Below are 122,616 nucleotides of genomic sequence, written 5' to 3'. Positions count from 1 at the left end.
GCACAAATACACACTAATGCAGGAAAAGGTCACAGAGTACATACACACACAAAAACATTCACCTCACACACAAACATTCATTTGTCTCTGTCACACACGCCTATACACACCTCACCTCACCAACTTAGACAAACACATACACACAAACAAACACATGCATTAACAGACACACACACACATGTACAAACACACACACATACAAACAGACACACACACATGTACAAACACACACACATGTACAAACACAAACACATACAAACACACACACATACAAACAGACACACACACATGTACAAACACACACACACATTTACAAACAGACACACACACAACAAAATTCAGTTTTTCTCTCACACGTACTATCAAGACCTCTCACACGTACTATCAAGACCTCTCACATGTACTATCAAGACCTCTCACACGTACTATCAAGACCTCTCACACGTACTATCAAGACCTCTCACACGTACTATCAAGACCTCTCACACGTACTATCACGACCTCTCACATGTACTATCAAGACCTCTCACGTGTACTATCAAGACCTCTCACACGTACTATCAAGACCTCTCACACGTACTATCACGACCTCTCACACATACTATCAAGACCTCTCACACGTACTATCAAGACCTCTCACACGTACTATCAAGACCTCTCACACGTACTATCAAGACCTCTCACACGTACTATCAAGACCTCTCACACGTACTATCACGACCTCTCACACGTACTATCACGACCTCTCACACATACTATCAAGACCTCTCACATGTACTATCAAGAACTCTCACATGTACTATCAAGAACTCTCACACTCACTATCAAGACCTCTCACACTTACTATTTAACCCTCTCACACCTTCTGTCAAACTTGCTCACATCTACTTTCAAACTCTTTACTAGCACTTAATAGTATGTGTACGAGTACTTGATTGTACGTGTATGAGTATTTGATAGTGACGGTAAGAGATCTTGTACATAAGTGCATGAGGACTTGATAGTAAGTGTGAGAGAACTTGATTACACAGGATGCAATCTTGATTACACAGGAAGCCATCTTGATTACACAGGAAGCCGCCCCTTTTTTTAAGCAACTTCAAAATAAAGTTGTTAAATCAATACTTAATCTCTGGCAGTTTAATACAAATGTTTGGTTTGTTATCATGTTATTTTTGATACGATCACTTTATTTAATGATATCTCAGCATTAAAAACACAATTATTAAACGTGTCTGCTGATGTACATCACATCAGAAGATGAGCATGTAAGTTGTTTTATTATTATCAGCTCTCGTTGTGCACATCAACGTTATATTGTCTCTTTTTAATATACTATTGCATCAATATTATTGCTTTCGCTAGGAACCTTTTTGCATGTTTCCGTAGGACCGTTACTTGTGTGACACCAGTGAAAACGGTTTTACATGCTTTAAAAGTTTGTTCCTCCAGTTAATGTTACACCGTTGGATCTGAATTTGTTTGTGAAAAAGTAAGTGTCATACAGTAGCACTGTGTGCTTGTAGAATGTTGTCAGGGTTTTATATTTGGACGAGTGTTTGTTTACGTTCGCTCTGGTGCATTAAGTCGAAGGCATTTCCAAATCTATCATTGTTTCAACATCCCTGTCTGTCTCTGATGTGTCTGAAGCGTTTCTGATGTTTAACGTCGTCTCTCATCCATCGCAGTCTCATCATTTATCATGAATCTAAAATAGTATAAATCATTTTAAGAGTCATAGTTTGCAAATACAGTATTAAAACATGACTTTAACACTTAAACTAACTTCTCAACCTTTTTTTCAGATTGTCATTCAAAAAGAAAGAAACCAAATCATTAATTAACTAAAGGTTGACAAATGTAGAAAGTTTAGATCAGTCCTATTTCTCCTCAGGTGTGACACATGTTGTTGTAAATATTAATACTTCAGTTACTCATCACAGTAGATGATATTAGGATCTGTATGAGAACACTGTGAAAAAAGGATCCTTTAAAAGTTGTATTATTTCTCCACAGATGACCAGGACATGTGACAGGAAGAGCTGCAAAATATTCATTATCCTGGGACCACAATGCTGTAACTCATCTGGTGCTGGATCATCTCAAGAGTCTCTCAGGAAACAAGAAACAAGTTCAAACACACACAAACGCAGATGAAGCAGCAGAACTAATAAACTAGAAGAGTTTATAAACTAAATTGACGATTTAAATGTTTAAACATCAGGTGATTATTGTGGTTCTCTCTGTTGTTTTATCTTCAAAGTGTGGTCACTTCCAGAAGTTCATTTTACTTTATCTAAATATACTGAACAATAAATAACTTTCACTTCATGCACTTTTAACTTTTACAACTTGAATTTTATTCACAGACCACTATACAAAAGAATGTTTTATGAGTTGTGTTAAACATGTATATATTTGTAAGTACTGCAGTACTTTTGACAAGACAACTAGCAAACATCACTCATAGTACTGACATAGAAAAAACATGACAAAAGTGTTGCTGTAAATATTTTCTTCTACACAATAAACCATGAAATGTTTTGGAATTGATTTGTCCCAATAGTTTGACCCCTGACCCTTCAGCAGTGCTTCACCAGTGTGACATGATCCCGGTAAGTAGGAAAAGCCAGAGAATCATCATCCAGGAATTCGATGAATGTTGCGTCAATCTGGGGGAAAGAAGTAAATCTTTTTGTAGTATTTTCGTACTTACTATAAGAGTCCAATAGGCTCAACACTCAAAAGTTCTTATTTGCTTTGATTATTATTTAGATTTCAAATAGGCGGTTCTGTGTGTATAAAAAGTGAAGCACAGTGTGGAATTATCCAATTATCCAAGCATTGAATTCATTCCTCAGAAACTTTTGTTAAAAGTCGATCTGTGATTTATCAGGTGTTCGTGTTATTTCTACTGAATCTAGCGGTACTTCAGGCAGATGTACTTCATCAAAAAAAAATACCGTTTTAACGTTGATATCATTAAATAATGTGATTATATAAGAAATAACGTGATACCAAACCAAACATTTGTATTACACTGATGGCAGCTCTGAAATTCAGTAATGATTAAACAACTTTATTTTGAATTTCTTTTGAAAAAGGGTGCGGCTTCCTGTGTAATCAAGATGGCTTCCTGTGTAATCAAGTTCTCTCACACGTACTACCAAGACCTCTCACACTCACTATCAAGACCTCTCACACGTACTATCAAGACCTCTCACACATACTATCAAGACCTCTCACACGTACTATCAAGACCTCTCACATTCACTACCAAGACCTCTCACACATACTACCAAGACCTCTCACACTCACTATCAAGACCTCACACACGTACTATCAAGACCTCTCACACTCACTATCAAGACCTCTCACACGTACTATCAAGACCTCTCACACTCACTACCAAGACCTCTCACATTCACTATCAAAACCTCTCACACGTACTATCAAGACCTCTCACACGTACTATCAAAACCTCTCACACGTACTATCAAGACCTCTCACACGTACTATCAAGACCTCTCAAACTCACTACCAAGACCTCTCACACTCACTATCAAGACCTCTCACACGTACTATCAAGAACTCTCACACTCACTATCAAGACCTCTCACACGTACTATCAAGACCTCTCACACGTACTATCAAGACCTCTCACACTCACTATCAAGACCTCTCACACATACTATAAAGACCTCTCACACTTACTATCAAGACCTCTCCCACTCACTATCAAGACCTCTCACACTTACTACCAAGTTCTCTCACACTTACTATTTAACCCTCTCACACCTTCTATCAAACTTGCTCACATCTACTTACAAACTCTTTACTAGCACTTAATAGTACGTGTATGAGTACTTGATTGTACGTGTATGAGTATTTGATAGTGAGTGTAAGAGATCTTGTACATAAGTGCATGAGGACTTGATAGTAAGTGTGAGAGAACTTGGTAGTGAGTGTGAGAGAACTTGATTACACAGGAAGCCATCTTGATTACACAGGAAGCCGCCCCTTTTAAAAAATCAAAATTAAGTTGTTTAATCATTACTGAATTTCAGAGCTGCCAGCAGTGTAATACAAATGTTTGGTTTGGTATCACGTTATTTCTTATATTATCACATTTTTTAATTATATCACAGAGTTAAAACAATATTTTTTTAAGGTAGTTTACGCTTCTGATGAAGTATATCTGCCTGAAGTGCATCTAGATTCAGTAGAAATAACACAAACACCTGATAAATCACAGATCAACTTTTAACAAAAGTTTCTGAGGAACGAATTCAATGCTTGGAAGGTGATGTTAAGTTAATTAAATCAGTCCTCGTTGTGCACCTTAACATTATATTTTATTGATAATTCCACATTGTGCTTCACTTTTTATACACACAGAACTGCTTATTTGAAATCTAAATAATAATCAAAGCAAATAAGAACTTTAGAGTGTTGAGCCTATTGGACCCTTATAGTAAGTACGAAAATACTACAAAAAGATTTACTTCTTTCCCCCAGATTGACGCAACATTCATCGAATTCCTGGATGATGATTCTCAGGCTTTTCCTACTTACCGGGATCACGTCACACTGGTGAAGCACTTCTGAAGGGTCAGGGGTCAAACTATTGGGACAAATCAATTCCAAATTTCCATTTTATGGTTTATTGTGTAGAAGAAAATATTTACAGCAACACTTTTGTCATGTTTTTTCTATGTCAGTACTTTGAGTGATGTTTGCTAGTTGTCTTGTCAAAATTACTTCAGTACTTACAAATATATACATGTTTAACACAACTCATATAACATTATTTGTATAGTGGTCTGTGAACGAAATTCAAGTTGTAAAAGTTAAAAGTGCATGAAGTGAAAGTTATTTATTGTTCAGTATATTTAGATAAAGTAAAATGAACTTCTGGAAGTGACCACACTTTGAAGATAAAACAACAGAGAGAACCACAATAATCACCTGATGTTTAAACATTTAAATCGTCAATTTAGTTTATAAACTCTTCTAGTTTATTAGTTCTGCTGCTTCATCTGCGTTTGTGTGTGTTTGAACTTGTTCCTTGTTTCCTGAGAGACTCTTGAGATGATCCAGCACCAGATGAGTTACAGAATTGTGGTCCCAGGATAGTGAATATTTTGCAGCTCTTCCTGTCACATGTCCTGGTCATTTGTGGAGAAATAATACAACTTTTAAAGGATCCTTTTTTCACAGTGTTCTCCTACAGATCCTAATATCATCTACTGTGATGAGTAACTGAAGTATTAATATTTACAACAACATTACCATGTGTCACACCTGAGGAGAAATAGGACTGATCTAAACTTTCTACATTTGTCAACCTTTAGTTAATGAATGATTTGGTTTCTTTCTTTTTGAATGACAATCTGAAAAAAAAAGGATGAGAAGTTAGTTAAAGTGTTAAAGTCACGTTTTAATACTGCATTTGCAAACTAGGACTTAAAATTCTTTATATTATTTTAGATTCATGATAAATGATGAGACTGCGAGGGATGAGAGACGACGTTAAACATCAGAAAAACTTCACGTCAGAGACAGACAGGGATGTTAAAACAATGATACATTTCCAAATGTCATTTGGAAATATCTTTGATACAATGCACCGGAGCAAATGTAAACAAACACTCGTCTAAATATTTAACCCCCCGATAACATTCTACAAGCACACAGTGCTACTGTATGACACTTACTTTTTCACAAACAAATTCAGATCCAACCGTGTAACATTAACTGGAGGAACAAACTTTTAAAGCATGTAAAACCGTTTTCACTGGTGTCACAAAAGTAACGGTCCTACCGGACCATGCAAAAAGGTTCCTAGCGAAAGAAATAATATTGCTGCAATAGTATATTAAAAAGAGACACTATAACGTTGATGTGCACAACGAGAGCTGATAATAATAAAACAACTTACATGCTCATCTTCTAAGCGTTGAATTCACTCTTCAGGCTCCACTGGTTTATAAAAAGTCAGGCGCTTAGACGGACTTCACGCGGATATGATGTACATCAGCAGAAACGTTTAATAATTGTGTTATTAATGCTGCGATATCATTAAATAAAGTGATCATATCAAAAATTACATGATAACAAATCCAAACATTTGTATTAAACTGCCGGAGATTAAGTATTGATTTAACAACTTTATTTTGAAGTTGCTTAAAAAAAGGGGCGGCTTCCTGTGTAATCAAGATGGCTTCCTTTGTAATCAAGTTCTCTCACACTCACTACCAAGTTCTCTCACACTTACTATTATGTCCTCATGCACTTATGTACAAGATCTCTTACACTCACTATCAAATACTCATACACGTACAATCAAGTACTCATACACGTACTATTAAGTGCTAGTAAAGAGTTTGAAAGTAGATGTGAGCAAGTTTGATAGAAGGTGTGAGAGGGTTAAATAGTAAGTGTGAGAGAACTTGGTGGTGAGTGTGAGAGGTCTTGGTAGTAAGTGTGAGAGAAAATACGCACACAGGGCAGGTAAGAATATATATACGCATTTGTGCACACGTAAGCACACATGTATACACACAAATAAACATACACACACATAAACACACTGGGCGTCCAAGTACGGCGGTAACTGCTAGAAGCTGCATCTCATGATGACATGAGTTTAAAAAAAAGTATAAATCTTTGGTTTGCTTGATGGATCACGTTTGGAAGTGAAAGATGGAGAGTGATTGAATAGTATTTTACCACATGGTTGATTTAACGGTTGCCATGGCAATGAACTTTGAGGATCATCATTTGTGAGCCAATACTACATCATTGGTAAGAACTTTTGGGTTCATTGGATGCGACTATTCGTTGTTATTTACCGCAATTTCAAGATATCGATTGGAAAATAAGAATAATAATGAGACCCAGTTGCTACTGCTAATTGCATGAGGTTTAAAAGATGCTTTTCTTTTTCTCTTGCAAAAGCGAAATAGCTTTAACAATGCACTTAGTCGAATCAAAGCGCTTAAACAATCAAAACACTACCCAATAAAATATATACTTTAAAAGATCAAGACACATAAGAAAACACAGGGAAGTTTCAGAGAATCAAGGAAAAGCCTGAACAAATAGAAATGTCTCAAGATGTTTCTTGAAGGAGTCAGTAGATCCATCAAAAGCAGAGAGAGAGGAAGATCGTTCCAAAGTTTAGGAGCAACAGCCTGGAAGGATTTCTCTCCAGTTCAGGAACCATCAGTAGATTCTGATCCACAGACCTCAGAGCCTGAGCTGGGGTGTAAGGCTGGATCAGATCACTGATGGAAGGAGGAGCCTGACCATGAATAGATCTGAAAGTAAGAACCAGAATTTTAAAGTGGATCCTGAAAGAAACTGGCAGCCAGTGAAGAGTTTTAAGGATCGGAGAAATGTGAGTTCTTCTACTAGAGCCGGTCAGAATTCTCGCTGCAGAGTTTTGTATTATTTGCAGGCGAGAGAAATAAAATAAACATATAAGATAAACACACATGTCCACATATTTACACTAAAGCAAGTGCACACACTCATAAACGCACACACAAGTATGGACCATACATTTTACACACAACAACCACACACGCATATTTTCAAAGCCCCTGTTGGGTCATTCTCAACTCGTATGTCCTACTCAAGCTAGCTTTAGCATCTTATGCTAGCAGTAGTTCAAACACAACGAGACAAACATTTTTTCTACAGAACCTCAGACCCTCGAATCCGTCCAACAGATGGAGGATGAAGTAGTTTCTAGCTGCAGTCTGCTGGCCCAGAGCCAGCTCCAGCTAAGGTCCGCTTCCATCCGTCCTGCTGTCTCCATTTTTAATTCCCGCCGACATTCTAATAACGTTGAACTGAATTAAAACGTCAATCAAAAGTACAAATAACTTGGGTGTCGGCAGTCCTCGCACGACTGCAGACTCCTCCGGAGGCTTCCAAAGTCTGGCCACAAAGAGAATTGTGCGGAAGAGGTGGTTGAATAGCTGAGAGGATGTTGTTAAGTAGTGGAACCACGTCGCTGCACTCCAGAGAGCGACGCCGTGCTTCTTCGGTGTCTGATGTAAAACAGAGAAGGAGGTTTCTTATGTCTTCGTAAAGTCACACCTGAGAGGGAACGGTGTTGAGTTTAACACGCTTTCGGAGTCGATAAAAATCACGACGAACTGATGTGAAAGTCAAGAGGTGAGTGTGTTGAGAAGGTTAAACCTGGTCAATTGTGCGAGACACTTCATAGGCTTTTGCATAAAATGTGTGCAATTCACGATATGACGTAATTCCAAACATATATGACGATGACTATTTTTGGGTGGATAAAATGCCTTTTCATTTACGTTGACTAAAACTATATGTTATTTTTTGTTTTTAATAAACCGTATTAACACAAGTCAGTAACATATATGAACTGTTCAATGGTAAAAAGACACATTTAAACTGACAGAAAAACAAATGAACAAATGAAAGGAAAAAAACAAAACATTTATTATTTAATTGTGTGAATGCTGAAGGCAGTCACACTATTGAGATCCACTTTTGCTCTTCTGACCTAAATTCTGTACCGCATCTGCTACTAATTGTATCCGATTTTAACCATTCAAATGTCTATGTTCTAGCTTTATTTTATCTCGTCTACTCTTTCTTCAATTCTTTTTCAACCCTCTAGAAATAACCATTACTTACTTACTTACTTACCTTCCCCATTCACTTGAAAAATCTTCCACTTTGACCTTCAGGTACATTAATCTACTCGCACCTAGAAACTTCATTAAACTTTAAAAAACACTTTTGTCTACTTACTACTAATAATACTACAACTTTACTAGTAATCCTACTACTACTTCTATTTTTACAGCTAATTATGTTTCTACTCCCAATACTACTTCTACTAATACTTATTCTACTTATACTTCCTATTAAACTACTTATTCTACTACTGCTATTACTACTTATACCTCTACTTTTACTACTAACTACTTTTTTTTTCTTCCTTTGTCTTCTTCTCCTTTGCATTCTTCTTCCTTGTCTTCTTTACAACCCTTTTCATTTTATTTAAACATTTTCACATCAGTCTTTCTTCATCATGACATCATTTCAACTCACTCGTTTTTACTTTGAATACTAATACTTTTGAGCATTTCATTTTACAGACTCAGCAGATTCAGCAACCACAGTTCCTTTTTTCTGCAAATGCAAATCTTCTAGCTAATTTAATAATTCCTAAAGATCTAAAGGCAGTATATGATAAAATTGTTTTCCAGTCTATGGGACTATGGAAAGGTTTTCTAACAGTATTCTTCAGTCTTGTTTTCTTCCTTTTTTGAAAATCCCAAAAAAGGGTTGTCCAAAAGAAAATGTTAGTTACACCAATTTTATACCAGCTCGCCCCAGCACTATATTCTCGAGTCGACTCAACCCGAACTGTGTTGATGTCCAAGCCGAGCCCGGCATTTAAAAACGCTGACGTCGACTGAATGCTGGCCACTGATTGGTCAAAGAGGGATGTCTCTGAAAAGGCATTGGAACGACTCCCAACACAAGGAACAAACCCACGGTATGTCGGTTTTGAAAAGTTGTTCCGTGGTCAGTGGACGAGGTGGTGGTCCAGGCCGAGCCCACAAGTCCTCCATCGTTGTCGTCTGTCTTTGTGGTGCGTACAAAATGGTGTGGGAGAAGGTAGCCGGTGAAAAAACAGAACATAAGAGAGTAGAGGGGAGCCCGGTTGAGTCAAGTAGAGCTGGAAATAGCATCCCTGGTGACCCGGATTCTATTACCCATGGGTTCACTATCTGTGATAGGGGCCAAAGGGGTTTTAGGTGCAGCGTGTTCTCCCCCATCTGGTAAAATAGTATAGTTGTAATTTTCGATAAAAACTAATTATTTAACAAAATGACTGCGAGCCTGATGTTAGGTTGGTTTTGTCTTACTTTGGCCATATGGAAATAAATGCAAGCACCACCTCTAACCTACTGCTATAGACACTTGGACACTCCAGTGAATAGCATTGTTATAATAATAGAAAGTTCTACTACATGACTCATGTCTTTTAGAAATTAAATCACTCAAAAAAAACTATTAATTAAAAATGCTGTATATTGTTGCTTTTACATTGACTCTTTACACTGAAGATTGTTGGTCGTAGATCTAAACTCATTCTAATTCGTCTTGATCATACCTGCTCTCACTCTCTGGTGATGTGACTCGATATAGAAAGTTTGAGATGAAACTGCAAAAAAAAACAAAAAAACCTGCACCAGAGGTAACAGCGGCGGGAATTGAACTCCCAGAAAAGCTGTCGCAGTCACTCAACGCTAATAACCAGAAAATGAAAGTGGACACCACATTAACCCGCCGTTGTACTGGAACTTGCACTTGCTCTCTCTCTGATTGGCACATTAGTCGTAATGGTCCTGGAGAGCAGCGGCTCCGGCCAAGTACACGACTGTAACACCTGAAGCACGTCGGCTCACCTGCCGTGAACCGGAAGGTTTTGGCTGAGGATCATTTTTGTTTTGCCTCAAGCGGCGCCGACTTCAGCGGCGATAATTCAAGCAGGTTTTAATCTCACACCGTGAACACAGACGGCCTTAAGTCCACGGACGGACATGATAAAGAAAATAATTCAGCAGCTTGTTGTACATGATGGTTCTGAATGTATAGGTTCTACTGTTGCACTGCAATATGGGACTGGATAGATGGATGAGTGGATGGAGGAAATACTTTAAAACTGTGGATCATTTGTACATTTCTGCAAATGTCTCTGTGAGATTAATAAACATTCCACTAACTTTAGACCTACTTCTTCTTTAGATGAACATAACAGACAATTGGAAGTTGTTTTGTAACCAGTAACCCATGATAATTCCCAGGTCTCTAGCAGAACGCGGCTCGCCAAGTTGTTTGCGGTGTGAACGCAACTATAGTCCTCTTATGTTCAGTACTTTTTAATGGGTAAATTGTGCGTCTTTTAGATGGTCGCACAATGAGCAATTGACCTATTTAACATTTTAAAGATATGCATAATAGACTCAAGGACTCATTCATTCCTCGGGCTATTCAATTGTACAATTCTGAGTTCGGGGGCAGGAGTGGAGTGAAAGTATCTGGATGTTCTGTTCTATGTTAGTCTTTGTATCCTTTGTCTTTGTTGTTTTTCTTTGACCTATGTTCTTTATCTTTATCTAGACTTAAGATTGTGTCATCTTGTTCTTTCTCTTTATGTTCTTCTTCTTATTTTATTTTTTTTTATTTATCTTTTATTGTTTATGAAAAATTGCTGGCTATTGGAAAAAAAACAATTTCCCGAAGGAGACCTCCTGAGGGATCAATAAAGTTTTACTTTACCTTTACCTTACCTTACCTTACCTTATTTTAGATAATTATCGTTAAGGACAATGAAACTGATATCCAACAAGAAGCTACAGAACTTGTTACTTTTCTTTGCGTCAGAACCAACCGTTTCTAGAACCAAGTACCAGTACTTACCCCATTTAGTAACCCACAGTTAAGTACACCAATATTATATTATTGTTCCCTTTCTCTGGCAAATTAATATTATCTTGCGAGAGTAAACCCACACACACTTTACACAAGCAACTTTCTTGTAAGTAAGTAAGTAAGTCATTTTTATTTGTATAGCGCTTTTCCAGACCAGGGTCACAAAGCGCTTAAACAATCAAAACAATATTCAATAAAGTATATACTTTAAAGATCAATATAAAACTGATAACGCAACAGGAGTTCCAGAAAATAAAGGAAAAGCCTGAACAAATAAAAATGTCTTAAGATGTTTCTTGAAGGAGTCAGTAGACGCGGTTTCAATAACAACTACGCTACCGTGTGCACCAATGATGATCAGAAGGATTATTTCTCGCTTAGGGAAAAAAAGAGAAACAGGAAGTGATGTCCGCTTGATGTATCTGTATAGATCTAAAGATGATCTCACAGAAGAACTTCATCTGAGAATCACATCAACATCCCTCGTCCGACCTCTGACCTGGACCGGCCGTCTCTTTTGATTCAGTCTCTGGCCACCGGCCATTTCACTTTAAACGGACCCAGAGGACTCCCGTCCGAGCCGCCCCGGACTCCACAGAGGCCTGACCCCGGACTTCTGAGGGCCCTTTAGTTCCCGGCAATGAGCCGAGCCATGTGCACACGAGTCCCCCCCCCCCCTCTCGCCACCTTCATTTAAAATTCCATTTCCACGTGTTTCTGTCTGTGGAAGGTAATTATCTCTCTCCGGCCTGTCACCGCACACACTCCTGCCGCTTCTTATTCCACCTCTGACTGACGGCGGCTGAATCTGCTGCTGAAATAAGAATGATGTGACGAGCGCCTGTCAGACTCTGTCACTCTCCCGGTCGTGTCCTCCCTCCCAGTGTCTTGTGTCCGCTGCCTACCAGTGATGGACGTGACGCCAGCTCCGGTCTTGAAGGGCTTAATCCATAACATAGACACCACAAAATGATCTCTTTAAACCTGCTGAGTATAATTGATGAAGATTATTTTTATTCCCCTTTCAAGTTTGATGACAGGGAAAACGAAATAAATAAGCGGAATTAGCGGAAATAGAATGTTATATTTGCTTTATTTTCTCTGCCAGACAGATCAGTAACTTTTAGTTGTTCCGTTGCTATGGGAGGAAAAAGCAAAAATGTCCCTTGACAATAACCAAAAAAAACCTTTTTGTGTTTTATGTAATCCTTTGAAAAGAAAAGGCTCTTCAGTTAGTTATAGGGTCCTTCATTAACAAAAGAAAAAGAGTGTTTCTGCTGGGATAGGTATTGTTCAGCTGAATCTCAGTTGCTGTGTCTCAAATCGCATACTTGCGTACTCAAAGTTAGTATTTTTAGTGCGTTTGTGCGTCTCAATTCTTAGTACGCGAAATTTAGTGCGCCATGCACACTAAATTGGCGTACTAACACGCCCACAAAACTGAGCATGGTTCGATGGACACTAACCACCCTAAACAGCCGCCATCTTAATGACGTTTTAGACAGAAGTTACGTCATATATAAATGCATATATATTCATATAGTTACAGGTGCATTTTCAGCAGCAGTAGAAGGATAAACACATCTTCGCTGCTGATACCAGATTAAATATCTCGCGATTATTTACATTCTCATATTTTTTCTTTATTTCTTTTTCCAAAGTTGCAAAACGTGCTGCCAGCAGGTGTCGGCGATAGCGTTCAAACAGCTGGTTGAAACATCGTTAAATAGTAGTAGAAGAAGAAGCTGTCATGTGATTTCCAGTTAGTGTGTAGCAGCAGTGTTTGATTTGAGACATACTATCTGTGGAGAATTTGCGTACTAGTTAGTATGTACACTAAACTGATGCATACTAACTTCTAGTATACTAAGAGAAGTATGGGATTTGAGACACAGCACGAGTGTGAAAGAACCACATTTCCCAGAGTGCACCAGCAGCAGCAAACCAGCTGCTTCAGTCATTGGCACTAATGAGCAGCACCTGTGAACTGTGAAGAAACGGAGGTTCAGTCCAAAGACGCCAATAGTCGGTGAAATGTTTGATTTACTTTGATTGTGTATTGATTGAATGCTTCTAAGATGTTCAAATTTATTTATTTATTAGTTAAGGAACACATTGCAGCATTTACCCTATTGAGTTTGAGATTCATTTAAAATATTTGATTAAGATGTTTAAATGAATTCAAAATGTTTGAATGTTTAAGTTAATTTAAAATGAATTGAGAATGTTTAATTTAAATGGATAATTAAAATGGTTTGTTTATCTGTCTTTATAGGTTTGCAACCTAATTACTGACGATCGAAAATTGGAACCAGAGTTGGACTTGACAGGTATTCAGATGGAAAAAAAATTAATAGATCCTACCAGGCTCAGCTCACCACCTCTTAAAGGGGAATCCATTTGGTCAGTTCAGGGTAGGAAAAAAAAACCTCACATGATAACTCAAGTGCTTTACTTGAGGCAGATAATTATGAAACTCGGGTTTTGAATGCTTGTGTTGTCGCTGAAAACTAAAGATTCAAAACAGCGGTTCCGCTTGAGGTTTAACCATACAAACTCGTCGTGCCACATTTGGCCACTGGGATTTGAGTTAAACAGATTTTATTTAGCACTATACAGTGTAAACCCAAAAAACAAATGTGTTTGTGGCATCCTTTGTGTTGTCTCTGGGTCAAGGTGAACACCCTCCCTGGCTTCCAGAAACACACATGAAGAGGCAACACAAGTGATAACACAAACACATTAGTGTTTCGCCCGCTGGGTCAACGTGACCCTGCAATAACACAAGGGTTTATGATCCTATGGTAGCTAGGACCTCGGCCACCAAGAAGACCAAAGGTATGGCCAACTTCGTAATGGAAGTTAATTGGATTATTTTTAAATTGGAAAGTTATTGGAATTTTGAAATCCAACTGTGACTCGAGTAGATACTGTAAGTTAAGGTCCTTCTGAAGTCGGCAAATAAACACCTGAACAATTCAAAGATAGATGTCGTCCGAATCAAAATCAAGGGATACAGACGATGATCCCAAGAACACAACTGGGGTGTCTTTCTGTTAAAGGGGACAGTAAGGTGAAGCTGGTCTAGTACCATGTAATACTTGATGACAACCTCCTTTCCTCAGAAGGTTGTGGACGGGTATTTCAAGCAAGACAATGGCCCAAAACACACAGCAAAGTGGAGAAAGGAGTGACTTAAAATAAATTAATTTCAATAGTTCATACTTGACTGTGCAGAGCTCACCTTCAGCACTTTACACAGAGTCACCCATTCACACTTTGATGGGAGTAGGCTGCGATGCGGCCAGCTCGACCAATAAGTCTTGTTAAGAGACACAATGCCGTTATCTTACCCATGGATTAACCTGCAACTTCTTGGGCCATAAACCACCGACTCTACCACCTGAACTATATGGCTACATAGCTTTTAGGTCATTGAGGGGCCTAGTCCTGACCTCAACCCTTTCAAGAATCTGTGAAGGGAAGTGAAGCTTTGAGTGGACGAGCAACAACCTTGAAAGCTGAAGGAGTCAGAGGGGATCTGAACATATTTATCATTTATCATCGACAGGAAATCACTCGTCTCTGAACTCGCAACATACATTTTTATACACTACATAAACAAAAGACTTCCTTCGATTGTTCTACCCTTCGAGGTTTTCGGAGCCCTGACCCGAGTCCAGGTGGAAAGAACATTTTTTTTCAAAGCCTTTATAGGCATTTTGAGGTCAATCTTTCCAACTGTTGTTCTTGAAAATAATGTTTTTAATCTAATTTTCTTTCTATTTAGCGAAAGGGCTTGGACTGAAGCACTCCTTTATAAAAGACCTACACAGTCTGGAATAAAAACATGATCAATTGTGGGCATCTGGCCTCAATAAGTATGTAAATAAAATGTAAATATATATATATATATATATATATATATATATATATATATATATATATATATATATATATACACACACTGCAGTGTGTGTAGTCAATGATCAACATTCATTTTCTTTCCTTTTGTGCCACCATAAAAATAACAAAATGACTGAAATTCTGTTAATATGACTCATGTATTATGTTAAAAAAAATCATTTTCATGTGAGTTTTCCTTGACCTGATTGATTAGACTTTATATACTTAGATCAGGCAACACACACGTACGCTAATATGCAAACGCACACACACAATATCGGACGTGCAGTTGAGGAAATAGGTATTTGACCCCTCATTGTTTTTGGACGATTGACCAGACACAAAAGAAATGAATGATCTATACTCACTGTACTAAAGGGTAGGTTTGTTTACTCAGTAAGAGATAGAACATGTAAGATACAAACAGAAAACATATCGATGTTTTAAAATGTAAAAATATAAAACAATAAAAATGTCATTATTTTGTCATTCAGTTTTTGATCTGATACAAAGCATAGAGAATTCTGGCTACACTTACAGTAAGTGGAGTAAATGATCAACAGTCTCTTTGCTCAGGCTCAGAGTAGCGGAAGGGAGGAGGGGGTCTATTTTTGGAATTTTGCTGAAGCCCTCCTCTGTCCGATCAGACAAAGTGAAAAGTGAAAGTAAAATTGCCACGGCTAAACTCAAGAAGGCTGCAGAAACATGGGTGAGTAACTATATTCTCTGGGCTGGGGATCAGAATTTGTGACCTTCTATAAGTCTTCCTCTTTTCCTCTCTAACTGTCTCCAGATTTGGCCGAAATCGAGGATGTTCCGACCAGAGGCGCGTCAGCAGAAACAGCTGCTCAGGACAATCTGCCATACAGTGGTAAGCTCTCAGAGATCTCGTCCCTTTCTTCATTCTGAACACTTTGGTCACATGACCTCCTCCCTCTCTACTCAGGCGTCAGGGCGTCTGAAAAGTTGGCTGAAACTGACCTGGACAGAATGAAGCAATACTACCGTATGATTGAAAGAGTCGGGCATAGGTACCGCATTGATCCATACCTGATAGCCGGGATCATCTCCAGAGAGTCCAGAGCAGGGAAGACTCTGGAAGACGGCTGGGGGGACTGGGACTACAGCAGACGAGCGTGGAACGCATTCGGATTAATGCAGGTGGGTTGATGGACGCTTGTCCCTTTGCTGTGGAGACCTTTGACGTCCCTTCTGTTCAGGTGGACGTAAATCCAAAAGGAGGGGCGCATAAACCAAGAGGGGCCTGGGACAGTGAGGAGCACTTGAACCATGCCACCGAGATCCTGGTCCACTTTATCGGACTCATCAAGCAAAAGTTCGGGCATTGGGAGCCAAAGTATCAACTGAAAGGTTTGTTTCTGACGAGTTGCGAGTTCATTTTATTGACTAGTTTGTCTTCATCACTTGTGGAGATCTTGGTGGAGAACATACAATGGGATTCAATCTCAATGATGTCCTTGCCTAAAATCTTTACTCATAAATCTCAGAACTAACCTTCGAACGCCAAATGTATTAATCGTTTTTAGATTTCTATTCCTTAACATACCTAAATCTGGCAATGTTAAATGGTGATAACAAAAAATATCTAAATTATACACAATTGTGCTTTACTACATTTCATCGAAGCTCTATACATCTAACACAACGTTTTTTAATTTACAATTAATATAATTCATTACCCACGTGCCACATCTGGCTCTTCAACTCACCCACAAATAATGAAACCGTTATTAGAAAATTATGATAATATTGTTGTTTTTTTCTAAACACTCGGTTTCGCTTTTTTTGTAAAGTCTACATTTTACGGTAAGCCCTTCATCAGATGATTTGAAATAGCCATCTCAAAGTGATGTAAAGTTGAAACAGAAAACGGAATTTTTTAAGACAAATAGACAGATAGATAGAGAATAATGTACTACAAAGTAAACATTTAAGGCATTACAATTTGCTCCTTGTATCACAATGTATGTGCTTTCAACAAGGAGTGTACAATAGGGATACCTAGCCGTTTCCTATTTTAAATGCTAAATACGAATTATGTATATTTAACTGTGTATATAGGATTGTTTAATCAGTTTAGTTGTGGTATAGAAGGGTTGGACTGCCCACAAGCTGGACATCCTTTCAAAAATCGGTCCGTAAGGAAACTCCTTACAACTTATAAAATTGGCATACACTAGATCTAGTTTTTGTATCAAATAATAGCTTTGTTTTATATATTATTTTGAGACAACTAAGCATATTTAACACTCTTTTGGGTCATGAGAAAGGATTTGGTGGGCAGGACTGGACTCCCGAGCCTTGACATGTTTTTTCTATTGCTTTGTCTTAAGGTTTGGCAGATGTTTTTATCTTCTATAGAGCAGGAAATCAACTGAACTCAACTTTGTGCACGTCCTTCGTAGGAGGGATCGCGGCCTACAACCAGGGTGACGGAAACGTCCATGAAGGTTACGATATTGATGCCTTCACAACCGGCAAAGACTACGCGAATGATGTGGTGGCCCGAGCGCAGTGGTTTAAGAAGAAGAGAGTTTTTATTTTACCAACGCCACCCGAACCATCCTCACCACCCCGGCCCTGTGAGTCTGCTGACATACTTTCATTCTTGGCTCTAGTTGTTCCACAGCATGCTAACTGCAATAGCGGACACAGCCACTCACTCTCAAATAGAGGCAGTATTTCCTTAATGAATTCAGCGAACAAAGTCCTCGATTGTTGTGTCGTGATGCATCATGGGAACAAATGGTTGCTCTCCAACTATAGCTTCCTGTTGGCTTATCATCAAATAATTCCCACCCGTGACGCCTTTTGAGCGACAGTTTGACGTTGAGTTTGTTCAAGAGTTGAGATGCGGTTGCCATGGATACCACTTAAGAGCACATAAGTTGTCTCTCTTATTAAAGACCGCAAACATGCAACTAATCTTTTCTTTTTTGATGCCTTATAGAAATAAAATATATTCATTTTCCAGTCATGCAACTTCTGAATCTTTCCTTTTCTGCAGGGTGGCTGGTGTTAATTTCTACTCCGCGGCCTTCTACTCCGCGGCCTTCTACTCCGCCGCCTTCTCCACCGCAACTTCGTCAACACGGTGAGTTTACTTTCATTCTACAGGACCTGAAGTGTCGACCACATTTTAACAAGATGTTTGTTTGTCGCTTTTTAGACGACAGATGTCCTATTTGTGGACAAGTTCATCCTGCAGGAATATGTACAATCATGTAGTCACAGCTGCTCGACGACTCTTGCCAATTGCATCAGGATGTCTGTCTGGGACACTAAGCACTAACTTTCACTAACCTGGTTTGCCAAATTTGTCACATTTTGGTCATTTAAGTTTCAAGAAGTGTTTATTGAGAATAAGTCATTGGTTAAACACTTGTACCACTGGAAGAAAACCAAATGATTGTTTAAAATCTTCTGCAGAAAAGTCCACCACCGTTGACCTTCAGATTCCGTAAAACGAACCCGAGACAACAACATTTTCTTTCGATTAAATGAAATGTATTCCTTTATTTCACTTTCAACTGTGTCTGCTTTTTTATTCGTGTCATAGAACGAGGCGGTCCGTCTGTCTCGCCGCAGGTTCGACGCTGAAGTAAAAGTGCTCAGACGAGCGGCTCGTCCTAATGCGGTCGGATGGAAAGAGTCCCAACTTACCGACCGCAATTCAATTACGGCGGGATCTCCTCTGAGAGCGAAGGAGTCGTAGATGTGCGCTCGCGAAGGTCTGGTCAGGATAATGAATCGCGCGCTTGAATAATTCATCCTGAGGCAGAAGTCAAGAAAACTAATGTGTTTAGTATGATGGATGAAGAGAGAGGAGGTTTTCTTAAAACGACTGAAACATGAGGTGAAACCAAAACACTGTCCTTCACTTCTGAGTGTTTAAATGTTAAGATCTGACCTCCATAACTTTGTATTGTGGCAGGAGAATGTTTAACAGCACAGAAGTGAGAACATCTTTATATAACAGCGTCTCTCACCTGACTCTGGCTTTTTTGTTTTGGATTAGATAAAGGTTAAACTCTTACTCTCTAAACCACCATTTTGATTTTCCTCGACCTTTAGACCCCCCCCCCCCAAGCAGATCGACATTAATTTTAAGATGCCTATGGAGACAAGAAGGGAAGGTGTTTTGTTCGCTTAAAACAAACGACTAATATGTCGATGGATACCTGTTGCCTTTTCTGGAGTTTCTCCTATACCCCTGTAAACCATTTCACAGCCTGGCTTTCACAAAGGCATTGTTTTTTAAGTGAAATCACAAACTACAGATAACGATATTCAAATCTCACATGAGCCAAGGTCACAACTCTGACACCCCTATAACAGGGAACAAATCGAGGTTCACCTTGCTTAATTTTAGGTCAAATATGAAAAAGTTGCATTTTTGACATGTTGTGACAGAGAAACTGTTGTCCTTTTCGTGTTTTTTTAAAATACAAAATGTAATGTAAAGTGTTAGCTAGTACCAGAATACTATGATAGTTGTGACAGAATACCATTCAAGGATGCAGAAGCTACTTCTCAGTAGAGCTGATGTGGATTAATTTCCAGGCTTAGGTTTCTTTTCTCAACATAGCTGAGCTTTACAGAGCCCTGAAAATGACAGGGTAAAAGAAAATGTGGCCACAATATATCGCGTGTAATCCTACTTCTAGCCATGAAGCACAGATTTGTGGCCACGAAACGAGTATAAAGTTTGCGCTAAATACTTATTTGTGGCGCTGAAGTAGATGTTTCCTGGACAACTTGGTAAGTCCTAGTGCGGGTGTAACTAATAATTACAACTTTCAATGAAAATATAGTGGGTGGTATTCATGGTTTGATGCCAATCGTTTTTTTAATAGTTATTAAATATTCATATTTGCTTCTTCATAGCGCCCCCTCTTAGGCTTTGGGCAAATGACAGGCAAATGATGTCAGCTGAGCAATGCAAACACAGCGGTTCAATTTATGAAGTACCTTATATTATTCTGGAGAAAATCAAAGGATTTTGACCATTACAACATAAATTGACCAGAAACATCGCTGTTTAAAACTTCTCAAAACAAAGATCACACATTGGAATTCGACGGACTCTAATGACTTCACAACGACATCATGATTAGGGAAAATCCCTACAAATGACCGGAAAAATGCATAATTTGTGAGTAAAGATTCTTTGGTTCACACAAAATTAAAACTTCATTTTCTACTCACCCTTATGTTGACTAAGGGTTGGTATTATTTTTAGAGTTAAAGGTAAGGTAAGGTAAAGGTAAGGTAACACTTTATTGATCCCTCAGGAGGTCTCCTTCGGGAAATTGTTTTTTTCCAATAGCCAGCAATTTTTCATAAACAATAAAAAATAAAAAATAAAATGAGAAGAAGAACATAAAGAGAAAGAACAAGATGACACAATCTAAGTCTAAAGATAAAGACAAAGAACATAGGTCAAAGAAAAACAACAAAGACAAAGGATACAAAGACTAACATAGAACAGAACATCCAGATACTCTCACTCCACTCCTGCCCCCGAACTCAGAATTGTACAATTTAAAACCCCGAGGAATGAATGAGTCCCTGAGTCTATTTGTTTTGCAACTGGGTAGGAGCATTCGTGCACTCATTCTGCTTCTCTGCTCACTGATGACAGTGTTCAGAGGATGACTGTCATCATCCATGATGGACAGTGGTTTGTTCAATGTTTGTTTAGGTAAATATGTATGTTCATTTTAAAAGTAGCGACTGGAGCCCTGGTTCATCCTCTGTCCAAAAATCCAAATACCTCCATACTGTGCCTGCGTCGACAAGAGGAATTGCTCTAAAAATCAAACAAGTATATATATGAGATTGTTTTAGCGGATGATGCTAGGCTAGCTGCTAGGCCAGCTTCATCTTTGTCCAAAAATACTTACTTAAAAACGTCCAAATACATCGGTGGTTGCTTGTCTGTAATGTCCAACGTTTATTGAAGCCTCAACATGAGAAATTGTTCTAGAAAAAAAACTTAAATAAGTATATATTTGAGATTTTGTTTAGCTGATGTTGCTAGGCTAGCTGCTAGGCCAGCTACACCTTCGTCAAAATAGACACACTTAAAAACATCCAAATACCTCAGTGGTGCTTGTCTGTAAAGTACATCGTGTATCGAAGCCTTAACATGAAGAATTGTTTTGAAAAAAACGTAAATAAGTCTATATTTTAAGCTTGTTTTTAGCGGGCGTTGCTAGGCTAGCTGTCTTACTCTTGCACTGACACTTCACGGCTCCAAACTTATGCCTGTATTGAAGATGGTGTCGAGACAACACAGGACATTCCAGGTACCAGGATAATCTCCAGCTCCTCTAATGAGATTATTCACAAGCATCAGTGACGGAAACTTTTTTTAAACTTACCGAAATTTACCGCCGGCGGAACGACAACAGGGGTCGAGGACGGAGCTCGAACCTACCGACAAGGTGTGCCACAGGTCTACGACCCGGCAGCCGGGTCAGGTGTGCAGTCAAAGCCAAACAGAGGCGCACTCGTTCATCTCCCACCCACAGACACACAAAAGTTGTGATGTATATTTCATGCCCTGCTGCCCCGCTGCACCCGAGCCAAGCCGGAATGAAACATTCATGCCGCCATTTGCATATCAAGCAACATCTCCACGCTAAATTTGGAAAGAGACTCTTCGCCGCCGCCTCCCGAAAAAACACCGTTGTATTCCGGAGCTCGTTGTTTGGTTCATGGAAATCCGTGAACGCAGGTTGTGTCGGCGCGACTCGAGTCGGGAAATGACAGGTAATTGAATATGAATGAGCGAAGGAGGAGGCGAGGACTCGAGGGACGACTCGGTCGCAGCAGGTGAAAGTCCTCGATGACGCGTTGACTCGCTGTCTTAATATCTCTGTTACGTTTCAAACTCTCGTTTTACTTCTTCACGTGCGACCGGAGTGGATCCATGAACGCTTCGGTGAACTCGAGAGTCACTTTTTCTTGTTGCACATCTGCTCTTCCACTGGAGGATTCTTCGGTTCCCAGAGCTTCGCTGATCCACCGTTTCTATTCACCCAAACCTCCGGGGCGAGCGCGTGTCCCTGAGGTCCAGGTTTGTCACTCTCCGGGAGCGTCAGATGAATGTTAAAAGTCTCTCATGTGTGAAATTGTCCAAAGAACAAGGAGCCGTCGGCGCGGCCGCCGGGGAGGGTTTTTTGTAACATCAGCTGTTTTTATTCAACCGAACCTTCATTCGACACGACGGCCCAGTTTAGCTGATTCCTAAATCAGGAGTTTGAACACAGAGGAAGAATTCGATAAAAGTCTGGTTGTCAATCATTCGATTTACATCTCGAGTGTTGTGTTGTTATCGTCTGTAAAAGCCACTGATTTGCAAATTAAGTCATTGTTTTTCTACAATATGGAAGTTTTCAGGCGAGAAATATTAGCTTCAAACTTTCGAGGCCTGAGTTTACTGTGTTAAACTACAATATTCATCAATGTTTTTAAGGGGGGACTAACAATTGTATTTACGTTTTTTTATTATCAAGGATCATCATAATTATATATATTAGTTTAACCCCAAATATAACTAATATAAGTATTTTCGTTTTCCTTATTGTGAAAATGGTGTAAATGATTTGAAAGTATATACAAATTGACGCATACGAGTTCATGCTTGATGGCCCCTGACATCAGCCACGTCATACAAAATGACCCCTGAGAAAATGTTTTGTCCCCCTTGATAACTTCTTTCACATGTTGTAGAAGAAAAGAGCAGGAAAGTTAATATCCCGAAAACCTTAACTGAACTTATTTCTATCGATATAACTTTCTTTGAAAAGAACGTTTCCGATGAGTAGTCAGTTTTTCACTCTTTGCACTTTTCCTTATAATTATAAATAATTGCAGTTCTTCCTTAGCAGAGTGTGCAGAAAAAAATAGAAGATGTTGTCCCTTGTCATTAAAAATAATTCTAAATGGCTACAAAAATAAATATAAATTAGGATTTCGATCTGATATAAAGGTTACAATATAGCTTTTAAAAAGCATCACTTAAATGGTGAGACATAATTATGTAAAGGGATAATTAATTGAGGAATATTATGCAAACGGAAAGAGGCATTAGAGGAAGACAATATCGTTTATTTAGTTAAATAATGCTGGAAAATATAGGGATTTAAAAAATAATTTGTGAGAACAAAATTGTATTGTCAGTGACATGAAGTGTTAGTTTTGACCTAAAATGCTTTGGATTGTTCCTCAATTGGAAGGAATACAGAAAAAACATATTAAAAAAAAGACACCTTTTCTTTTCTTCTTTACAGTTCACTTCTGTTTCAAATGTTCTTTATTTAAAGGTCACACTTGTTTTCTTTTCAATTGTGAAGTCCAGTCTTACTACTAACTTCACTCCCTGCACGTTTTTTTTTCAAAGCGATTTGAATTCTTTCTTCTCTACCTTCCCCTCCATCAGCAGCTCTCACGTCTCATTGTTCCAGGAGAAGTTCGGCGACTCCTCGGGTTGTTAAGGAGCTGACAAATGTACTTTCTGTGTCGAGCATAATTAGCCTTTTCTAATGGCCTCACCTCCGGCCACTCTCCCGCCGCTTCACGTTCACTCTCGCTCTGAACACTTTGTCTCTCCGTTTCTACCTGAACAAGCTTTTCGGCGCTGAAGTGCAACGAGACTAATTACAGGTATTTTTTCCCTTCATAACCACCGTGTGCTACTGTTCCTCACAGTACTAACTCACTTTAAAGTACTTTTAATTTCCCTTAACTATTCTGCACTGAGGAGCCCTCTGGTGGTCAACAACGTCATCACAGGATAAAATAAACGACAGCAGGTCAAGGACTATTACCAGCTTTCTATTTACTAAGAATAATATTTTTGATAGTATCCAAAACTACTTATGGGGAAAAAAAACACTAAAGCTAATGACCCCGCAGACCCAAATAAGTCTTGCCGAAGTTTGGAAATTTGATTTTATGATGTGTTAAAAAATGGAAGAAATCAACCTTTTTTCATTGAAAAAAATGACGGAAAAAAAGTTCATGATCATGGAGAAAAGTTTTAACACTAATACATTTTGCCCAAGTTTCAAAATTTCAAAATATGGGGGAAAAAAATACCTTTGTTCATTGGAAAAAGTTTAAAAAAATCCCAAAAACAACGCCTGTAAAAATGGAACAATATGCCGCTGAACCAATGTTTATGATCGCCCGGACCATGAGAACATAAATCAATGGTTTCCCAAGTTGCCACCATCTGTATGCAGCGGAAAAAAACGAGTGATTTCAAAAATGTACAATTTAATTCAACAAAATCCAAAGACAAAAACCTAACCTAAAAAAAAAAAAAGTCCAGAATCCCACATGAAATGTCCAAAACCAAATCGTCCACTAGTGATGGATCCGGTAACACCGATGCTTCGAGCGCATACTTGCAACACCTGTGGGGGGGCGCGTATGGATAGACCCGCCTTTTCTTGCTTCTGATTGGTTAATATTGTGCCAGCCCTTCCGTGATTGGCTAGATTTACGCAAACCGGAACCATGTTTATTACGGTGAAAAGATAAATATTGAGTATTAAATGGGTCAATATAAGCGTGAGAAAAACACATAATATTTTTATTTAAGGCCAAAATTTAGTTTTTAAATATTCCATTGTATTTTTCTCTTTTTTATACGAGTGAAATTAATACCGTTTCTGGTCTTAATTTGAATTTTATTTTAACTTTTGGTCAGTTAAGCCCCAGTGGAGAGAAAAGGAAGTTACCAAACAAATTAAAACCACAATAAAGGTAGAAAAATTACACTAAGTTTTGAAAAAAATCTTTCCTCCGTGTTGTGTTACATTGCGTTGTGTTACATTGCGTTGTGTTACATTGCGTTTTGTTACATTTCGTTGGGTTATATTATGTTGCTTTAGATTGTGTTGCTTTACATTGCGTTGTCTTACATATAATTGTGTAACTTATACATTTTTTTTTACATTGTGTTGTGTTACATTGCGTTGTGTTACATTGCATTGTGTTGTGTTACATTGTATTGCATTACATATAGTTGTGTTAAATATCATTGTGTTACATTGTGTTGTGTTACATTGTGTTGCTTTACATTGCGTTGTCTTACATATCGTTGTGTAACCTATCATTGTTTTACATTGTGTTGTGTTACATTGTGTTACGTTACATTGCATTGTGTTGCATTGCGTTGTGTTACATTGTGTTGCTTTACATTGTGTTGCTTTACATTGCGTTGTCTTACATATCGTTGTGTAACTTATCATTGTTTTACATTGTGTTGTGTTACATTGCGTTACGTTACATTGCATTGTGTTGCGTTGCGTTGTGTTACATTGTATTGCATTACATTGTTTTGCTTTACATTGTGTTGCCTTACATATAGTTGTGTAACTTATCATTGTTTTACATTGTGTTGTGTTACATTGCGTTACGTTACATTGCATTGTGTTGCATTGCGTTGTGTTACATTGTGTTTCTTTACATTGTGTTGCTTTACATTGTGTTGCTCTTTATTGCGTTGTCTTACATATCGTTGTGTAACCTATCATTGTTTTAGATTGTGTTGTGTTACATTGCGTTACGTTACATTGCATTGTGTTGCATTGCGTTGTGTTACATTGTGTTGCTTTACATTGTGTTGCTCTTTATTGCGTTGTCTTACATATCGTTGTGTAACTTATCATTGTTTTACATTGTGTTGTGTTACATTGCGTTACGTTACATTGCATTGTGTTGCATTGCTTTGTGTTACATTGTATTGCATTACATTGTTTTGCTTTACATTGTGTTGCCTTACATATAGTTGTGTTACATTACATTGTGTTGTGTTGCACCAGGCAGCCCTTGTGTTTTGTTTGCATTGCTATACATTTGTGCTGCATTTCTGCTTGTGTTGCGTTGTGTTGCATTTTGTTCGTGTTATGATTTCAAAGACTCACTATAATATGAACAAATTAAAACCACAATAAAGGTAAAAACATTACACTAAGTTTTGAAAATATGATTTTCTGACGTGTCAAAAACCGGACACCGGACAAGAAACTGACATTTGTTGATCGGAAAAAGTTGAAAAAAAAAACGCCCAAAAATCGACGTCTCTAAAAATGCAAGCGCCCTAGTACAGTTGGAATATCTCCCCGTTTCTGCTTTTAGCGTCGACTAAGTGACATCTTTCCTGCGCTCAAAGATTCTCCCTCCGGCGTGTTACTGTAAATCACCGTGAGTTACGCGTCTCCTCCTCTCCATTAGTGACTTTTTGAATGAGTGCGTCGGTCGCTCTCGCACCAAATCAAAGGCGACGCCGACAGGGACGGCGGCCAGAAGGCCGCTCGTGATTTGCGTCGATGCCATTTCCCTCTGGCAGCGGATACAGATCACAAACCGTGACAGAGATTAGGTCGTGATTCTTCTTTAGATTACAGTAATTAAACTGTCAGAGCTCAGAGACGCAATATTTCAAACTGTGGAAACACGTTGTTCATCAACTGTGCGATTCGCTCTCGGACGATCGTCGAGGTGACGCCGCCAACGAAACGGGCGACGTTCAGGCGTGTCGCAGGTGTGATGTTGTCGAACTGGTGGGGTTTGTGAGTCAGAGACGCTCCTGTGACTCAACGACCTGAACCACCACAGAAGCCTGGTTTGAGACTCGAGATTCTCACGAAACAATCCTGACAAACGTGTAACTCTTCACTTCAATTTTGAACTCGTTAGTCTGAAAACTAAAACTGGTTTCGTTTTGGTTTTTGCGTTGTCCTGCGTTTTATCCAATTTTGTTGCATTGTGTTGCATTGCGTGACATTGCGTTGTGTGACATTGCATTGTGTTACATTGAATTGTGTTACGTTGAATTGTGTTACATTGCGTTGCATTGTTTTGAATTGCATTGCTTTGTGTTGCTTTGCATTTACAATGTCTTGCGTTACATTTTGTTGTGTTACATTGAGTTATGTTATGTGATTGTGTTACGTTGAATTGTGTTACATTGAATTGTGTTACGTTGAATTGTGTTACATTGCCTCGCATATGTGTGTGTTGCTTTGCATTTACATTGTGTTGCGTTACATTGTGTTGCGTTCCCTTTGTTGTGTTACATTGCGTTGTGTTACGTTGAATTGTGTTACATTGCTTTGTATTGCATTGCTTTGTGTTGCTTTGCATTTACATTGTCTTGCGTTACATTTTGTTGTTTTACATTGCGATTGTGTTACGTTGAATTGTGTTACATTGAATTGTGTTACGTTGAATTGTGTTACATTGCCTCGTATATGTTTGTATTGCATTGCCTCGTGTTGCTTTGCATTTACATTGTGTTGTGTTACATTGTGTTGCGTTACATTTTGTTGTGTTACATTGCGTTGTGTTACGTTGTATTGTGTTACGTTGTATTGTGTTACATTGCCTTGCATTGCTTTGTATTGCATTGCTTTTTGTTGCTTTGCATTTACATTGTATTGCGTTACATTATGTTGCGTGACATTGTGTTGCGTGACATTGTGTTGCGTTACATTGCGTTGTGTTACATTGCGTTGTGTTACATTGCGTTGTGTTACATTGTGTTGCGTGACATTGTGTTGCGTGACATTGTGTTGCGTTACATTGCGTTGTGTTACATTGCGTTGTGTTACATTGCGTTGCTTTACATTGAGTTGCCTTACATATTGTTGTGTAACTTATCATTGTTTTACATTAAGTTGTGTTACATTGCATTGTGTTACATCTCGATGTGTTACATTGCATTGTCTTTCATATCTTTGTTTAACTTATCATTGTTTTACATTGCGTTGTGTTACATTGGTTTGCTTTACATTGCCTTGCCTTACCTTACATATAGTTGTGTTACACATCATTGTGTTACATTGTGTTGTGTTACATTGTGTAGGCAGTTTGTGTAGTACATGTGACGTCTATTTGCATTGCTATACATTTGTGCTGCATTTCTGTTTCTGTTGTGTTTTCAAAGACTCACTATAATATGAATAGTTAGATCAGATCAGAAATGGTTGGAAAAAAACGAGACCCTGAGATTATTGGGACAATAAGGTTTGAAAAATGTTTTCCGCGGGCAGGGGTCAGCCAGAGGTCAGATAGGGGCGGAGGTCTCGCATGGATCTAGTCTGGACCAGAGGTTTAGATGAAATATTCCTTCAACGAGAAGTCGTGCGCCTCATTGAACAAAAGAAAATCCTCATCCCTGCTCGTTAAACTCGTCCGCGGAACAGAAACATCGGATCTTCCGTCCTCGTCCCCGAGACCGCGACGTGTCACTTGAATATCAGCCTCTAATGAAATCTTAATTCCTTATTACGGGCACGTTCTCCGCCGGCAGCGCCGCCTCCTCGTCTCAGATGTGAAAAACCCTGAATGCACTCAACTCTAAACAAATGGCTTCTCGGCCGCCAGAAATTGGATGTATCCATTAAAGTCACGTTACGTCGGCTGGAAATGGAATCGGAGCGTTTGTCTTCAGCCCGGCGACACCGGCTCGCAGCCGCCGCCAGGACGTCGTGGACGTCGTGGCCGCCGGCGCGTTCAGCCGCAGGACGGAGTAATTCCACTTGACAACGATCATAGGATCCTGTCGAGTCAAATGGCCGCGTTTACCAGCGAACGCCTCGGCTGAGATTGGAGCGTTTTCCGTCTGGACGCCCGTCTGGTTACGAGCCTGAAATAGATTCTGGAGAAAAGAGGCGAGAAGAAAAGAGGCTCGAGCGCGGAGTACGATTCACATTAGAACGGATGTCACTAGATTAACCCGTGAGTCACGAACATACTTTTCATTTGATTTTGAGTTATTTATTTAGAAAAACTGAATCATTGATTCAGGGAATCGTAGATTCAGACAGACATTGATTCAGTCAGGTTTTGTTTCGAAGAGTCATTCAGTTATTGAGTCATTGATTCAGTGAGTCATTGATTCACAGAGTCATTTAGTTAAAGAGTCAGTGACGAATGGAGTCATTTATTTAAGGAGTCATGGATTCACTGAGTCACTGGTTCAGGTAATTGTAGATTCAGACAGACATTGATTCAGTCAGGTTTTGTTTCGAAGAGTCATTCAGTTATTGAGTCATTGATTCAGTGAGTCATTGATTCACAGAGTCATTTAGTTAAAGAGTCAGTGACGAATGGAGTCATTTATTTAAGGAGTCATGGATTCACTGAGTCACTGGTTCAGGTAATTGTAGATTCAGACAGACATTGATTCAGTCAGCTTTTGTTTCAAAGAGTCATTCAGTTATTGAGTCATTCATTCAGTAAATCTTTTATTGACTGAATCATTTAGATAGAGAGTCATTGACTAATTGAGTCATTTATTCAGAGAGTCGTTGATTCACAGAAACGCTGATTCAGGGAATCGTTGGTTCAGAGAGACATTGATTCATTCATTTTTCTGTTTCAAGAGTCATTCAGTTATTGAGTCATTGATTCAGGGTTACGTAGATTCAGACAAACATTGATTCAGTCAGGTTTTGTTTCAAAGAGTCATTCAGTTATTGAGTCATTGTTGCGTTACATTGTGATTCGTTACATTGTGATTCGTTACATTGTGATTCGTTACATTGTGATTCGTTACATTGTGATTCGATACATTGTGTTGCGTTACATTGTGATGTGTTACATTGTGTTGCGTTACATTGTGATGTGTTACATTGTGTTGCGTTACATTGTGATGTGTTACATTGTGTTGCGTTAAATTGTGATTCGATACATTGTGTTGCGTTACATTGTGATTCGATACATTGTGTTGTGTTACATTTTGTTGCGTTATGTATCGTTGTGTTGCATTTAGTTGTGTTGGATTGTGTATTGAGTCATTGGTTCAGTAAGTGATTGATTCAGGCAGTCGTTCACTGTTTGTTTAGAGAGTCATTGATTCATTGTGTAGATGATTCAAAGACTCATTCATTTATTGAGTCATTAGTTCAGTGAGTTGTTGTTTCATTGAGTTTTTTCTTTCCGGGACTAATTGATTCAGTGAGTCAGAATCACGGAATCGTTTATTTCTTGGGGAGTCGTTGATTCAGAGACTCACTGATTCAGTGAGTTGTTGTTTTTAGAGTCATTAATTGTTCTTTAAAAGAGTGAGTCATATATTCAGGGAGTCAACGATTCAGAGAGTCATGGATACACCATGTCGTCATTGATTCATAGGTTTAGTGAGTCTTTGATTTAAGTTTAAAAAAAAAAAACAGTGCAAAAACAATTGCTACCACTAGGGGGAATATCGAAGGCAGAGAAAGTATGTTTTTTGAAAATAGGAACATATTTATTTTAAAGTCCATGTCTGCAGTATTATAAGAGTGATTCTGGCGCCGCCTAGTGTCGGAAGAGTCTCACTGCGATTCAAATCTTCCACATTTGTTTTCAAAACAAGATTTAAGTGTTTCTAGCTTTTCATTCCTGGTCAAAGTCTGCCATGGAAACTCAAAACAACAACTCTAAAGAAAGTTAACAAACTGGCTCAATTTGTCTAAATGATTCCTTGAGTGGAGCCTCCCGAGTCTGACGGATCGATGGAGGGTTATTTGCTGGTGTTGGAGCATCAACAGCTGCTCGTGAGCACAGCAGACAGCAGGACGACCTGATTATTCCAAATGATGTTCAAAGCCACGGCTCAATTATTCATCAACGACAGGATCGACCTGATGAAACTGTTGCGCTCCACAGACTTCTGCAATGATCCGTCCTGAGCTCAGGTTCAGGACGAGTCAGACTCGGACGACGGAAACGTCGCTTTTGTTGTTGCTGATGCAGTGGATCTGTTCATGACTCGTTTGTTACTGTGACTCAGACGCCTCAGATGACTCGTATATTTGATTTGATTCTGTTATTGGTGAGTTAACATTGTGTTGTGTTACATTGTGTTGCGTTACATTGTGATGCGTTACATTGTGTTGCTTTACATTGTGATGCGTTACATTGTGATGCGTTACATTGTGATGCGTTACATTGTGATGCGTTACATTGTGATGCGTTACATTGTGTTGCTTTACACTGTGTTGTGTTACATTGTGTTGCGTTACATTGTGATGCGTTACATTGTGTTGCTTTACATTGTGATGCGTTACATTGTGATGCGTTACATTGTGATGCGTTACATTGTGATGCATTACATTGTGATGCGTTACATTGTGATGCGTTACATTGTGTTGCTTTACATTGTGATGCGTTACATTGTGATGCGTTACATTGTGATGCGTTACATTGTGATGCATTACATTGTGATGCGTTACATTGTGATGCGTTACATTGTGTTGCGTTACATTATGATGCGTTACATATTGGGTTGTGTTAAGACATTGCAACACAATTGCGTTGCGTTGCATTCCATTGTGTTGTGTTGTGTTACATATCATAGTGTTACATATCGTAGTGTTACATATTGTTGTGTTACATATCGTTGTGTTACATATCGTTGTATTAAATATCGTTGTATTACATATCGTTGTGTTACATATCGTTGTATTACATATCGTTGTATTACATCTCGTTTTCTTACATTTTGTTGTGTTACATTTATTTGTGTAACACTGCGTTGCCTTACATATTGTTATGTTACATATAATTTATTTACATATCGTTTACTTAGATTTAGTTGTGTTACATTGCGTTGCAACAGGCAGCCCTTGTGTTTTGTTTGTGTAGAATATGTTTATTTGCATTGCTATTGTAAATATGTATATTTAATTTCATTATAACAACATTCAACTCCAGTATAGCTTTAAAACTCTAAATCGACTCTTTAAGACTTAAAGGCGACTCAGTTCCTCAATCATTTGACTCAAACTGAGTCGTCCGAGTCATTAAACTTGTTGTCCTCAGGAAAACTATTGATCAAACTAACGTTTCACCACCAACCTTTGAAACCACTGTTGTCTCTGTTCCATTTTCTCTCCGTCGCTTATTTCATTTTCTTGTCGGGTTCCATTAAAAAACAAGCTTTTGCACGTCAACGTAATTGAATCCTTGATCGCCCCGTGTCGAGCCGGAGAGAGAGAGACAACCAGCACCTGTGAAACATCCTGTTGGTTCGACGTCTGACGTTGACTTTAGAACCTGAACTTCATTCAGAGCCGAAGAGCCGACGGTGAAACACAAGATGAGTCTTTTCATTCCAGACTATTGTAAACAACGATGATTGCAATTGAATGATATGAATCACCTGCTGCAATCATTTACCAAAATATTTACATTTAAAGTTGGATTCAACACTTTATTCTCACTTTAAGACCTGATAATATCTGTAAAACTTTATGAGAGTAAGACTCCTAATAGCTCTAAGACTCTACAGCTTTATGGCAACTGTGAGACTTTATTAGGATTTAAAACTGGATGATGACTATAAGAATCTATAGTGGCTGTAAAAACCTGTAAGACTCTTTAAAACCTGTAAGACTCTTAAAAAACCTGTAAGACTCTTTGAAACTTGTAAGACTCTTTAAAACCTGTAAGACTCTTAAAAAACCTGTAAGACTCTTTAAAACCTGTAAGACTCTTAAAAAACCTGTAAGACTCTTTGAAACTTGTAAGACTCTTTAAAACCTGTAAGACTCTTAAAAAACCTGTAAGACTCTTTAAAACCTGTAAGACTCTTAAAAAACCTGTAAGACTCTTTGAAACTTGTAAGACTCTTAAAAAACCTGTAAGACTCTTAAAAAACCTGTAAGACTCTTTAAAACCTGTAAGACTCTTAAAAAACCTGTAAGACTCTTTAAAACCTGTAAGACTCTTTAAAACCTGTAAGACTCTTAAAAAACCTGTAAGACTCTTTGAAACTTGTAAGACTCTTTAAAACCTGTAAGACTCTTAAAAAACCTGTAAGACTCTTTAAAACCTGTAAGACTCTTAAAAAACCTGTAAGACTCTTTGAAACTTGTAAGACTCTTAAAAAACCTGTAAGACTCTTAAAAAACCTGTAAGACTCTTTAAAACCTGTAAGACTCTTAAAAAACCTGTAAGACTCTTTAAAACCTGTAAGACTCTTAAAAAACCTGTAAGACTCTTAAAAAACCTGTAAGACTCTTTGAAACTTGTAAGACTCTTTAAAACCTGTACTACTCTTAAAAACCTGTAAGACTCTTTAAAACCTGTAAGACTCTTAAAAAACCTGTAAGACTCTTTGAGACCTGTACGACTCTTAAAAACCTGTAAGACTCTTTGAAACTTGTAAGACTCTTTAAAACCTGTAAGACTCTTAAAAAACCTGTACGACTCTTAAAAACCTGTAAGACTCTTTGAAACCTGTACGACTCTTAAAAACCTGTAAGACTCTTAAAAAACCTGTATGACTCTTAAAAACCTGTACGACTCTTAAAAACCTGTAAGACTCTTAAAAAACCTGTAGGACTCTTTGAAACCTGTAAGACTCTTAAAAAACCTGTAGGACTCTTTGAAACCTGTACGACTCTTAAAAACCTGTAAGACTCTTAAAAAACCTGTATGACTCTTAAAAACCTGTAAGACTCTTAAAAAACCTGTAAGACTCTTTGAAACCTGTACTACTCTTAAAAACCTGTAAGACTCTTAAAAAACCTGTATGACTCTTAAAAACCTGTACGACTCTTAAAAACCTGTAAGACTCTTAAAAAACCTGTAGGACTCTTTGAAACTTGTAAGACTCTTAAAAAACCTGTATGACTCTTAAAAACCTGTACGACTCTTAAAAACCTGTAAGACTCTTAAAAAACCTGTAGGACTCTTTGAAACCTTCAAGACTATATATATAAGAATATATACTGTATCACACTACAACAACTGTTAAATTTCATTATGGCTGTAAGACTACAACAACTGTAAACTTCATGATAGTTGTATTACTCTACACCTACTAAAATACTTTCCAAGAACTATAAGACTCTACAACAACTGTAAACTTCATGATAGTTGTATTACTCTACACCTACTAAAATACTTTCCAAGAACTATAAGACTCTACAACAACTGTAAACTTCATGATAGTTGTAATACTCTAAAACTACTAAAATACTAAAATACTCTCCAACAACTACAACACTCGACAACAACTGTAGAACTTCATGATAGTTGTAATACTTCAAAACTACTAAAATACTTTACAAAAACTATAAGACTATACAACAACTGTAAAACTTCATGATAGTTGTAATACTCTAAAACTACTAAAATACTCGACAAAAACTATAAGACTCTACAACAACTGTAAAATTGTATGATATTTGTAATACTCTACAACTGCTAAAATACTGTATAACAACTATAAGACTTTACAAGAACTCTAGAACTTCATGATAGTTGTAATACTCTACAACTACTAAAATACTCTCCAAAAACTACAAGACTCTACAACAACTGTAAAACTTAATGATAGTTGTAATACTCTACAACTGTTAAAATACTGTACAACAACTACAAGACTCTAAAACAACTGTAACACTTCATGATAGTTGTAATACTCTACAACTCTACTACGGTAGTTGTAGTACTTGTAAAACTGTAGAAAAACGGTAAGGTTTGATGAGCTCTGTGAGGAGGATTTCTTTCGTCCTTCAACTCTTTAGGTTTCATGACAGTGAAAGCAACACGGTTCAAGTGACCCCGGCAAGCTGGGAGTCTTAATGGTATTAAGGAGGTCCGTTGAAAGTAAATACATTTAAATGTATTCATTATAAGCACCAAGAGTGTAATAGTTCAATTCCTTGTCAGGTGTTTTCCAGCGATTACCCTCGTGACGATCAACTGTTTCCTCTTTATCCCGACGCTGGCTCTCTTCTTCAACCACTCGACCTCTGAATCTCCGATTCCATATTTAAATCCGGTGATGCGTTCAGGGGCCGAAGTGCGGTTTGTGTAACACACGGCGTGTTCAAGAGCCGCTCCACACAACGGTAAACACTCCACGAGACCACCTGAACCTTCATAAAGGGAGCAGCGTGTGAAGGACCTTCGCAAGACCAAGGTTGAAGTGTGGAGAAAGATTTCACTTTTCGGACGACAACACATTTACACTGGATTATTTAAGACACATGTTTATACAAGTGTGATGACAACATCAGAACTAAATCTTACTACACTGCTACACATGTTCACTGTTGCCTTGAGACTTGTTGTGTTGTTACATTTTGTCATGTTGTTACGTTTTGTGTTGTAATGTCAGGTAACTTGTTGTTTTATTTTTTGTATTTTTTGTTATTTGTTGTTACCTGTTGTGTTGTTGTTCTTTTGCGATGTGTAGTGTTGTCATTTTTTGTGTTTTAATGTTTATTTTTACCTCTTTTGTTTTGTCATGTTGTTTTTATAATTATTTGTAGTGCCTTTTTTTTGTAACATGTTGTTTCATTTTGTGTTGAAATATTTAGTTACCTCTTTTTTGCCGTTTTTGTCACGTCTTAAATTTTTGTGTTGTTTTATAACTATTTGTCGATTTTTTAAATTATTTTATAATGTTTTGTTACATTTTGTTTTGTAATGTGTTGTTTTGTCCTGTGATTTTTGTTATTTGTTGTTAACTGTTGTGTTGTTGTTCTTTTGCGATGTGTAGTGCTGTCATTTTTTGTGTTTTAATGTTTATTTTTACCTCTTTTGTTTTGTCATGTGTTGTAATTGTTGTTGTGTTGTTTTTATAATTATTTGTAGTGCCTTTTTTTGTAAGATGTTGTTACATTTTGTGTTTAAATATTTAGTTACCTCTTTTTTGCTGTTTTTGTCACGTCTTAAATTTTTGTGTTGTTTTATAACTATTTGTCGATTTTTTAAATGATTTTATAATGTTTTGTTACATTTTGTTTTGTAATGTGTTGTTTTGTCCTGTGATTTTTGTTATTTGTTGTTAACTGTTGTGTTGTTGTTCTTTTGTGATGTGTAGTGTTATCATTTTTTGTGTTTTAATGTTTATTTTTACCTCTTTTGTTTTGTCATGTGTTGTAATTGTTGTTGTGTTGTGTTGTTTTTATAATTATTTTTATTGCCTTTATTGTAACATGTTGTTACATTTTGTGTTGAAATATTTAGTTACCTCTTTTTTGCCGTTTTTGTCACCTCTTAAAATGTTTGTGTTGTTTTATAATTATTTGTCGATTTTTTTATTTTTTTATAATGTTTTGTAACATTTTGTTTTGTAATGTGTTGTTTTGTCCTGTGATTTCTGTTATGCTTTGTTACCGGTTGTGTTGTTGTTCTTTTGTGATGTGTAGTGTTGTTATATTTTGTGTTTTAATGTTTTGTTACCACTCGTGTTTTGTCACGTGTTGTTGTGTTGTTTTATAATTATTCGTAGTGCCTTTTTTTTTCAATGTGATGTTTCATATTGTGTTGTTGTGTTTTTATGTGTTGTCACCCATTTTTTAATGTGTAGTTCTGTTGTCTTTTTTTGTTGAGTTACTTCTTCTAGGTTGTGTTGACTTTCTTTCCCCCTTTTCTAATGTGTGTGTTGTTACTAGTGTTGGTCTAATGAAGCTTCATGAAGCAGTGCCATTATTTTCAGAGTCCACTAGATGGCGTCTCTGCACTATTTTCACTTGTTTTAAACAACTGTTCTGATTAAAAAATACATTGTTTTTAAACTGATGGCGCCACCTACTGACCTCTAAACAACATGACACTGTTTCATGAAGCTTCATCGCTAGCTAGTTTCCTTTTGTGTTGCTATTGTTCTTGCTTGTTATAGTTTGTGTTGTTACTGATGTCATTGTTTTGTTTAAATGAAATACATAAAACCATAAACTGCGCTTCCTCGACGCGCCAGCAGGGGTCAGACTCAGGCGATAAAAAAAAAGCTCCTTGTTCGTCTCCTCGTGTCGTCGTTAGGATTAAAAGTGCACTTTCCGGTGACATCGTCCAATTTCGGCCGGTTTTGCAGACGACAACAAAAACGCCCTCGACCTCTAATGCGGTCGACGATTGTCACTCCTTCGGGTTTCTGCTGCGACATCACAGTCGCTCTCACTCCAATTATCGTCCGCGAAATCCTCGCTCGCCGCTCACTTAACAACACGAGCCTCAGGAACGTAGCTTCTCCGGGAGGATTTCAAGACGACACTCTGGACGCCACAGACTAGGACTTTAAACTATCATTTCCTTATCAGTAAAAACTCGATTGAATGCATTATTATAGCATGTTGTTGCTTGAAATGTGTGCTTAGCTAAAGTAGGTTTATCAAATTATCATTTGGTAATAATTGTATCCTCTCGTCCTCAGTTATCGCAAGAATCCAACGTTTCTGCGGAGGACGTATTGAATGCCGCCATCTAGTGGCCGGATGTTTGATTGCGACACAAAAATGTACAATGTGAATATTTATGTTTACTGTAAATAAAAATATATTTATTTATATGCACACATTATTTAAATTAAAAGGATAAATACATATGATTAATTATAAGTCAGTTGCCTGGTCATAATGTTTCGGCTCATCTGCTCCTACATATGAAAGGTCCAGAGTCAGAGATGAAAGTTGCTGCTAATCTGGACACAGACGCACATCAAAGCTGGTTTGATTCCAGTAACAACAACAACAACAACTACTGCTGATCCCAGCTACACAGGGCGAGAGGCAGCAGCTCCTCCTTCTTCATTTTTTTTTCATCCATGAGTCAGCATCGTCGTCCCAGGTGCTCTGGTGCGAGTCCACGTGGCAGATGAGGCAGCTGGCACTTCATCACACAGCCAGACGCACACGCACACACACACACACACACGCACACACACACACACACACACACGCACACACACACGCACACACACACACACACACACACACGCGCACGCACACGCGCACACGCACACACACACACACACACACACACACGCACACACGCACACACACACACACGCACACACACACACACACACACGCGCACGCACACGCGCACACGCACACACACACACACACACACACACACACACACACACACACACACGCACACACGCACACACACACACACACACACACGCACACACACACACACGCACACACACACTCAGAGCAGGACCCAGGAGAGACACACACACACCTGGACTCACCTGCTCGCCAACAACACAAACAGAAAACAGAATGTTTTTGTTCAGAGGAAAAACATTTGAATCAATATGATGAGTCACCGGCGAGTCACTGATGAGTCGCTCGCATGCTTTGAGTCGCAGAAAAACGATTCATTACATGTGATAAACAAACGTTTACAGACGATGACATCACTTCCTGTTCATCCTCGTCTGACCTTGATATTTATAACTTCCTTTTCTCATCTGGTTCTCATACTGTTTGAGTTGCTATTACTTTTTGTTTTGTTACATGTTGTGTTGTTACCTGTTGTGTTACTACATGTTGTATTGCTACTTGTTGTGTTGTTAATATATGTTTTGATGTGTTAATACTTGATATGTATGTGTATGTTACTTCTTTTTTTTGTTGTTGCCTGTTGTTTTGTTACGTGTTGTGTTGATACCTTTTGTGTTGCTAAATACATCTTGTCTTGTTACCTGCTGTGTTTGTATATATGGTTTTGTGACTTTGTTGTGTTGTTATTTATTGTATTGTTACTCGTTGTGTTGTATCTATTGTATTGTTGTCGTGTTTGTATGTATTGTATTGTTACTTGTTATATTCGTATGTTTTGTATTGTTACTTTTTGTGTTGTTATTTATTGTATTGCTACTCGTTGTGTTTGTATATATTGTATTGTTACTTGTTGTATTTGTATATTTTGTATTGTTAGTTGTGTTGTTATTTATTGTATTGCTACTCGTTGTGTTTGTATATATTGTATTGTTACTTGTTGTATTTGTATATTTTGTATTGTTACTTGTTGTGTTTGTATATATTTTATTGTTACTTGTTGTACTTGTATATTTTGTATTGTTAGTTGTGTTGTTATTTATTGTATTGTTACTCGTTGTGTTGGTATCTATTGTATTGCTGTTGTGTTTGTATATATTGTATTGTTACTTGTTGTGTTTGTATATTTTGTATTGTTACTTGTTGTGTTGTTATTAATTGTATTGTTACTCATTGTGTTGGTATCTATTGTATTGTTGTTGTGTTTGTATATATTGTATTGTTACTTGTTGTGTTGTTATTAATTGCATTGTTACTCATTGTGTTGGTATCTATTGTATTGTTGTTGTGTTTGTATATATTGTATTGTTACTTGTTGTGTTTGTATATTTTGTATTGTTACTCGTTTAGTGGTATCTATTGTATTGTTGCTTTGTTTGTATATATTGTATTGTTACTTGTTGTATTTGTATATTTTGTATTGTTACTTGTGTTGTCATTTATTGTATTGTTACTTGTTGTGTTGTCATTTCTTGTATTGTTACTAGTTGTGTTGGTATCTATTGTATTGTTGTTGTGTTTGTATATATTGTATTGTTACTTGTTGTATTTGTATATTTTGTATTGTTACTTGTTGTGTTGGTATCTATTGTATTGTTGTTGTGTTTGTATATATTGTATTGTAACTTGTTGTATTCGTATATTTTGTATTGTTACTTGTTGTGTTGTTATTTATTGTATTGTTACTCGTTGTGTTGGTATCTATTGTATTGTTGTTGTTTTTGTATATATTGTATTGTAACTTGTTGTATTCGTATATTTTGTATTGTTACTTGTTGTGTTGTTAATTACTGTATTGTTACTCGTTGTGTTGGTATCTATTATATTGTTGTTGTGTTTGTATGTATTGTATTGTTACTTGTTGTGTTTGTATATATTTTATTGTTACTTATTGTATTAGTATTTTTTGTATTGTTACTTGTTGTGTTGGTATCTATTGTGTTGTTGTTGTGTTTGTATCTATTGTATTTTTACTTGTTGTATTTGTATATTTTGTATTGTTACTTGTTGTGTTGTTATTTATTGTATTGTTACTCATTGTGTTGGTGTCTATTGTATTGTTGTTGTGTTTGTATATATTGTACTGTTACTTGTTGTGTTCATATATTTTGTATTGTTACTTGTTGTGTTGTTATTCATTGTATAGTTACTCGTTGTGTTGGTTGTCTTAAGCGCTCTGTCACCACCTCATCAGTCGTCACTATGCGTTGTGTGGTCAGTAAATTGTAAGATTGTGTGTTTTTTATTTCAAGTTTACATCTTATTGAACTATTTTCTCTGTTACTTAATTTTCAATTTTTACTGAATTGTTTTCACTTTTCCTTGCGTGTTGAGCTGCATCTGCACACATATGTCGGTACTAAATTGTGCGACTACATTGTGTTGTCGTATCGTGATGTTGTTTCACGCCTTCTTCATGAAGCTACTACTCCCCGGTTCAATACTAAGATTCTTTCTTTCTTATTCTTCGTGTGTCAACATTTGATCTTCTTCTCTCTACTGTTGTCTTCCTCCACTTTCTCTTCTTCTTCTTCTCTCCGCAATTATCTTTTTCCGCTTCTTCATCTTAACCCGACTCGACCAACTTTTCCTCTGGAGAAGCCGTAACGTCCAGTCGTTCTCCTTCCTCAGACTGGGTCGCCTCATTAGCCCAGAAGTTCCGAGCGTCTTTAAATCGCTGACATTTTTTTTTTTCTTCGTACGAACCAAGAAGCTTATTAAGGCCTTGAGGGGAAACTTTTAAGTGGTGGTATTTGGCACATTTAAGGCCGGTGGGAACGAGAAGTAAATGAAAGAACTGGTCCTGAAGAACGTCTTTCATCTGCATCGACCTCTGACGGGCGGCTGGACGACGCAGGAACCACAGAAGAAGAAATGAAGTCTTTCATGATATTCCCTCCAGTAATTAAACACGGATCTGGAAACTCTCCTCACAGACATGATCCGCTCGCAGATCCTTCCTCCAACAATACTGCTGTTGGTTTTCCTAATTAGACGAGGAGCTCCAAACCTCTGAAGCGTCCAGCAGAAGATTACACAACCTTCCTCGCGTCCTTGATGTCCCACGTCTGGACTCTTAGCTTCCGCCTCATCGACCGTCTGTGGACTGAACCTGGTTCTGGCCACTGATCTACATGAGAGTCAGAGATCGGCCTTCGATGGGAGAAGAATCTCTTTGTGTTGCTACTTGTTTTGTTGGTTTTCATTGTTTTTTACTTGTTGTGTTGGTATCTATTGTGCTTTGCTCTTTGTGTTGCTACTTGTTGTGTTGGTTTTCATTGTTTTTTTTAATCTATTGTGTTGTTACTTGTTGTGTTGGTATCTATTGTGTTTACTCTTTGTGTTGGTATCTATTGTGTTTTACTCTTTGTGTTGTACTTGTTGTGTTGGTATCTATTGTGTTTTACTTTCTGTTTTGTTACTTGTTGTGTTGTTATCTATTGTGTTTTACTCTTTGTGTTGCTACTTGTTGTGTTGGTATCTATTGATTTTTTCTCTTTGTGTTGCTACTTGTTGTGTTGGTATCTATTGATTTTTTCTCTTTGTGTTGCTACTTGTTGTGTTGGTATCTATTGGGTTTTACTCTTTGTGTTGCTACTTGTTGTGTTTGTATCTATTGTGTTTTATTCTTTGTGTTGATACTTGTTGTGTTGGTATCTATTGATTTTTAATCTTTGTGTTGCTACTTGTTGTGTTGGTATCTATTGCGTTTTACTCTTTGTGTTGCTATTTGTTGTGTTGGTATCTATTGTGTTTTACTCTTTGTGTTGCTACTTGTTGTGTTGGTATTTATTGTGTTTTATTCTTTGTGTTGCTACTTGTTTTGTTGGTATATATTGTGTTTTACTCTTTGTTTTGCTACTTGTTGTGTTGGTATCTATTGTGTCATTCTTTATTGTATTGTTACTTGTTGTGTTGGTATCTATTGTGCTGTTACTTATTGTGTTGGTATCCATTGTATTGTTGTTGTGTTTGTATATATTGTATTGTTACCTGTATTTGTATATTGTATATTGTTACTTTTTGTGGTGTTATGTATTTTGTGTTGTGTTCTACTGTGAAACTGTCACACTCCAAAAGTCAGAAGCAACAAGTCGCACATTTCTCGGTCACAACACGAGGCGACTGAAGTTCACTTCTTTTCATTTCAGTCCCACACCAGAGAACCTCATCACACCCACACTAGCTCCAAACATGAAAGCCGACGGACATGGCCGCGGTTTTATCTCCAGGATTGAAAAAAGAAAAACATTTTAACGAAGTGTCGGTTAATTAAAGACGCTAATTAAGTCACTTCCTCGGTTTTCTTATCAGGGAAATTGAAGGAGAAACTGTCGCTGTTTCTGCTTTTATTAGGCTAATCAGGAAGCAAGCAGGACTGTTCCCACGGCAACCACACGAACGGAGGATGCAACATACAGTTGCCGTGGTAACCAGCACTAACAATTTATCAATAGTTGCACAGACGCACACGTATGAGAGACATTTTTTTACAAGTCAGAAGTTGACCTACTAACTCAGAGTTTGGTCTTTTGGTCGGATGATTTGTTACATATTTTGTTGTCATTTTTTGTGTCGTTACCTATGCTGTAGTTATCTATTGTGTGTTTTTGCCATTAAGCAAAAAACAACAACAAAATAGTTAAAAACAAACATTAAAATAGATGACAACAGAATAAGTAACAACTCAATGGATAACAACACAAAAAGTAACAACGAAATAGATGTAAAGTAACGACAAAAGACTTAAAAACAAACAACAAAAAAGATGACAACAAAATAAGTAACAACTCAATAGATAACAACACAAAAAGTAACAACGAAATAGATGTAAAGTAACGACAAAAGACTTAAAAACAAACAACAAAAAAGATGACAACAAAATAAGTAACAACTTAATAGATAACAACACAAAAAGTAACAACGAAATAGATGTAAAGTAACGACAAAACAGATAAAAACAAACAACAAAAAAGATGACAACAAAATAAGTAACAACTCAATAGATAACAACACAGAAAGTAACAACAAAATAGATGTAAAGTAACGACAAAACAGATAAAAACAAACAACAAAAAAGATGACAACAGAATAAGCAACAACTCAATAGATAACAACACAGAAAGTAACAACAAAATAGATGTAAAGTAACGACAAAACAGATAAAAACAAACAACAAAAAAGATGACAACAGAATAAGCAACAACTCAATAGATAACAACACAGAAAGTAACAACAAAATAGATGTAAAGTAACGACAAAACAGATAAAAACAAACAACAAAAAAGATGACAACAGAATAATAACAACTCAATAGATAACAACACAGAAAGTAACAACAAAATAGATGTAAAGTAACGACAAAACAGATAAAAACAAACAACAAAAAAGATGACAACAGAATAAGCAACAACTCAATAGATAACAACACAGAAAGTAACAACAAAATAGATGTAAAGTAACGACAAAACAGATAAAAACAAACAACAAAAAAGATGACAACAAAATAAGTAACAACTCAATAGATAACAACACAAAAAGTAACAACAAAATAGATGTAAAGTAACGACAAAACAGATAAAAACAAACAACAAAATAGATGACAACAGAACAAGTTACAACGATAGAGTAAACACAAGAAGTAACAACACAATAGATAACAATAAAACAAGTAACAACACAAAATTTCCAAAAATCCCATCATCCCCTGTATGTTTTTTGAGCTGTGGGAGGAAACTGGAGTGCCCGGAGTAAACCTACGCAACACAGAACATACAAACTTTGAACTTGACGGGGAACCTTCTTGCTGTTACTCTCACAACTATGTTTACCATTTATTTTACAATTAAAAATGTTTATTTTTTATATACATTTTTAATACTTTTCAGCAGGCGGTAAATACTCACAGGTCTGATTAAGAGCATCATTTATTAAAATAGTAAAATGAAGTTAAAATGAAGGGAATATCGCTTGAATATGTTCATGAGGATCAGCGTCGATGGACAAACGGGCGACAAACGAGTGCAGAGGTTCTGCTGAGTCAGCGTCAACTCCGGCGCACTTGATCCGAGCCGACGGTCCCGGACCGGATCCGCGCCGACAGGAGAACAGATGTGACACAGATGTGGCACGGATGTGACACGGATGTGACACGGATGTGACACGGATGTGACAGCTCCCGGTGCTGCGCGCGCTCCCGTGGATCGCAGCGGACGCAGATGTGAGCAGTGAGGCAGGAACCCACGAGCGAGCAGCCGGAGAAGAACCTGCTTCTGGCGGAGGAAGTGTCACCGAACATAGTGAGCTTTTATTCTGAAAACCCGTGAAAAGTCGGTCTATGGAAGTAAATGTGTGGCATCAGACTTCCTGTGCAAATGTGAGTCTGATAATGAATTATAACAGCGTCACAGTCCGACTTTCAATTTGAAAAAACAGCAAATATCAAGCACTGTCGTTTTTTTTTTTTGCGTTTTTCAAAAGTGCAAAATTGAATGTTTTTTTTTAATCTATGTAAAATAAAATTGAATGTAAAGAAAAACGAGTGTAAATCAATTAAATGTAAGAAATTTGGTGTAAAAAATACAGTCTAAAATCGGTCGTTACGATGCAAAGGTCACAGGAAGTATCAGTATATTTGTGTTTGTTACATTGAATAATCGACAAATTGTTGATTTTTTTTTCAACATTGAATTTTTACATTGATTCGTTATTGACATTGAACTTATTCACACTGAATATTTTTTTCAGATTGATCTTGGCAGTGAATCATTCATTATTTGAAAAAAGAACAAACTTAAGAACTATATAAGAACTATAAGTTGTTCATTTTAACAGCTTTTTTTTTTATCCAAATATACATTTATTTTCCACAATTTCAGCAAAAATAAGGGACTTATTATTATTATTATTACTTATTTCCATCCAGTTCTTTAAAATGCAGGAATTACGTTCAGTGTAAAATTAAATGTGTAAAAGAATGTAACACAAATATTTAGTGTAAACAATTAAATGTTAAAAAATAATTGCTAACAAATGACATGTAAATAAATTTAGCGTAAATTCGGTGTAAAAAAAAGCAATCAAGGAGTGACCAGTGGCAACCAACACGCGTTTTTTAAAAAAATCCAAATACGCTTATTTTCTACAATTTCAGCAAAAATAAGGGATTTTTTCCTTTTGCCGTCTAGTTTTGAAATGCAGGGAATTTTTTCACTGTAAAATAAATGTGTAAAAAATGTAAAATAATATTTAGTGTATAAGAAACAACGTGAAAAATAAAACGTACATAAATTCAGCGTAAGAAAATTGGTGTAAAAATTACAGTTCAGGCAATCAAGGAAAAGCAATCGATCCCAAATCGAAAATAAATCCTAATTATTCAGCACATTGTACGTGGAATTTCTCACACTGACTTTTAAGATGGAACTTTTGCATCGACTTCTTAATGACCTTGAATTTATTTACACTGAATTGTTTAAAAAAAGTGGTTTTGTGTATTTAAAGTATGTTATTGATGCTGTTCAAATTCAGCGTTCAAAGTCAAATGTCACAGATTTTCTTCCACAGATCTCACGTGCAGGGAAAAATGTTCACACAGCAGGTCGGTCAAGTCACAAACATTAGCATCCAAAAAAAAAAAGCTGTTCAGGTTGTCATGGCAACTGTTGCATCTCCGAGCCGCCGAGTTGCTGAAATAAAAATCGACAGGAAAAGTTGGAGGTCACATGTCAACACAGGCGCTGTGAGGGGAAAAAAAAAAACACCGTTTTTTTTGGATCGACCTCCGGGTCATCAGCACAAGTCGAGGAATCTAATCTTCACATTATGACCGGTGGCATTGATCTCCTGGTTACCCTGGCAACGGCCAGAGACTTGAAGTGATGCTCGGATATGAAAACTTACGTCTGATTAAAACCTTCAATAGTAGAAGAACAAAGGTTCTTAGATAATGTGCTTTATGATCAGTGTCGTTACCTTCAGAGCCACTAGGTGGCACCATTTTCCTTTGTTTTGAAAAATTGTTCTTATAAAGAAACTGATGGCGCCACCTACTGACCTCCAAACCACATGACTCTGCTTCACGAAGCTTCATCAACACATCACTACTGAAATTAAAATAAAATATAGAAGCTGTGAGATGAAAAAGAAAGAAGCAATTATGTGTTATAAATACATTTTAATATTCTAAATATAAATATAATTTGGTGATATGATTGTAAATATATAAAGTACTTGCTCAATAATAAAGAGGTTTTTTTCTTTTAGAACCTGATGCTTAAGTTGGCTGTAAAAATGAATAAAACCGTTCGACCCGTCGCACTAGAGGTTGAGGGTTAAACTCCAGGACAAGCTCTGACCCGAATAAGGTTCTTTTCCAGGCGTAGAAAATCAGAAAACAATCTCAACCTCAAGTTGTCAGAAAAACCATAATGGATCTCATGAAAAGAAACAAAACCACAGGAGACTTGAGTCGACGCGTCGCTTCATTTCTAAGTGGCTGCGAGAACTCAGCAGGTGAGAGGGGAAGAAAAATGACTTTTTATCTCCTGCATTGATTAAATAAAGGTCAGAACTTTCATTTTTTGCTGCCGCGTCTGAAGCGCTGATGGAGAATGGATTTTTTTTTTTTTTTCTCCCTATCCTGCTGAAGCCGCTCCCGATTGATGAATGAGACTCTGGACGACTGTGATGCTCCGGACGTGGGCGAAGACGGTGGCGAGTCTCCAGAGGTTCTGGCATTGATCTCCGCGGCGGGATGACAACAGCATCCATCACCGCGGCGACCAGAACACATGCGAGTCTCACATGTAACGACTTCATAAGAGCGACGCTGATCGATGAGTGTCACTTGAAAAGAACATCTCTGACGTAAGTGGTCCAAGAAAAACCCCTTGAGTAGCTCCAGAACTTTTCATCCAAATATAAATTTATTTTTTCTACAATCTCAGCAAAAATATGATACAATTCCATTTCTGTTGTTAAATATCCAAATCTTACAGCTGCAGTAGAAAAAAATATCTTCTGGCGAGATACATAAAAAACCTACATTTCCGTCTCAGGATTGCACAAATGTGTTGTCGACACTCGCAGATACAAAATGTTTAGCTTCACCACAGAGTCGTAGTCCGTCAGCTACGCTTGCATATATGGCCCAGGGTCAAGTTCAAGGTCACATTCGTCGTATGGAATCAAAAAGAAAACAAAACAAACGTAGAACTTCCAAGAGCTTCGTCAAGTTCACTCATGTTATCATAGCGATGACAAGTTAGTTCTGAAGAAAATAAAAAAAAACCAAAAACACAAACAAGAAGGTTTTAAACAGACAAAGACATCGAGATCGTTCAGGATTACAGGTTCAAAAATAGGTCTTTAGGACAAAGTAAAGTAGAATATCAATTTAAATGTTCAGACGAACTAACAGGAACTCCCATATTCCGTAGTTGTCTGAAACTATGGTAAAATATATATTTTTACTCGGCAAATAAATATTAATATACTCTGCAAGGGAACTGAACATTCTATTCGTCAAATCTGACAATTCAAAAGTCAGAATTTTCAAATAAAAATAATCACTTTGTCACAATAATGTCGTTTAAATTGAGGTTTTTGAAAGTAGGGATGGAAAAATAAAGATAAACTACTTTATATGAAGGAAACCTTTTTTCACTCACTGCTAAGGAATACTTTCGGCGCGATCGTAGTCGTGTTTTAAACAAATTAAAATATTTCCACACATCAAAAATCAAAACTACAGAAAATAAGCTGGAATTATTTGAGTTAAGACTATGAACTACAAAACTGACCAACATTGAAAACCTGACGTTAAAACTTGCGTTGAACAGCGACGCTTCATGAAGCCTCATTTTTTCTTTCTTTTGCGTTTATTTGCTCTATGTTCTTTATACTTGCACTTTGTTCTTTTGTTTGCACTTGGTTTTTATGAAACATGCTGAACCGAGCTGGAAACCCAATTTCCTATCAATCCATTCATCCACTGTATGTTCAGACCTCAATAGGTGGCGGTCTCTGTTTATAAATGATAATAAAAAATAAAAAAATCATAAATAGCTGTTTAAAGCCAAAGCTCAAAGGAAAAAGTGCCAACGAGTTGGCTCTGAAATTAAGCCTCATGAAACTTCGCCAGCACAACTATTTTATATTCAAATTTATAATCCGAGCGTCAGATTTTCACGTTTTTTTCCACGTACGCACTAATTAATTTAACTAATCTGTTTAAAGTAACTTGTTGGCAGTAAATAAAGGAAGTCTACCTTCATAAAAGTCACTCACATTAAGGTTTGAAGATGTGAATCTTTTAGGTTGGCTACAAACACACAGACTTTTTTTTTCTAAATTCCAAATACTTATACTTATACTTATGAAAAACTTGTTTAACGTAATACTACCTCTGTTGGTCCCGTTTTGAATCCATGTTATCGTCATCCTTGGCAACTCAATGACTGAAGAATGTAAGGTTTTCCTCCGGTAACGTTATAGTAAAGGGAGATAACTTCATATTTTTGTTTTTTGTTTTAAAAAAAAACCCCAAAACAAACAATAAAAACGCTGTTGAACCCATAACTTAAATTGTTCGTCATAAATTTGTTAGCATCATCCATTCTTAAGTAGCTGAACGGTTATTCTTTTAATTATATAATTTTTTTAAGTCAATATTTCTTAAAACTCTAGTGCTTTGAATGCGTTTTCAATGCATTTTCATTACAGTAGTTGTAAATGTGACTTTCTAAGTATTATAGAAACATGACCAGCGGGAGGTCAAAGTTCGTCGACCCTGAAGAGTTCTTCTTCTACTGGCGCAGCTGAACTTCAGAAGGAACTCTCCGGAGAGGTTGAATAAAGAAGCTGACAACAGGATTTTTTACACCTTCATCACTCAGTTGCTATAATTATCTTCAGCAACTTCACGGGAGACGAACGTCTGAGCCGCACAGATATAAAAAAAATAAAAACCCTCGCGGTTCCTTCTGGTGGAAGCTCAGATTCAGGAAAAATGGGAGAAGATTAAGAGTGAGAACGACAGAGACGGACGATTAAAAGGTCAAAATCTAACACAATTCACAAAATTAAACCCCCGACATCCCTTTCAGACCAGAGACTAATGAAATACAGCGCCCCCTGGAGGTCTGGAGAGTGATTTCCAACCTGGAACAAGAACGTTAATGATAAAAAAACAACACAAAAAAAAAAACGTGGTTCAACATCACTGGACTTGTTACAGAAGTCATGTTCACTCAGTTGAATTTTTATCGGAAAATATAGCTTGTGTCGTCCGACTTAACAAAAAGATTGTAAACTTTTGCATTTCCGTGTCGACATTGTCGGAAAAAAACCTCCCGTCTTCGTTTTTTAAATTCTCTGTACTTTCATTTCAACGGCTGATCTTTAAAAAAAAAAAAGTCAAAACTATTTTGACACTCATTACACTGTGATCGGAAATTATGCGTCGTGCAATTTTTTTTGGTGAATGTAAACAGTTAGCACGGAAAAAGAAACTCAAAAGTATACGATAGTTTTCTTGCAGACATTCCCCTGAAAAAAAAATCTCTTTCAGTTGAATTACAAAAAAATAAAAAGATCACGTTATTTTAAACCATTCAAATTGTTATACTTGTTTATTCTCTTTAACTCGTAAAAAAAATACAATTTTTGGGGTTGTGTCAACAAAATATCGTAGGCTCATGAATCCCATTTTCAAGTGATAACGTTCGTGTATAAAGATACTTTTAATTCTCTGTACTTTCAATAAAAATACTGATGGTTTTTGACACTCGTTATCCTAGAAACTTGACACTTTGTATGGTACAAACTGAGGAAAAAGAAACTCAAAACTTCGTAAAAAAAGGAAATTCTTTCTTTAATTTAAATCTGTTAACTTTTAATAATGACAACATTTTGTTACTTTAAATAAAAAAAAACTAGTTTAATCGTAATTCAATCGAATTAAATATTTCGGGTTGTCTCAACGAAATGATTGTAGAGTTTTGAGTTTATTTTTCGTGTAGAAAATTCTCTGTACTTTCAATAAAAATACTGAGGGTTTTTGACACTTGGTTTTCTGATTTGGACTTTTCAGTGTATTTTCAAAAGAACAAAAAAAAACAAAAAAAAACCCAGAAAAAATGTTTTTGATCCCTGTTGAATTCTTGTGCAACTGAGGAGGGAAAAAACAGCAGCAAGATTCCGGTGGTGCGTTCACGGTCCGACACACACGGACGCGCACGAGGACTCCTCCCAACAAGGCACTAAGATTCGTTCAAGTCAGCAGATACCACAAGTGCATTTTAAAAACCCTCCACCCGGGAGGCGTCGGCCGCGGACGAGGAATCCGTGACGGCGGCTCTCGACGGCCTCCAACAATTAAAGTGACCGAGAGAAAAGAAAGGATGTCAGCAGGACGAGGGAGGAGGGCGAGAGAGAGAGAGAGAGAGCGAGAGAGAGAGGGCGAGGACACAGTGAGAATCCACACTTCACTTCATCTCTGGCGCCCCCTCTCTTTGGACGGACGGTCGCCAACGGAGACCCCGGAGTTGAACCCGTGCAGCTTGTGGAGATCACCCGCCCAGGCGGTCCAGAACCGTGCTGTTGGTCTTCTCGAAGAGCCACTGCTGACTCGCCGCCGTCGGGTCGCACACGTTCATGAAGATGCGGCGCTCGTTCGGGCTGCTGTCCACGCAGCTGTTGCTGACCGGGTGGTAGAGACTCTTGTCCTGCGAAAGGGGGACGGACGGGGGTCAGAGGTCGAGGATGAAGGTGTAAGGAAATGACAACTTTACTGTAATCAATCATCTAGATTTAACACACATTTCAAATAGTCACTTGATTAACTGATAATCTTTCATATTTAATTCATATTAAATAATCCTATTGTTGCATTGGATTCACTGACTGCAACACAAGGCCGAGGTCACAAAGCCTCACACACACACAGAAAGATTAAACAATCCCAGATTCCAAGAATTCTCTGGACACCTGTTTGAGAATTCACACTGAAAGACACAACAGGCCAGTAAGTTGCTGAGAACAAACTCTCTCGAGAAGAAAACAACTTTGGTAAATTTCCACTACGATCACGTGCGACCGGCCATCTTAGAATCAAGTGTTTACAGTGACTGACCCAATCCTACATTCACATTTGACTAGAGGCGTTAACCTGAATATTCTACTATAAAGATCCACCATTTTGTCTGATCTTTGCGTTCTGGCATGCGAAGACGTCTACGATAGATCTCTCTGCTTGCTGGCGCCCGTGTTCACGTAAGTTTGTCTCTGACTTCTGCATAATTCACTAAACGAGCATTTTTCTTAAACTCATCCATGTGTCTGTCCTTCATTCCACCGCCACGTACGAGGCTGGGGAGGGGTCGGTTCATCGGAACAGAGAAATCCCCAACAAGGGGATCGGTCGTGGGTTCCTCACCTTCCTGTAGCGCCACAGCTGGTTCCCCTTCATGCCGTGGCAGTCGTACAGAGTGACGGCGCTGTTCTGGGACACGGCGTCGAAGCAGACCTTCTTGGTGTGCATGGGGTCGCCCACGCGGATGTCCTCGCGCCAGCCCAACGTGAAGACCTGCGGGGGGGGGAGGAGATGATGTCACTTCCTGGAGCTGATGAGGCGCGACAGAAGGAAGACGAACAGAGGGAGCGACGGAGGAGAAGAGAGGAACAGAACTCCCAGATTTAAGAACTTGTAATTCGAACCTACATGGGTTAGAGTTTAGAAATGGATATGAAAAAAATAAGAATAAAGTAAAAGATGAAGCAAATAAAATGATAATTAAACAGAGTGAAAAAGAAGGAGAATTTACCTGATAATGGCTTAAGCTAAAATTCATGCAAGATTAAAATATTGAAAAAGAAAACAGTACATTTTTTTTTACATTTTCTGAGGACTAGAGGATACAGTCGAATCCAGCAGCTTTTGAAGCTGATGTTTGGACATATTTTGGTTTCAAAACATTGTGTTGAACTCTGCAACACCAGGGTCAAGTACTCGAAAATACTTCAATATCCTTGTTCTTACAGTATCACTATAAATCGCAATAGTTTCATTTCCCCTTTACCGTGATGTGCATCGTTTCGCCAGATTTTTCATCAGCAACACACTCATAATAAACATGGTTGTGTTGCTGTTGTATGCATGTATGTGTTTATGTGTTTAGTATTACAAGTAATGTGTGTATTCATGGTCCTAGATTTTAAAGTGCGTGTTAAGCAGTTTTCATTGTGTTGCTACGGTCTATGTGATTGTCTGTCTTTTTTTTTTTTATAAAGAGACTTTTAATTCTCTGTACTTTCAATAAAAATACTGATGGTTATTGACACTTGTTGTACTAGAAACTTGACATTTTGTATCGTACAAATTGAGGAAAAAGAAACTCAAAACTCTTTTTGTTGAAAAAAAAATGCTGTCTTTTTTTAGATATGGTAACTTTTAATAATTAAAAATGTTGTTACTTAAAAAAGAAAGTGTAATTCAAACGTAATTAAATATTTTGGGTTGTGTCAACGAAACGATCGTAGAGTTTTGAGTTCATTTTTCGTGTAAAAAATTCTGTACATTTTTGTTTTTTTAAGTATAGAAAATCTCAAAATCTATTGTACATCTAAACAATAGAAATGAGACACACGTCACATATAATCATTCATTTATTTTAACAAATATTTAAAAAAGTAGATTGTTTTCTTTACTTAAAAATTGTTTTTTTTCCGATTTTTGCTAAAAAAAAAAACTAGATAAAAACAACAATAATGTTAAAACATAACAAAAAGTCATTAAAAAAGGACCTGTATTTAAAAATAAGGCATAAATAATCCTCGGTGAAAGCAGATGAAAGTAGAGAAAATGGAGGTGAAGAACAAAAAGAGAGAAAGGACTAAAAAGAAAGAGAGCAGGAGATAGAGGAGGTGAGCGAATGAAAAAAAGAGGTAGTCGAGACCAAGAAGCACAACATATAAAGAAGAATCGGAGGGAGAGAAAACGCGAAAAGGGAGGGAAGATAAAAGTGAAGCGACAGAACAGAAAGTCGGTCGACGGGTTAATGGAGGTCGGAGGACACAGAGGGAGAAGAAGAACGAGAGGAGAGTCGAGGACAAGCGGAGGTGAAGGTGGGAAAGTAGAGGATGGAGAAATGTAGCAGAGCAGGAGAGAGAGACAGAGAGAGAGAGAGAGAAGGAGGGAGAGTAAAGGACAGATGGAGGACGGAGAGGTGAGGCAGATGGTGGGAGAGAAGGAGGGACTGGACGGAGGGAGGACAAGTGAAGAAAAAAAGGGATTAAACTGAAGGAAGGAAGGGAAAATAAAATAGGAGGAGGGATTAAATAAACAAATGTATAGGAAGAGAAAACCAAAACATTATGACCAGCGAGGGTGAAGGGTCGTGGACGCCTCACCTGTCCGTGAGCCCAGCTGACGTCCCCGCGACCTTTGACACAGTTCTCCAGCCGGACCGGACTCCCCGACACGAAGTGTTTGTTCTCCAGACACAGGCCGCTGACGGCGTTCCGCACCTCCCCCCAGGCGCCAGCAGGGGGCTCCACCGGCGGGTAGTGCTCGGGCAGGTCCCAGGCCACCTCGCTCATGAACCACTTGAAGTTCTTGCAGTTGAGTCGGGCCCTCAGCTCCTTCTGGGCCTTCATGTCTCCGGCCGACAGGTGCCGGTACTCGGGCCGGCGCTGGTAGATGTACTCGGCGTACTCGTCCATCCACACCTCGGCGACCCGCTTCAGGTTCTGGAACCAGAGGTGCAGCGTGAAGGACCGGCCCGAGAGGTTCTCCTCTAGACCCACAACTCTTACCGACACAAGAACTGCTCTCAGTCCTAGGTTCTCAACGTCACACCTTTTTTGTGTTTTTAAATTGTGTACCATTGTGTTACTAGTCTGGTGTGGGTCTATAAAAGTGTGTATTTGTGCTCATGAACAAACACTGTATTTATACGTTTGCGGCTACATTGTGTAGTTAGTGATGTTTGTGTATCTGTTTAAGTGGATAGGAATTTTAACTACTAATGTAAAATAATATCGATATATATATATATTTTAAACAACAGCACGTTATCAATTAAATTTTTGTTCTTCAATTTTTTTTATTTTTATCATAGTTCTTATAAGGTTTTTGTTTAAATAAAGTGTGCAAATCAAATGATTTTCAATTCACAGTGTTTGTTCTTTCTTGTGTTGCAATTAAACATCGGGACACTAGATGGCAGCAGTCGTTACGTCCGCCGCAGATCAAGGAACAAGGAAATCCGGCGAGATGACTGAGGACTAGAGGATACAGTCGAATCCAGCAGCTTTTGAAGCTGACGTTTGGACATATTTTGGTTTCAAAACATTGTGTTGAACTCTGCAACACCAGGGTCAAGTACTTGACAATACTTCAATATCCTTGTTCTTACAGTATCACTATAAATCGCAATATATCGCAATAGTTTCATTTCCCCTTTACCGTGATACGCATCGTTTCACCAGATTTTTCATCAGCAACACACCCATAATAAACATGGTTGTGTTGCTGTTGTATGCATGTATGTGTTTATGTGTTTAGTAATACAAGTAATGTGTGTATTCATGGTCCTAGATTTTAAAGTGTGTGTTAAGCAGTTTTCATTGTCTATCGGTGCCTAAATGTGTTTTTTAATTTGGATATTTGTGTAACTAGTTTCATTTTGAAAGTAAGTGTGTCTAAGTGTTATTATCTTATCATTTGTGTGTCAATATGACATGTTGTTTTTGTTGTCATCAATAAAGTGTCTGTGTGTGTGTTAACTTTCACAAAATTTCTTACATTCTGGATTTTTGTGTATTTGTGAAGACATGAACATAGTTAGTGTTGTATGATAGTATTATTGTGTTGATTGACGTTGAAAAGTGTGTGTAAATATTTGTAGTTGTGTTTTGTGTACTTGCTTGTGCTTTTCGTCTGTTGAATAATTTAAAAAATTTGATAAACCAAGTAGTTGTGTTTTGTGTTTGTATGTTCAACAATAAAAAGGTTCAATGAAGTTCATCAATATACGTTTGTGTTCATTAGTATATGAATGTGTGCGTCGTTGTTGTTTGCATGTAAATCTGTGTACATTTATACACGTGTGTGCGTCTAAATGTTTGATTTGTAAATGTTATCTTATTCATTTGTGTGTGATTTAAAATGTGTTATATTATGCAAGTTTTAAACGTTTGTGTGTCTGTGTTCGGGAATATTATTTGTGTTTACCTAGATATATAAATGCATGTGTGTGTGCGTCTGTCAAAAGCCTTTTCAATATGATAGACAAACTTAGTTGAACTTTAACTATGTGCGTCTTTGTGTAGCTAACAGTGTGACACGTGATGACAGACGCACAAAGAGACTCACCCGAGCGAGACTGACGCCTCCCGGAACCTTGTAGGGGACGTACTTCCTGTAGATGTGTCCCACCCTTGAGCAAGGGATGTCCTCCATGCGACCACCGCACATCCACACCTGAAAGACACACACTGTTCTGACAGCCGCTAACAGGAAGTGACAAGGTCGGCCGCACAGGAAGTGTGAAAGTGAGACGCGTGGAGCCGCCGAACCGGGGCCAGGGGACCTGTGGTGGACTGTGGAGGAGGGACGCGTGTGTGTTGCTCTTTTACGAGGGGTTGTGTGTTTTCAAATATCCGTCGGTGGACGGACACACACACACACACTTGTGCGACTCCTGCAGGCACGAGGACTCGTTAAGCTGCCGTCCAATCGAATCAGAGCACCAGCCGTCAGCCGTTGTGCTTGATTAGGTGACATGACAGAAGCCCTTAGTCGTCCAAACTCAAATTCAATTACTGCGACGGTCCGTCTGTGCGGCGGCGTCAGCAGAGTTGCGAGTGCGCCGCCGAACAATTCATGCTGGCAACATCGGAGCTGACGAATCTAATAAGCTTTTTTTTCTGAAGACGATGAACGTGGATCCTACGTCGCCACGTGTTCCGACAGTCATGTGACGGCGAAGACGCCGTCCGAGGTCTGGACGGTCGGCAGAGATTCTTAGGAAGTGTCAATGGGAGGAAACTGGACGTTTGTTTTTAATCATCAAGACTGAACATGGAATGTGGAAACCCTTGTTCAAAATAATTTGGGGAAATAAATTGACTTAAAAATAAGAATAGATAGAAGAAAATTATAAGCAATAAAAAAAAAGAAAAAATGGTCAATAGAATAAAAAAAAAAGAAAAACGGGACCAATAAATAACCAAATAAAATAATAACAAAAAAGAATAGGCGGAAGAATAAACCAAAAACACACAAAAGAAATCCACTAAAGACGATATAAAAATATAATAATTTAGCTTTCAATACCTTAATAATAACAACAATTAATAATTAATAATTAATTATAATTATTATTATAATTATTATTATATTATGATGATGACAGTCATCCTCTGAACACTGTCATCAGTGAGCAGAGAAGCAGAATGAGTGCACGAATGCTCCTACCCAGGTGCAACACTAATAGACTCAGGGACTCATTCATTCCTCGGGCTATTAAATTGTACAATTCTGAGTTCGGGGGCAGGAGTGGAGTGAGAGTATCTGGATGTTCTGTTCTATGTTAGTCTTTGTATGCTTTGTCTTTGTTGTTTTTCTTTGACCTATGTTCTTTGTCTTTATCTTTAGACTTAGATTGTGTCATCTTGTTCTTTCTCTTTATGTTCTTCTTCTTATTTTATTTTTATTTATTATTTTGTATTGTTTATGGAAAATTGCTGGCTGTTGGAAAAAACAATTTCCTTAAATAAATATTACTTAATTACTTAATTCAAAAGAATGTATCAAGAACTAAATATAGAAATTTATAAATGAACCACAAAAAATAGAATTCAAAGTAATGAATATCTTAAATTACCTTAAACAAAATAATAAAAGACAAAACAAACAGAAAATAAGTAGAAAAAAAAAAATCTAATATTCCTGGAAAGAAGTGAATTAAATTGAAACAAATAAATAAATAAAAATATATAAAAACACATTTACACTTACACAAAAAAATGTTAAAGAAGAACACAATAATATAAAAATAATAACATAAATACACAAATATGCCATTATTCTTCTCCAAAACATTACGCCCCCTGAGGTCTATGAGGGAGTTCACCTTGAAGGAGATCTCGTACTGTTCTCCTCCCCATATCTCCAGACCATCGTCGTATCCTCCGAGCTCCCAGAACCACTTCCTGTCCACGGCGAACAGTCCGCCCGCCATCACCGGAGACCTGCGAGACACCAGACCTCAGCTTCTCATCACGACTGACAGACTTCTGTTCCTAGAGGTCCAGCAAGTGTCTCCTCTTTTGCCTCCATCATCACTGGACCATTGATCACCTCATGAAAGACTCACGACTGAGACTGAAAAAACTCTTTTCATCGCGATTTCCGTTCTCCTTCACAAACAAAGCAACGACGGTTGGACTCGCCGAGGAAAATTTAATTTGGACGCCGCGGTGCTGCCGCCGGCCATCGAGCGGCTGCAGTGAATTAAGATCGAGCGTCTCTGACTTTGAGGAGGAAGTTGACGGTGTGGAAGGTTGAGTCTGAAACTCTTTTGTCCCGTGACTGAAAGGAGCCAGCAGGGTTTATAAAGCGGGGGCGAATATTCATTCTCACCCATGAAATGAATCTGATCCTTTTGAACGAAGGACACGAGTCGCTGAGTGGACTGGAGCACGAATGAGAAAGAAATCTTGGTTTTTGTCTTATTATCTTTACTCTGCTTGTTATTGTTGTGGCTTATTATGGCTTCATTGTTGTTGACGCCATTGTTAACAATTCTTTTGTCGCATCTGTTCTTCATTTTCACCACAGTCTTTTGTTTTTGTTGATAATGTTTAAACGACCCTTCACCCTGATTAATGTTGTTTTTGCCAACATATTTGCAATTGTATTTACTATATTTTTTAAATCATCCTATTTGCCATCGTATTTGCTGTCGTACGCCAGTGACGGCGCCAAAAACTTGTCCTTGCCATGTCTGGCACTTGAATCACACGAGGAAAGGTGGGGGCATGGTGGAAAAAACAGGCATCCATGCTCTGTTACTGAAGAATTTGCTGTTGTATTTACCATCTTATTTCTTATCTTATTGGTCATTGTATTGGTCATTTCATTGGTCATCTTATTGGTTATCTTATTTGTTATTGATCATCATATTGGGTCATCGTATTGGTTTTCTTATTTGTTATCGTATTAGGTATTGTTCATCGTATTGGTCATTGTTTTGGTCATCGTATTGGTCATCTTATTTGTTATTGATCATTGTATTGGTCATCTTATTTGTTATTGTTCATCGTATTGGTCATCGTATTGGTCATCTTATTTGTTATTGATCATCGTATTGGTCATCTTATTTGTTATTGATCATCGTATTGGTCATCTTATTTGTTATTGTTCATCGTATTGGTTTTCTTATTTTTTATCGTATTGGTCATCGTATTGGTCACCGTATTGGTCATTGTATTGGTTTTCTTATTTGTTATCGCATTAGGTATTGGTCATCGTATTGGTCATCGCATTGGTCATCGTATTGGTCATCGTATTTGTTATCGTATTGGTTTTCTTATTTGTTATCGTATTAGGTATTGGTCATCGTTTTGGTCATCGCATTGGTCATCGTATTGGTCATCGTATTTGTTATCGTATTGGTTTTCTTATTTGTTATCGTATTAGAAATTGGTCATCGTATTGTTCATCGTATTGTTCATCGTATTGGTCACCGTATTGGTCATCTTATTTGTTATCGTATTAGATATTGGTCATCGTATTGTTCATCGTATTGGTCACCGTATTGGTCATCTTATTTGTTATCGTATTAGGTATTGTTCATCGTATTGGTCATTGTTTTGGTCATCTTATTGGTCAACTTATTTGTTATATATCATCGTATTGGTCATTGTTTTGGTCATCGTATTGGTCATCTTATTTGTTATTGATCATCGTATTGGTCATCTTATTTGTTATTGTTCATCGTATTGGTCATCTTATTTGTTATTGTTCATCGTATTGGTCATCTTATTTGTTATTGATCATCGTATTGGTCATCTTATTTGTTATTGATCATCGTATTGGTTTTCTTATTTGTTATCGTATTGGTCATCGTATTGGTCACCGTATTGGTCATTGTATTGGTTTTCTTATTTGTTATCGTATTAGGTATTGGTCATCGTATTGGTCATCGCATTGGTCATCGTATTGTCATCGTATTTGTTATCGTATTGGTTTTCTTATTTGTTATCGTATTAGATATTGGTCATCGTATTGTTCATCGTATTGTTCATAGTATTGGTCATCTTATTTGTTATCGTATTAGATATTGGTCATCGTATTGTTCATCGTATTGTTCATCGTATTGTTCATCGTATTGGTCATCTTATTTGTTATCTTATTGGTCATCATATTGGTCATCGCATTGGTCACCGTATTGGTCACCGTATTTGTTATCATAGTGGTTATCCCTTTGTATTATCCATTATATCTGCCATGTTATCTTCCATCGTAATTGCCAACGTCCTTAAAATTGTGACCCTGTCAACTAAAAGTTCTTTGTCAGCATTTTGTTATGATTATAGTTGTTGTGAACAATGCGGTTTCTGGTGTTTTTATATTTTCTTCTAAGAACTTTAATGTGGAGGTCGTTGTCCTCATCTGACAACCCTGAAAACTAGGAGAAAAAAAAGAAACAGTAAAAGCTCTTTAAGCCTCTCATTTATCAGGATATATCTTGATTACAGTTGTAAACCTTGCTTGGCTTCCCTTGGTAGATTTTCAACCACAACCTTTTAACCCACCAGCCGCCTGCTGGATGCTGGAAGTTCTAGTTCTACTCTGTCTATATCGACGACTGACGAAGTCCAGTCTATGACCTTGAGGCCGAAAAGCTTGAGAGTGCATCACTGCGTCTTCTCCTTCTGGTTAAAATTGAAGATTACAAATTGGATTTGCAGCATTGAAGGTTGTTTTAATCGGCCAGAGCGGTCGACCAACTGGGATTGATTCTTCTGCAGCTATCGTTATCTCATGCCCGCTGGATTTCTCTGACACCCCCCCACCCCACCTCCATTAGTCCGTTTCCTCCATCGAGTTGACGTCTCATTTTATCATTTTAAGATGTATTTTTAGAACTATTGATGTACATAATCTCTTCTCATCGCTTCTCTGGAAAGCAGATTGTTTTGTCACAATCTATAAGGGTGTATTTTCTTTTAAATCTATAATACCTCACAATATCACCATATATTGATACTGTAGTAACAATACTATATTTGTAGAATTGTCGAGTTCTTGCCACGTTGAAGAATTTACAGACTACACGACTCTTGACAAGTTGTAACTGCTTTCATTTGTTTTGAAACCAACATATCTGGATATTGAGGGATTTCAATGTTCTTTCGGCGCAAAGGTCATAAACACTGATGCCATCTAGTGACCGTATGTTTAATTGCAGAACAAAAATGAACAAAGGAGTGAATATCAGCATGTAAATTGATAAAGAAAATGGATACAGTGCTGGTATCGTGAAAATAAATATATTTTTAAATCAAAATATTTAAGTGTAACACCCTAACAAGTCATAATATGGAGGTGATGATACATTTTAAAGCCTGGACACGTGTTTAAAAGTGTCATTTTGTGCTGTTAGCTCAGAAGATGGACTCACTCAAATGGCTCGCTCTGGTCGCTTTTCTGCAGGGGCGCCGGGATGGGGATCCTCTTGTAGAACATCTCCCAGTCGAAGGCTCCTCTCATGGCGTCGCCCGCCTGCGTCTCGTAGCCAAAGTTGTCGTGGTCGATGACGTCAATCATCGGACACACGATGGTCTTCCTGTTCTGGGCGATCCGGTCTGAAAACCATCAGAAAAAAAGAGAGTCCGTTTAGCAGCAGGAATGTAGACCCGGGTTGTGTTCCGGAGTCTCACCCAGCAGGGGGGGCAACCAGTTGACGTTGGCTTCGCAGTGAGAGTCCAGGAAGGTGATGACTTCTCCTGTGGCCGCGTTGGCCCCGAGCAGGCGGGTCCGGATCAGACCCTCCCTCTTGATGGTCCTCAGGATTTTGACTTTGGGCAGCCGCTGCATGTACTCCTCCAGCGCCCCCTTCAGGTGCTCTGCAGACACCCAAGTAGACAGGTTAGTGTGTGAAGCGACATGGGTTGTGGAGTCGCATAAAATACAGGATCGGGTCTTCAGTAAACCTATGAACCTTCAACATAAACTTAAGACCTGGACAGTTAGAGAAGTAGAACTGTTGAAATAGTGTTTCTGTCTCCGACAGCCTTTACATCCTTCCAGTTTCATGTTCAAACAATTTTGACTCATAAATTAATTTGTTTGTATTATGTAGCTAAATAAAAAAAGCTTTGAATCTTATTTTTTATTTTTTTTTAATTGAATGTGGTTAAAGGTTTAAGAAAATGGATACAAAAGTTATTATTTTCTGACACTTTTCCTAGACTTTCAAAAAAATGTACCTCAAGGTATTTTCTTTCCCATTTTTTATTAAATATTAAATTCTGATTTAAAACATTTTACAATTGTTTTATGATTTTAATGTTTTAATCACCCATAATTATTCTTTTTTAAATCCTGCAACGTCCGCAAATTGAAATATTGAGTCTGTTTTTTTTGTTACGCAACTTTATCTCATGATCAAGAGTTGAGTCGCCATTGTTTTATTTTTCAAATTTTTGAGACATTAGTCTTGTGGTGTGAAAAGTGACTTTGTGGGCGAAGCCTCCGCCTCCCGGGCCCCGTAATGAGTCGGCTCGTTAGCAATTATCCGTTACAAGATTGATTCAGGACGTTTATCTTGCATTACCTGGGTGAGTGACGGCGGAACACGACTCGAAATGCCGGCACGACACGTCGGGGCGCGGCGAGGGAAAGGTTAGCGCCTCTAATTGCCGACGTTCATTTCACCGGAATTAATTGGAACGCGACTCCTCTGGTTTGCAGGAAATTGTAGAGGCGTTAATCACCGTAATGAGAGCAAGTCGCTGATGTAGGCAAACACATTAGTCCGGATTATAGTGAGGTGAGGTGGTAGAAGGGGTCACATGGGTCAGCGACATCCGTGCTACTTCATGACATCAAGAAATGTCAATTTATTTAATTTTTTGCTTTTTAAATTTAGAAAAAAGTAATGTTTAGGTTTAAAATTAAAGAAATATCGGAGGCATGAGTACCAAAACTGGATTGGAAGCAGACCATCCATCCTTGTGACTAGGGGACCGTCCATACTCTGGGCTATGGAATTGCCCGAACCCCGCACTCTAGGAAGACTCCAGAAGTCTACAAACCCTTGGACTAAGGGTTCAACCATCGCTCAGACTCCATAATCTTAAGAACCCTCCAACTAATCTACTGCTCCACCACTAGGATAAAACATCCCTCGGACCCATGGACTGAGTCAGCACCGTGTCCTGCCGCAAGACCCTGCAGCGCATCGTGAGAGCAGCTGAGAGGATCATTGGTGTCTCATATGTCCCTTGCAGGTTTTTGGAATTTGTGTTTTGGACCTTTGAATTTGTGCTCGTCAGTCCATTTACCCACCCCGTCCTTGTCGTCTTTTTTTAACTCTGCCTTTCATTCCGGAATCTTTCATCCCTTAGCAACATGGGAGTGCACTCGTCCGTGCTATCGTTGACTTCAAAAAGAAGAACTGGAAGGAGTAATGGGTGAAGGTAGGGTGTCTCTCCAGCACCACTTTCTCCTGTGCAGAGACGTGCTGGCAGCTTTGTGCTCCATCATTGACACGTGATGAGTTCTGCTGGATGTTTGCGAGGCTACTGGTCCATCGCCAGAACTTCTGGGACAAAATCCAGCAGGTTGGAGGGACGGGTTTTGGACGCCGAAGCGGTTCCGTTGTAATTTGAGGTTAATTGATGCAGAACCCAAATTAAAAAATGGAGAAAATTAAACATGATGTAGAAAACCAAACAAAGAATTGATCTTCTCGTCAGCAGCTGCAGGGTAAAGTGGAGATTTGGTTTTCTGTCAAGTACAACAAACAAGATCCTCCGATGTTTTCCTTCTGTACTGCAGACCTCTACGGTCACAACTGTAGAACATTTATTTTAAAACAAATCATTATTATTAGGAATGGAACATACAGTACATGTACAATTATTTATGTAACTTGATTTAATCATTGGAAATATATGTATTTAAGAAATGATGTGTATTAATATTCAGAATTCAAAACTAATACTATTTTATAAAATGTAAATGAGTAAACGCAGATGAATGACTCATGGGTTAAAGTAATGATCCGGATCATTTAGTGACTTGGATTTGAGTCAGAACTCCCACGTTTGTTTCCGACAGTTCCGAACTTGAGCTCCCAAGATAAGGCAGCCGCTGTGACTCACCAGCTGGGAAACCTGCCGACAGAGAGAGAGAGTAAATGTGCCAATCATAATTCATCTCGACTTGTTCCAGGCTTGACCACGAGCCGGCTCTCCGGCACGCGTCTCCATCAGCGCTTCCTCGCCGGCGTCGCATTCATCCTTTAGAATCGGCTTCTGAATAGCGAGAAAATGGCCTCCCAGCTCTCCGGGGACAGTCATTAAAACATAATAACAGGTCTTTATCTGGATTGTCGCCTTCTCCCTCACTGACCGTTTCCCTTATCAGCGTCGGCTCCCTCGCACGAGCGCTAAACTGATTTCTGCATTGTCAGCTTTAATGACGGCGCAATTTCAACCATGAGTGAAGAAGATCGACGTTAAGTTCTGATCCGGAAAGTTCCACGGATGGAGCAGACATATCTTCAACAATTTGAATGTCTCGAGGAGTTCATGATTCTCTGGATCTTGTTCATCAGTGAGGGGAGGGATGGGCAGACGGTGACTTTGTGTTTGTACTTCAGTAGGAAAAAGAGCTGAGCCAACGGACATGTAAGGAAATGACAACTTTACTGTAATCAATCATCTAGATTGAACACACATTTCAAATAGTCACTTGATTAACTGATAATCTTTCATATTTAATTCATATTAAATAATCCTATTCTTGCATTGCCTTCACTGACTGCAACACAAGGCTGAGGTCACAAAGCCTCACACACACAGAAAGATTAAACAATCCCAGACTCCCAGGAAGTCTCTGGACACCTGTTTGAGAACTCACACTGAAAGACACAACAGTCCAGTAAGTTGCTGAGAACAGATTCTCTCTAGAAGACAACAAACCTTTGGTAAGTTTCCACTATGATCACGTGCGACCAGCCGTCTTAGAATCAAGTGTTTACAGTGACTGACCAATCCTACATTCACATTTGACTAGAGGTGTTAACCTGAATGTTCTACTCTAAAGATCCACCATTTTGTCTGATCTTTGCGTTCTGGCAATCGAAGACGTCTACGATAGATCTCTCCGCTTGCTAGTGCCCGTGTTCATGTAAGTTTGTCTCTGACTTCTGCATAATTCACTAAACAAGCATTTTTCTTAAACTCATCCATGTGTCTATCCTTCATTCCATCACCACGTACGAGGCTGGGGAGGGGTCGGTTCATCGGAACACAAAAACCCCTAACAGACAAAAAAAAAAAGTTTTCTTTGCAGGTGTCTGGACTGCATTCTAGACATACAAGATCAGTCTTTAATATCTGTTCGGCCCTTGCTCAATAGCACTCAAGGGACTGCAAGTCAACCATTTATGCATGATGAGTTCAGGTGCAGCCAAAATAGTCGGAAAAGAAACGGTTCTGACGGAAGAATCTGTCAATATTTGGTCACCGTGTACGACATAATGTGTGGCCCGTGGGCCAGAAGCAGCCCTCGTTAAGCCAGAGTCAAACTCTCGAACCAAAACTCATACATTTCTCCAGCGAGGAAGTAATGATGTTTCTGAGAGCTAACAAAAGTTTCAAAATATTTTATTGTGAACACTTTTATTCATTTTAACAATTATATAAAAGTGCAAAATAAGCAATTTCATTTCAATTGACCTTTTCATGAAAATGTTTTGGCCCTAAAAAAACAATAATAATTTTAGACGTTACAATTAAATCATTATATTAGAAATTAGTAATAATAACACTATATTTACTGATTAATAAGAACAGTTTTATGATGATATAGTTGTTTTTTTTTGATAAATACAAAAATACATCACAACTCCTTTTTCTATATCAATTACTTTTAATCAAAATTAGAATGATAAAATATTAGATTTTCGTCTCACTGACAACCAGAGGAATGAGGAAGTTGGACTGCGATGGGAACAAACACTCGGTGGACATTAAAAGGGACTCGAGCACATAAATGTTGATGAACTGCCGAATATAAAATCAGAGTGAAGCGGCCAAGTTTGGGTTCCGAGAGAGACTGGTTAGAAAATGTCTACTCTTCTCCCTCACCTCTTGTCACACCAGAATTCATTGTTTTCATAATCGCCTTGGAAACAACACACCTGTCAGTCAAACTGAAAATTGTCTCGAGTCGAGTCACAGCTGGAGACGAGAATAAAAAGCTTGACTCCGAAGAATCAGTGAAGTAGAAGAATTTATCTCTGGTCTCATGTGAGTCACGAGCAGATCTTTGTGATCGTGGAGCGGGTGAAGGAGGGTCGGTGACTTGGCAGCAACTGAACACTGCGACCTTGGTTTCAGGTGAAGCTCGGGCGTATGGAGGAGCAGCTGTTGGATTTGATTGCTAGTCCATAGATGTGCAATGAACAATAGGCGTGAAAAAGTGAACATAATACAAACGACTTTACAAACAAAGTACCGTCCTCCAACAAGAAACATCGGAAAGCAAGAAAAAAGCTGCATCACAGATAAAGGCTTTATCTGTCACAACAGATAAAGAACTCCAAAGTTCCTACTGATACAGATTCCAAGAGAGGTGTGTGTCTCTACCTTTGTCGCTGAAGTCGTCCACCAGGAGGATCTCGGCGATGAGCTGCGGCGGCGAGCGGTTGAGGATGCTGTGGACGGTCCGGAGCAGAGACGACCAGCCCTCGTTGTGGAAGGGGATGATGATGCTGGTGTTGGGGAGTTTGTCGCAGTAATGCTTTAGTTTACAGCTGTAAAGATGAATATATATGTTAGTATATGACTTTGTGTTTTCTTTAGACTCAGTTTATTGTCAACATAGACTCCCAGAGTCAGACGTATAGTCCTAGAGTCAGACATAGAGTCCCAGAGTCAGATATCGAGTCCCAGAGTCAGATGTAGAGTCCTAGAGTCAGACATAGAGTCCCAGAGTCAGATATCGAGTCCCAGAGTCAGATATGGAGGCCCAGAGTCAGACGTAGAGTCCTAGAGTCAGACATAGAGTCCCAGAGTCAGATATCGAGTCCCAGAGTCAGATATGGAAGCCCAGAGTCAGACGTAGAGTCCTAGAGTCAGACATAGAGTCCCAGAGTCAGATATCGAGTCCCAGAGTCAGATATCGAGTCCCAGAGTCAGATATCGAGTCCCAGAGTCAGATATCGAGTCCCAGAGTCAGATATCGAGTCCCAGAGTCAGATATCGAGTCCCAGAGTCAGATATCGAGTCCCAGAGTCAGATATGGAGGCCCAGAGTCAGATATGGAGGCCCAGAGTCAGATGTAGAGTCCTAGAGTCAGACATAGACTCCCAGAGTCAGATGTAGAGTCCCAGAGTCAGACGTAGAGTCCCAGAGTCAGATGTAGAGTCCCAGAGTCAGATGTAGAGTCCCAGAGTCAGACGTAGAGTCCCAGAGTCAGATGTAGAGTCCCAGAGTCAGACATAGACTCCCAGAGTCAGACGTAGAGTCCCAGAGTCAGATGTAGACTCCCAAAGTCAGATGTAGAGTCCCAGAGTCAGATGTAGAGTCCCAGAGTCAGATGTAGAGTCCCAGAGTCAGACATAGACTCCCAAAGTCAGATGTAGAGTCCCAGAGTCAGATGTAGAGTCCCAGAGTCAGATATCGAGTCCCAGAGTCAGATATCGAATCCCAGAGTCAGATATCGAGTCCCAGAGTCAGATATCGAGTCCCAGAGTCAGATATCGAGTCCCAGAGTCAGATATCGAGTCCCAGAGTCAGATATCGAGTCCCAGAGTCAGATATCGAGTCCCAGAGTCAGATATCGAGTCCCAGAGTCAGATATTGAGTCCCAGAGTCAGATATGGAGGCCCAGAGTCAGATGTAGAGTCCTAGAGTCAGACATAGAGTCCCAGAGTCAGATATCGAGTCCCAGAGTCAGATATGGAGGCCCAGAGTCAGACGTAGAGTCCTAGAGTCAGACATAGAGTCCCAGAGTCAGATATCGAGTCCCAGAGTCAGATATGGAAGCCCAGAGTCAGACGTAGAGTCCTAGAGTCAGACATAGAGTCCCAGAGTCAGATATCGAGTCCCAGAGTCAGATATCGAGTCCCAGAGTCAGATATCGAGTCCCAGAGTCAGATATCGAGTCCCAGAGTCAGATATCGAGTCCCAGAGTCAGATATCGAGTCCCAGAGTCAGATATCGAGTCCCAGAGTCAGATATGGAGGCCCAGAGTCAGATATGGAGGCCCAGAGTCAGATATGGAGGCCCAGAGTCAGATATGGAGGCCCAGAGTCAGATATGGAGGCCCAGAGTCAGACGTAGAGTCCTAGAGTCAGACATAGACTCCCAGAGTCAGATATCGAGTCCCAGAGTCGGATGTAGACTCCCAGAGTCAGATATCGAGTCCCAGAGTCAGATGTAGACTCCCAGAGTCAGATATCGAGTCCCAGAGTCAGATGTAGACTCCCAGAGTCAGACGTAGAGTCCTAGAGTCAGACATAGAGTCCCAGAATGCGAAGTCAAGTCCCCTCGTCACAGAGTCTGATCGAGTCCCAAAGTCGTACTTCAAGTACAAATGTTGATGTTAAGTTAAGGTGAGTCTGATGTTAAGTCTGAGTATTGGGTCAGGTCTAGAAGTAAGAGGTCAAGTCTGAACCCAAGACTCGCACCGAATTAGTTTTTGTCCACAGCACTCCGCTAATATAGGATTAGTTTTAAAACAGCATTTGCGGAAGTTAATTAACTTTTAATTTGTCCCGTCTTCTAAGTTGTAGAGGGCTGGTCCATTGAAAGAAATAAAACACAACATTCAAACTGCAACAGACGAAAACGCTCCATTTTACAATGTGATCGAGTGAACGGCTGAAGTGTCCAGGGGTAACGGTTTGACGGCAAGTGTAATTTTGTTTCAAAGCAATGTTGTTTAATTACGAGACTCGAAAGTTCAACATGACCTCGTATTTTAAACAGGATTGTTGACGTCTTGAAGTCTAAAGTGGAATAGAGAGGTTTAGCGGCGAGACGTGCCAGTTCTTGAGGATTCAAACTCAATACTAAACACTCTTAGCTGCATTAAATGAACCATATCAAGCAGTGTTTAGGATTCAAACTAAAAAATAATCTTATGGGTTTCAAGCCCAGGATGTATGAGGAGGAAGTCTCCTGTGATTGATCAGATCCCTGATGAGCGACGTCATCCATAATCCTAACTCGCGTCAGCAGCTTTCATAGTTGATTCATTTCTTTTTCAAGCATCCGTCATGAGAACTTCCTCATTTGAACACTTTGGGAGATTGCTGCTCGACTGCAGATTGACACGCGTTCAGATGATCCATCACGTCGTGAGCGGCCGAGTGCCAGAGTTTGTTTCGTCTGAGAAAGTTGGACCGAAAGTTCCGAGCGACCGAGTCGGGTTCGCGCTTCATTGATCTGCACAGTGGCTGGCACGGATAACTGCGGTTTTTAAACAAACAAAAAAAACCATGAGCGTGTGCAGGCGAAGGCGATGCTTGTAATCAGCACTGGTTTTTACAAAAGTGAGATGTCGCCAGAGAACAACACGACCAGACGATAATTGGAGCCGCAGCTCGGAGCTGTAAGGCGAGCGGAGGTGTAAACAACAATTAGTGAGGAGAATAACTTTTGGTTTCTGGTCAACAGGAAACACAAAGTAGCTCACAAATGATGCGAGATATCAGGACAGCGCCGTTCTGCTCCTTTTAGAAAACGTTTCATAATGTATTTAAAAAGATCAAAACCGTAAATTGAATTGTTGTGAATGACTCAGTGTAGAATACTTTTCTTCATGTTAACCAGAAAATAATTCATTTAAAATGTTCTTTTTTTTACATAATCCTTTTCTCGATCAGGGGCGTCCAACATCGGAGGGAATCGGTGTGTATTGGAATCTGCTGATACGATAAGCATTCTGATACAGGGGCAAAGATATATTGTTGTCTCGTAGGAAGAGGTACATATTTTCAATATTGTTTGAGTATGTGGCGTTTTACAGACTCTATGAAGCTTGATGAAGTCGTAACTGCTTTCATTCGTTTTGAAACCAAAATATATCCAAACATCAGCTTTAAAAGCATGCTGGAGTCAACTGTATCCTCTCATCCTCAGTCATCACTGGGATCTTGTGCGATTTCATTGTTTCTCTCGCTGCGGAGGACGTGATGAGTGCTGCCATCTAGCAGCCGGAAGTTTAATTGCAACCCAATGTTAATTGTATATACAAATATATTCAATTACCACACTTTATTGAACTATAAAAGACAACTATGGTAACACAAACAATATGATTTGCATTTGCCTAATATATGTAGATATTTTCTGACAGGCCCAAACAAGGGGCAAAAATGGTAAGCATTCTAAGTCGTAAGGCAAACAAATTGTATTTTGAACAAACTATGTCTAATAGCAAGTATTGTCTTTGAGCCTCCAAAAATGAAAATGGAATGTCAATCGATTCTTCTTATCATGTATTAATCTCTGTTCCTCATGATTCATGTTCAACACTGATTTTTAGGTTACCGTATCAACACCAATTTATTCTGACTTTAAGCCGGTTGGCCAGATTTGACACATAGGTCTCAAATTAGACGTGCATTCTAGACTAAAATAAAGGAAAAATTTCATTCTGCCTCATTATTTTCACTGGAAATAATTATTTGAATATGATTCTTTTATGTCCATTCATTAAAGCTCTCTTCTCCATCCATTCATTAGTCCCAAAATTTCCTTCTGGGGTCGTCACAGGCGAGCTGCTGCAGGTTTTTCGAGTGAGTGAAACTGGAGTAGGTGATTCATCCGCCTGCTGCTTGAATAAGAGCCAATCTGTGAAGTAACCTTCTGCAAGATTTGGCTGCAATCAGACGCAGAGACTATTGAGATGAAGCTGCTCACACTGACTTCAGGGATTTGGGAAGAAAAGGCAAGCTGGAGGCGAGCGACCAATTCCAAATGTTTTCTGCACAAGTCACAATCATCGAGCGCACAGGATCTTAAAACCAGTCATCTTGCGTTGAACTTACTTTGGATGTCGGATGTCAGGCACGGATCGATTGAGTGAGATCCTGTCGCTGACGTAGATGTTGAAGCCGTTCTCTCTGTAAGCCTGGTCCACACGGTCGGCGTCGGTCAGAGGAAACGGCTTCCCTTGTTCTCCGTTACCTGAAACAGACAGTTTAAAAGGATCTTCTGAGATGAATCCTAAGACTCTATTGAGTTCAGATGAAGCTTTAGACCAAAGGACAATCTCTGGTGAATTAAAGCTTTTCCATCCACTGTGTTACAAAGGAAGTCAGTACAGTGAACTTTGACCTGGACTATGATTCCTATAAGTTGTAAGGACAAGATGCAAGATCCCAGGAGGACACAATGCAAGATCCCGATGGGACAAGATTCAAGATCCCGATGGGACAAGATGCAGGATCCCGTGTTGACACGATGCAAGATACCATGTGGACACGATGCAAGATTCTGGTAGGACACGATGCAAGATCCCGGGAGGACACGATGCAAGATCCCAGGTGGACACGATGCAAGATCCCGGGTGGACACGATGCAAGATCCCATGTGGACACGATGCAAGATCCCGGGTGGACACGATGCAAGATACCATGTGGACATGATGCAAGATCCCGGGTGGACACGATGCAAGATCCCATGTGGACACGATGCAAGATCCCGGTGGACACGATGCAAGATCCCATGTGGACACGATGCAAGATCCCGTGTCGACACGATGCAAGATCCCATGTGGACACGATGCAAGATCCCGGGTGGACACGATGCAAGATACCATGTGGACATGATGCAAGATTCTGGGAGGACACGATGCAAGATCCCATGTGGACACGATGCAAGATCCCGGGTGGACACGATGCAAGATACCATGTGGACATGATGCAAGATTCTGGGAGGACACGATGCAAGATCCCATGTGGACACGATGCAAGATCCCATGTGGACACGATGCAAGATCCCTTGTCGACACGATGCAAGATCCCATGTGGACACGATGCAAGATCCCGGGTGGACACGATGCAAGATCCCATGTGGACACGATGCAAGATCCCGGGTGGACACGATGCAAGATACCATGTGGACATGATGCAAGATTCTGGGAGGACACGATGCAAGATCCCATGTTGACACGATGCAAGATCCCGGGTGGACACGATGCAAGATCCCATGTGGACATGATGCAAGATCCCATGCGGACACGATGGAAGGTCCAGTGTGGACACGATGCAAGATCCCATGTGGACACGATGCAAGATCCCATGTGGACACGATGCAAGATCCCGGGTGGACACGATGAAAGATCCCATGTGGACATGATGCAAGATCCCATGCGGACACGCTGGAAGGTCCAGTGTGGACACGATGCAAGATCCCGGGTGGACACGATGCAAGATCCCATGTGGACACGATGCAAGATCCCGGGTGGACACGATGCAAGATCCCGGGTGGACACGATGCAAGATCCCATGTGGACACGATGCAAGATCACATGCGGACACGATGGAAGGTCCAGTGCGGACACGATGGAAGGTCCAGTGCGGACACGATGGAAGGTCCAGTGCGGACACGATGCGAGATCTCGGGAGGACACGATGCGAGATCCCGCGTGGACACGATGCGAGATCCCGCGTGGACACGATGCGAGATCCCGCGTGGACACGATGCGAGATCCCGCGTGGACACGATGCGAGATCCCGCGTGGACACGATGCGAGATCCCGCGTGGACACGATGCGAGATCCCGCGTGGACACGATGCGAGATCCCGCGTGGACACGATGCGAGATCCCGCGTGGACACGATGCGAGATCCCGCGTGGACACGATGCGAGATCCCGCGTGGACACGATGCGAGATCCCGCGTGGACACGATGCGAGATCCCGCGTGGACACGATGCGAGATCCCGCGTGGACACGATGCGAGATCCCGCGTGGACACGATGCGAGATCCCGCGTGGACACGATGCGAGATCCCGCGTGGACACGATGCGAGATCCCGCGTGGACACGATGCGAGATCCCGCGTGGACACGATGCGAGATCCCGCGTGGACACGATGCGAGATCCCGCGTGGACACGATGCGAGATCCCGCGTGGACATGATGCAAGACGGGAGAATACGTTATAAGGACACACACAGAGACCCTGAAAATAGTAATGTGCTGATAAAGCCTCATGAAGCAGTGTCATATTCTTAAGAGGTCAGTAGGTGGCGCCATCAGTTTAAAAACAACTGACACAACATCGGGCCCTTAGAATGAAGCAACATCAGTCGCCAGGAGGCTGTGACACACTTTCAAGAGGACGTGATGACAGGCCCTAGGAGGACACGACGTTAGACCCAAAAAAGGCAAGACATGGAGGACACAGTGTCACGCTCCAAGAAAATGGCTTTAGTATCAGGGAGACACTGTGCAAGACCTCAGGAGGAGGGAAGAACTCAGAAGACTCAATTAGAACACCAGGTGCAACACGGCGTTGGATATTAGTAAGACATGAAAAAACACTGTACACTATAGAACTATAGTGTTTGACTGCAGTTGGACAAGGAACCAATCTTAATGAGCTTATCATTCTGGCTTTAAACTTTGGCGACATTTGTTTTTTTGAGAGACGAGTGAAGCAGGGATCATCAAGGTCATCAACCTGAATGTGAAGGACAGATTGGGACAGTCTATCGCAGCTTCACGCTGCTAGTTAACGTTACAAAAACAAGAGGAGTCGCTGGAATAAACATGAGCTGCTAAACTCTGCAGTTTATTTCTAGCAGATTTTCTTAAAAGGGAAAAGGATTCCCTGGAGAGAACAAAACAAGCCTTATCATTCACAAACACGTTTCATTAAGGAGGACCCAGTCACTCGGCCTGCTCCAGATAAGAAGAATCCCCATGTACGGTATTTGGAGGTTTGTTTCAGGGATAAACAAGCCAATTAGAGCGTTTGAAGACGACAAACCTTGAGTGCAGATCTTTACGTTTCTGAATTATTTGTGTCCGACCGTCTCTGCAGGTCTGGTCTAAATCAGGCGGATTATTCATGAGCAGGGATTTGTCTACCAACCCGTTCTAGCAGCGTCTCTTTTGATCGCCTCGTAGTCGTGCCAGTCTCTCCTCCGGACGGCGTCTCGTCCCACTTGGTTGTCCCTGGCCGGCCGGTTCACCCCCTGGCGACACACAAGACACAGATTTAGAGACAAGATCAACAATTCTGTCTGTTCTAGACCGGGTCCGTCAGCAGCCACGATGAAACGAAGCTGGCGTCTAGTCGGGAAGTCTCCCTGGTTCTACAAACATCGCAGATTCAACCGAAATAAAAATCAGAAGGAATCAAATCTGAAGACGTTATTGTCGCAAAGCGCTTTGTTCACTAAGAGGTTGTGAGACATCTGTCTCGTCAAACAAGTGGAGTGAGTGTTTATAATGTTAGAAAGCGAGTCCTAAAATGGATTTATTGCAACTTTGAAGAGTAGTTGGATGTTTTTGTTTCAGGTGTGCAAATTCCACTCAAAACCACGCTTAAAGAAATAATAGTTTAAGTGTGGATGCACCTGAAAGTCGTCCACTGGACATTTTCCCATTCCGTGAAAGGTATGATTTTACTGTTTTCCAACCAAAAATTGGATTAGTATTTTCAAAACATAATTCAGGCTCCGTATGTTCTGTATAAAGTGTAAACTTCCAAGCAGATGAAAACGTCTACTCCTCCATAATGAAAGTTAACTAAACTTGGCCAGCAAACCGAGAATATATTTGCAGATGAAAACGCTTTTTTGCATTATAATTTTCCCACCAGTTATTACTTTTTTTTCTCCCATAGTACAAACAGTGGTTTCTTTCATCCAAAACAACATCTATGGCCATTTACTTTTTCAACATGTTCACCCCTGGAGGTTTTCCCGTCACCGCAAGAAAAGGTACTTAAAGTTAAATCTGTTTTATATGCAGCCTTATTACTGAATCTCCACATTTCTTAATGCTATTATTTCACAGTTGTGGTGCGAAAGACACAGCAATAATCCAAAGAATTTAGACCTAGAAGAGATCACTTTATTATGGAGTACGTGTGGCTAGAGGATGAGAATGAGGGTGAAAATGTTATTGACATAATGGTCTGAAATATTTTCGCCCGAACAGCTTGTACCTCAGGTCCAAGACACGGATCAAGTTATTGAACACATCCTTCCCAGTGTCTGGATCAGCAGAAATTTCATATTGATTTTGCAAAACATCTTTTTTTTGGGAGTCGCTTCTAGCTTCCTTGGTATACCTTTTTCACTTGGTTGTTGAACATGCTGCTTTGGCTGTGTTTTTGTTCGCTTACTAGAGGGAGTTTAAATACTTAAATAGGGATGCACAGATCCGACTTTTATGGTCCTGATACCGTTATCTGGGCTTTAAGTATTGGCCAATACCAGAGTTCAAATATTACAATTATTCCTTATTGTGACATAACCCTGCTGATGCTTTTCAAATATTACCACATTTAGTTGGTATTTATTTAAAGAAATTGTTAATCAGCTTTTTTAAACAAAAAGAAAATGATAGTTTATTTGTAAACTTTGTTTCCCCATTACCTAAAAAAAACATTAACGGAAAGTTGTTAAGTTGACAAGTTGGTGAAATAAAATACGAGTGACAATGTGGAACAAAGTGCAAACAACCCAAGATTATTAAGCAATCAAAAAAATTCCAGACGTCAATAATAATAGCACATTTGTAATAACACTTAACAAGAAACAACAAAACACTAAAACAAGTCAAATAAAAGTATTTGAGTCTTCCGTGCTTTAAAATTAAAAGGGTTTTAAGAATAAATGTAAGTAAAAGAAGCACACTCAGTATAATCATATATTAGAACAACACAAATTAAACAAACAAATTCAATAAACTAGAATTTGATTCACAAAAGGTGCACATCTGATAGACAGACCTTAGAGCAAAGAGATGGTCTGGATGACTTTTGCTCATGATCGCAGTTGTAAACACAATTTTAATACCAGAAACATTCAATTATCACATTAGTATTGACCGATGCGTGGTGCTGGATTTATTTAATGACTATTTTCTGTCGTGATCCTCAAACTTGGATCATTATTTTTTATGTGATCAACAGGATTTAAAAGTTAGTTAGTAACGCGTTTAATGGTGTTATGACTGAACTAAACTTGTTAAATTTATTTTATGTTTCATCATTGATCGTCCTGAAGTTTGGAAAGATTCAATTTAGTGGAGTCTCTGCTGACTTCACACACACGGAACTCAGCACTGTCAGTCTTTATTCAACCAGTATTAAACACAAACTCTATTTATTAGCGTTTGTTATTCTTGGCACTGAAGCAGTCACTTAGTGTTTCTCTCGTCGCTACAGAACAGCAACGTTTCTTTTTTCTCCGATCTGGTCATATTCTTCATCGTGATGCTTCTCTAGATGCTTAATAAATTTAGTGGTTTTAAATCTTGTAAAGTAATTTTCCCTCTCCAAACATCCGCTCACATTATCTCTGTAGCAGAGTCGCTGCTGTTAGCTCTGATGTAAGCAGCAGCTCCTACACCAGCGCCAGACAATATAATGGTAAGAAAAACACCCCCTTTTATAACTCAAAATTTCACGCTGAAAGCAGTTTTATGACTCACTTAAAGTACGAACCACTTGATAATTACTGGATATAATGTTGAAATTCAGCTTGAAAATTGCCAGGCTCCATGACACTAAAGGAAGTGTCCAATAATGGCTTGAAAACATCAAGAACCTGGAGGATTTATGATTTAGTACTGCAAATACTGGTGGATTACAGACCGTGAGGCACTGAATCTGATATGCACAAACACCGTCAGAACTCTCTGGAGCCTCTCACAGTTCATCAACACAAACTTTACTCTCTGCTCTCTATTTCATGCTTAAAAACCTCGTGAGAGGAATATCAACTACGCACAACAAAACCATGAGCACAACTTCAAGGTTGAAGTCCTCACCGAGACACTTATTGTCACTCCACTTCATGAGCTGGAGCTTGCTGGGATAAAGGAAAACAAATTGGCTTAAGGTGACGACAGTTCTTCGCACACGAATCCGCATCTTCATCTCGAGCCTAAAACTTTTCATAACATTTCGTTGACTCCTGCACTCGCCAGGAACTTTCAAAAGTTGTTTAAAGCATTAGCGAGATTAACCTCAAATATTTAGTAAGAACAACATCTGCATTTAAAGCGAGAGTTCACCCAAAATTCAAACTTCACATACTTTCTACTCACCCTCGTGTCGATTAACGCTTGGGATTATTTTCAGAGTAATTTGTTCCTTTTTAGAGTTATAGACAAGAATGTACGTTCATTTTAAAGTAGTGACTGATGCTCAGGTTCATCTTCGTCCAAAAATAAACACTTTAAAACATCCAAGTACCTCAGTACTGCTCGTCTTTAACGTCCATCTTATATTGAAGCCTCGACAGGAGTAATTGTTCAGGAAAAATTTAAGAAGTCTATATTTTAAGCTTGTTTTTAGCGGACGTTGCTAGACTAGCAGCCTTAATTTTGCACTGACACTGTATGTTTCAATGAGGAAAGATGTCAGACTGGAACTGAGAGACCGAGAACTACTAAGTAACTTAAAATATACAGAAAGTATTTTGGCATTTTTGAGAATTTGAGGGATGTTACAGACAATAACCATCAAGTTATTTGGACGTTTTTAAGGTGTTCTTTTTGGATGAAGATGATGACAACTGAGTTTAAGTCCTATAATAAAGCAGACTTACAATCTTTGACTAGAACTCTTAAAAGGAACGGATTACTCTAAAAATAATTCCAACCAGTCAGTCGACATGAGGGTGAGTAGAAAATAAGTGGATTTTGGGTGAACCATCCCTTTAAGAGGCCGAGAAGTTCGTAGAAGGTCAACATCAACATAAGAGAAATTCATTAAATAATTAAAATATATTTATCTATTATTTTTAATACATTCCAAAAGCATCAGACCAAAGTACCTCTTCCTCTTTTTCTCAATTCAGCTCCATCATCCGCTCAAAACTTCAGTATTTAAACGTATCTTCATACCTGAATAGTTCCGTCAGAAAGGTTGGGAATCTAAAACCCACTGTTCTATCAGCACCGAGGAAAGTCTCCAAGAAATAATTGATGTTTGAATATGTTCAAGACCGACTCCACAAGCGTTCTCACGGCTCATTGGTTCAAGTCCAACTCAATGTCTTTTTCATCTTCGGTTCACAAATGAGTCGGACTGAATCGAAAAAAAACCAAGACTGAATCAGGCCAAATGAAGATGAGTGACGGTTAACGGAGCAAGTTTGAGGCTCTCCATCACTCGCCTTCCCTAATTTAAGCGACGTGATCACGTCCCTCCATCTGCTCCTCCAGAACATTACGTCTTTTCCCCGAGATCCCTCTTGTGATCTGCTTCAACAGAAGGAAACAGGTGCTCACATTAGCCCCAAACTTTTCTTCCTCTCCTTGTCTTGTTTTCAAGGTCTTGTTAGGAAAAAGCCCCGCGGGAATATCACAGCGACGTGCTCGGAAATTTTAATCGAGAGGAAATGGGGCGGCACAACTCGAGCTCCTCGGCTACGCTCCCACAGATGGTCCTGGTGGACCGGGCGTCTCGCTCCGACAGAGAGTCGTCGGCCTGATGAGGGTGAAGAGGCCGCGCAGAGAAAAAAAACAAGGCGTTTGACTTGGAGATGGAAAGATGAATAATGTTTTGGATTACTCACACTTCACGTAAACAGAAAAGAGTGATAGTGACAGGAACATTTTATTCACCAGATAGTGATCTAATCAGAAATGAAGTTTCGTACGCCTTATTAAAGTATTTAGATTGCTATGACTGACCGAAGTATATATACACATTTTATTTTTTAATATTTCTGCCCGTCGCAACTTTTTTGTATCGAGGGGTGTATTTTAGAATTATTATCTCCAGAAGAAAAACAAATTTTGAACGTAATGTGGGGAAGAAAACGCGACCTCATTTATACCTCATACCAGAGCATAGATTGTACTTTTATCTTGCGTCTCTCTCGAAGATCGAGGGTCTTATCGTTGTTTACGAGCCAATTATGTCAATGCAAAATGAAAGCATAACTAGACTTTTTGTTAATGTTAAGTGCAAAACTAATATTAGAGAATAAATACAAAATGCTGAAAGAGTATGTATCAATTTGCATGTTTTTTTTTTTCACATTTTGCAAAACTATTTTAGATTGTACATGTTTTGCAAGATTGAGTAAACCAGTTTCAAATTTACTTATTTTTTGCATCTTTGTTTTAAAAATTGTTGGTTTATTTGATTCACCATCTTCCAATTTTATTATTTATTTATTTTTTGCCATGTTTTGGTTCCTTTTTTTTTTTCTTATCAACCTTTTCTACTTAGTTCAAGTTTGTCCACTTGTTTGTAAAATTTTGTTCATTTGGTTCTCGATTTTTTGTTTGTTTTCACAATTAAAAAAAAAAAGTGTTTTTGTTTCATATTATTATCATAAGTGTGTATACTTGTTTTAAAATAAACTTTTCATGTTTTTCTTGAGAGTCTGTAAATTTTCCATTTTTTTTCATTTTTAAAGTATTTTCAGACTTTTGACGTTGTTTTAAGTGTGTCCATTTGATTCACCATTTTTTAAATATATTTCTCGTTTTTCGTTATATTTGTTGTTTTAAAAAAGTTTCTTGATTTTCTAAATATACTTTCAAGAGTTTGTAATTTATTTTTAAATTTTTTATAAATGGGTTTAGGTTTTTAATTAGTTTAATACATTGTACATTGTACGTTTCAAATTATTATTGTTATTTTTAACACATTTTTACAGTTTCCAATTTCTTTGATAGAATGTTTTGTATCGTCCAGCCACCATAATCCACACTGTATACTTTATGTGGCAGGAATAAACATAACCATGTGCGTGACAAGTATTTACTGTCAGTCACAGTTTTGTGACAGCAGATTAAATTGGTTTTGAATTTGTTGCAAAGACATTTGACACAATCTCTGCATCAAAAGCCGTCTGAGGATTTGGATTGCATCCGGTCACGTTGAAGCAACAACACTCACAACACAAGACAAGTAATACACAACTGTTACGCAACATGTTGAGAAGAGACGTCGACCTCAGTGTCACTTTTCATCAGCAGAGAAAAAATGTAAAGCGGTCCGACAGAGGACAACAACGGCGTCTCACCTGTCAGTTTAATCCCTCATTAGAAAGAAGTCTCCATCTTAGTCAAGACTAAAGGCCACATGTCAGTCCTGGACCAGTCCCTCAAGAGTCACAACCAGAAGCAGAAGAATCCAATTATACTTCCTCGAGAGCTGCCCACATCAAAAGTGTAGGTCGGCTCGCCGGCGTCAGCTGCGTCGCCCACGGACGGAAGACCGCGGAGCAATTGGGCGAGTTTTCGACAAAACGGGAAATCTGAGCCAGAGGTGTGAGCACAGAGTTCAGCTGGATGTTTGACTGCGAGCGCTTCGCTGCAGGCTCGGGTAAACAAACACCAGTCTGAGCCAAGAGACGGTTTAGCGGCCGAGATCAACATCCTGCTTCGGAAAGAGTCTGAATCATCGCAGGGATCTATGTAAAGACTGGAGAAAAGACCCTCAACTCCAAACATGGTTCTTCTTTAAATCTCTTCGTAATGGCCGACTTATTCTCTTAGGGACACCCTGCACAAGTAATACACTCTACAGACCTCCACTCCTGACAGCCCCGTCCACCAAAAGTCCCCTTTCTCCCATGGAAAGCCCCAGAAAGGTAAGATCTGAGGGTCTATTATGGACCACGAACGACGTATGGAAGTCGAAAAACCAACATCAGGGCATGGATTTTTTCTTAAAAGGCTACTGATTTTGAAAACTCCTGATTCATTTACATGTTTCAAATGTTGAAATATTCCTCTCCAAGATGCAGCAAGTCCCTCATCATGGCCATGTTATGAAGCTGTTCTAAAGTTCTTCCAAGTCTGAAATCCCGGCGAACAAGAGGTTACGAGAGCGGTAATAATGGCTTTACTCCTCCTCCTGTATTCAAGTCCCTCGGAGGTGGAGACTTCCGGGATGGATGACGTGCTGTGACAAACCTCTACGTTTGACCAATAATAGCAGAGTGGGCGTGGTTATCGGAAACAAGAATCCGCTCCAGAAAAGTGGGCGGGGCTTAATCACATTTTCTAATGTAAATATTTAAATGAAAAGAGAGTTTTATACAAACAAGCACATACTAATGAGTACAATAGAGTCCAAGATCTATTTAAGAGACACTTAAATCGATACATTAGTTGCCCTTTAAAAGAGATTCCTGACAGGACGCAACATTTGGGGGTGTAATGACCCCGTTCAGGTGATATGAACTAAAGGCAGCAGCCTTGTGTGATCGATCCATATCACTCAGGAAGTTCATGACGACTCACACTTGTCGAAAGATGGAGATTCAGTAATGATTCAGCCTTCCACTAAAGACTTGTATACAAATCTAAAGTCCATTGAGGAAAACAAAAGCCTAAAATACAAGGGTTACATTTGCAGGCCAAAAACACACATTTCTCTTTGTTTTCTATTTGTTTTTGTAACATCTTCATCCCCTCGCCCGCCCCCTCACCTCTCGCTCTCTCTCTCTATACCCAGTTGAGTGACGAACAAACACACGGTTGTTTTGTTGCCGTCAGGTTGGCATCTTCTGGGGGTTTTGTTTGAAATCTGTAGGATTGGTTGTTCGTTCAAAAACAGTTTGTAGTAATGTCGTAGGGCAGGGTGGGAGAATCAAACAAAAATGAAATGCTTCCAAAAAGTATCGACAAGAGAATCACTGAAAAGTTAACTCGGCTTAACTTGAACAAACTTTACTTAATGGGAATGCAAAATGTGAACTCTTGAGTTTATTTTCCTCAAGATTGTGATTGCGATTTAATGTGCAATTATTTTTTAATGTCCTCTTTTCATGCATTTCTTTCTCTAATACAATAATGAAATTACTTTACAGTAGAATGTATTGCTTTGTGATTGCTAAGATAAGATTATAAAGCCATTTTTAAAATAAAAAATTGCAAATAAGCATACATTGAAAAAAACGAAAGCAAATAAAACTATACTAAGCTGAACTGCTTGTTAAAATTGCCAAAAGGATGGCGGCAACACGAATTTAATTAAATTTGACTTCTAAATAGATTGCTATTCAATTCAATAAAACATTTGTGGACGACAGGAGATAATATTATTGTGACTAGGGTTGGGCGGTGTGACAACATTTTCATATCATGGTATTTTTCTACATTATATCGGTTTCTCGGAATTTCACTGTTTTTTTCTTTGTGTTCTTGAGTGTTCTTACACATATTACCTTTCTAATAAGAAACCAATTACTGCAGTTGATTTGGTTTAAATATCCCATTTTATTGTCATAAGGACTGTCTCATGTTTTATTTTCATATGCAGACACAGCATGACCCCTTCAAAGTATGGTGGCAGTAATGAAGTTAAAGATGAGAATGATAATGGTTGCAGTCAAAATAGAACATTTTATTGAACATGGTTTGCATAATCAGTGCAGTTAACCATCATTATCATCTACGGCTTTGAGCGCTCTCGCCGGCAGCTATTCTAGGCTCAAAACTTTCCTGTGCAGACGCTGTTGTTGGTGTGCAGCAGTGAAATGTGTCCCCCGCTGAAACACTTCCCGCCGCTGCATATGCGAACGTCTCTTTAAAATATTTTTCATAGGTTAAAGAAACGTAAACGGAACGTTTACATGATACTTTTTACCACAAATAAAACATTTATATTGTCAAAACTACTAATAATAACGAACTGTACAATGCAATACAAACATTCGAGTTCCGTAATAATTCGCTTATGTACATTTAATAATTGATTTAAATCGGGATTTTTTTTTTACGAACTACAGACAGGTAGAATGAGTTATTGAAAGGGGAATATTCTAGTATTTTTGTTATTTGAAAAGCGAATTATTTCGGAACTCGAATGTTTGTATTTCATTGTACACTTGTGCGTTATTATTAGTAAAACAGCTTCAGCCAATCAGCGGCTTCGTCACATGTAGCACAAACACTTCCGATGGTGTCAAAAACACATGTGTCGTCAGACCAGGAAATGAACGAAAGGAAAGTGATTAGGTTGACGAAGATCGACTTTTTGTCAATATAAATGTTTTATTTGTGGTAAAAAGTATCACGTAAACGTTCTGTTGACGTTTCTTTAACCCATAACAAATATTTTAAAGAGACGTTCGAATATGCCGCATGTGACGTCATCACGTAGGAATTGGGGGGGCGGATTTTGTAGGGGGGACCGAAATTGTACCTACATCGGCAGCCATTCTAGGCTAAAAACTTTCCTGTGCAGACACTGTTCTTGGTGTGCAGCAGTGAAATGTGTCCCCTACTGAAACACTTCCCGCCACGCACGTTCCAGACGTTCTTTGGGCTATTCACCCGTGAAAAAGTCATATGACAATGAAAATAAAGACCGGTATACCGCCCAGCCCCAATTGAGACTCAAATATTTAACCTTTGTTGGCGTTTTTGTTATTTTTTGATCAGATCACAAACTTTGTTTGTAGCATTAGCCAAGTAGCAAACCTTTTTCTGTCATGGTCTAGTTAGATTTTGTGACTCCATTTAAGTTTGCTGGAAGGTTCTGAAGGACCCGAAGGTATAACATTCTTATTTGGAATTTCCTAACATGGATAAATTGTTCATGATCTTGTAAAAACGACTTATATTGACAATGACGACTGAAAATTGACAACTTTGAGTCGTTAACAACACGCCAGTAAACTATTTTGCATTTGAATTGAAAAATGTTTTCCTGAACTCATGAAATGGACACAAACAGAACCAGCTTTCTAAAGCTGAGCCCCGTGATGTTTTAAAGAGGTTCGGGCCCCGAAAAAATAAATAGTCTCGTTTCAGAAACACCTCCTGATCTGGAGGATAATCCCCTCTGGGTACTCTACACGGAAACACAATGTCACACAACAAAGCTTAAATCCAACCTCATTCATAAAAATAGCATGAACTCAGAATCCGGGTCAAAATCCAACGGAACATCTCAGACCGTGTTCTACACTCTAGAGACCTGAAGACTTTAACAAGACAAATTACACAAGCGTCTCCCAAAACTTGAGTCCCGTCAGGTCACATGACCACAGTTTCTTTCCCCCCCAATCCCGTCATTATTCTAGAACACCACCTGCTGGAAACAATCAGCGTGTCGGTCGCCGCTTCTTCACGACCTCCACGGGGGGATTTTCAGATTACGACCAGCCTCTCGAGGCCGGCTGCCTAACCTCATTTCCGTATCCCTGCTGTGGTCTGCTAATCTGCTTGACGGCAGATTATGTTTGCTATTCGTTCAGATTGGGTGGGATTGTCGGGTTTAAGGCTCGCAGCTGCTGGACTGACACAATAACAGCCGAGATACACTTTACTTCGTGCTGAGAGGAATTTAAGAGATGAACTGACAGGAGAAAGGACATGGGTGGTAATTGCAGTCTTTATTGAAACCTTACAGTGCATCATAAAAGTGAGTACGCCCCTCACAATTATGCAGATATTTAAGTATACATAATTACATAACTCGGCAAACCAGTAATAAGAGGAACGGGTGGCTACTTTGAAGAAACTAGAATAGAAGGCATGTTTTCTGGTATTTCACACTTTTCATACAATTCCCTTTGTGTTCATTCATAGCATAGAATAATTCAGCGAGAAACTAAAATGTAAATAGTCATAAAATGAAACAACAAAAACTAATTGAATAAGAAGATATATCCACAAATATATAGCCGATCATGGCACTGTAACGCCTACATTATTATGTTGAAAAGGCTAGAAATCAAGAACTGTTATTATGTTTTATATAAAAGTATAATAAAAGATTGATTATTTGTGTCGTTTTAGAGCAGTGGCCATGGTATGATGTAAAAAGAAATAAAAATGCAGATATTAAGAATGTATCATAAAGAAATGACTCATGTTAATCCTTTTTTTTAACATATTTATATAAAACACACTACCTTTATAACTGCTGGAACAAAAAGTCTCTTTTCCACCAGGCAGGATTGTTCTGTTCTATTTGAGCTTTTTCTTGCAATGTTTTTGTGATATTTGTCTCCATTGTACTTCTGCTGCTAATTTGTATTCAAAGAAGGTCACAGTGGAACATCTTGTTTTTATCCGAGTGAGTCAAGACGCACTCAAGACTACAAGAATACATTGTTCAGAGATTTCCTGCCTTCAGGAGCGTACGATTTGTGTCCCGACACTATGGATGACTCGGGTGTAAAATTGTGTTGAACCTGGAACCGGAACGATACTAACCACTGCAGGGGCTTTACAATAGCTGTGGGTTTGACTCCAACCAGAACAACTATTTATGAAACAGGTGGTCGTAATGTAAAGCTACCTCTTTGATTGAGAGTATAAATCTCCTCATGGGCGCCTCCAGGCGACCGCAACACCATCAGAGTGTAAAACTGGGTCTCCCTGGTGCTGCCGACGAAGTGCCGCCACCAGCAGAAAAGTTTCCTGAGTGTTCTGCACTTTCCTTGAGGGAACGTTCGCAGGTAATAGCTGCCGCCGTCACCCGTGAACAATCACGTCCAATTGAAAGGACGGCGAGAAGCCAGACCTCTGGAGAGCCGTGGAAGAGGGAATTCTCTCCAAATTCATTTTCTCGCCGCCTGACACCTTCAGCCATTTGGGTTGAATGAAAACCCGTGGTGGGCGGCTGACAACCGGATCGTAACATCGCAGGTTTCTTATTAAATGTGACTCTAGACGCAATCTGGGACAAAACACTCTGGTCTGGGCTTTATTAAAAAAGGCGTAGTGGTGGCGTCAAACCATTCACTGAACGTCTTAATCAATCAAGGACTCGGCTAATAAACGTCAGGAAGAATTCCTGTGTGCGTGTGTTATGGAGATGCAATAGAGCCTGTCACGTCATTTAAAAAAATATATATATATTAATGCAAGAAAACTTGACGCCATGGAGGCTTTGGCGCTCAACCTGGGCACGAGTGTGTAGTGATGCATCATATTTCTTGGGATTAAAAAAAAAACCTGTTCTTTATTTATTGTCGGGACAGTAGATGTTAAATGCATTTTTTTTATTACAGGAGTCCAACGTTATTTATGCAGTCGTCCAACAAGCAATAGGACTGTTTTGGCAAGAATCCGGCGATATGATGCGTATTAACATACAGGTACAACTATAAGATATATATAGCGAGGATATATTTGTAGTATTGCTCAAGTAGTTTGGCATTGCAGAGTTTACAGCCTGCATGACAAAGTCGTAACTTCCTTAATTTGTTTTGAAACAAAAATATGCCCAAACATTGACTTTAAAAGCTGGTGGAGCCCGCTGTATCCTCCTGTCCTCAGTCATTTCCAAGATCTCACAAAAGTTCAGACCGCCTTTGGCGTAATGACAGCTGCCATCTAGCGGTCAGATGTTTAGTTGAAACACAAAAATGAACAGGCCGTTATTATACATTATATATTAAGTATCCCGAAGAAAAGAAACATAGTATTTAAGTGTATCAATGTTTTCTTTCACACTTTGTAAAAAACGGGCGCCGTCGCACACCTAGAACACCTACTGAGGCATTTACACGGAACACAGAAATCCAACTTTGGAACCAGCTTTTGAAGCGTGCCTGACATGGATGGCAGAGTCATTGTCAGCGTGTACTACAGTGGATAAAGATGGATATGAGAGTTATTATAGTTAATGACAGCGTATCAGAAACAGTTGCTGATTAAAGCCTTTCCTTTGCCTAGTGAACAGTCCGCACATTCGACCGAAAATTAAGCCAGATTTTAGTTCTTCAGTCACTGGAAGATCTAGAAAGATCAAGATACTTAAACTCCACCACCTGGGGCAGGATCTGATCCCCAACCCGGAAAGGGCTCCCAAACTTATTCCAACTAAAAACTTTGTACTCAGATTTGGAGGTGCTGATTTTCATCCCTGCCAATTTAAACTCTGTTACGAACAGTTCCAGCAAGAGTGGAAGTTCAGAGTCTGATGAACCAAACCAAGTCATCCGCTAGATACTGTGACCCAAATCCTAATCCCCCAGAACTGGAGCCCCTTTCTAGACACTAGACGTCTTGAAATTTAATCCAGAAAAGTTACAAACAGAATCTATGACGAAAGGTCAGCCCTGGCGGACTCTCACACTCACTGAAGCGTTTGACTTACTACCAGATATACCAGACAGCCCTTAATAGGGTTTCTTGTAGAAACATGTAGACGGGTTGGTCAAACTTGGATCCTGCAGAGGGTAAAGACTTGATCCACAGTTCTGATCACGTGATTGAACTCTGGTTACTAAAACGAGATACAAAGGTTTGAATTCTTGTTTCTACTGAAGCATTTCGATTGGTGCCACAAAACAAACCAGTGTTCGGCACACAGCACTACATAATATAGAAGAAAATGTCAGATTAAATGGTTAAAACAAGATTTTTTTTAATGCGATTTTCAAATTGTGAAGGTAATTTAATTTAATTTTGTGGTAATTTGACCAATGTTGAGAGGAAATATTAAGATAATATAAAGTAACACAAACTATACTGTTTCTGACAACTTACTTTATCGACCTATAATTCCCATAATCCAAAGGAATTAATCCAGGAAATTATAGGAATTTGGCAATTTCCTGCTAGCCTCAAAAACAAACTGCCCTTATACAATGTAAACATCTAAATTGTTTAGTGATGCCATTTTTTATTTTTTTGACGTCGAGTTATTTTTAACTTCTGATCACCTTTTCCTTTGTCCGGCGCATCGAGCTGACATTTCTTCCACTCGATAAGATTGGATCGGCACTTGCTCAAGTTCATTCTCAATAACTCGCATTGACGACGTCACACTTCTAATATGAGAAACACCAGTGGCCAAATCAATACCTGCCCTCTGATCCTCCGTTGAGCTTCATTTTTATTATTTTTAGAAGGTTTTTTATTGCTTTGACAAGTCTGGACAAACAGACTTATCAGTCAGGGGGGAGCTAAGGGGGGAGTGTGGAAGAGAAAGGGTCAGATGGAAAGCGGAGCGACAGGTAATTGTGTCTCCGAGGTTCTACTCCATTCTCTGTGATCTGAGAGGACGGAGAGTAAAAGCTTTGTCGTCTCACTCCTAGTTAGCGTGGACAGGCGGGAGGTGAAGTTGTGACCCGAGGGGGTGTGATTTGTTCTGCTCATAGACGGAACAGAAGCGGGGCTACCTCTGTTGGACGGACCACGGATGGTTCTGGATCCATAAACCGCTACACTTCATTGTTCATTCTCATCAAGTTCAAAGACCCCCAAAAATCCTGCTTAGTTGTTTAAATATTCCTTGTGCAAGTTGAATCTTTTCTCTTTGCACATTTCTGAAAGTTATAATCTTGAGTCAACGATAGACTCACTTCCTCCGAAACCTCCCGAGACTCGTCAGTGTTGACTTTGGTGGAATCCTTACGAATCTTTCCTCGCAAATGACAGATGGCGGATTTTTTCCGGTGCTGGAATTCAACTTCTCTCTTCCCCCAGAGTTTTTGTGTTAAAGTTTGAGACAAAGATAAGTTGTGTGTGTCTTGACAAGCTTTTTTTCTTCCAGCCAATTTATCTTATCTGAATTAAACATTTTGTCTGTTTGGAAAACTGTGGCTGGGGAGAGCGAGGCAGAAGAAGGAACCAAGATCACCTTCCTCGGTGGAGACAGAAATCAATAAAAACCGAAGGGAGAGATGAAAAGCCATATTGGCTTCGTCTGATCTGAAGCTTGACAACCCGACCCCGAAATAAGCTGCTCAAGATCAGACATAACTGAGGTACGTGTGCTGAAGTCACTTCTACCACTTTACGGGTGAATAGCCTAAACAACGTCTGGAACGTGCGTGGCGGGAAAAGTGTTTTCAGCGGGGGACTCTTTTCACTGTTGCACACCAACAACACAGTGTCTGCACAGACACGTTTTAAAGCAAACTAACACCGAAAAGAGGAGCCATGTCTGAGGTGTATGCGTTTAATTTAAAAGGTTGGACCAAACAACCATCTTTTGCAAATGCAGCGGAACAAGCGAGAGACGTTAACACACTAAAATGCTACCAGTGTCTCAACAATATGGAACAACATGTAGTATCTGCGTCACAAACAAACTCTTCAACTCGTAGAGAGGTGAACAATCGTCTAATATGACGATGGCAGCTTAGACGAATGAAAAAACTTCCAGTGTTTTCAACACGTTTAAACCGTGACATCGGTGTCTACGTTTGTACGCAGTGTAAATAATTGTAATGTATATTAGTGTGTATGACAGTAGATGCACTTAAATATGACAGATGTCAAGAGCAACTGCGCAAAAATGTGCAGTAAGAAAAGGCAGAATAAGCACCCAGTGTTTTCACTAATAAATCATTCCTGCTCCTGTAAAGATCGTAGACGATAATGATGGTTAACTGCACCAATTATGCTTAAACTATGTTCAATACATATGTTCTATTTTGACTGAAACCATTATAATTGTCATCTTTATCTTACAACTGCCATGCCTTAAAATGGGTAATTAAAACTGCAGTATTTTTTTTTATTAGAAGAAAATGTGTGTAAGAATATTCTAGCTTAAAAAAAACAACAACCGTCAAATACCTTTAAAACCGATATACTTAAAAAAAAATTGTTTCTATCATACCGCCCAGCACTAGTCACTTCACACATAGATTAAATTAGAATCTGAGCAATTTATGCGTTTCTCTAAACCTATATTTGACTATAGTTCTAGGCAATATTGTACTTTTAATATGTTTTTTTTTTCTGTACCAAGTTTCTTTCATTTTTTTTTTCTTATAACCAATTTGTTATTTTATTTTACGCACGACTCTTTTGATTCTTGTCGTCCAGGTTCATATCTTAAATCGTATCCTTCATTTATACAGTTTTTAAATCGTTTTACTTTTAGCAATATGTTTTTTGTCATAGTCGTAAATTTGATTTATTTTTTTTCTTCCAGATATGATACACACATTAGCTAAACATTAACTATAAAGAAATATGAAAAAAATAAAGATCAATACGCCATTATGAAAAAAATATTCCCATATACAAGTGTATCGATATTTTCTTACACTCCCTGGTGTTGATGTGGTGAATAAGTAAGTAAGTAATATTTGTAGAGGACATAAGGAGGACAGGCGTGACGAGAGGAAGATCCATACAGGCAGAAGAGCTTCTTGAGGATCATTACATGACGACAATATAGACCTATGAACTGTGTCGCAGCTTCACGGGTCCCAACAGGAGGTTGTCTGAAGACTGATCCTCGGGCCACAGAACTGAAGGATTAATCAACGTTTCATTTGTTTCACCGCTACATCAGATCGACAGCAGTGCGTTTTTTTTACGAATTAAAAAAAAACTTCTTATCAGTTGCATTGATTCCATCGGAGTGCAGCTTGACCCGCGGCTACACGTGAACCCTCCCTGCCCCTCTGAGGTCATCGCAGCAGCCCCCCACGGGGTCGGAGATGTCCGGTGTCAAGAGAGGAGATGAGGACAGATGTGGCTTACAGAGTGATCAGCAGCACATCAGTTATCTCAGCGCCGCTAATCCGGGCTCGCGCCAGCTGCCTGGGACGGGGCGAGACCGCTCGCGCTGAGATCGAGTGATGAGAGTGAGCGACCCGAGAAGCAGAAAAGGTCTTCTGGAGATTTTTGAGCACCTACAGCAGAGGGGGGTCAAACTCGATGACCCTCAGGAACCAGAATGTTGAACACGGTCTAGATAACAAACGAACCAAAATGTTAATAAAAGCTGCGTATTTCTGTTGCGTCATAACCTCATAAAATGGTGAGAATCTTGATTTAATTGGTTTAAATGAATTGTCTTTTAAATTAGTATTCATCTTCAAATCGGGTCGACTTTAAATACATTGTGGTAATACCTCGGAAAATGGCCCTGGGCTTTGAGTTTGACAAAAAGGGAAAAACAAGAGAAGATATGTTCAGAATAAAGCTACCACTACTTGTGTCTGCTAATTTACAGACCACATTACTCTTCACAAATTCGTAATTGGTTTCATTTGTTTTGAAACCAAAATATGTCCAAACATCAGCTTTGAAAGCTGCTGAAAAACACTGAATAGGGCTTTCAGCTCTGAAAGCTACTGAAATAGACTGAATAGGGCGTAATGACTTATGTCATAATTGCAACTAAAAAATTGAACAAACACTGTAAATAGTTGCATGTAAATTGCAAATCTGGCCCACCTGGTGCACTAGATGGTTGGCTCAACATACGGTATTTTTCGTGGTCATTGGTGATCTTAATATACATCAATGTTTAAGATAAAATAAGGAAAGAGATTATTCGAGATTTCTGACAATAATATTGGAAAGAATGTGACGATACGATACACATCACAATACATGGGCAAAGATATTTTGTGATATTGTAGTAGCAAGAATATATTTGTAGTATAGTCCGAGTACTTGACTTTGGCGTCACAGAATTTACAGACCACGACTCTTGACGATGTCCTAACTGCTTTGATTTGGTGAGTATAAGCATGTTCATTGCAAACAAACAAACATCAGCTTTGAAAGCTACTGAAGTCAACTGTCTCCTCTCGTCCTCAGTCATTGCCGGGATGTGATTTTATTGTACTTTTAGCTGAATAGGGCGTAATGCCATAATTTCAACTAAAAAAATGAACGAATATTGTAAATATTCACATGTAAATTGCAAATAATGACAACAAAAAGGTTAGGATAAAATTACTTGGTGGGCCACATTTGGCCCCTGGTCCCTGAATTTTTTTGACGCGTGGGCACTAATGACACATAATGGTGTTTTTCCATTTGGCTGTTCCAGGACTGAGCAGAAAAAAACCCCAACATCAATGACTTTGTTCGATTCCCATTAACATTTTAAAGGAGCTGTGACAACATCTTTACTTCAGCAGATACAACTAAATAATGCAAAGGTGAACTTATGACTTTAAACATAAGAGGAAATTACATCAAAACACACATCTCCAATTCCCAGCTACATGTTCTCCGACACAGCAGACAAAAAAACATGTTTCTCTGAGCACAACATGTCGACGTTCAAACAGCCGCTTTCTCATTAAGAAAAAAAAAAACAACATTTATGGCTTTGAGTTCAAGCTCTTTCTGAACACAGAAAACATCTCTGATCTTAGGAATCAAACGCCACACTTCACAGGGAAACAGAGCCGGGTTAAAAAGAGTGGGACGGGGGAGAACATGGGTGAGAAGGGGGAGTCAAAGAGCTGAACCATCCAGCGTGACAATTACACTCAGGCAAACATGTTTTTCCCAGAACTTCTAAAAACTTTCCAGGAAGTTACAGGGACATCATGCCTTCTAGTCTCAAAAAAGATTATTTTTTTGTGTTCATTGGTGACCTAAATATTTATCAGTGGTTAAGATAAGATGAGGAAAGAGATTATCCAGACTTCTGATAAAAATAGGGGTTTGTTTTGGCAAGAATCTGGCGATATGAAACATATTGTGATACTGTAGTAACAAGGATATATTTGTAGTATTGTCGAGTACTTGACTCTGGTGTTGCAGAATTTACAGACCACACGACTCTTGACGAAGTCGTAGCAGCTTTGCTTCGAGTATATAGGTTCAATGTAATTAAAGATATAATAATAGAACAATATACGAAGTTGTATTATATACACTATTGAAATACTTTGGCGCTGCAAATGGCTCCCTCAGATTTTCTTTTACAAAATACCTGTTTTTTTCTTGACTGGCCATGAAGTCGATTCTGGGACAAAAACCATGATAAAAATAAAATGTGATTTGAAAGCAACAAAAAAGAAAAAACAAAAGAAAATTAAAAACATCGATAAGGGGATGAACATAAAAACAGTATCGTTAAAAAAAATATAACAAAATGAAAGTGTATCCCTTTTTTTTCCTCACACCCCTAGATAAGCGTTAATATGCTTTTAAGGTTAAGAAATACGACAATGAAAAGACAAAACCGGACTAGTACTTCCTGTAAAGATAGTTTGTTTAGTAGTTGATATTAAGTCAACTAAGGTGTCGATTTAAGTGTCTTTTAAGTTGATGTTCGCCCTCCATTGTACTCATCAGTACGTGTAACGGACAAATACACAAAACTCACTTTAATTAAAATATTTACACTAGAAAATGTGCTGGAAAACACTGTAGACGAAATCAAGAGAGTTGGGTTTTTACATTAGTTGCCCTTTAAAAGATGATGACCACTCGTGTTTTTGATTTTAAAACAGCTAACCACGACTCACTGAGCAATTAAAAAATGTTCCCTAAATATAATTGTTATTGTTCAAAACTGAAACCTGTTATTACGACCAAGTTGTTATGTAGTTACGAAAAAAAAACCCAGCAGGAACAGAAAGTGAAAAATAGAAAAAGAGTAAGCAGAAAAATAATGAGAAATAAGGAGAAAGGCAATAGTAAAAAATACTATTAAATTAGGAAAAAATAATGAAAGGGGTAGTGAATGGGAAAGATTGTGAAGGTTAAGAAGAGAAACAATAAGAAAAGAAGCATAAATGAAGGCAAAAAAAAAAGGAAAGGAAGTAGATCAGAAAAGGGTGTCATCTATAGTGTGACCCAAACGTGGGCTCAGCACAGTGATGCCGACGGTCCGGGTCACACCGCCGCCCTCCCTCCTCCAGATTAGAGTCATCATCGGAACATTAAAATAAGGCTGCCTTTTCACCCGCCTGGCTGTAATTAAAGAGCGTCTCCTCGCTTCATCTGCTGCACCTGCCTCGCTCGCCGAAGCCGATCTGGGCCAACAGAACCCTGACAGGCATACAGAGCAGCGCCTCTGCACGCGCTCAGTCTGCGCCGCAGCCAGCAGCAAGTCAACGTCTGCCTTGTGCGAAGGGGAACCCGGGGAAGGGAACGAGCCAAGTGAACAAACACCTCTTTGACTGGCTCCTCTCCTCCCGGGGTGTTTTTTCATCCTTTCGTCTGACGCTCTTCTCGTCTTTGCAAATGACTTTCACCCCTTCGTTTTCCAGAGGGCTTAGCGGCGCCGGAGATAAGAATCTGCCGCCCGTTGATTGGCAGCTCCGCGAGACTGGATCTGATATCAACACTCGTTCCCAAGATTGGATCAGAGTTATTGCATTAGCGAGTCGGGATTGAACTTCAGTCAACACCAATGAGCGACGGAAGAGTTGTCGCGGATATCATCGACAAAAAATTGATTGTGGAGGTCAAACAAGGAGTCGAACTAACCCCCCGAGGAATCTAAAAAAAAAAAATGAGGTCATCACAAGCGAAAATACTTCTTTTTAACTCTGTCCCATAGCATCTGAAACCAGCTCGTCCGCTCTGAATGTCTTATTGTAGCCTCTAGTGCTCAGCACTTCAGCTGGAGTTCTTCACACCAAACTAGAGCAGAAGCTGGAGGATCGCGGATGCTTCCTGGAAGCACTTCCTCGCAGCCAGAGTTGGAAACAAAGGCTCACGAGCACAAGGTGATCCATGTTTCCCTAGAGGACTGCAGCAAAAAAAGTTAGCAAAATTTGTGGAAAAAGTAGGGGTGTGATAAAATATTGAATGATACCGCATCGATATTCAACAGCATTGTATTGAAATTAAACTGAATTATTGCTTTCAAATTATATTGTACTATTTAGATTAATATTTTATGGTTTATATTTCAATAAATTGTGTAAAAACAAAATAAAAGGTTGATTTTTTCTTCTTCTTTTTGCAATTGACAAGCTTTTTTTGTTGTTGTTTTTTTGTTGCAATTAAGCAGCAGTCATTATGTCCTCTACGTTCTAAAGAAGCAATGAAGGACTGAGGACGAGAGGATACAGAAAACAAAAAGCTTTTAAAGCTGATGTTTGGACATATTTTAAAACAATTCAAAGCAGTTACGACTTTGCTGTTGCAGAAAGACCCCACAACTCCTCAGACAATACTAACAATACATCCTTGTTACTGAAGTATCGCAATATATCATATTGTTACACCTGATGCATATCATATTGACAGAGTCTCGCCAATACACACGCCTACTAAACACTTAAAATACTGGGTGTTCTTGACTTTATTTTAAGCTTGTTTGTAAGGTAAGGTAAGGTAAAACTTTATTGATCCCTCAGGAGGTCTCCTTCGGGAAATTGTTTCATTCATTCAATTGTAGCAGAGGTTTAAACAATAGCATGCTACATAGACAGGAAGTACTTCTGGAAGCAAGAGCTTCCAGTAGACAGTAGTGTAGACAGTACACTATAACCACTTGCGATACCTGGAGTACTTTCTGTTTATGTAGCATGTTAGCCTTTAAGTTTCTGCTACAAACAAAATTAAAATTTAGATTTGTTTAAGTGTTTCTGGAACAGTTCCTCATGTAGAGGCTTCGACGCAAAAGGGACGCTATGTAAAAACATGAACATACACTGTCATCTATAACTTTAAAATAATCCCAACAAGAAGGCAAGTAGAAAACAAGTGAAGTTTGAATTTTGGCTTAAATATAACCATGCTAAAAATGATAAATTACCTTTCAAAATTCATCTAACTCAAGTGATGGATTACATCTTTTTTTTTCTCCCATAGGTTTAACGATAGTTAAAATTGTTTGCCTTGAGTTACTGTTGAGAAATGTAGAGGAATGAAAAGGGGGGATGATTAGAATCATAAACTCGAGGGAATTAAAGTACAAAACAGCAAAAAATAATTGAAGTATAAGTATAGTAGAGATTCTGAGGAATTGAGGGAAAGTACAGTTAGGAGATAGTAGTAATTATACTCTCCAGAGCTAGTACCTACACTTGGTTTGTGATGTGACACTTTGTTTGAGCTAAATCTCCCTGCGGACTTTATTTCCTTCTTATGCTCGTCTTAACTTCCAATTAAGTCTCTCGCTGCCGAATCGTTTACACATCTCTGCAAACAGAAGACGATTAAGACAAAGGTTCGCTCGTTTTCCTTGAAAGACTAACGTCAGATTCTCCCGTGCTCCCAGAAGTCCCGGGGGGGGACGCGGAGGACGGTGGGGTCAAGCAAATATCCGATTTTACGTGGCGACTGCAGGGAGGCAAACACGTCCTTTTGCAGATGGAATTCAGGATGAGCTGAAGCTCCAGGGGCTGTTTGAAGACAAACGTAAGCTGCAGGTTCTTCTCCACGCCCCTGAGATGTTCTACATAGATGTCCTTGTTTACTTGAAGAGCCCTTCATTAATAAGAGTGTCGCCCGCCGACCTTCTGGAAGAGCCATATATGTTTAAATATACACGTCCGTCTCAGGTGTGTGCGTGGAGCGTTCAAGGTCCCGCGGTGATGAATGTGCAGTAAAAAGGCAGCGACTCGCACACGAGCGGTTCCTGTGCGATTCTCATTCCTCCGCCGGGTCGCTGCCAACTTTTCTCTTAAGACTTCACTTTATCTTCTGCAAGACCTGATCGCATCCAGTTAATGAAAGGCAATCCTGCTGCGCCCCCCCCGAAAAACGGAACCAGAAACCCGTAAACGCTCGCCACAATTTACGAGCCTCGCTGAGGGAAACTGCAGGATTCAGGAGGAGGAGATAATCAAATACGTTTTTTTATACAACCGTTTTCTTTAGTGCGGTGGCTCTGATCTGATAACTGGCTCATAATCAATGTGGCCCCGCGGCGAGAAAAAACAGCCGCGGCAACCGATTGTTTTAGTATTTGATCTGTATCCTGTCGACCTGTTCTCCAAAGACCACAAAAGGAAGTGTACAATTAGAACGATAATTACTAGAACGATGATTTAAGTCAAGTCAATTTAAACTTGTGTCTTGCTTGTCTCGATCCAAATCGCCATATCGGAAAAAAACAACAACAACGACACAACTATGTTTTGTAATTATTTTATGAATATATCTCGTCGTTTGAAATCTCGGCGAACCATCGGTGACGAGAGCGGAGTCCATTGTGGTGAGATAATGGCTTCACTCCTTGAGCCAGCTGTAATCACGGCCCGCTTTGTTTGTACAACAAGTCCCTTGGAAGTGGAGACTTCCAGGATTGATGACGCGCAGTGACAAAACTCTGATGCTTGACCAATCACAGCAGAGTGGGCGTGGTTATGAATTTATGGTAAAGAACTATTTTTGTTGCAATTAAAGTTCTTCAAGTACTCGTGGAATACTACGTTTACATTTTTGTATCTACAGTATCATAATATATTGCAATGTATTGTATCGTTTATTCCATGCATTGCCAGATACTTGCCAATACACACCCCTACACAGTAGGTGGCGGTATGCGCCTTCAAAGTTGACATTTTTTGACAATAAAAGGCACATGTCACATGACAACTTTATCAACAGCATGCAGAACCCCATAAGAACAGTGTCAAAGAACAAACTATTTTGGATTTGAAATAGAAGATCTATCAGAGTGAGGAACTGTGCAGAACCTGCTAAGCTAACATAGCAATAGCAACCCAACGTATGTCAAGTTAGCCGAGTACCAAACAATCCTGCAATCCGAGATGTTAATATTTACATATTTAAATGGGAGACGCAAATATTTGTTCTCCACTATATTTTCACACTGTAGTTCAGTTCAGTTTATTTAAAAGTAGTTTGTTCAAGATTCCGGTTTTAAATATTTACCTGCCTGTTCGGCAGTGCTTGTTCTTTTCTCTTATTTTATGAAAGTTAATGATGAATATACTAACAGGTCACAAGGCTTGAAGTCAATTCTCCTGTAATTGAAGTTTTTTCATTAAACAATTAAATATTTCAATATATATATTTAATTTCAATACATTTATGCATTCATTGGACTCATCAGCATCATATGAAAACTGGGTCTAGATGGTAAAGTGTTTTTATTACATCAGATATTGTAGTATACTATGATTTATTGCTCCATTTCCTGAGTTCAGGTCTCACTTTAAAGACTTCTTTCTAGAACTGTTGATGCTCATAATATCCATAGATTTTCCAGACAGCAGCATGTTGTTGCGCTTGAAAATTATCACGAGTCATATGTGTGTATTGGAAAGAATCCTGCGATACAATACGGATCAGGATACAAGGGCAACAATTCAATATAGTGAAATACTGAAAGAACATCAATTTACATACATAGTATTGTCCAAGTTTGACTCCGAATTCACAAACCACATGACTGTTGACAAAGTTGTAACCGCCATCATTCGTTTTGAAATCAAAATATTTTCAAATATCAGCTTTAAAGGGGGCTGGAGTCAACTGTATCCTCTCGTCCTCAGTCATTGCTGGGATCTCGCGAGTTTTGATGGTTCCTATAGCTGCGGAGGACATAATGACTGCTGCTGTCAAGCGGACGCAAGTTTAATTGTATAACAAAAATAAATGAATGCAGAGTATTTGCATTTTTTTCATAAACAAATATAAACCAGAAATAAAAAGTATAAAATATTGATTTTTATTCAGATTTTTTTTCTTACATCTGTTTGTAACTGGTGAAGGTATGCTTATAAAATATATATACATGTATTGAATATTAAGCGTATGGATATTTTCTTACACCCCTGGGAAATCCTCAGGACCTGGAACACCTACTGTAAGTATTCCACTGATGAAGAACCTCTTAAACAAAATGCAATCTGATGGATTGTCTTCTTTCCATTACTGATGGAACGACAGGCGTTCCTGTAATCAGGAAAAGTTTCCGTGAGTGGTTTAAGTTTAAGAAGTTGTTTCAGGCCTCTAGACTAAACTTCCGTTTTGGACGGCTCCGGAAGATTTAGAGGCGTTATCGCTTTAATTTTCGAGGCCGATCATATCATCGTTCCCGTCGACGGCCGCTATCTGGCCGCCTCTAATGTGTGGACTTTTCCTGACTCGGCAAATACTTTTAATGGCGCCCGATGGAAGGGCTGTCACCTGAGCGCAGATAAGTCACCGCTGATAAGTGAAGACGTAATGAAATCCTGTAAATCAGCCGCGGCAGACAGAGATTACAAGTTCAGGGGATGAAAATAATTATTATTTTGGAGAAAATCCAGCAGAGGCAACAAGACGTCCGCCTGTGTTCTTCCACTGCAAACACCACTTCCTGTTAAACTCACTGAAAGGATTCCATTCAGCACATTTTTGGCCCATTCCAGCCGGACGGAGCAGCTATTGTCTGGGTGGGCTCTGCGGGGGCGGAGCCTGTGCGAGCAAACTAAGACGTGAAGTTATTTGACAAAGAGACGAACTGAGCCAAGAGATTTACAGATAAACGGAGAAGCTCGATTGTTGTTGGGACATTTGAGGATTCGGAGATAATTGGATTTTCTCTTAAACACGGGAGCTCAGAAGCTTAATCTGGGATCCACGTTTAAAAATCAAGAGCAAGGCAGCGAGCGGATGAGGGAGTCGAGGCGAACGCTCCTGCGACAGATGCTCTTTGTGAATCTAATTAATCAGCGACATCGTGATTCCAAACGCCTTCTTAGATAAACGACTTACAAGCATCAATCACAGAAGACACAAGATGCGGCATAAGTTCCAGACGATCACGCACGCTTAACTTTTCATGTAATTATTAATGAATTAATGACTGGAAATGTTGTCTTTTTTTCCCCCCACTTTTCTCAATGTATTTTTTTTAATCAATTTTCAACTTTTTGACAAACAATTATACATATATTTTCATTTCACTGCAATTTTTATATTATTTTTTTGTTTTTTTCAATTTTACAATCCAACCATTCTTTCATTAATAATTAACGTTTCTTTTCAGTATTTTCAAGCATGTTTAGACTTTTTTTATATATATATATTCCTGTCAAAAAAGAGAAACTAAAATATTTTGTTTGATTTTTTAACAGCATATACGTTTTAATAAAATAATTGCATGTTCCAAATGTATTAGAATTTTTAACTTTTTTAGATTTTTACTGCAAATGATTTAGTCTATTTTACCTATATAATTAAGCATTAATTTATTAAATGTATTTACTTTGTATTGCATCATATATATATATATATTTTTTTAATGTTACACAACTCTTTCTTTGAAATTCAACTTTTTTTTTACAAAAACTTTTAATGTAAATTATGAGTTTTCCATGTTATTTTTTGATACCATTCATGTTAATAAATATGTTGTTTTTTTCTATATTTGACTGTAGACTTTTTCTTGTTGCTAGTGGTTTTGTTTTTTTAACATGTTGTCTTTTTTTCCCACTTTTCTCAATGTATTTTTTTTAATCAATTTTCCACTTTTTGACAAACAATTATACATATATTTTTTATTTAACTACAATCTTTATATTATTTTTTAGTTTTTCCATTTTACAATCCAACCAGTCTTTCATTAATCATTTATTTTCAGTATTTTCAAGCATGTTTAGACTTTTATATATATATATATATATATATATATATATATATTCCTGTAAAAAAAAAAAAAAAAACTAAAGTATTTTGTTTGTTTTTTTGACAGCATATACATTTTAATAAAATAATTGCAAATGTATTAAAATGTTTAACTTTTTTACATTTTTACTGCAAATGATTTCTATTGAGGTCTATTTTATCTATATAAAGTATATACTTGATATTGAATATTGTATTGATTTGTTGTTTAAGCGCTTTGTGACCCTGGTCTGGAAAGGCGCTCTATAAATACAAATTACTTACTTACTTACTATAAAATTAACCATTAATTTTATTAAATTTATTTATGCATCATTTTCTTTTCTTTCTTTTTTAAAAAAAGAAATACACAACTCTTTCTTTGAAATGCAATTTTTTTTTAACAAAAACTTTTAATATAAAGTTTGACTTTTTTTTTAAATTTTTTTTTTTTTTACACAATTCATGTACAAGAATATGTTTTTCTTAATATATATATATTTGACTGTAGAACTTTTCTTGTTATTTGTCTTTTAACCACCAACTTGTTTGGTGACAACTTTTAGTTGTTCAAACTAATTGACATAACCGATTAATGAACTGTCTTATTCCTTTAGTTTGTTACTAGTTCTGAGCTTCAATTCTTACGTTAACCAACAACATTCTTTTCATCACAGTCACCTTGTCTACGTACTTTCGGTTTTTGTGTTCTTTTTTTTAGTACCTCAGGGCCACCGTAGTTGAATCAAACAAGTACATCTCTTGAGTGAAATTAAAACACACAAAAAAAAAAGAAAAAAAAAGACGTTCTTCAATGTAACGTTGTTAACTTGTCAGGCACTTGAACGCACCACGCTCCAGCAAAAACACTTCATAGTTCAACCTGTGAACGCATCACCACCGCCTGGTAGTAACTTCCTGAAGTCCGGGTGCTGAACTTTGCTAGCTCCGGGTTCGTTAGCTACGTGGCCTCCGCACATCCTCGTCACGTCTCGCCGCAAAAACAAACCACCTGCCCCGGTGTCACCGGGTCCAAACAGAACCGGCGACACCGCTTCACTTCCCACGACCGGGGGAATGTTAGCCACGAACTCCCCTCCTTTCAACTCCTCGCGCTTCTCGTCCCCCCTTTTATTTTTCAAAAGATGCGTTCACGGACACCACCACCACCACCAGCGCCCGGCCGAGCTCCCTCACCTGCACCGCGGCGACACCGCCTGGACCTTCCGCCGCCGCCGCGTCCGGGGAGTTGTCGAAGACCCGGTCCCGGTAGAGGGACCACAAGCCGACGTTGGGGAGGAACAGCAGAGCCACCACCAGCAGACCCACGAACTGCAGCAGCCGCTTTTCTTTTCGCCTCATTATTATTATTATTATTTTTTCCCACGAACGACGCGAGGAAGAAACAGCGACAGCTTCTCCCCCCCTGAGCCCGACACAACTTTCACTCTGGCGGGGAGAGAAGCGCCGGCGCAGTGGCGCTGGGAGGAGGCGGTCAGCGGCGTCGCTGGAAGGCGTCAACCTCCCCCCCGGTCAGAGGTGACACGAACCACGCTGTTCGGTTGTGACGTAGTGATGTCGTCACTTTAAAAAAAAAAACACACAAAAAAGTAAATTTATGTTTTTTTGGTTATTTTTAAAGCGTTCTGATTTGATGCCTTCAGGGTGACTCGGAATTCTGAATATCACTGGGAAGTCTTGCTGTAGAACTTCTCCACTTAATAATTAATGACTCGATTTTTTTTTTTTCCCCACTTTTCTCAATGTATTTTTTTTAATCAATTTTCAACTTTTTGACAAACAATTATAAATATATTTTTATTTAACTACAATCTTTTTATTATTTTATTATTCATTTTACAATCCAACCATTCTTTCATTAATAATTTACGTTTCTTTTCAGTATTTTCAAGCATGTTTAGACTTTTTTTTATATATATATATATATATATATATATATATATATATTCAATGTAAAAAAAAAAGAAAAACTAAAATATTTTGTTTTGTTTTTTTTGACAGCATAGGGTGACTCGGAATTCCGAATATCACTGGGAGGTCTCGCTATAGAAGTTCTCCACTTAATACATTTATTTTCTAAAAGTAATTTTTTTTGCAAATGTATCCCCTAAGACTATATTTATGCCTTTATAAACTATAAAACGAATTACTAATTGAACTCTGGATATAACTGGTCAAAGTTAAAAGTGTTTTTTGAGTATTTATTCTCGATCAAAATAAAATAGTATTTTATAATTATTATATATGTATTACATGACTCTTTGTCTTCAGAATTAGAATACATTTATTGCCATTGTTGTGAATACAAAACAGTATTTTTTGTGGGGTTGACTGTTGAGAAAATAAAAAATGATCTCATCTTCTGCTGCTAATTATTATTATATAATTATTATATATTATTCAGGTCGCGGGGGCAGCAGCTTCAGCTTCCTCGCCCAAGAAGCTCCACCGTCCAGCTCTTCACTGGGGACCCCAAGGCGTTCTCAGACCAGCTTGTGGTCTTCTTCCGGTGGGACATGCAACACATTACAACTTTATTATATGGTAATTATTAAAGAATAATCAAACTGAGATGATGATTTAAAGTAATTAACACATTTAAAATAATGAACTGTCACTACTGTGACTTTTGTTATCTAGTATTTCTGCCAGTTGCTGTGATGGTACCTGGAATGTTTCCTGAAATAAAAACACATGTTTGTCCTTGTTGGTGCCAGACAGTATTTTTTGAAGAGCTGTTCAAGGCGATACAGATTCATCACTTTCAAGCTTCAAAAAATGAAAAAAGTAATACAACTTGATGAGTCGGCGCGTGGACGGCATTATTCTTCTTCCTCTATATCTTGGTAAACATTGAGAGAGTCGTTTATGGATCCAGTCGGGGTCCAAAACAACACAAAGCATCTGTTTTCATCCTCCCGTCGAGTCACCGGCACCAGATTGGAAAGTAATTATGTTTGATGAAATTTCTGTTTCCTGAAGCACCAGATGAAGGAGTCAGCTTTTTGGACCCAAAGTGATTCCATGAGATTTAAATAAAAGTGTGGAAAAACAGAAAGGTGAGATGAGGAAACATTATAGTAATGAAGCAACATCTTTGCCTATATGAGGTATTTAGAAAGACATCTGTTTAATGTTCACTCATGTTTGTGTTCTGAGCTCAACATTTACACGGCTCCATCAGCTACAGCCGACCAGAGAGCTGATAATTCACTTTTGTGTTCCCATGACTGTGAGCTAGAAGGTTAAAGAAGTAACAAAAGTTTCATGAAAAGAAACATTGTCAGCAGGATCACGAGACCAGTCTTGACCTGGGCATTACAACTTTGGGAATCTACGAAACCTCTATGGTATTACACCGCAACACGCTGTGGTATTACTCACAAGACTATGTGGTATTACACCGCAACACTCTGTGGTATTACTCACAAGACTCTGTGGTATTACACCGCAACACGCTGTGGTATTACTCACAAGACTCTGTGGTATTAAACCGCAACACTCTGTGGTGTTACTCACAAGACTCTGTGGTATTACACCTCAACACTCTGTGGTATTACTCACAAGACTATGTGGTATTACACCTCAACACTCTGTGGTGTTACTCACAAGACTCTGTGGTATTACACCTCAACACTCTGTGGTGTTACTCACAAGACTATGTGGTATTACACCTCAACACTCTGTGGTATTACTCACAAGACTATGTGGTATTACACTGCAACACTCTGTGGTATTACTCACAAGACTATGTGGTATTACACTGCAACACTCTGTGGTATTACTCACAAGACTATGTGGTATTACTTCGCAAGGCTCTGTGGTATTACCCTGCGAGGCTCTGTGCTATTACTTGCAGAGGCCACGTGGTAATACGCCGCAAAGCACTGTGGTAATACTCCACCAGGCACTGTGGTAATACTCAGCTAAGGCACTGTGGTTATACTCCGCAAGGCACTGTTGTAATACTCCACAAGGCACTGTGGTAGTACTCTGCAAGGCACTGTGGTAATACTCCGCAAGGCACTGTTGTAATACTCCGCAATGCACTGTTGTAATACTTCACAAGGCACTGTTGTAATACTCCACAAGGCACTGTGACAATACTCCGCAAGGCACTGTTGTAATACTCCACAAGGCACTGTTGTAATACTCCACAAGGCACTGTGGCAATACTCCGCAAGGCACTGTTGTAATACTCCACAAGGCACTGTGGTAATACTCTGCAAGGCACTGTGGTAATACTCCGCAAGGCACTGTGGTAATACTCCGCAAGGCACTGTTGTAATACTCCACAAGGCACTGTTGTAATACTCCACAAGGCACTGTGACAATACTCCGCAAGGCACTGTTGTAATACTCCACAAGGCACTGTGGTAATACTCTGCAAGGCACTGTGGTAATACTCCGCAAGGCACTGTGGTAATACTCCGCAAGGCACTGTTGTAATACTCCGCAAGGCACTGTTGTAATACTCCGCAAGGCACTGTGGTAATACTCCGCAAGACACGGTTGTAATACTCCACAAGGCACTGTGGTAATACTCCGCAAGGCACTGTGGTAATACTCCGCAAGGCACTGTTGTAATACTCCACAATGCACTGTGGTAATACTCCGCAAGGCACTGTTGTAATACTCCGCAAGGCACTGTGGTAATACTCCGCAAGGCACTGTTGTAATACTCCACAAGGCACTGTTGTAATACTCCACAAGGCACTGTGGTAAAACTCTGTGAGGCTCCGTGGTATTACTCAGCTAAACTACATTGTATTACTTTGCGAGGCTCAGTGGTATTACTTCGCAAGGCTCTGTGGTATTACTCTTTGAGGCTCCATGGTATTACTTTGCAAGGATCTGTGGTTTTTCTCCGTGACAATGTGTAGTATAACTTAGCGAGGCTCCATGGTATTACTCCACTAGGCTCTGTCGTATTACTCCACCAGTCTCTGTGGTATTACTCCGTGACACTGTGTAGTATAACTTAGCGAGGCTCTGTGGTATTACTTTTTGGTAATTTTTGGAATAAGAATATTAAACCGTATGTGTAAAAATATTATAAAGTTTTTAATTCAATTAAAAAATATATATATATATATATACTGTATATATATATATATATATATATATATATATATACAGTATATATATATATATATATATATATATATATATAAAAAACAAGGGAATACTCCTTACATTCAATTATTCAATTAAAAACATTTATTATTTGAATATAGAAATTATTTAATTACATTATTTTAAAAAACTACAATAAAAAAATTCAATGCATTTTTTCAAAGTTTCAACATTTGAATGGAACAATTCAACAATTAAATATTCTACTGGCAACAATATACTTTAAATAAAACCTTTTTCAGTATTTAGGAATTAGCCTTGACATTTGTGGTTTTTTTTATTCGACCTGTGCCTTCTTGTCATGAAAGCTTGTTTGACAGTATTTACAACATATATTTTACATTCTCTGGTTCAATCAAACTAGACACGCCAAAGGAATGTCCACAACAAAAAACATTTTAAACCCAGGTCTCCACCTACATTAATAAGTGTTTACAACCCAGGAGAAAAATCCAGCCGAGCAGGTCCACTTCTCCTGGATCCACAAGACGTTGCCTCTCCTTCATGTGACTCTCGGCTCAACCCCTCCAGGGTGCTGGAACAGAAAGACCCATTTAAAGACGGTACAAAAACATCAGACGTCGCGGTTGAGCACGTCAAACTTCGCAGCTTAATATTTAATGTCTCGGATTCCCTTATTCTTCTTTGACTGGGCCGGCTGTTTTTATGACACCGGTGACTCTGAGCGCATTACAAGAGAAGGTAAGTACGAGGTCGTGAATATTTAACTGCTGCAGGAGCGTGACTGGAGACTCTTTCAGAGGAAACCCAGCAACCTGGGATGGAGCACGTGATGTCTTGATGCTAACCGCCTGCTAGCATCTTCCCTGGACTTACTTCAGGATGGAATGAAGGATTAAACAAATTGACTCGGCACTCTAGGTGGAGTGAACGTAAACCTTAAGCATCAGCTAAAGCATCTAAACCTGTCTATGTCATGTGACAGAGATGGTTAAATATGATGATTTAATAATTAATTGATCTAAAATTAAAACTAAAACCCTGGATAAGTTTCCAGGGTTGAGTCAGTACTTGAGTGACTTAGGTCAGTCTGTCAAACTGAGCCTGAGGAACCTGGGTGACATGTTTCTTGTTCAACACTGCACAAAACTGACCAAAAAAACGGTTCCTTCAACTGAGAAAAATCTCTAATTTTAGGAAAATGATGTCACAACATGATCTGGAGTTTATAATCCATGTGTTTGTGTCTTCTCGTTTAGACTATTGTAAAAGTTTATTTTCGTATCTAAACAATAAGGAGCTGTCTCGCCTGAAGTTAATACAAAACTCTGCTGTGAGAATTCTGACCCGCTCTAGTAGAAGAACTCACATTTCCCTGATCCTTAAAACTCTTCACTGGCTGCCAGTTTCTTTCAGGATCAATTTTAAAATTCTGGTTCTTACTTTCAGAGCTATTCATTTGTGCAGGACCAGTTTATTTCCCCTGATTTTCTAGGACTATTCTGTAATGTTTCTTGATCTTTTAAAGTATAGATTTAAACTGTGCATTGCTTTTGATTGTTAGAGTGCTTTGTGACCCTGGTCTAGAAAGGGGCTTTAAAATTAACCTTTACTTACTTACTTACTACTTAAAATTCTAGATTCAAATGTCATGATATTTTGTGGGATGGTTGTGGATATTCTGTAGAAGAGATCTATGGCAGTCACTGATCAGACTTTGGGATTCATATAGATTTATAGCATTATAAACATGTCATTTTTGACAATGACATATATAAGTCACATCTTAAATATAATGTTTTATTAATAATTTCTCTAAGATTCTATATTCAAATGTTATGGTATTTTATTTGATGGTAGTCAACTCCTCTGGAAGATATCTTAGGCAGTCAACGTTTTTTAACTAAATAGAATACAAATAATTTATCGGACCATAAACTTGCCACTGTTGTAATACTCCACAAGGCACTGTTGTAATACTCCACAAGGCACTGTTGTAATACTCCACAAGGCACTGTTGTAATACTCCACAAGGCACTGTTGTAATACTCCACAAGGCACTGTTGTAATACTCCACAAGGCACTGTTGTAATACTCCACAAGGCACTGTGGTAATACTCCGCAAGGCACTGTTGTAATACTCCGCAAGGCACTGTGGTAGTACTCCACAAGGCACTGTGGTAATACTCCGCAAGGCACTGTTGTAATACTCCGCAAGGCACTGTGGTAATACTCCGCAAGGCACTGTGGTAATACTCCACAAGGCACTGTGGTAATACTCCGCAAGGCACTGTTGTAATACTCCACAAGGCACTGTGGTAATACTCCGCAAGGCACTGTGGTAATACTCCATAAGGTACTGTGGTAATACTCCGCAAGGCACTGTTGTAATACTCCACAAGGCACTGTGGTAATACTCCGCAAGGCACTGTTGTAATACTCCGCAAGGCACTGTGATAATACTCCACAAGGCACTGTGGTAATACTCCACAAGGCACTGTGGTAATACTCCGCAAGGCACTGTTGTAATACTCCACAAGGCACTGTGGTAATACGCCGCAAGGCTCTGTGGTAAAACTCTGTGAGGCTCCGTGGTATTACTCAGCTAAACTACATTGTATTACTTTGCGAGGCTCAGTGGTATTACTTCGCAAGGCTCTGTGGTATTACTCTGTGAGGCTCCATGGTATTACTTCGCAAAGATCTGTGGTTTTTCTCCGTGACAATGTGTAGTATAACTTAGCGAGGCTCCATGGTATTACTCCACCAGTCTCTGTGGTGTTACTCCGTGAGGCTCTGTGGTATTACTCTGTGACACTGTGTAGTATAACCGAGCGAGGCTCTGTGGTATTACTTTTTGGTAATTTTTGGAATAAGAATATTAAACCGTATGTGTAAAAATATTATAAAGTTTTTAATTCAATTAAAATATATATATATATATATATATATATATATATATATATATATATATATAAAACAAGGGAATAATCCTTAAATTAAATTATTCAATTAAAAACATTTATTATTTGAATATAGAAATTCAGACAGGAAGTACTTTGGGTAAATATCGTGAGTGCACTTCCAGGTTGGACAGTAAAGTGTATGTGCTTTAGAAGCGCTTGCGATATTTACCCGGAGTACTTCCTTTCTGTTTCTCTTCTCATCAGAGGCTTCAATACAAGATGGAAGTGACAGACAAAAATTTCTACTCACCCTCATGTCGACTAAGGGTTTGGATTATTTTCTGAGTAATCTGTTCCTTTTGAGAGTTATAGACAAAAGTGTTTGTTCATTTTAATGTAGAGACTCAAGCTCAGTAGTTCACTCTTGACCTGAATGTGTCACTTATTGTATTTATTTTGACACAATCAAATATTGTTTTGTTTCTTTGTAGGTGATTGTTTGTTTTGGGTTTTTCTTTAAGTACGATAACCCATAGTAATAAGTACTAGATGGAGAAGGAGTTGGACTTTATACACTAATGCTTCTCTCGACTCCTCTTCAAACAGTGTATTTATGTTATTCAAATATTTGAATTAAAGTATTCATAGGCCTGGTATCTTCCGCCAAAAATAGTCTTAAAATATAGACTCGGTTCAAGGTTAAATACAAGATGGACGTTACAGAGAGAGCAGTTTGGCTGTATTTGGATGTTTTTAAGTGTCTTTTTGGATGAAGATGAAGACGACTGAGCCTCAGTCGCTACATTAAAATGAAAATACATTTTTGCCTATAACTCTGAACAGATTACTCTGAATATATCCCAACCCTTGGTCGACACAAGGGTGAGTAGAACTATCACTTTAAATGTCGACCTAAGAAAATCTGACCCTGTTGGAAACGTCATCTAAAAAAGACCAACAGTGGTGAAGACCTTTATTGTGCCTGCCAGTCTGTTTGCATCACAGAAGTGTATCCAGTTGTGTAAGAAGTTCTTCTTGTCAAACCTCTGCCTCTTGTACTCGGATAGAACAACAGCTTGTCCACGTTGCTGCAGGTGAGCCGTCCACTGACAGGTGTGAGGAAATATTCATGGGCGCCGCGGAGCTCTCCTCGTGGGAAGTCGCCGACAACATGAATCTGAAATGAATTCAGTGTCAACGCGGGCAGAGAGAACTTCTACTGGTGAACTTCAGTGTTCTGATCTCTGGTTCAAAGCATATTTTATTTATCTTCAACGTGAATAAGATTTAAAAAGCAGCAGATTGAAGCAAACATTGATGACATAATAGATGCTTTTCATTCCCACAAACATCAAAGATCATTGTGAACCAAAATATCTCCAGCAGCGGTTTTTATGAAAAGCAAACCTAAGCTACACTTGTTTTTCTCGGATCTAATAAAACGCAAGTCGAGATGTCTCTGTTATTGAGAGGTTTTCTGAAAGTCATGAAAATGAGATGAAAAGCTCAATTATCATTTGATTAAGTTCTCGACCTTCATTCGCTTCCAGATGACTTTTAAAGACCTCAACATCTGTTCGTTATCCCATCGTTTATGTGTGTCTGTGTGTGTGCGTGTGTGTGTGTGTGTGTGTGTGTGTGTGTGTGTGTGTGTGTGTGTGTGTGTGTGTGTGTGTGTGTGCGTGTGTGTGTGATAATTATCCAGCCTCACACACGAAGCACCTCGGCTCTCAGCCATTAAGCTCACATGATCCTCGGAGCAGTGATTCATGTGGAACACCAATCTGACTAATGGAGGCTTCAAACACCGAACATGGTCACGTGACTTGTTTTCCTTCGATCCCCGAGACGTTTTACTGATCATTGATCGGCTTCATGATCTACAGGAGGTCCACAAGTTCATCTTTATGGTATATCTTTTATTTCTTTATTGACTCCACCTTGTAGCTTTTCTTAAAAAAAACTAAAAAAAAAAATGTCAAAAAACCTAAAGAAAAAAACAAAACAAAAAACAGTACAACACAAAAACAAAAGGTTTATAAAAAAGTAAAGACATTTTCGAATAAGAAAATCATAAAAAAAAACAAAAAATGTAATGAAAACTTGGCCAAATGCAAAAATTCACATCAAAACAATTTGGGTAAAAGGTTAGTTGTAAAATCTGTGAGGACATTTAAAATATGACAAAGAAAAAAAACATGAGGAAAAACAAGGCAATTAAAATTTTAAAGACAAAACCAAAAAAAGTACTAGTTTGACATAAAAAACGACGAATCAAAACAATGAACAGGAAAAGCTAACAGCACTTTTTAATACACCTATAAAAACAGAAAAAAGAAAGGTATGATTTTTCCAAAAACGTAGCTTTTCGCAACAACAAAACAAAAGTCTAGTTAAAGTAAACAAACCAATAATTGCTGACAGACATCAGTTACAAAAAACACACTTGAGCAAAGGTACTATACAGTACATCAAAACATTTATAGACCAAAAATAGACTAAACGAACAGGAAAAAAGCAAAACTTTCTTTCTCAATAACCAAAAAAAAAGATAAAACAAGGTTATGTTCTTAGCAAAAATCTGTCTGTCACAACAAAAAAACAGGATAATAAAAGAAGTTAAAGAAAATGACTGATGTGAAAATAATAATCTCAACATACACAATAATACAGAAATAAAGGAAGCTCGGCCAAATGCAAATATACACACCACAACTTTGGTTGTAAACACTACATTAGTGGTGATTGAAAAACTAAAGTAACTAAAACAATACTTCAACAGAATAATTTATATATAAACAAAAAAGCCAGGATAAAGTATACAATATATTTTTTGAAATAGAAAACAATAGACCAAAACTAAACAAAGAAAAAATATGGGAAAAAAGCTTCACTTTCATTTTAAAACCAACAAAAAAACGCAGACAAAACAAGTGTAGAAAATAGACAAGATTGAACAAGTCAAATAATCTTAAAATACACAATAACACAGAAATAACTTGAACGCATGCAAATATACACATCAAAAATATTTAGGTAAAACTTTGATCGTAAGCTCTATGTTGATAGTGAAACATATTAAGCAAAACTTTATCAACTAAAAGCTAAATTTGAGAAAAGGTAATGTTATATATAAAAACAAAAGCGTTGGGGAGAACGTATATATATATAACGTATATATATATATAAAATCTACTTAGAACAATAGACCAAAACTAAAAAGCAAACAAAAGCAACACTTTTTTTCTCAACCAAAAAAAGAACGACCAAATGCAAAAAATCTCAAAAAAAATGTTGGTAAAACTTTGGTTTTAAACTCTAAGTTGATATTGAAAAATATATAGCAAAACTAAAACAAACACAAAAGAAACTTGAGTTGAAATGATTTGAACCAGGACTTAACCAAAGTTAACAAACTAGAAAAAGCAACATTTATTTCTCAGATATACAAGAAACAATAAAACGAAAATCAGTGTTAAAAAACGTGATAAAAACTGTCTGATTGAACCAAATGTGAAAAAATCAATATCAACATCACAAAAAAAGGGTAAATTGTAGTTTAATCATACTGTTGCCATGACGACGTCAAACAGTTTGGAAGTCTTCAGGTGAGCGCTCTGCCAGGTTCTGATCAAATGCTAGTTGACGGAGCGAACGAACGCAGGGAAGCAGTCGACTCAAGTCTTTTGTAGTCGTCCACCGAGTCGAGCGAGCGCCGACTTCCTCCCGCCGTCCCTGGTATTTACATATTCGTTTCGGCATCAGGAGATCTCTTCCTGAATCAAAGCAGCGCCGAGCTTCAAACAGAATTCATTACCGCCACAGATTTTGCATCAGCCGGTGACGGCACATAAATAAGAGCGAGTAAATAAACAGCCAATTTAAAGAAAAAAACAAAAACGTTTTAGCAGTTCGGAAAAATATGGCGACAGTAAACCAATAGTCCCATGAAGTGTCGTCTTGATTTGAGAGTATTTTTCAAAATCTTTCTATGCGTTTGCTATGTAATGCTACGTTTTTTAAATCTATAAATTCATTCTGTGTAACTCTCTAAAGCCATACAGGGACTTATTAAAGATGCTTTTCTGCAGGTGCAGCCAAAAAATAAACTAGTTTGCATTATTGAGCTAATGTCTTCATTAAACCCTTGTGTTATCACAGGGTCAGGGTGACCCGAAGCCCGGAAAACAGATGCTTTTGTGGTATCCCTTGTGTTGTTCTGGGTCAAGGTAAACAACTTTAGCCACTGCATTGGAATTTATGGAAGTCAGGGAGGTCGTTCACCTTAACCCAGAGACAACACAAGGGATACCTCAAACACATTTGTCTTCGGGCCTTCGGGTCACCTTGACCCAGAGACAACACAAGGGATACCTCAAACACATTTTTTTTCGGCCTTCAGGTCACCTTGACTCAGAGACAACACAAGGGATACCTCAAACACATTTGTCTTCGGACCTTCGGGTCACCTTGACCCAGAGACAACACAAAGAATACCTCAAACACATTTGTATTCGGGCCTTCAGGTCACCGTGACCCAGAGAGAACAAGGGATATCTCAAAACAGATTTGTCTTCGGGCCTTCGGGTCACCTTGACCCAGAGGCAACACAAGGGTTACCTCAAAACACATTTGTCTTCGGGCCTTCGGGTCACCTTGACCCTTGAGATAACACAAGGGATACCTCAAACACATTTTTTTTCGGCCTTCAGGTCACCTTGACTCAGAGACAACACAAGGGATACCTCAAACACATTTGTCTTCGGACCTTCGGGTCACCTTGACCCAGAGACAACACAAAGAATACCTCAAACACATTTGTATTCGGGCCTTCAGGTCACCGTGACCCAGAGAGAACAAGGGATATCTCAAAACAGATTTGTCTTCGGGCCTTCGGGTCACCTTGACCCAGAGGCAACACAAGGGTTACCTCAAAACACATTTGTCTTCGGGCCTTCGGGTCACCTTGACCCTTGAGATAACACAAGGGATACCTCAAAACCCATTTGTCTTCAGGCCTTCGGGTCACCTTGACCCTGAGATAACACAAGGGATACCTCAAAACACATTTGTCTTCGGGCCTTCGGGTCACCTTGACCCAGAGACAACACAAGGGATACCTCAAAACACATTTGTCTTCGGGTCAACTTGACCCTTGAGATAACACAAGGGATACCTCAAAACCCATTTGTCTTCTGGCCTTTGGGTCACCTCGACCCTGAGATAACACAGGGGTTAAGAAAGATATTCAAGAACCCTCAATGTTGTTGAACCACTCACACCGGGGCGATAGTTGGTTTACAAAGACAGAACAACATCATAACGTCCCGAAAAGTAAATCTAAAAAAGTAGGTCTCTCAGCTAGGGGGGGTCTAGGGTTAGTGGAAAGTCAAAATGGTGAATCAGAAAGGCAGAATTGAACCTTTAATTATTGTAAAGAGGTAAAAAAAAAGATCGCTTGGTCCATCAGATCCTTCAGAGGAGCTATAAGATACACAAGTTCATTCATCTTTTTCTTGAGGATTCTTCCCTTCGTAGATTGTCGACATAAAACCTGCGATCTGATTGTTTAAAAATGTTCTTTGGTTCTTATCTATAAACACATCGAGGCAGCCCCCGACCCATCATGCAACAGTTCGTCAAATATAATAGAACATCTAATTTGACTGAGGCCTTGAACCAGAGAATCAACACGACTTTGAAAGGAAATCACAAGTTGATTTTAAACAACCGTGGAGTCTGTGGTGTGTGTAACTTCCTCAGCTTAATGTCTCGAAACATGCTACAAGATAGCGTTACCAAAGAAGTCATTTCTCAGTCCCCGGCAGCAGGAAAAGCAGCCGCCCGCGACTGTAAATAACGACAGTTCCACGCGTCTGATGTAGAATCTCTGGCTGACAGAGGAGATAAAAATACATGACATGTTTGATTTTTTTGGTGAAAGCATGAAGACGCTCGGGAGCTCGGGAGCTGCAGCGACAGCGCTAATTGACTTGGGTTTAAAACCCTGGCAGGAATCTATCGATCACCATGACAACCTAGGCTGACGAGGACGTAAGAGTCTCCGTCTCGCTTCTTTCGCCGCCGGCTCGTCCTTGATGCGTGGCTGTGGAAAGGGGGGGAAGACTCGCACACGCCAGACAGAACCTGATGTTCATCGTATGGAAAAGAAGCGTCACATGACATGTGAGGGTCTCGCTGATGATGCAGACTCAAAGGAGAGCCTGACGTCTCAATTTAAGATATGGTTAATGATAAGTGCTAATAATGCTAAGGTGCTGCTATCCAGCATTATTGAGATTGGAATAGATAAATAAAATACTTCTGCCCTTGTTCACTCAAAACCCCAAATAACCACCCGTTGCTTGAGTAGAAGTATATTCCCTGATTCAAATATCAAGGAATATAAAAACTATATATATATATAAACCAGATAAACCGCACAGAATAATAAGTAAGTAAGTAAATAAGCAAGTAATGGTTATTTGTAAAGCGCCTTTCTAGACCAGGGTCACAAAGCGCTTTAACATTCAAAAACAATACACAGTTAAATATATATACTTAAAAAGTCAAGACACACAAGACAAACACAGAAGTCCCAGAGAATCAAGTAAAAGCCTGCACTAATAAGAATGTCTTAAGATGTTTTCTTGAAGGAGTCAATAGATCCATCAAACCCAGAGGGAGAGGAAGATCGTTCCAAAGCTTAGGAGCAACAGCCTGGAAGGATTTCTCTCCTCTGGTCCGGAACCGTGTTCAGGAACCATCAGCAGATTCTGATCCACAGACCTCAGACCTCAGGGTGTAAGTCCGGATCAGATCACTGATGTAAGGAGGAGCCTGACCATGAATAGATCTGATAGTAAGAACCAGAATTTTAAAATTGATCCTGAAAGAAACTGGCTGCCAGTGAAGAGTTTTAAGGATCAGGGAAATGTGAGTTCTTCTACTAGAGCGGGTCAGAAATCTCTCTGCAGAATTTTATTTTAACTGCAGGCGAGACAGATCCTTCAGAATGCAAAATAATAGTTAAAAATCCTATTAAGATACAAGTTATTTTCTTCCACGACCCAATATTTATTACAATTCAATTTCAATAAAATACTTATACAGGTTGACAGAATTATAAACTATTCAGTGTGAAAATATGTGTTCATTCAAAGTTAACTTTTTTAAAATTACAGGTGTAAACTTTTGTCTATTCGACGGTAGCGAATGCTGCTCCATTTTATTTCTCTAACAAGAAAAACATCAGAACTCCTCCATACTGCTCCGGGTATGTGTAGACAGTAGACAGGAAACGCCCACGATATTTACCCGAGTGTTTCCTGTCTGTCTGTGCCACATGTTAGCCTTTTTATCTTCTGCTAAAAACGAGCTTAAACTATAGACTTGTTTATTCTGTCTAATTCCAAGGAAGGTTTTTGAATGATTAAGTAGGTTACATCCTTTTAAAGTCGCCTCCAATGTCAACTTCTTTTAGCCTTTCATTTTTTCGTAATCAGTTAGCTAAAAAACGGACTCTCAGTTGTCTTCGTCTTCATCTTCGCCCAATAAGACACTTAAAAACATCCAAATACCTCCGTACTGCTCGTATGTAACGTCCATTTGAAGCCTCGAAGCTTGAACGATATTTCTAACATTTTAAGTTTGTTTGTAGTTTAAAGAATAACAAGCAATACAAACAGGACGTACACTGGGTAAATGTCGCGAACGCTTCCAGAGCACATAGTCTGCTACTTAAATATTAAAAACTAAATTACATGGCCTTTGTATTTTTCATTCAAATTATTGTTCGCAGTTTTTGTATAATAATAAGCTGTCGTCTATAACTGCAACCACTGCTTTTTATTCATGCAGTGCATTGTGGGATATATATACAGCTCTGATGTGAACATCAATGTTCACTTAATCCCTTAGAGCTTTCAGGAAGTTCACTTCAGCTGTTCAAACCCTTAAAGGGCAAGTAATGTAAAAAAAATCCTGTTTTACTCACATGTTTCAAATGTTGAATCTTCCTCTCCAATATGCAGAAAGTCCCTCATCATGACCATGTTTTGAACTTATTACTTTATAAAGTTCTCCCCCGTCCAAAGTCTGGGCGAACGAGAGGTTATCTTCACTCCTCTTCCAGCCAGCTGTAATCACACCCGCTTTGTTTATACAACGAGTCCCTTGGAGTTGGAGACTTCCTGGATTCATGGCGCGGCGTGACAAACCCTGATGTTTGACCTATCACAGCAGAGTGGGTATGGTAAACAAGATTTCATCTCCAGAAAAGTGTTTTCAGTGGGTGGGGCTTAAGTACATTTTCGAATGTAAATATTTCAATGAAAAGAGAGTTTTGTACAAACAGACACATGCTGATGATACAATAGAGGTCCAAGATCTATTTAAGACACACTTAAATCAACACATTAGTTGACCTTTAAGACGGGGAGGTACTCAAGGGCATATGAATCGAGTATTCAAACACAGCCTATATGTAGAATTGAGCTGTACCACTCGATGGAAAGTAAAGTAAACCATGAAGCCGTAGTAATGTTTTCACATACTTACTAACAGAGGGAGCCGCCCGGGCTTTGACATTTGTGTACAGTAAACAAAGATGTTGTTCCGAGTAAACACTTTCCATTAACTTCCTCCTGACGTCTTTTGATTTGTCCCTTCTGTGCTGCAATTACTTTTCCCTGCGCTCACATCCCGCCGTTCCCTCCCGTCGGAGCCATGATTGTCGTCTTTAAATAAGTTCTCCGGGAGACTTTTTTCCTGCCCACAGCTTTCTAATTTCTCTTTCCCCCGTCGCTGCTTGTTGTAGGTTTTATACGCCTTTAATCAGCTCCCTCACTGACGCCGCTAAAACACACTTTCTCTAAATATTAATCCCGTCATCGCCGACGAGCCGTGGCGGCGGTGATGGCGGCGGCGGCGGCGGCGGCAGCGCCGACGTTCCCCGGCTGGAGTGATATTGCTTCTGCGGCTCGGCCCATTTTCCAGGAAGTCTCCCAGGACTTCGTATAATGCTCAAGTTGTCACAGCGGCGGGCGGGAGTGACGGAGGGACCGGGGATATATGAGGAGGCTGCATTACACGCAGAGTGATTCCATAAAGCCGGGCGTGTGGTTCCCCGGGGGGGACGGACATGATGGTGAAACTTAGCTGGGAAAAGTGAGGATGAAGGAGAAGAAATTAAATGAAGTGAGGAACTAAGTGATGGAAACTAATGGGTCGGATTTGATTATCGTTGAAATTTGAATTGATTTTAATTATGTCTGCGGTTGTTCTCCTTCACTAAACCTTAACTTCAACATCACTTTGACTCTTATTGTTGACATCCATAATATAAATTTCCTTTATTGTATCATAAAGACTGACATTTTAATAGGTCTGATGAAGCTTCGCGAAGCAGTGTCATTATTGTCAGAGCCACTAGATGGCGTCTCTGCACTATTTTCCTTTGTTTTGAACGACTGTTCTTACTAAAAATAGATAGTTTTTAAACATATAGTGACCTCTAAACAACATGACACTGCTTCATGAAGCTTCATCAGCTGATCACTAGTCGTTATATCACATGAACATTAATCTGCGTTGAGTTTAAGCCTCATAAAATGACTTGGAACTCAGGTGTGAGAGATGTGGTATACAGTATAGACCTTCCCTCCTTCCTTGATAATCCTCTCAAAATGATGATGAAAAGTTTTCCACCTCATCGGTTGATTTGGTTGACATGCCTGCACCGACTTAAAGAGATATAAGTATAAAAAGGCACAGATTACTTTGAAAATAATCCCAACCCTTAGTTGACATGAGGGTGAGTAGAAAATGAGTGAAGTTTGAATTTTGGGTGAACTACCACTTTAACATCAACATTTTAATCTTAAAAGAAAAAACTGAAAATATTCTGGTTGAATTAACAAATGTGTTTTACTGTTTGCTGTTTTAAGTTGAACTGACTTTACGCTTTTGACGGCACTGAGATAAACAAATCGTAATAACAAAGACGTAATAATGAATTCAATAAAAAAAAAGCTCAAACAAAGTTCACAAAGAGTCCAATATCACCAAACATTGGCTTCATTAAATGACTCATATTGATGGAGAACTGAAGTAATCTGCAGTGAGAATTTTGACCAGCTCTAGTAGAAGAACTCACAATTCCCCGATCCTTTAAACTCTGCATTGGCTGCCAGTTTCTTTCTAGATCAAGTTTAAAAATCTGGTTCTTACTTTCAGATCTATGGTCAGACCTTCCATCAGTGATTTGATCCAGCCTTTGATTGTTAAAGCACTTTGTGACCCTGGTCTAGAAAGGCACTTTACAAATAACCATTACTTACTTACTAACTTACTCTTACTCAATCATACGAGAACAAATAACAAACAAATTGATGAATAGATCTTTTTGAACTTTTATGAAATGGATTCTTGTGTGTTTTGTAAAATTCGAGCAAATAGGATGAAACATTCATTATGTTCTCTAAATGAAGTCCAATGCTGTGTCTCAAATCGCATACTAGCGTACTAAAAGTTAGTATTTTTAGTGCGTTAGTGCGTCTCAATTCTTAGTACGCGAAATTTAGTGCGCCATGCACACTAAATTGGCGTACTAACACGCCCACAAAACTGAGCATGGTTCGATGGACACTAAACACACTAAACAGCCGCCATCTTAGTGACGTTTTAAACGGAAGTTACGTCATATATAAATGCATATATATTCATATACTTACAGGTGCATTTTCAGCAGCAGTAGGAGGATAAACACGTCTTCGCTGCTGATACCAGCTTAAATATCTTGCGAATATTAGATTCTCATATTTTTTCTTTATTTCTTTTTCCAAAGTTGCAATGCGTGCTGCCAGCAGGTGTCGATAGCGTTCAAACAGCTGGTTGAAACATCGTTAAATAGAAGTAGAAGAAGAAGCTGTCATGTGATCTCCGGTTAGTGTGTAGCAGCAGTGTTTGATTTGAGACATACTATCTGTGGAGAATTTGCGTACTAGTTAGTACGTACACTAAACTGATGCATACTAACTTCTAGCATACTAAGAGTAGTATGCGATTTGAGACAAAGCCCAAGTATGCAAGTAGTAACAACAACCAGTCATTCAAAACCATAATTAACTTGAATGTTGCTTATTTATAAGTTACATTGATACAAAAGTCTTGACTTCCACAAAAAGTCTTAAGTCTAAAGCTCCGCAATCTGCAAAATGTTTTTGTTATTTAAAATGGTTAATATAGTAAAACAATTTAGTTCATGTGAGCTGCTTTCACTTCAGATACACCAGCAGATATCTCTCCCCCGCTAACACTCCCCTTTATTAAACCCCCCCCAGGTCTGTTCCTCCGCTCAGATGATTGACAGCCGCTGCGTTCTTCCGTCAGTCGCAGCAAATCCCGTGATCATTCTTGGATCTTCTGCCAGATGAACAACATGGATTTGTGTCTGGTGTCTCAAACTGCTTGTGGATTGGATGTCATTCTGGCGGAGGAGAGAAGAAAAGCTCTTGGGTCGCTGTCATAGATGGAAGTGGATTTTCGTGTCAGAGGTCAAGCTTCACCAGTCAAAGTCATGAATATCATCAGGTGATGATTCGTGCAGACGCTTCCTCCTCTGAAGCGAAACTTCATAAAATCTCGAATTTTCAAACATCTTTATCACGAACTTGACGGATAATTTTAATTATTTTTTCATTATTTGTACAATTAAATTCTAAGAATTATTTGTAATCTAATGCTGGATGTTTCATTTTTTTTGCATGAATTATTGTTTTATTTATTTTACTTTATTCATCCTTAACGGAGAAAATGTTTTAAATTGATTTCATAATTAAACCTTGGAATTTTTTTTAATTTTTATTATCATTAAATAATAAAAAATGTAAATCTAAAATCGAATCGCATTTTTGTTATCAACTTCAAGGCAATTTATATGTATATATTTAATTTAATGTATTTAGTTTATTTAAAGTTTTTATTTGCTTAATAATCTCAATACAAATATATTTTTAAATGAGATTTTTCTCCAAATTTTTTGTGCCATAACCTCTTTACTTTCACCATTTAGTCTGTTTGTATTTATACACCTTTCATATAAAAAAATTGATCACAAAAACATTTTGAAAAACTCCACTCATCATTTTTCTTTTAGTTTGAAATCAACTCTAACCCGTCTGTAATATCGGCGAACGAGAGGTTACGATAGCTGAGTAATAACGGCTTCACTCCTCCTCCAGCCAGCTGTAATCGCGCCCTGCTTTGTTTATACAATGAGTCCCTTGGAGGTGGAAGCTTCCGGGATTGACGGCTCACGGTGAAAAATCTCAATGCTTGACTAATCACAGCAGAGTGGGTGTGGTTATGGCAAACAAGATTTAATCTCCAGAATGATTTTTTTTTTCAGTGGGCGGGGCTTAAATACAGTTCAATGAAAAGAGATTTTCGTATACAAACAGACACATACTGATGACACAATAGAGGTCCAACATCTTTTTAAGAGACACTAAAGACACATGTTTTACGAAGAGAAGTCCAGGTACTCATTTTAAACTCTGCGCTCTGGAGTGTAATCGATGTCGCTCGTGTTCTCGTGTCTTTGCATTGATTTCTGTCTTGAGCTGAAGCTCCGCGACGAGACACGATGTTGATCATCTCGTCCGTCTGGACGACAAGGGCACGTGAGCACGTGCGAGCAACTATCGAGCACAGCAACGAGCCCTCGGGGAGGGATAGCTCACGCAGGTGAGAGCGTGTCCTTCCCTGTTGCTCCGTGACAAACGAGAAAGTGATTTTTACTGCGAAAAGATGTTGAGACAAGAGGGACCGATGGACGGGCCCGAAGGCGAGGACGCGACCCAGGTCCGGTGTCGGATCGATGAGGCTTTTCAGGACGATGGAACCATAACCTGAGTCCAGGGCTGAAAAGATGCTGAGACGGTGAAAAGATGCTGAGACGGTGGAACGTCTCTCCCTGAGTTGCTGAGTCCACTTCCTGTCCTCCACCATCATCATCATCATCATCATCATCATCATCAGTGGTCTGTCATATTTGCTGCTCCTGCAACTGTTACGCCTTCTTAATGTTGCAACGTCCACGTGTTACCATGACGACCCCGAATCCTCTCACGCAAATGAATCAGAAAATACTCGTTGTACTGGTAAGTATTACTTATTGTTTAAGAAAAAATGTCTTTGACAAGAGTCCGGATGCGTCTTGTTCTGACCCACTTGTTTATCATTTCGAGACATGATCCTTCTTCCTATTCTGGCGACTAGATTGCTGGTCGGATGTGACAGTCAGGACAGTGCGACCCTAATGGATTTATAAAAAAAACATCCTATGAGACGTGTTGAAAAACAAAAGTGTTTGACCAGTTTGTGGGCCTCACTCGTGGAGAGGACGCTTCTCTGGGCTTCAAGTCCATCCTTTTAGAAGAAGTGCTTTGATAGAGACATACAGCGACCCCGAGGACGGTTCTCCTGCTCCGCTCTGATCGAAAACACAACAATCGTCTCCCACGACAACACAACAATCGTCTCCCACAACAACACAACAATCATCTCCCGCAGACGGACACGCTCGCGTCCCCGTCGTCCATTAAAGTTTCAAGGTGTTTAGATTGTGACGCACCTTGAGCTGCTCCTGCAGATTAATAATTCACCGGCGTGAAGTCTCCGCGACCTTCTGCGATGTCGGCCACAATTAACATGGAATTACTCGACCGCCCTTGATCCCCGTCAGCAGTTTATAGGAAGGAGGATCTGACGTTTACGTTGTTTGCTGACACCACCATGGTCACGCCGTGTCTCCTCACTTTCATTTGCAAAATGTCATCTTTGAAATGTATTTAAAGATATCATAGCATTAACCCTTTTAAATACAGGATCAAATACATATGCAGTTGCTGGAGGTCCTTCACCTTGACATTTGTTTTCGGGCCTTCGGGTCACCTTGACCCTGAGATAACACGAGGGATAAATACATCGGCGTGTTTTTAGAGGTAAATATTACAAAAATAAACAGGGAACATGGTTACTAGCACAGCCTGAATCAATAAATAATGATTATTATTCTAAATAAATCAGCATATTTTAAAAGTTATCAGGGGGAATTTGTTAATAAGACAAAAGAAATACATCATTAATATTAACAAAAACAAGAATTGCAATACTCACACCAATTAAAAAAAAAACTTTTTAAAGTAAATATATATATAATAAAAAAATAAAATAAACAGGGTTCATAGTAACTAGCATAACATTAATAAATAAATAATAATTATTATTATAAAAAAAATATCTGTAAAAGTAAATGTGAAATAAAGAATGAACTGTAAACAAGATTACTAGCGAAACATAAATAAATAAATAATTATTATTCTAAACGAATCAGCATATTTAAAAAGTAAAAATTAAAAAGTAATCTAGGGGAAATTGTTAATAAGACACAATGAATACATTATTCATAATAATTATTATAATAATCATAACAATAAACTGATCAGCGTATTTTAAAAAGTGAATATAACAAAGAATTAGTTACTAACCCAAGATAAATAACAACAACAAAAATAACAATTTTATATTTTAGTAAATATATAAAAGAAACAGCAAATATGTTGAATCAACAGCAGAAGTTTAATCTTAATTGCATTTGAAAATAAGGTTGAACTAA

At 38.8% G+C, this 122,616-nt stretch overlaps 2 protein-coding genes across 2 annotated transcripts; one reads left to right on the top strand and one right to left on the bottom strand.

The window, feature by feature from the left end:
- Positions 1-16,039: 16,039 nt before the first annotated feature.
- On the top strand, positions 16,040-18,946 carry LOC148066186 (lysozyme g-like). Its single transcript, XM_087806864.1, has 7 exons — positions 16,040-16,111; positions 16,196-16,273; positions 16,349-16,563; positions 16,623-16,773; positions 17,829-18,005; positions 18,431-18,517; positions 18,593-18,946. Exons 1-7 carry the CDS (start codon positions 16,108-16,110, stop codon positions 18,649-18,651), a joined length of 771 nt encoding a protein of 256 aa, XP_087662990.1. The 5' UTR covers positions 16,040-16,107; the 3' UTR covers positions 18,652-18,946.
- A 28,201-nt stretch (positions 18,947-47,147) lies between these two features.
- On the bottom strand, positions 47,148-101,816 carry LOC148066185 (polypeptide N-acetylgalactosaminyltransferase 10-like). Its single transcript, XM_087807872.1, has 11 exons — positions 101,110-101,816; positions 73,598-73,700; positions 70,547-70,685; positions 66,135-66,301; positions 61,194-61,379; positions 60,935-61,118; positions 57,380-57,497; positions 55,618-55,725; positions 53,652-53,990; positions 51,679-51,828; positions 47,148-50,968 (listed from the first exon to the last, which is right to left on the bottom strand). Exons 1-11 carry the CDS (start codon positions 101,272-101,274, stop codon positions 50,813-50,815), a joined length of 1,815 nt encoding a protein of 604 aa, XP_087663998.1. The 5' UTR covers positions 101,275-101,816; the 3' UTR covers positions 47,148-50,812.
- Positions 101,817-122,616: the final 20,800 nt, after the last annotated feature.

This window comes from Callionymus lyra, chromosome 14 (assembly GCF_982586985.1).
Source record: "Callionymus lyra chromosome 14, fCalLyr1.hap1.1, whole genome shotgun sequence".
NCBI lineage: Eukaryota > Metazoa > Chordata > Actinopteri > Syngnathiformes > Callionymidae > Callionymus > Callionymus lyra.
The sequence above is the reverse complement of the archived record's forward strand: the minus strand, read 5'-3'. Positions and strand labels throughout refer to the sequence as shown.

Coding starts and splice junctions, on each gene's coding strand:
- LOC148066186 (XM_087806864.1), top strand. Junction 16,774..17,828: donor GCCAAAGTATCAACTGAAAG/GTTTGTTTCTGA, acceptor CGTCCTTCGTAG/GAGGGATCGCGGCCTACAAC. Junction 18,006..18,430: donor ATCCTCACCACCCCGGCCCT/GTGAGTCTGCTG, acceptor CCTTTTCTGCAG/GGTGGCTGGTGTTAATTTCT.
- LOC148066185 (XM_087807872.1), bottom strand. CDS start 101,274: ATGAGGCGAAAAGAAAAGCGGCTGCTGCAGTTCGTGGGTCTGCTGGTG. Junction 66,302..70,546: donor CCTGACATCCGACATCCAAA/GTAAGTTCAACG, acceptor TCATCTTTACAG/CTGTAAACTAAAGCATTACT. Junction 55,726..57,379: donor AGTACGAGATCTCCTTCAAG/GTGAACTCCCTC, acceptor TGTGTCTTTCAG/GTGTGGATGTGCGGTGGTCG.